This window comes from Chlorocebus sabaeus, chromosome 16 (assembly GCF_047675955.1).
Source record: "Chlorocebus sabaeus isolate Y175 chromosome 16, mChlSab1.0.hap1, whole genome shotgun sequence".
NCBI lineage: Eukaryota > Metazoa > Chordata > Mammalia > Primates > Cercopithecidae > Chlorocebus > Chlorocebus sabaeus.
In genome coordinates this window covers 15,661,838-15,806,016 of record NC_132919.1, presented here as the reverse complement: position 1 = coordinate 15,806,016, position 144,179 = coordinate 15,661,838, and the positions used below count along the sequence as shown (strand labels likewise).

Below are 144,179 nucleotides of genomic sequence, written 5' to 3'. Positions count from 1 at the left end.
CTCTATGCCAACAGTGAACAATCTAAAAAAGAAATTAAGAGAGAAATCTTGTTAACATTAGATGTAAATAAAACCAAACATTTAGGAATAAACTTAACCAAAGAAGTGAAAGATCTCTACAAAGAAAACTATAAAGCATTGATGCAGGAAATTGAAGAGAACACACACAATTGACATATATTCTATGTTCATAGATGGGAAGAATCAATATTGTTAAAATGTCGATACTACCCAAAGCAATCTATAGATTCAGTGCAATCCCTGTCAAAATACCAAGGACATTCTTCACAGAAGTAGAAAAAATAATCCAAATTGAACCACAAAAGACCCAGAATAGCCAAAGCTACCCTAAGCAAAAAGAACAAAATTGGAGGCATCACATTACCTGACTTCAAATTATACCACAGAACTATAGTAAAAAACAGCAATGGACTGGCATAAAAACAGACACATAGACCAGTGGAAAAGAATAGAGAACCCAGAAATAAATCCCCATACCCCTGGGCCCTTTCCTGTCTCCCCTTGTGTTCAGGGGTGGCTGCTGCTCTGAGACCATTAGAACTGGGAAGAGAGATGGAGCCATGCGCATTGTTGGTGGGCATTACTCTAAACTTTTGTATCCAAGTGAATCCTCCTTATTCACTGTGGCATTGCCTAAGCATTGCCCTGTGACTGCTGCTAAACAACTTCTCACCGGAGGCAGGCAGTGGCCATAGGCACTGTCCCTTGCATTAGGTCTTGTGTTTGATGTGCTCTTGTGAATTTACTTTATTAGAACAAAATATTTCCATGGTGGGCTTGGGAATCTCTTCCTTTAGCTCCAAATCTGCTATGAAATTCAGGAAAACATTTTTCCTATTTCCTAATAACCTCTTCTGTAGGTGTTGATTGTTTCAAAGTGTGTCTGATCACTGAGGGACCCCCGGGTGACCCCAGACTCATTCACACCATGTATGAAAAATCGCCTGCATTTCTGAGATGCTGGCTGCCCGTTCAGTGCTTCACAGGAAGACACATGGGCTTTCCCTCTTCAGATGCCTGAAGGGAGTGCTTTGAGCTGAGTGGTTTGCTGGCCTCCCTCCAGCCCTAGGGCCCTCCATGGGCCTGGGCTCCCTGGAGGGTCACTGCAACCTCCCTGTAGGTTTCCTCTTACACTGGCACCACTGCAACATACACACCTGAGTACTATTGTATTCTGGCTTGGTGTGTATGCTTTTCACTTTGTAAAACTGCTGTTCTTTTGACAATTCAAGTGACTGTTTTGTTTACTATATCCTTGAAAACAAAAATTGTAACAGAAACATTCCCATGACTATGCTGTGGTTGGAGACTTTATTACCAACAGATTTACACCTTCCTTTTCCCTCTCATTTTCAGGATCTATTTCAGGACTCCTCCTCCTCCCCTAATAACTTGCAGTCTTTCCTATATCATAATAAAGCTACATTTTCTTCTGAAAATTGGCAGGCTCTCCCTTCAAAACACAAACAGCTGAAGAGAGGGCGGCAGGAGGGAGAAAAGCAGCCAGGGCACACCGGCCTGCATGGGGGCGTCCCGGGTCTGAGTCAGTGACCAGAGCTGCAGCCTGGCTTTCTGCCCAAAGTCTTGTCTGGGGGTCAGGAAGGCCCCACACTCACATTTCATCCCTTTTCGTGACTGGCCTGCTGCTGGTTGACCTTCATTTCTCCTTTTTTGGGCAGGAAGGTTGTTGCAGGAAGTCAGGGATCCCAAATGGAGGGACCGGCTGAAGCCATGGCAGAAGAACATAAATTGTGAAGATTTCATGGACACTTATCACTTCCCCAATCAATACTCTTGTGGTTTCCTATGCCTGTCTTTACTTTAATCTGTTAATCTCATCATCTTCGTAAGCTGAGGACGAATGTAGCCTCAGGACCCTGTGATGATTGTGTTAACTGCACAAATTGTTTGTAGAGCGTGTGTGTTTGAACAATATGAAATCTGGGCACCTTAAGAACAGGATAACAGCAATTTTCAAGGAACAAGGGAGATAACCTTAAAGTCTGGCTGCCTGTGGGCCGGGCAGGACAGAGCCATATTTCTCTTACTACCAAAAATGGGTAAGAGAAATATTGCTGAATTCTCTCCCCAGTAAGGAATATTCACAATTAACAGCCATGGGAAAAGAATACATTCCCAGAGGAGGCCTCTGAAATGGCTGTTCTGGGGGTGTCTGCCTTATGCAGATACAGATAGGGATGAAACACGCCCTAGTCTCCTGCAGTGCCCCTAGACTTGCTAGGATTAGGAAGTTCCAGCCTGGCAAATTCTAGTCAGACCGGTTCTCTGCTCTTGAACCCCGACAATGCATGCACAGCAGGACATGGAAGTTCATTAGTGATTCTAGTTTCGCCCTGATCTTCTGCCTTGTGATCTTTTGTCACCCTTGAAGCATGTAATCTCTGTGACCCACACACTATTCATGCACACCCTCCCCTTTGAAAATTGCTAATAAAAACTTGCTGGTTTTATGGCTCAGGGGGCATCACAGAACCTGCCGACATGTGATATCTCACCCGGACACTCAACTTTAAAATTTCTCTCTTTTGTACTCTTTCCCTTGATTTCTCAAACCAGCTGACACTTAGGGAAAATAGAAAAGGACCCACGTTGAATATCATGGGTGGGTTTCCCCCTGATAAAGGTGACATCCAGGATTCAGGAGAGCCTTCCAACTTGGGTGTGCATGAAAGTCACCTGAGGCCCTTAACATGCAGAAATCCTTGCCAGGCTTGGATTGCAAGCCCCAGGCTATGGTATAGCACAGTGTATTTTGTAGCAAGCTCCCTGCATGATTGGAGAGTCACAAATGAAAAGAAATACTATAATCAGTGGAGAGAAGATGTGCACAGCTATTCAAGTGCATGGTTCTCTGACAGATCACAAGGTGGGGGTGGACCTCTATGACATCATCTCCCAGCCACTTCCACATACTTCCCCTGCCCTCAGTGGGTCAGGAGTCTCCTGCTTGGCCTCATCTTCTATTCTGAAGCCTCTGAGTTCTGAATAGTTCTGCCCCCTCCTTTTTCAGATGCCTTTGTGGGAAAACTTGTTATTTGACTTTCTTTACATGAAAACGCCCAGAACACCAGAGAAGGCCCACAGAGTTTCAGACTTAGTCCTGTCTCTTCATATTAAATAGAACCATTGTTGTCTTCCCCTGGGGGAAGCTTCACTCTGCCTGGGTCCTCAGACCTTCCAACCAGCAAAGCTCCATTCCTCCAGGACAGGAATAGGACAATTTTGTGACTGAGACATTCAGTGCAATACTGAACATTGTCCACTTTCACACCTTCACTCTCAGAACTATACCTTCTGGCTGTCGGAGAGTCACACTGTGTACTGGATTCCAGTAGAAAGCATGACATTTATCTTTTAAGAAAAACCATCACATCAGCATAACTGAGTGATCCTAAGCCCAGTTGCTTCCAGACAGTGGCTGATGTAGCGAGAACAGTTAGTTCCCTGGTCAGGGGCCACTGCTGCATGTCCCTCGCTGTGAATGAAGTGACCTGGTCAAAAGCAATGCCGTGTGGGCTGCCATGATGGTGACAGGAAGGAAGGGCAAGTCTATATCCAGGTAGGGGCTCCCCGCAGTGAAGGCCAATCTCAGCCCCCTCCACAGTGTGGGCAGCCTGCCCACAGGCAGCCAGCTGGTCCTCCTGGGAAATAGTGCCAGCCCAGGGATCCACACCAAGTCCCTCGTCAGCAGATGGGATGCTTGGCAGTGGTGTTGGCCTGGTCAGCCTTGGGGGCACATGCATCATGCTGAGCCTCTTCTGTCCCATGCCTGTCTGATGGCCACTTTGTCCCCACCTAACATGGTGGCCAGGGAAAGAAGCGGACTCCACCTCCTGGCATGCCGTTTTGCCCACCTTTGATCAAGAGCATCCTCTGCAGGGATTCTCTTTGGTGGGAACAATGGAAATGTGGATGAAACCACCTTCACAGTCTGAGCCACTGAGGCTCCTCCGCCTTCTGGGAAGCCCGACTGGAAGGTGCTTGGCAGTGATAGCTGCTGTGGCTGCAGCAGCGGCTAGGCTGCAGGACGAGGCTTCCAGGAGGGGGGTGGTGTGGCAGGCAGGGCCTCAAAGCCTCCAGGTGGCATGTTGGCACAGCAGACCGGGACACTCGGGGCGCTGTTGGTCCAGGCTCTGGGGTGCAGACTGCCTGCACTGCAGTGATGAAGTCGGAAAGAGGCAGCAGTGTTCACAGCTGTTGACCCTCCTGTGCCAGTTGCCCATATCATCACTGTACGGGCTCAGCATCTCTGGCCCAGATTCCCAAGGTTGTCTGATGTGAATCCTCGCAGCACCCAAGGCTCGCTGTGCCCTGGTCCCGTGTGGTCACCTGGGGGCCTGCAGTGCCCCTCTCCTCCTAGGACTCGGAATGAAGCCAGGTCCCTCTGGGCCGGGGACTTGGGCCCTGGGGGAGGGGCTGTGACCCACAGGTGGGGTCAGGGGCCCCAGGGCACGCTGCTGGCTGGCTAGGGCTGCAGGAACCCCATGCTCAGCCTTCCCTCCAGAGGCCTTGATGGAACCAAGTTCCCCACTAAGTATTTCCCAAGGCCAAGAAGACAAGAATATAAAATAAAAATAAAATAGCAGTAAAAAACAAGGTCCAGCAGCCATCTGGGGCTGCGAGGCAGCTGGACAGGTGCTGCCTGGGCTCCCTCCATGCCATGTTGTTCTACCGATGTGAGTCTCAGGCAGGGGACATCTTGTTTCAGGGGTATCTCTCGAAGTGCCTCCTCCCTGTCATAAACCCCAGGCAGGGCCTGGTGTCGCGGTCCCAGTGGGTTCGCTGGGCGGGGTGCATCTTGTTGTCCCAGGGCTGCTGTCCACAGAAGATATATAACTGACAGAATCCCAGGAGCCGTGTTCAAAATGGCAGCACAGGAAACATGGACCCCCGACATGCGGGTCTGTGTGGAGCTGTGGCCTAGGGTTCCTGGACAAATGTTTCCGTGTAATACAAAGCCTGACCTCACCGGGGGACAGGCTGCCCTCATCTTGAACCTCTGGACCCCCCAGAGAACAGCCTGCTGCCCTGGGTTATTGAGAAGCCCCTGGGCCGCCGACATGCAGGTCTGTGTGGAGCTGTGGCCTAGCGTTCCCGGACAAATGTTCCCGTGTAATACAAAGCCTGACCTCACTGGGGGACAGGCTGCCCTCATCTCGAGCCTCTGGACCCCTCAGAGAGCAGTCTTCTGCCCTGGGCTCTGGAGAAGCCCCTTGGTGTTGATGGGCCTCGACCTGGGCCTTGGGGACAGCCCCGTCAGGCCAGGCTGGGGGAGGCTCGTGTCCCAGGGAGTCTGATGGCATGAGCTCCTGGAGCTGAGCTGGTGGGGTGAGGACAGCCAGTCTGTCCCCCTCACAGAAGGGCCCAATGCCAGGGGACACCCCAGAGGACCGCTGCTTGAGCCCAGCTGAAAAAAAGAAACAGACATGGTCACTATCTTCTCCAAGCCCATCTGGTCTCTTCAGGGCTAACCTCCACAGGCCTGGGTCTCTGGAGTCCTCTGGGTCCCTGCGTGGCACCATGCCCTGACACTGAGGACGCCCCTGCAGGCTACTGATCCCAGGGCAAGGGCTGTGTGCAGTCTGGGGTGGGGGAGCTTTCAGGGAACCTCAGGGCACTCCTGAAATGGCCCCCAGGGTTCAGGGTGGCTCAGGGCTTCCTGCCTCACGCCCTCACCTCAGGGCAGTTTGGCAGCCCTGATTCAGGACTCAGGTGGGAGGGACGTGCACTGTCACCCAGCCTTCTTGCCACCTCACATGGGGGCCTGTCTCCACAGCGGGTGAGAAGGGAATGGGCACAGGTTCCCCTCTGCCCTCCAGGCCGCCCACCCCATGCCAGGGCTGCAGCGATCCCACACCCAGCTGAACTCTTGGTTGTGGCTCTGGGTCAGGGCTTCCCCCAATGCCCTCTGCCCGAATCCTCTCTGGGTCAGGGACACTGATTCTCTTGTCCCCCTGGCTTGTTGTTTTGACACCCTTGGGGGGCACTAGAGAATGAGGGGTCTCTGCTGCTTGGAGGTGGGAGTGGGGGCTTCCACAGCGGGGTCTGACTGCCCCAGTGTCCCTCAGGGCCCTTCAAGGAGGAGAGGAGGACAATGTGGAAAGTGGGAGAGGGGTGTTATGAGGTCCTGCCCATGGCCCCTGCCTGTCCACACAGCATGTCCAGCACACACACATGTGCTCAGCACATGCCATGAGGACTGGCAGACCCATTTGACTTTCTTAGAATAGAGCAGGGAGAGGAGGAAGAAGAGGTGCAGGAGGAAGGCCAGGTAGGAGGACTGGGGGGTCAGGGCATTGCCCACCATTGACTGCCCCAGAGGGTTACTTGGGAGGGGACCTGGTGCTGGAGCCCACTTGGGGGTGGCAGGTCCCGGTGTTTCCTTGTGAATTCCTTCATGGAGGTTTGAAGGATCCTGAGGACTTCGTTGTCCTCTAGGGGCCAGTTCTGGGAGTCACTCCTGAAACTCCCAGACGGTGCTCCAGGAAAGCTTCATGAAGCACTCTAGGGACAGGGCGTGCACCAGGCCAGGAGAGTTCCCTGGGAGGGGTCAGTGCCTGCCCCCCATTTCTACCAGGCCCCTCCTCCCACTGGGTGGTGTCTGGTCCTTTTTGGCCACCCTGGGGTCCAGCTGTGCACAGGAGGCTACAGTTGGGGAAGGCCGGGCAGGGAAGTGCTCACCACACTCCTGACTTTCATCTGGGTCATGTGGGGGGTGGACTCAGTGTCATCATGCCTTGCCCAACCCACCAGGCCAGACCCCCCTAGCCAGATGGAGCAGGCAGTGTAAGGACACGTCCCTCAGGACAGCGGGGTCTGTCCCACGTGTTCCCCCAAGCACCCTCGGGCACACAGGACTTACTCCTGTGTATTTTGAATGATGCATGCGCCATGGTCATCAGTACCCACTCGCCCTTCAAGATGAACACATCCCACAGTCTCAGGGTGAGCCCGAAGGATTTCTGTGGGGACAGCAAGTGTGGGAGAACCTGGTCTTTCCAAGCTGGGGCCAGTAGCCTGAGCAGGGCCCACTGGGGTTTCAGTCCACTGGAGTGCTGGGGACCCCTCTCCATGGGATGAGACCCCCAGCAAGACTGAGTCAGACAAGGTCCTGTAGCTCTTCATGAGGGACTCCGCTCAACAGCGCTGTGGCTTCTGGAAAGAGGGGTTTCCTGAGGACCTGGGGCTTCCTTGGGCCCTCCCAAGTCAGGTCCTGTCCCAGTCTGCCCACGAGGCTGGGCCTGAGCCCTGGCCTCTGCCATGGGATGCCCCCTCTCTTGAGCAGAGCCTGACTTGTGAGCCCTGCAGGGATCTGCTTGTGCCTCCTGTGGGCTGTGGTTGAGCCAAGTCCTCCTGGGGGCGCTGGACCCCTGAGCTGAGGGAACCAGGCACTGCAGGACAGGAGGGTCCCTGGGCTGGGATCTCCCTGTGCCTCCTTATCCCATCAAGGAAACACCGGAGGAGCCTTGTCAGCATAGAACCCTCAATGCACAGCCCTTCTTTGCCTTGAAGGGAGGAGCAGAGGTGCTCAGGGGCCCCTGGGCTGCCCTGAAATCCTCCCACTTCAGGCCCGTCTGCAGACCCTCCCTCAAGGGGAACAACCCATGGCGGCCGCCAGGGCTCCAACACCCGCCCCATGCACGGACACCCGGTGGACACACTTCTTTTAGCCTTGCTCAGCTGCAGCTCAGCCCTGGTCCACCAGTGCCCCTGCCTCTGCCAGGGCGGGAAAAGGAAACCCAACACCGAAGCCATGGGGAATCCCCATCCCAGGTCAGGCTGTGGCTGGGACTCAGCCTCTTGCCAGCCCCATGAGGGACTCAAGCCTCCCCTGGCCCATGGGACCCAGGGCCTCCGGGGAGGAGCCAAGGGTGTCAACTACTCACCAGGTGTCTCATGATCTTCCGGAAGGACTTGTGCAACACCTGTTCCTGATATGATAGGAGTCTCTCAAGCCAGGCAGTATTGGGCTGTAGAATACTTAGAAACCCCCAACCCATCACCCCATCAGACCCCACTCCCAAGATGTGGAGGCATTAGCTGGAAGAGCTGGACAGGGCAGGGGAACCCCAGACCCCGAAGCCTCCCTCCCTCCCATCTAGTGACCCCAGCATGCAGCCTCAGCCCTGGGGAGGAGGACCCTGGCTGGAAGTGCTGCCCAGCGGCATCCTGGGTCCAGGTGCCAGGAGGGCAGGCCTGCCTTTGACACCATGAGGTATGGCTAAGGCAGGCAGGTGCTAGCGGGGAGAACGGGGTGGGAGCTGGGGCTAAGTGGCCATCTCCAGGATGTGAGATCAGGCTGGGGGACATGGGATGGACAGATATTGCCACCTTGGCTTCGTTGACCCATCCATAGGAAGGGAAGGTGGCTGGGAGCACAGCCAGCTGGGAGGCAGGAGGACACTCAGAGAGGTGAGTGGCGCCTGCACAAAGTCAGGGCTGGCTTCGGGCGACAGAGGGCAGCCTGGGGGAGGTATCCATGCCCTCTGATGTTAGGGGTGAAGGGCGTCTGACTTGAGGTTTGAGGGTCCCCGTCCAGACCCAGGCTGCTGTGGGACCTCAGCAGGGACATCCTGGAGGCTTCAAACAAGCTGGGATACAAGGAAAGCGCCTTGACTGGAAGTTGGGATCACTGACCAGGGTGGCCGTGCCCTGGCATGGCTGTGTAAGGCCCTGGGGGCAACTGTCCACCTACCCTGCAGGGAGCGCCTCTCGCCAACCAGCAGCTAGGCCAGCACCCAGAAAGCATTTTCCTCCAGCAGATACAGGAGGAGGATGGCGGTGACGTGGCTCAGGTCCCTGTGGTAGCCCATCTCCTGCAAGAGCCAGGGTCACCATGGATGGATGTCACCTGGGAAGGCTGAGGCCACCTGGGAGGACTCACATCCCCAGAGATGGCAGAGGTAATCAGGGACACCTGCCACAGGCCTCCAGGGATTTGGGGTGGGCATGAGGACTGAGCAGGTCACGTATGACTCAGCTGACAAGGATCCTGGGGGGACTCCTGCAGCGAGCGTCTAAGCTCACATGGCCCTAAAGGGCACAGGCAGGGATTGTTCATGCTCCCTCCCATGGGCCAGGCTGAGGAGGCCACTATGCCGGCCTGGAGCAGCACCTGTGAACTACACCCACCCCAAGTCAGGCAGCGGGACGCTGACCATCACACAAAGGGTCCTGCAACACCTCAGGGGCTGCCTGCCGGACACAGGAGGACGACTGAGTCCAGACCCCGTGTGGGCAGCCCATGGAGTCAGCTCAGCAGCTCTCCCTGCCTGGAATGGCCTGGAACGTCAGAGTGGTACAGGAGCAGCCACCTGGGTGACACCCTCCCTGTCTGTTGCCCTACTGTGGGGTTCAGGCAAAGGGGAAATTGGATCTCTGATTGGTTTCTGGTGAAGAAGAGGCTTCCTCAGGATACAAACTCATTTCATGACAAGAGCCTGGTCCATCAGGCACCTCAGCCACTTGTCAGACCTGTCTCCTGTGAGGACCATCTGCATGCGGCCCTGCCAAGCTCCTGGGCTTCGGGGCAACACCAGGAGGGGAAGGTCATTTCTTCATCTGAGACGTGGTGGTTGGGTCCAGATGACACCAAGAGTCAGGACCTCAACCCTTTTCTGTCTCAATTTGACCCCTTGCGCCACCCCCTTGCTTGGGTGTCCACGCCAGCAAGTGAGCTTGAGTTCTGCCTACTACGTGCTGGTGGGTCACGAACACTGAATTTTCAAGAAGTGCCGACACCCCCGAGAGACACCCATGCCTGTGAATATGGGCACAGGGCCCAGGAATATCGCTGCCTGGGAATACTCACAGGATTATATGCAGAATAGGCCACGAGGATGTCACATAATTCCTGCTGCCTCGAAAAGAGGGAAAAGAGGGTTTTGTTTGTTTTGCGCGAATGCTGTCAGTTTCATTTTCTCTACGTACCTGGACAACACACACAGTTCTGGGTTCAGATGATCCCCCAAATAAGCAGTGAGCTCTTCAGGACACCTGAGTTTTTAGGAGTTTTTTCAGTAAAATCCACATTCTTTGCAATGCAAATATCACAGGTGTACAGTTGGATCGGTGATCATTTTCACTCTGGTTGATTTTTTCTTCCCCCTTTTCTTGGTTTGCAGACACGGAAGTCCAGTCTTTGGGATGTGCAGTTCTACGGTTCTGAACCAATGTGCATACCCTTCCATCCACCACTGCAGCCCCTCCCAGAGCAGCTCCTTCATCCTCCAAGTCCCCAGCATGTCCCCTTTGCAGCCAACGTCTCCCGGCTTCTTCAGTCCCTGGCCATCCTGACCTGTTCTCTGTCCCTATGGTTTACTCTTTTTCAGAATGGCTGATGAATTGGAATCCTATGGTGGTAGCCTGTTGGGTCTGGCTTCGTTCCCTCAGCAATATGCATCTAAGATCCACCCATGTTCCTGCGGGCATCAGGGGTTCGTTCCTTTTCCTCCCTGAGTTTTCTCTCTCTGAAGAGTGGAACCCCCTTCCTCCCCAGTTCCGGTGTTGAAGAGCATCTCAATAGCCTCCGGATGTGAGTGACAATCAATCAAGCAGTGAGTGTGGCATGCGGGTTTTATTTGCACATCAGTTTCAACTCAGTGTGGTCAATATCTGTGACATTTTGGGGATGTGTGGTACGAGGCCACTGAGCTTTGTGAGCCACAGCCCATCTGACTTCCAAGGTGGCTGTTCTCTGTCGCGTGCCTGCCAGCCATGGATGAGAGTTTCCGGGCCCTGCATCCTGCCTGGTATTTTGGGCTGTCAGTGTTGCCCGGGAAGGCTCCCGAGCCCCGCCATCCTGCCACCTTCCCGTGGATCCCTACCCTCGCTCATTGTAGGGCATGGAGAGCACCTTCCACCATCTGCATGATTTTTTTTTTTTATTTTTTTGCTGTCTTCCATCTCCTTGGGAGCCACCTGGGTTCTGGCCCCACATGTCCCAGCCCGGCCCAGATCTTAGAGCCTGGGAGGTGCTCAGTCCATAATGCTGGCTGCTGCCTGGGCCAGGAGAGCCCTTGGCAGCTCTGTCACTTTTCCTGGGTGACCGTGGCCTCTGCCCTGGGGAAGCCCTCATCCCTCTGGATCACCCCCATCTTCCCTGGTACCCCTGCAGCCCCCATAGGCCTTACGTGACTCCAAATCATTCTCTAAACATCATGTGGTTCTACACGGTGTGGCTGACATCTGCCTTGATGTGGTGAGTGATCCTGGACGACCTCTTGCCTTTCTCCTTCACGACCTGTAGGGCAGGGCTGAGAGGAGGAAGCAGCCTCAGAACAGACAAAAGACTCCCTGCCCCTGATGGCAGTCATCCCACAGTCAGCACTTCTGGAAGGAAGGGAGGAAGGTTTCCTTCTGCAGAAAGCGACTTTTTGCCTTGTTTCTGAAGCCAGGGAGGGTCACGGAGCCCAGTGCACCTGCAGTGCCTGAGTCCCCATATGTGCCCAGCATGTGCATCTGACCACAGCCCCCACCTCCAACCCGGGCTGGACGTTCCCTCCAGCTGGAGTCCTGGGCTCCTGACATGGTCTGGCCTGTTTGTCCTGTCCTAGCTGAGTGTGGGAGGGCTGTATCCTGTATTCCTCTGGGTTCTCAGCCTTCACTTTGTCAATGTCTAGCAGGAGTGACCATGCCTGGCCCCACACCACCAGGGAAATGCCTTTGTACGTGTTTTGAGACAGCTACAGACAGAAGAACGCTCCAGTGAGACAGGACATGGGGTGACTCGGGGAGGAAAGCTGGCGAACAGGCCTGCTGTCCTATGGTGAGGACAGGGTGCCACCCACCCACTGAGAGGCCAATAGTGCCAGGTCACAGACATGGGCACCTGTCTCCTGGCTCTGCAAAGAGCAGTCACAGGGGCCATTCCCTCCATGTTACTTTCTTGCTGCTCCCATATTTTGTCCAGTCTGCAAGCATCTTCAGCCACTTGTCAGTGCGTTTTATTTCCTGCTGTCTTTGCTGTCAAATGAGCCATGATGGAGTTAGCGGAATGCCAGGCCCCTGGCAGTGGCCCGTGGATGCTGGGTCCAGGGCTTTGGGGCCCTGAAGAGACCCAACCTGAAGGAGTCAGGAAATAGCAGATCCCGGGGGCTGAGACCCTCTGAAGGAACCAGAGCTGGTAGTCTGGACTGGTGATGCCAGGACACGCCTTCCTCAGGCCACAGACACCCCGAGTGTTAGTTGGGTCCCAGCCTTCAACTGCAGACTTGGTGCACCCTCCCAGTGACAGCCGTGGCCCTCTCACCACCGCCCGGGCCCACCAGCCGCCACCTCTGCCTCACCGACCACCCCTGATTCCCCATCCCTGGGGCGGCCTCCCACACAGCAGGCACAGGCTCTTACCTTCACCTCCAGGCCACTGGTGGGGACAGCTCCCTCTCACTGTAGGGCAACCTAGGCAGAAGCCATCCTCCTGCCTAGGGCAGGAGCCATCCCCCTCCTTGAGAGGGCCCAAGGGAAGGACCAGCCTATCCCCATCCACCCTAAGTCTCAGCCTGGGACAAGGCACAGAGAAGGAAGGCAAGGGCCTCCTTGTGGAGCTGACATATGTGAGGCACCAGGACCCTGGAGAAGAGGGAGTTGGAGGCTGGCCTGGCGGGAGCCACTTGGGGCCCGCGGGGTGCCTCGGGCTGCACAGTGGGGCTGCCCCTCCTGGGCTGGAGGCGACACCCTCTGTGGGAGCTGAGAAAGTCCAGTCCTGAGACGGGATGGGTGCTGCCCAGAGTGGGTAACCAAGCCCTGACTGACAGCAGTGCCTCGGGAGTGACCACATCACCCACCAGAGTCCAGGGAGCCTGGCCTGAGAGCTGCCCAGCGCCCTGAGGACGCATCTGGAGCCCATCCCAGCTGACACTCCCCATGGGCCTTGCAGGGTGTGACCTCCCAGCGTGCACCTGCCTCTGCCTGTGCCCTGGCCGCTGACCCTGCCTGTACCCCATCTTCCCCCATCCTGCCCAGCCCAGAGACTGTGACCCTCCCTCTGACCACCCTGGCCCTTCTTTGACCCTTTTCCTGTCAGAGCCTAAGAATGAGACCTCCCTCCCTGATCCATCCACACCCCTGCCTTGGCCACTTTCTCACGGGGCTGCCCAATGCTGCTGAGGAGAAACCTGAGGTGACAAGGATGACCAAGGGCCCTGCAGGCAGTGGGGATGGCCCTACCACCCCGCCTCAAACCTCAGCCAGCTTTCAGGGGAGTTGGCCTTCAGCCCTCAGCCTCCTCCCAGCCACTGCAAAAACCAGGACATGAGGTGCCTGACTGTCCTCCCCCTACTGTCCTGCCTGCCCCAACTCCATCTCCCTCCTCCACCCTCTATGGTGCTGACTGAGCCAGCAGGAAGCAGAGTCTCTGGAGGCCACGCAGAGCCTTGGGGACTGACCAAGGGCCCCCACTGAAGGGTCCCAGGTGGGCCACAGTTCCCTGCCCACCCCATCTCCCATGGGATGCTTTAGTGGGTGTAGGTATGCAAGATATTGTTGGGGGGTGCAGGGTGAATAATTTCAATGTACATTATCATGTATTATCTTACTGTGTAAATGCTTCTAAGAATAATTAAGTAACTTAAGGTTTGCATGCCACTCAAAATATAGCTTTAAATGCTAATAAAAAAATGGAGGCAAATGAAAAGTCTCTTCCTGTGGTCCAGGGAATCTCGATCTTTCTTTCAGAGACTTGCAGCTTTGAGCTGGAGCTGCCCTCTCCTTCCTGTCCACTGCACACCCCCACAACACACACACGTGTACACACATATGCACACACACACCTGCACATACACACACACTGTGCATCATGCCCTCACTAAGGAGGCACGGAAGGGAATGTGTGTCTGTAAGGAAATGAAGACGGCTCAAGCCCCTGGTTCCCTGGGGATTTGCACAGACGCCCTCCCTGCAAACCATTCTTTGGTCTCTTTCTCTCTCTTAGTGAAAGAGAGAAGCAGAGCCCCAACGGGTACCCGGCTGCTTAGGGCCCAACCCAAGGTCACAAGCTTCCTCAGGAGCCTGGTGAGATGGGGGCACCACAGAGCCTCCCAAACCGAGGGGGCAGCGTTCAGTGGAGCCTTGAGCTGAGGAAGGTGATAGACGGGACGTCTCGGTTCATTAGACACAACCACAATGCAGTGAGGAAGGGCAGCTGCCAAAGGTTTTATTCTCCAGGAGGAGGGGCTCTCGGGGGCTGTGAGCAGGAGGCACGAGGACTTTATTGCACATGTGGTTAGGTGATGGCGACCTACAGCTGCACTGGGAACTGGGACCCAGAGTGCCCCGACCTCCTGCTCCGTCTCTCTCTTCCTCTCTGCCTCCTCTGTCTTTCTCTTCATCTCTCTTTTTTTTTTCTCTCTCTCTCCATCTCTTTCCCTCCTCCTCTTCCTCCTTGCCCCTGTTCCGGCACCTAGGACCCTCTCTTGGGTGTGTTCGCACACAATGCCAAGGCTGCCATCTATCAGGGCACCCTCACAGGATGCCTCCACCTTCCATCACCCATGGGGTTCAGGGTCCCAGGTATGACCGCACTCTCCTGGGTGTGGGCGTCCTGTGCTCAGGGAAGCAGAAGCTGCAGGTCTCCACTGGCTCAGGAGACGTGTCCCAGGGCTGCTGGCTTCCATCTTGTGATCTGCAGAGGCGAGAGTGGAGGGTGTGGGCTAGGCCTGGCCCTGGACTGGGGTATGGGAGATGGTGTGAGCAGCCATACTCTACCCTGACCCAGGAACTAAGGGCAATCACCAGGCTAGGGTTATCGGGGGGACCCAGGCGGGTGTCAGTGTCCCTCACTTGCTGACCAGAACCTGCGCTGCGGCAGGGGTGGGCAGGCAAATCTTGGCTCTCACTTCTGCCCAGCCCCAAGCGTGCCATGCCCACCAAGGAGACACCTCCTCCAGGGCTTAGCTCTGATGGCCCTGCATCCTGAGAACCCCTGACCCAGGCAAGCCCAAAGGCTGGCACCCCACACCCACCCTTCCCGGGTGCCACTCTGCTAGGTATCTGCCTGCCAGGATGTCTTAATCTGATTTTATGAAGCCACAGCGAATAACAGGGATGAGCCCCGTGCCTCTCCACCTAGAAGCAGGGGCAGTGACAGGACCGAGGGATGGCAGGAGTCTTGTCACCCAAGCGCGAGAAGGGTGAGGGCCCCAGTTTCATGCACTCACCATGGGAAGACTTGGCCAGACTTTGACAGGGCCTTGAGTGGGACTGGCAGGAGCAGAGATTCCCCCCTCTTCTTGAGGAAGCAGGCCACTGTCACCAGGAAGTGGCAAAGGACGGTGCACAGGCAGAGCCCCAACGTGCTGTAGACCAGAGCCAGCTGATCTGAACTCAACGTCAGCCCCAGGAGAGCTGCAAGACAGCGTGAGACCCCTCTCTGCAGTGCCTTCTCCTCTTCCCCTCACTAGGCTCAAGCGATCCACATCCCCCTAACCCACCCTGCTGCGAGCCTGTCTGGCTTCTGGAGAGGCTGGGCTGTTTTCCTGACCCTGAGGCTGGCTGGGATACTCTCTGGATCCTGGAGGAAGTTGATCCACTCCCCCATCCTGGTGGCAACTTCCCAAGGCCTCGAAGCTGGACAACGTGAGCTGGTTCAGGATTAATAGGTCCAGGATTCGTCTGTTACAAATCTGATGAATCTGTCACTGGCCCTGGGTTTCGAACTCACATTGCAAGCAGAAGGCTCATGTTGCAGTTACCAGAGAGTGGGCTCGTTCCACGATGGGGGTCACCCACACTTGCAGCAGATGCTTAAGATCTGAGCATGGGAGACACAGGCCCTAGAAAGACAGAGAGACTTCCTGCATGGAGCTTATCATCTAGGGGAGATGACCACCCACCACTCCATGGGGAAACAGACTGTCACAGTTGGACAATAGCCTGCAGGAGGGGTGCACAGAACCCTGGCAGCTCATCCTGGGGAAGGTGCTCTAGTCTGGGAAAATGCTTCTTAGAGAAAGGGGCCTGTTTTATTTTTACTTTTTCATTGCAGGAAGAACGCACAGTTTAAGTGTTCAACTTGATGAACTTTTACCCATGGGTGCACTCAGGCTCAGCCCCCAGATGAGGCTGGACAAGACCAAGTTCATGCCCAGACCCTAGGGGGCTCCCTTGTCCCCTCCCGTCCAATACTTTCCCCGAGAAGTAACCACTCTTCTCAGCCCTTTTACTATAGATTAATTCTGCAGCTTTTTGCCTTTTATAGAGGCATGCGGAAGGTGCTCTTTTGAGATCGGTTTCTTCGCTCAACAATGACATCTGTGAGATCCTCTCATATTGTTGCATGTGGTCGGAGGTCATTCTTTTTCATTGCTGTATAGTATTTCATTGCATGAATACACTGTCATTTGTTGACATGTTCTGTTCATGGATATTTAGCTTGTGCTAGACAGTGATAGTTTTGACTGAGTAGAAGTTACCTTGCTATGCAGAGGCAGAGAGGATAGGGAGGAACATTTGAGAAGGCAGGAACAACATGCACAAAGGCTTTTGGCAGGAGGGAGCCTGCCCGGGGCCCTGAAGGCTGGTGTGGCTTCCTGGTACCCCGCTTCTAGGTGGCTGTGTTCTGAGCACCTGCTGCCCTGGCCTGGTGCGTGGCCCTCCACACCCATTTATCGGGGGAAATTCAGCCCCTGATACTTAAACATTGGTTCTTTTCTATTTCCCTAAGTGTTGGCCTTAGGGTCAACTGAGAAATAAAGGGAAAGAGTACAAAAGAGAGAAATTTTAAAGCTGAGTGTCTGGGGGAGACATCACATGTCGGCAGGTTCCCTGATGCCCCCTAAGCTGCAAAACGAGCAAGTTTTTATTAGTGATTTTCAAAGGGGAGGGAGTGTACAAACAGGATGTGGGTCACAGAGATCACATGCTTCACAAGGTAATAAAATATTACAAGGCAAATGGAGGCAGGGCGAGATCACAGGACCAGGGTGAAATTAAAATTGCTGATAAAGTTTTGGGCACGCATTGTCATTGATAACATCTCATCAGGAGACAAGGTTTCAGAGCAGACCACTGGTCTGACTAAAATTTACTAGGCAGGAATTTCCTCATCCTAATAGACTTGGGAGCACTACGGGAGACCAGGGCTTATTTCATCCCTTATCTGCAACTGTAAAAGACAGACATTCCCAGAGCGATCATTTTAGAGACCTTCCCCTAGGAATGCATTCCCTTTCTCAGGGCTGTTCCTTGCTGAGAAAAAGAATTCAGTGATATTTCTCCTATTTGCTTTTGAAAGAAGAGAAATATGGTGCTGCTCCACCTGGCTCTCAGGCAGCCAGACCTAATGGTTATCTCCCTTGTTCCTTGAACATCACTGTTATGCTGTTCTTTTTTCAAGGTGCCCAGATTTCGTATTGTTTAAACACACATGCTTTACGAACAATTTGTGCAGTTAACGCAATCATCATGGGGTCCTGAGGCGACATACATCCTCAATTTACGAAGATGATGGGATTAAGAGATTAAAGTAAAGACAGGCATAGGAAATCACAAGCGTAATGATTGGGGAAGTGATAGATGTCCATGAAACCTTCACAATTTATGTTCAGAGATTGCAGTAAAGACAGGTGTAAGAAATTATAAAAGTATTAATTTGGGGCCAGGTGCGGTGGCTCAAGCCTGTAATTCCAGCACTTTGGGAGGCCGAGATGGGCGGATCACGAGGTCAGGAGATTGAGACCATCCTGGCTAACACGGTGAAACCCCATCTCTACTAAAAAATACAAAAAACTAGCCGGGCGAGGTGGCGGGCGCCTGTAGTCCCAGCTACTCGGGAGGCTGAGGCAGGAGAATGGCATAAACCCAGGAGGTGGAGCTTGCAGTGAGCTGAGATCTGGCCACTGCACTCCAGCCTGGGCGACAGAGAGAGACACCGTCTCAAAAAAAAAAAAAAAAAAAAGGTATTAATTTGGGGAACTAGTAAATGTTCATGAAATCTTCACAATTTATGTTCTTCTGCCATGGCTTCAGCCAGTCCCTCCATTCAGGGTCCCTGACTTCCCGCAACACCCATTCCCACCTCCTCCTCCTGTGCCTTCCTGTCCTGCAGGGGCTGGGAAACTGAAGGGGAGTGATGTGGCCACAGAAGAAACACAGGAAACCACCGGCAGCTGGAAGCAGTGAGAAATGGAATTCCCCCTAGGCCCTTTGTAGGAAGTGGGGCCCTGCCAACACCTTGATTGCAGATTTCTCACCTCTAGAACTGTGAGAAAATTAATTTCTATCGTTTTAAGCCACCAAGTTTTTGGTCATTTGTCACAGATCCACAGGAAACTCATATGTGTCTCACGCATCAGTAAGCAGCATGGTATTCTGGATCTACTGGAACGGTCTTGCAATGAGTTCAGATAAGAATTACTAAAGGCAATTGGTGAAATTAAACATCTTTCCAGCCTGCTGGCCAAGGTGAGGAGAGACAGCTTTTTACTGGTGTTTGCCAGTCCTTGTTCAAATTTCTGCCCTTAACCTCTAAATTCACAGAGCACAGAGAAGCATTTGCTTGTCTATTTCACTCATGAAGCCAGCGTTCCAGCTTGAAGGCCTGTTAGACTGCAGACAGATTGGCACTGGGATACAAAAAGGAAACACCCACATTTCCGGTGGTAGACAGTTCAAAGTGTAGTTGGGATGTAGAGAATCAAAGCAGAGAGTACAATGCAGTGATAAAGAATATCAGCTGCGGTTGGGCGCAGTGGCTCAAGCCTGTAATCCCAGTACTTTGGGAGGCCGAGACGGGCGGATCACGAGGTCAGGAGATCAAGACCATCCTGCCTAACCTGGTGAAACACTGTCTCTACTAGAAAATACAAAAAACTAGCCAGGCGAGGTGGCAGGTGCCTGTAGTCCCAGCTACTCGGGAGGCTGAGACAGGAGAATGGCATAAACCTGGGAGGCGGAGCTTGCAGTGAGCTGAGATCCAGCCACTGCACTCCAGCCTGGGGGACAGAGCAAGACTCCGTCTCAAAAAAAAAAAAAAAAAAAAAAAAAAGAATATCAGCTGGGCAGAGTGGCTCACACCTGTAATACCAGGACTTCGGGAGGCTGAAGTGGGCAGATCACTTGAGGTCAGGAGTTCAAGACCAGCCTGGCCAACATGGCAAAACCCCATCTCTACTAAAAATACAAAAATTATCTGGGAGTGGTGGCAGGTGCCTGTAATCCCAGTTACTTGGGAGGCTGAGGCAGGAGAATCAGTTGAACCTGGGAGGCAGAGGTTGCAGTGAACTGAGAAGATCATGCCACTACACTTCAGCCTGAGTGACACAATAAGACTCCATCAAGAAAGAGAGAAAGAAAGAAAGAAAGAGAAAGAAGGAAGGAAGGAATGAATGAAGGAAGGAAGGAAGAAAGGGAGGAAATCATAGAGTTATGCCCAGAGTCTAGTCTAGTGCAAAGCAGAATACCTAGTATAATACAGGAGTGAGTAGTACAGGAGGTCTTCCTGGAAGAAGTGGCAGCTGAGCTGAGTTCTGAAGATTGAGTGGGCGTTTGCCAGGTCTATTGGCATGCTTTTAGCTGCTAGTAACAGACAATTACAATCACTCCCAATGTTCCCTCCAAATCATTGCCACTATTTTGGAGTTTTCTTCCAGATACATGTGTGTGTATGTGTATCTCATAAGTTTAAAAAGTTTTAGAATAGGCCGGGTGCAGTGGCTCACGCCTGTAATCCCAGTAATCTGGGAGGCCGTGGAGGTTGGATCACCTGAGGTCAGGAGTTCGAGACCAGCCTGACCAACATGGTGAAATCCTGTGTCTACTAAAAATGCAAAAATTAGCCAGGCATGGTGGCAGGTGCCTGTAATCTCAGCTACTCGGGAGGCTGAGGCAGGAGAATTGCTGGAACCTGGGAGGTGGAGGTTGCAGTGAGCCAAGATCACTCCATTGCACTACAAGCCCAGGTGACAACAGTTTGAGACTCCATCTCAAAAAAAAAAAATTAGAATAATCTTGTACATGTTATTAACTTTCATTTTACATTTAACTTTTTAAAAATGATTAAACTTTTCTCAGCATATTCTCATCATTAAATATTATTTAAAATATCATTTTAAGGTTAGATAGTATTTTATCATATAAATAATTCATATTTACTAGTCCCCTGTTGTTGAATATATATGTATTGTTGAACATTTATGTTCTTTCCAGTCTTTCAATATTGTACATACTTTTTTTATCTCTCTCTTATTACTTATGTAGGAAAAATTCATAGATGTTGAATTACTGAGTCAGAGCATAAACATTTTAAAGACTTCTAATATATTCAGCCAGAATGCCCTTCAGAAATATTACACCAATTTGTTCCAGCAGTCATGAGAACACGCACTTGCATGAGCTCTTGCCAACACTTGATATTACACCGTTATTGCATTCCAATCTGTTAATCATTTCTTTTTCTTTCTTTTTACCCTTTTTGCTTGGAAATATCTTCCCTAGCCCAAGATCAAATAAACAATAACTTTTCTCATTTAAAAAAATAATTATTTAATCAGTCTAGAATTTTGGTTTTTGATATAAGAATCATGATGATTTTATGATATTCTGCCCGCCAACCAGAGCAGTGCTGGAGAGGTGCAGAGATGGCTTCCTGTTTCCTGTTTCCTGTTTCCTCCAAGTTCTGGGCCTGTGATTTAGGGATCTGCTGGTGAGAGAGGTTCAAAACATCTTCCTACCTTATTTCATGGACTGTCATTGTTTCAGGAAGCAAATTATACCATCAGCTCCAGGAAGATTTTTCTCCACTGCTTCATCTGTCTTAAGATCAGTCCATTGCCACCTGATTCTGCATTCTGCCATCCGATGGGCTTAGTGCTGGGTCATGTGAGGAGTTTCTATCTTTGTCTGTGTTCTAAATTTGCAGGTATTTTATTTAAAGTATGGAAGCAATTTGATTAGAAGTTACTAGCCAGACTTTGCATTAGGTTTTAATATCTTGTAGAATAGGATTACTTTCTCTTTTTTTGCTTTAAAATTCCTCATTACTCTTTTGCATAATGTTTAATCTCCCTTGTGGCCCTTTTTGAAGTTCTTCCCCAGTCCCTCATCTGTCTCTCTGGTATTTTGATTGGCATTTGCATTATATGTATTAATGAGAGGTAATTTGGCATTTAAGAAATGTCTTATTTTTTCCTGATCATAAAATTATTTGTTCTTTACAGAAGATTTAGAAAATACAGAAAAGCATTAAAAAAAAAGTATTACTTTTAATCTCACCACTTAAAGGAAAAAACGTGCAAACATTTTGCTGTATTTCCTTTCAGACTTTTTCTTAGTTTATACATGTTTGAGCATGCATAAAACTTGCATTGATATGATTATGATATTTCATCTTCCTATCCAGAAGAATAGAGTATGTCTTTCCATATTCCACTACAAAGAACCAGTTGGACTTATTTATTTATTCCACTGTTAATCTGTTTTTATTAATTCTTGTATTCTACATTTTGTACATTTCTTTGATTTCTCACTAGTTTCTTGAGTAAAATTCTTTGTTCATTTCACTCTCTTGATTGATAATGAAAGCATTTAAAGATATGAATTTGACCTGTTTTGTAGCTTTGACTAAATAGAGACAATAAAATCTAGAAACTTCTGAAATAAATTAAACCTAATTTAGAGAAAAAAGGAAAGTGCGCATTTTCTGTAGAGTACAAGGCACAACATATATATTTAAAATTAGGCTGTTATTAATATTATAAAATCAAGTTATTATTCATATATTCCATATCTTATTGCATGCTACCTAGAATTATCAAATATTAACAGCAGGACAAAAAAGTCCTCACTAGTAATTTTAGGTGAGAGTTTGAGGTAAAGATGAGGGCATGATATCACATAGGGTTTCTTTCATATCTATCAAGACCCTAGGTCTGTGATTTTGTGCTTCCTTATATGCACAGAGACTGATTTGTAATTGCAGTGAATTTGTAACATACTGATATTCCTGCCCTTTTACATTACCATAGAAAAGCAAAACCCAGACCTCCTAATCAAACTGACAGATTATTGTATCTCTACCTCAGAATATCGACGAATCCACCAGCAACCATGATGATATGCTTTGACTCTGTGTTCCTACCCAAATCTCATCTCAAATTGTAATCCCCATGTGTCAAAGGAGGAACCTGGTGGGAAGTGACTGCATCATGGGAGCAGTTTCGCCTATGCTGTTCTTGTGACAGTGAGCGACTTCTCACAAGATCTGTTGGTTTTACAAGTGGCAGTTTCCCCGGCTCTTCCCTCTCCTCATGCCTTGTGAAGAAGTTGCTGCTTCCCGATTGCCTTCCACCATGATTGTAAGTTTCCTGAGGCCTCTCCAGCCATGTGGAACTGTAAGTCAATTAAACCTCTTTTGTTTATAAATTACCCAGTCTCAGTTATTCTTTAGAGCAGTGTGAAAATGGACCAATACAGGAAATTGGTACCAAGAGTTTGGGGCACTGCTATAAAGATACTGGAAAATGTGGAGCAACTTTGGAACTGGGTAATGGGCAGAGGTTGGAACAGTTTGGAGGGCTCAGAAAAAGACAGGAAGATGTGGGAACATTTGGAGCTTCCTAGAGACTTGTTGAATGGTTTTGACCAAAATGCTGATAGTGATGTGGACAATTCCGTGTGCATTTTGTTGGGAAGAAGGGTCCTAAGTTATTCATTCATTCTTCCTTCGTTTCATTCATTATGCGAGCAGTCTCCTAAGTAGGCACTCTGAGTAATAAACTCCATGAGACGTAGTTTCTATCATCAAAAAATATCGTCTTTGGTAGGGAAGAAAGTAAAGAAATCTTAATATAGCTCTTGGACAAGCAGCCCTTGAATAAGTGGTCAAATAAATTTGTTGCAAATAAATACTTTCAGTCATTGTGTTTTAAGAATTATCATTTGTATGCATGAAGGAGAACTTCTACAGCTATTTGTCTTCAAAAAGACTTTTTCTTTGTATTTCGAATAATTTTGGCCTCAAATTTGTATTTTCAGGTGTTCATATCCATTCTACTTAATTGGTATTGTTGTCATCAATTGCCATCTCTTCCAACTCTGAGGAAATTGTCATAAAGGGAATTGTTCAGAAATAGTGTTTCCGAGCACTTGTTCACATATTTGTCTGGATCACATCTATCTGTTCTCTCAATGGCTTTCTTTCGTCCCACCTAAATGTTCCAAGGCAAGGGTTGTGTCATTATTTGTATCTCTAGTGCTATTGCTTTTGATACATAGTCAAGGCTTCTCAACAGAAGTATATCAATTGGCATTTTTTCGCACCCCGAAAGAGCCAATTCCTTCACTAACGCAGACAAAAGGGGCGGGGGTGCTCAGGCGCTGAGGATTCTGGGCACTGTAGTTCCGACGCTCCGGCTGCGCAGGCGCAATGCCCTGCCTGGAGGCCGGCCCCACCGAACCGCCGCCATTGCTGGAAGCGTTCCCGCCCTGCTCTGCGAGTGCCCTCAGTTGTCCTCAGTTCTGCCGCCAGGTACTCGTTGTCCCGGGCGCCTGGCCTCGGTTGCCCGCCGCCCCTCCCTTGGCGCTTGGCTCCCGGCGGCGTCTGGGGCGTGGCCGTTCCCTCTATAGCCCCAGACCCTGAGCGGACCCGCCCACCCCTGAGAGGCGATTGGGGCTGGGCCTCCTTCTCGAGTGTGGGTTCAGTCACCAGCCGGCCCCCATCATAGGTCGGGCCCCGTGCCCTCTGAGGCCTCTTGACCCGGGTCCGAACCCGGGAACCTCCTCCCTGGCGGGCCTGGCGGCGCTGGGGTTAAAAAGAGCCGTGTGCGGGGCGTGAGCTGGGATTCGAGTAGGAAGGGCGGGCCCCTTACCGGACTTTTCCTGTCTTCCCAGCCCCACGCCTTGCTGGCCCTGAGGAGGGCATACCCGGAGTGGGTAGAGGAGAGCAGATAGGGAAAGAGGGCGAGGTTGGCAGGAGCATGTCCATGCCCGCTGTGGCTTCTGAACTGGCAGGGATGAAACTAGGTTTCACATCGGGGGAACCAGCGCTACTCAGTAACCGAGGCAGCTTTTCCTGAAATACTGCATTTCAAATACTGTAATCACCTTTTAATCACTTGTCACTCCCTGTCATGACAATGGTGTTATTGCATTGATTGGGAAATGCTGGACTGGTGCATGGCGCTGAGATTCTTAGCAAAAACATGGATCCTTCGTTATTTCTAAATAACTACACTGGCCAAGGAAGCTAAACAAGTAAAGTTTCTCCTTCAGTCTCTGGATACTTTTGCAATAGCTGGAAAGACAGAGCTTGTAAATATCTAGGGAAATTATAACTGGAGAATATTGGCCTAGATATCTTCTGCATAATGACAAAGGGGATAGTAGAAATATATAATGTGGTTACCCTCATGTACTAATAGCTGATTCATTGTGCTCAAGTGACTTGCCTGTAGTCACAGTTCTACAGTAGCCAAACCACGGTTAGAACCTGGGGCTGTGACCAGCCGCTCTGGGATTTTATTCCTATTCCAGACTCCTATGTATATGTAGATACTTCTTCTTGTCTACTTGGAAAGTACAGAAAAGCAGAAAGAAGGGTTAGCATCACAGCCCCAGGTGTCAGAGGTCTCAGTAGAGTTTTGGCTTACTCGCAGTCTTTTTTTCTATGCATTATATTTACACAATTGAGATCAAGCTGAATATATTAAATGTTAAATATTGTTCATTCTGATTATAAAATAATGTGTTTATTGCAGTTTGGTTGCTAAACATACGTTACTAGCATAATTTACATGAAGTATTCTCACGGAGTTTATTAATATTTACAAGTATTTTTTAAATGACTCAGCTCACTCTTGATAAATGTTAAAGATGTGGAAAACCGTTACTCTAGATCTGAGGAATTGAAAATGCCTTATGTTGCTCTTTGTACGTCTGCTTTAGTGTTCGGGGGCTTGGGGGTGTGCAGCATTCTTGGCTCATTTTTTTTCTTTGCAACCTTGTAAAACTTGGGGGTGAGTGTATGGGCTTGGGAGGGAGAGTCAGTTTTCAAGCTCTCTGAAGTAATATGCAACATCATATATGCATGTGCATTATTCTGTGGACAAGGTCAGATTCTCAGATGGGTCCATACCCCCAAAAATTTAAGTTTTACTGGTATGCATAGATTGTGTAGTGGTGAGATCAGGGCTTTCAGGGTATCCATCCCCAGAATAATATACATTACACCCATTAAGTAATTCCTTATTCTCCACCCACCTCCCACACCTTCACCCTTCAGAATCCCTATTGTGTATCAGGACAGTATTTCTTAAAATACTACACTAAAACTAAAACATTATATAATTTAACATATTACATATTATATAATTAACATGTTAACATATTAAACTAAATATTTCTTGAGGTGTACTTGTTCAAGCGATGTGTATTTCCTTTTTTTTTTTTTTTTTTTTTGAGACGGAGTCTTGCTCTTTTGCCCAGGCTGGAGTGCAGTGGCCGGATCTCGGCTCAATGCAAGCTCCACCTCCCGGGTTTACGCCATTCTCCTGCCTCAGCCTCTGGAGTAGCTGGGACTACAGGCTCCCGCCGCCTCTCCTAGCTAGTTTTTTGTATTTTTTAGTAGAGACAGGGTTTCACCGTGTTAGCCAAGATGGTCTCGATCTCCTGACCTCATGATCCGCCCATCTTGGCCTCCCAAAGTGCTGGGATTACAGGCTTGAGCCACCGCGCCCGGCCACCAAGCGATGTGTATTTCTGTGCCTCACATCTGGAGATCTTGATTTTGATCTTGGATGGAGCCAAAGAATTTCCTTTTTAATAAGCATATCCAGTGAGTTTTTTGCATTCTTAGTTATTTGAGACCCCTCTAATTATACATGGAGTGTTTTCATTAGAAAATGGGAGAGGAGTCATAATTTTCATTAGATTTGCAAAAGGCTGTATAACAGAAAAATCTAGAGAAACACTGGTATAAGGCAAAACCACTTACTGGTTGGTTACCTTGAGGCTTCAATACAGGAATCACCTCAGACTATTCTTTCTATACCTCTTTTATCTCCACGCTGCACTGCTTTCCTCCCTCAACTTCTCATTGTTTCTCTTCCACCAAAACCTTTTCATTTTGCCTAAGAAAGCCCCAGTGTCATGAAAGAAACCACTCTACATTTTTAAGATACTCGCTTTTTTTTTTTTTTTTTTTTGAGACGGAGTCTCGCTGTGTCGCCCAGGCTGGAGTGCAGTGATGCAATCTCTGCTCACTACAACCTCCACCTCCCAAGTTCAAGCAATTCTTGTGCCTCAGCCTCCCGAGTAGCTGGGACTACAGGTGTGCGCCACCACTCCTGGATGACTGTTTTGTATTTTTTAGTAGGGACGGAGTTTCACCATGTCAGCCAGGCTGGTCTCGAACTACTGACCTCAGGTGCTCTGCCTACCTCAACCTTCCAAAGTGCTGGGATGACAGGTGTGAACCACCATGCCCAGCCAAGATATTTACGTGTTTTCTTGATTTAACTAAACCCTGGTCTCCTCCTTGAGTTAGTACATTAATCTGACAGTATAAGTTTCAGTATACCCATATCTATTTAATTATTTAATTTTTGTATCTCTAATATTCTTTGCATTCATGATAACCTTGCTTTATATATTAATATTCTTGTTTTTCAAAAAATAATGGCTAAGTACTTCAAATACCTTTTCAGATGAGCTTCTGATTGTTAGACACTGTAAGGTTAGATTGAGTTCTGCTATGTTTATTGAGCAAAGCTACTGAACCTTATGAGAAGCAAGGTGCATTTCAGGGAAGGAGCAGATTCCACATGTTTAAGCATAACAAAGGCCCTAGCTGCAGGACCATATAATTACTTATAACACTTTTTGCACAAGGTAGAGTTTCTCAAAAACTCAATACTTACTATGTCACTGCCCTTTTATTCATGAGGCTAATATTACCATCCTAGAAGAATTTATATTAACAATCTGGACTGTTTGATATCCTACATCAGGCACTCCTGGTTCTTGAACCAAACTCAGCCTCAGCAAGGCCATACATACCATTAGCCAAAGGTAGAAAAGCAGTGCCCAAGCATCCCTGGAAAAGATCTCTGTCACCCTGTTCCTCCATAGTATAAAACTTTTTTTAGGTATATACTTTTTTTCAGTATAGAAAGACTACAGCTTAATGCTTTGTGCACTGAATTTCATGTCTCTTCTATTATTATTATTATACCTGCTTTCTTTTTATTTAAGTTTGCCTGATATAGAAAGGATAAAGATCTATTTGAATATCAGATTGGGAGGGGGTAAGTCAAGACTTCCAATATCATTTAAATTTTGAAGTTGTAGTGTTCTCTTTACACGAAACAGATCTCTGAAAATGTTAAGAAATTGACTCTTCGTAGGAAAGGCAAGAAAAGGAAATTCTTAGAATATTTAATTGTTAGATGAGTAAGTAATTATGGCAAAGAAAGATTGAAGTATTATTTTGTTGTACTTCACACAGCATGTTGATTCAGTGGAAAAGGTATAGGCTTTGGAATTAGATTGATTTGGAGTCATGTATTTGCATGGCCTTGGGTAGTTTAATTTTTCTAGACTCAGTTTCCTCATCTATGGAATGAGAATATTATTCCTATTAGGTTGATGTGAAAATAACATGAGAAAATATTTTAAGACCTCCTTGTACAATGGCTAGCCTGTTAGTTGTGACTATAGTTAACAGTGCTAAAATCTCGAGCTCTGCAGGAGCAAGGGTCTTTGTGCTTCACTGATCTTAAGGGTTACTCTTGTGCTTCCTTAGGAAGGCCATGCTCACTTGTATGTCAGGATTCCAACTTGGTAAGTCTGAAATTCCCCAGGCAGGATTGGTTTTCATGGCTTATTTCTCTTCCTTAGATATGTCTTTGCAAGACTCCACTCTTTCCAGAGAGGGGAAGCCAGAGGCAGAGATTATGGCTGCTGTGTTTTTTTCAGTTGGACCTCTGGTAAGTTGGGATTCCCTGTTTTTGACCTACTCTCTTGGTTTGAGAGCATGTTTACTTTTCCCGAAGGCTTGTGACTTCTCTACTTCCCCGACACCGCTTCTGGGAACTCAACTAAATAGACCCATGAAAATTGAGTTCACAGTAAAGGCAGTAAACTATGGGAGGATTCACTATACTTACTTAACCAAATATCAGGACACATGATCTTTCAGAAAATATCTGAGCTGTCATTAGTTATGACAGGCATCTTTAATTTTGATGTTAAATTTGTATTGTTCCCAGCAAATTTCAGTTATTTATGGGACAGCAGAATGGAATATTTTTCAATTGGAAAATTTTATTTAGGAAATTTTGGCAAAAATATATGTACACAAACACATACCCCAGCCCTGATTTATAGGAGCCATTCTCCTTGTGCCACTGTCAGTGATCTTTTTTCTACCCATTAAGAAGTGATCAGATTTAATAGATTACATTGAGAGAATATGTTTAAGACAGTGCTTGGCTGTAGGGAATTTACAGTTTCATTGAGGTAAAATGTACAAAAGTAATAATTATGTTATTTAGGTGAATAATAGTTGCTTATCAGTATGATAAAGATGATGAGTACTATGAAAAGAAAGAAATGGGACGATAGTGTGGGCTAAACTGGTCATAGAAAGTTCATGAGGATAGCTAGATTTAAGCTGGTGCTGAATTACAAATGGGATTTTAATTGTCATAAAGTATTTGTGAAGATAGTTCAGGTGAGAAAGGGGTTTAAGGGCAAGGCTTCAGAGGCAGAGAACAGGGGGTGAGCTTGTGATTCAAGTTGGAAAGTTGTGACAGATAGGGCTGGAAATGAGATACTTGAGATGAATCTTTTAATGTTTCCCTGAAGGCACTGAAATGTGTATGTGTGTTTGAGTGTCCTTGGGATTAGTATTAATGTGATAAAAGCTGTGCTTTAGCAGTGACTTTTTAAAACAGATTCTGAAGAAAGAGAATACCAACAAAAATAGTTTGTTATAGTAATGATCTATAATAACCTGTGATTCTGGTCTTTTATTCTTTGTAGCCAGAACATGTGACATGTAAATAGTCCTTAAAACATACCCTTGAAAAGATAAATAAAACCAAAATGTTGCCCTTGATCACTGGGTACAACCGTATTTGTCTAGTCATGTATCACCGGATCAACCCGTCTCTATCAGAGATTGAAGATTCACATCATCATTAATTTTCTGGAATCTGAATATTTGTGCATTTTTAGGCAAGAAGTTGTTGAGGGAGAGTTAGTCTGACATTTTTTCATAATGATCTTTAAATATGTAGTTTTATTATCCATAATTTTTTTAAATGGCACAAAATGTGAAATGGATAACTATTACTAGAAGATAAAGTAAAATTTCATTTCATTTATAAAATCAGGCCCTCATGGGCTGGGTGTGGTGGCTCATGCCTACAATCCTAGCGCTTTGGGAGGCTGAGGTCGGCAGAGTGTCTGAGCTCAGGAGTTCAAGACCAGCCTGGGCAAAATGGCGAAACTCTGTCTCTACAAAAAAGAGCACAAAAAATTAGCCTGCATGGTGGTGCGTGCCTGTAGTCCCAGCTACTCAGGTGGCTGAGACAGGAGAATCACTTGAACCTGGGAGGCAGAGGTTGCAGTGAGCCAAGATCGCCCCACTGCACTCCAGCCTAGGCAGTGACAGAGTGAGACTCTGTCTCAAAAATAAATAAATAAATAAATAAGGCCCTCATGGAGATACAGTTTCTAAGTTTTGGAAGAAAACAATGTTATGAGAGGTTGCTGAAATATTTCCTAAGTGACTGCTGAGCCATATCTCCCCACCAAACACTGTAATGATTTTTCAATTGTAGAAAACAGATAGTAGGTTTTGAATATTATTCTTGAGCAAGATAGATAATTTCTGAGAAATAGATTTCATCCCAATATGAAAAAGCAGACTTGCGTAGTGTCTGAAGGCCCTTTATTGTAAGTTTATTTTTGTTTTGATAGGTTCTTTGTTAAAAGCAGTTATATCTTTCTCAATCTTACATGTGTTTGTCATTGTCCCAAACAAAGTGAAAGATTATGATTGCATGTTACAATGGGACTTTGATTTCAGCCCTAAGTTAAACAGTGTATGAGGTCATCCCATATACACTGCATCCACAGTGGATTGGTGGTGCTCCTTGAGGCTCTGCTGTAGGTCATAGGCAGCCTATCACTGAGTGATCTTATCCTGTATCCTTTCAGAGCCCTGAAGTTACCCAGCCAGATGAAGATCTTCACCTTCAAGCAGAAGAAACAAAATTGGTAAAGGTAATACCTACCGTTGTACATATAATGAATACAGAGAAAATGCCTATTTTACTGCCTCTGAATCTCAATGTTACCAGTTAATTGCGAGTTCACAATGATTATTTGATTGGTATGGTAGCCCCAGGGCTGGTGGCATCAATTTAACAGATTTCATTTCTCTCAGAGGTGGCAGCCCTAATCTAGCCAGACAGTCACATCATGATTACTAATGGTAAAATATTCTGTCATCACATAGTCTGATGATTGTGCTGCTTTGTAAGACCCAGTGCTGTGCCATTAAAAAATACCAAGAGTACATCAACATTGTGGAAATCGTGTTAAGATGAGTTTAAATTGGTTTAGATATTTTATTTCATTTTATTTATTAAGGCTTTCTTATTTGTGAGTACTGAATCCACTTGATTTTTCCAGAAAAAGTAAAAATCAGAAATTTGTTGTGATGAGAAAAATTATCCAAAACTTAGAAATAAATAAAAGATAAATGTAGGCCGTTTCAGAGTCATATTAGACCACTGTATTAACAAGCCTGTCTAAGGGTTATCTGACATAGCAGGGGACGGTTACATTGTTTGATTTACCATTTACTATTAATTAATATTTAGATCCTAAAAGATATTAACTTGTACAAGATTGAAACGTTGCAATTATTTTTGCTAGGATAAAAGATAATCCCCAAAGTTATGGTATTACTGTCCTGTAGGACATTAATCAGGTTTGTATCTAATTTTGCAGTCTTATTCCAGCATTCTTTTTTCTACTATCTGTATATCGGTTTCTTGCATCTCCTTCAAACTTGTCTAGCTGCTGATCCCTCATTAATGACTTAAGTAAATCTTTGACAGGTATTCACTATGCTTTTAGAAGAATTATGTTTTTAAATTTTTTAAGATTATCCTTTGAAAGCTGATTTTATTCCAGAGATGTTTTATATAAAATGTGGTTTTTACTTTTGCTTCTATGAGAAAATACATTCTGAGATTCAGTTTTATACATAATATTTTTGAAATGATTTTTCAATTTTTTTAACATGTAATGACTTAGATTCTTAAAAATTTAAGGTAGAGATATTCATAGTTTTAGACTTTGAACCATGAACCTTAGGAAAATGCCATACTTTTTGACATGGTGTACAATTCATATGGTTTATTTTTGTTCTGACAGGGAGTCCCTGGTAGAAGATTAATTCTGTCTAGCTCTTCCCTAAATTCTGCATCCTTTGTTTTTATACATACTGAACATAGCTTAGTTTAATGTTAGTTTGAATAGAACCAATGATTTGATGATAACTATCAATAAGTTATTAATTTAATTTAATTGGTTTTTTATTTGCTTGATTTTGTTATAACTATTGTTGACATTTTCTTTTTTTTTTTTTTTTCTTTTTCTTGAGATGAAGTCTCGCTCTGTCACCCAGGCTGGAGTGCAGTGGCACAATCTCGGCTCCCTGCAACCTTTGCCTCCCAGGTACAAGCGATTCTCCTGCCTCAGCCTCCCAAGTAGCCGGGATTACAGGCACCTACTACCACGCCCAGCTAATTTTTGTATTTTCAGTAGAGATGGGGTTTCACCGTGTTGGCCAGGCTGGTCTTGAACTCCTGACCTCAGGTGACCTGCCTGCCTCAGCCTCCCAAAGTGCTGGGTTACAGACATGAGCCACCGTGCCCAGCTGATATTTTCAATTAGTGTGGGTTTTTTTGTTTGTTTGTTTGTTTGTTTGTAGTATAGTCCTTTAAAAGAAGAACTTTCAATGCTAAATGTCTTTTATTTTACAGGTACATGTTTTTTAGTGCAAACGTCTAACAAAGAAACTATAGAAGATTGATGAAGAACTCTTATTGCATGATTGTTATAATCAGACCCAAAAGGAACACATCAAGACAAAGAGTCTTGATATTTTCTGACATATGTAAGATTAAGACACTTACATGCTAGTGAAGTCACAAACTAAAACCAGTGAGGTCATGGACAGTGAGTATCATAGTGCCAGTATATATGTCGTAACTTTTGGTGAACAACTTAATTTCCCAACAACAAACAACTAGATAAGCATAGCCTCAAGATGAACAGGAGATAATAAGAAGCCTTTAAAAACCTCCCAGTAGCTGGGACTAGGCACCCACCACCATGTCCGGCTAATTTTTGTATTTTTAGTATAGACGGGGTTTCACCATGTTGGCCAAGCTGGTCTTCCAACTCCTGACCTCAAGTGATCCACCCACCTCAGCCTCCCAAAGTGCTGGGATTACAGGCATGAGCCATGGCACCTGACTGGGTTATTATATGATCTTGATGAAGGAGGGAATTCTGATGAAATTTCAGTGATATCAGTGATGTGATAGACTTAAAGCAAAATAGGCTCTGTATAAAAGAGTCAATGCCATGTCCAGACTGCATAATGGACCTGGGATCCTATTTCCTTGGAAAATACAAAGTTAAATGTAAAATTACATATTCAGAAACCCCTCATGTGAAAGTCTGCATCTGAGTTGCAGATAACTGCTTTTCAGCATCAAAGTCACTTTCGTTCTTTCTGATGTGATTTCGGACTACACAATTTCTGACAGCCTGTGACTTTAAAAGACGAGGTGTCATAATGAGTAAGAAAGCAGTAGTTGCTCAAAACGGGTAAATTATGACATTTTACAGCTGCAAAATGACCTTAGAAGAAATATTGTTTGCTGTTAACTTTTCAGTGGGTTTTATTTGTGTCTATTCTAGCTTGAGGTGTGGAAGGGCAGAATTTTGCTTTCTCAGTATAAGCTAATTTTTACTTTCTCGAACTCCATCAAAAAGAAACTTTTACATCAGTCTGGCTTAATGTTATTTTCTCAGTGTCTTTGAGGTAAAGAATATGAGGCTTATGATTTCTGGTTTCCATTGTATGCATCAGTGTGTTATCTTAGAATCAACGATTTCTGGGTATTATGTATTAGGTTTCCAATTTTGTCTAAATTATGAATAGAGTTGGTCTGGGATGGTGCAATTGAAATAAATGGGTACTCTTTTAGCTCCCTAGGAACTTTTTGCAATAAAAATAAAACTTAATAGTAATAGTTTCTTCAGTTTAACAGAGTTCAGTTTCTGAATAAAGGATACTTAAGTGAATTTACTTTCACCAAGATCAGAATGCCCTCAAGATTCTTAGAAATTGTTTTAGTCTGTTTGTTGCCATATAAAGGAATACCCAAGGGTGGGTAATTTATAAAGAAAAGGGTTTATTTGGCTCACAGTTCTGCAGTTTGTATAAGAAGCATACTGCCAGTATCTGCATCTTGTGAGGGCCTCAGGCTGCTTCCATTCACAATGAAAAGGAAAGAGTGCCAGTGTGTGTAGATACCACATAGCAAGAGTGGGAGAGAGAAGGGGCCATGCTCTTTTTTTTGTTTTTCTGAGACGGAGTCTCGCTTTGTCACCCAGGCTGAAGTGCAGTGGTGCGATCTTGGGTCACTGCAAGCTCCACCTCCTGGATTCACACCATTCTCCTGCCTTGGCCTCCCGAGTAGCTGGGACTACAGGTGCCTGCCACCACGCCTGGCTAATGTTTTTGTATTTTTAGTAGAGACGGGGTTTCACTGTGTTAGCCAGGATGGTCTCGATCTCCTGACCTAGTGATCTGCCCACCTCAGCCTCCCAAAGTGCTGGGATTACAGACGTGAGCCACTGTGCCCGGCCCATGCTCTTTTAAACAGCCAGCTCTCATGGGAACTATTAATAATAGAAGGAGAACTCACTCATTACCATGAGGATGGCACCAAGCCATTCATGAGGGACCCAGCCCCATGACACAGAGACCTCCCATTAAGCCCCATCTCCAACATGGGGATCAGTTTTGAACATGAGGTTTGGGGGGAAGGCATCGAAACTATTGCAGCAGTTTTATGTTTCAAAGCTTAATTCACACTTCCACATTCTACAATCAATATTTCATTCGTTCTTCATGCCACACAAACCTCTGATTTTTTGTGATTATTTATTTACCTGATTTTCCCCTGGGAGAGAAGAAAAAGATTGTCTTTCTGGCAGTATTTTTTTTTCCTGTGCACCATTTAATAAGAAAAGAGAGGAATGTACATTTTCTGGGATACTTTGGACTTTGTTTTTAATAAAACACCCATGATAGTCACTACAATCTTATCAAACTAAGCAGATAACCTTTAGAACACTGAATAGAAACTTACTCTCTCTCACAGTTTGAAAGGAGGCAAGGAGCCTCAGTGTCGTTCTTTTAAAAATACACAATGCCAATTGGTAGGTGCTGGAAATGCAGCCTAACAATGGAGCCACTCCAGGCATATATACTCCTTTGTGAGGGGAAGGTGCAGTGAACCTGGTTTAGCAAATTTACCATCCTACCCAAAAGCCAATGGGAGCAGCCCTTCTGGAAGACCAGTAAGGTCAGTAGCACAAGACCAGGCCCCCAAAGGGTGCTTGGCATTGCTCTATTCTGAGGCCCTACAAGAGATAACACATACCTGTCAATTCTCTGTGAATTTCCACCTCCATCTCATAAGTGAATTATTTTTTTAAAAGAGTGGCAGAAATAGCTCCCCATGACATCCTTTTCAAATATTGGTGGGTCAGTGGAATTGGCATCTGTACAGAGGGCCCATATTATTATTTGGGGAACACGACAGCAGGGAAAGATCTGATTCAACACTTGCATTATCCAGACCACTGTACTTTAGGGCACTCTTGATCCTGAAGCTATTTTCTTTCTTTCTTTTTTTTTCTTTATTATACTTTAAGTTCCAGGGTACATGTGCACAATGTGCAGGTTTGTTACATATGTATACTTGTGCCATGTTGGTGTACTGCATCCATTAACTCGTCATTTACATTAGTTATATCTCCTAATGCTATCCCTCCCCCGCCCCGCCTCCCCCAACTCCATGACAGACCCCAGTGTGTGATGTTCCCCACCCTGTGTCCATGTGTTCTCATTGTTCAATTCCCGCCTATGAGTGAGAACATGCAGTTTTTTTTTTTTTTTTTTTTTTTTGTCCTTGCGATAGTTTGCTGAGAATGATGGTTTCCAGCTTCATACATGTCCCTACAAAGGACATGAACTCATCCTTTTTTATGGCTGCATAGTATTCCATGGTGTATATGTGCCACATTTTCTTAATCCAATCTACCATTGATGGACATTTGGGTTGGTTCCAAGTCTTTACTATTGTGAATAGTGCTGCAATAAACATACGTGTGCATGTGTCTTTATAGCAGCATGATTTATAATCCTTTGGGTGTATACCCAGTAATGGGATGGCTGGGTCAAATGGTATTTCTAGTTCTAGATGCTTGAGGAATCGCCACACAGTCTTCCACAATGGTTGAACTAGTTTACAGTCCCACCAACAGTGTAAAAGTGTTCCTATTTTTCCACATCCTCCCCAGCACCCATTGTTTCCTGACTTTTTAATGATTGCCATTCTAACTGGTGTTAGATGGTATCTCATTGTGGTTTTGATTTGCATTTCTCTGATGGCCAGTGATGATGAGCATTTTTTCACGTGTCTGTTTGCTGCATAAATGTCTTCCTTTGAGAAGTGTCTGTTCATATCCTTTGCCCACTTTTTGATGGGGTTATTTTCTGGGGTTTTTTTGTTTTTGTTTTTTTGAGACGGAGTCTCGCTTTGTTGCCCAGGCTGTAGTGCAGTGGTGCAATCTCAGCTTACTGCAAGCTCCGCCTCCTGGGTTCACACCGTTCTCCTATCTCAGCCCCCCAGGTAGCTGGGAGTACAGGCGCCCGCCACCACACCCGGCTAAATTTTTTGTATTTTTAGTAGAGACGGAGTTTCACCGTGTTAGCCAGGATGGTCTCGATCTCCTGACCTCGTGATCCGCCCGCCTTGGCCTCCCAAACTGCTGGGGTTATAGGTGTGAGCCACTGTGCCCGGCTGTTTGTTTTTTTCTTGTAAGTTTGTTTGAGTTCTTTGTAGATTCTGGATATTAGCCCTTTGTCAGATGAATAGATTGCAAAAATTTTCTCCCATTCTGTAGGTTGTCCGTTCACTCTGATGGTAGTTTCTTTTGCTGTGCAGAAGCTCTTTAGTTTAATTAGATCCCAATTGTCTATTTTGGCTTTTGTTGCCATTGCTTTTCGTGTTTGATGAAGTTCTTGTCCATGTCTATGTCCTGAATGGTATTGCCTAGGTTTTCTTCTAGGGTCTTTATGGTTTTAGGTCTAACATTTAAGTCTTTAATCCATCTTGAATTAATTTTTGTGTAAGATGTAAGGGATCCAGTTTCAGCTTTCTACATATGGCTAGCCAGTTTTCCCAGCACCATTTATTTATTTATTTATTTATTTATTTATTTATTTATTTATTTTTGAGATGACGTCTCGCTCTGTCGCCCAGGCTGGAGTGCAGTGGCCAGATCTCAGCTCGCTGCAAGCTCTGTCCCCCGGGTTTATGCCATTCTCCTGCCTCAGCCTCCCGCGTAGCTGGGACTACAGGCGCCCGCCACCTCACCCGGCTAGTTTTTTGTATTTTTTTTAGTAGAGATGGGGTTTCTTCGCCCAGCACCATTTATTAAATAGGGAATCCTTTCCCCATTTCTTGTCAGGTTTGTCAAAGATCAGATAGCTGTAGATGTGTGGTATTATTTCCGAGGGCTCTGTTCTGTTCCATTGGTCTATATCTCTGTTTTGGTACCAGTACCATGATGTTTTGGTTACTGTAGCCTTGTAGTATAGTTTGAAGTCGGGTAGCGTAATGCCTCCAAACTTTGTTCTTTTTGCTTAGGATTGTCTTGGCAATGCGGGCTCTTTTTTGGTTCCATATGAACTTTAAAGTAGTTTTTTCCAATTCTGTGAAGAAAGTCATTGGTAGCTTAACAGGGATGGCATTGAATCTATAAGTTACCTTGGGCAGTATGGCCATTTTCATGATACTGGTTCTTCCTGTGCATGAGCATGGAATGTTCTTCTGTTTGTTTGTGTCCTCTTTTATTTCACTGAGCAGTGGTTTGTAGTTCTCCTTGAAGAGGTCCTTCACATCCCTTGTAAGTTAGATTCCTAGGTATTTTATTCCTTTGAAGCAATTGTGAATGGGAATTCACTCATGATTTGGCTCTCTGTTTGTCTGTCATTGGTGTATAAGCATGCTTGTGATTTTTGCACATTGATTTTGTATCCTGAGACTGCTGAAGCTGCTTATCAGCTTAAGGAGATTTTGGGCTGAGATGATGGGGTTTTCTAAATATACAATCATGTAATCTGCAAACAGGGACAATTTGACTTCCTCTTTTCCTAACTGAATACCCTTTATTTCTTCCTCTTGCCTGATTGCCCTGGCCAGAACTTCCAACACTATGTTGAATAGGAGTGGTGAGAGAGGACATCCTTGTCTTGTGCCAGTTTTCAAAGGGAGTGCTTCTAGTTTTTGCCCATTCAGTATGATATTGGCTGTGGGTTTGTCATAAATAGGTCTTATTATTTTGAGATATGTCCCATTAATACCTAATTTATTGAGAGTTTTTAGCATGAAGGGCTGTTGAATTTTGTCAGAGGCCTTTTCTGCATCTATTGAGACAATCATGTGGTCATGTGGTTTTTGTCTTTGGTTCCTTTTATATGATGGATTACGTGTATTGATTTGCATATTTTGAACCAGCCTTGCATCCCAGGGATGAAGCCCACTTGATCATGGTGGATAAGCTTTTTGATGTGCTGCTGGATTCGGTTTGCCAGTATTTTATTGAGGATTTTTGCATCGATGTTCATCAGGAATATTGGTCTAAAATTCTCTTTTTTTGTTGTGTCTCTGCCAGGCTTTAGTATCAGGATGATGTTGGCCTCATAAAATGACTTAGGGAGGATTTCCTCTTTTTCTATTGATTGGAATAGTTTCAGAAGGAATGGTACCAGCTCCTCCTTATACCTCTGGTAGAATTTGGCTGTGAATCTGTCTGGTCCTGGACTTTTTTTGGTTGGTAGGCTATTATTGCCTCAATTTCAGAGCCTGTTATTGGTCTATTCAGGGATTCAGCTTCTTCCTGGTTTAGTCTTGGGAGGGTGTATATGTCCAGGAATTTATCCATTTATTCTCGATTTTCTAGTTTATTTGCATAGAGGTGTTTATAGTATTCTCTGATGGCAGTTTGTATTTCTGTGGGATCGGTGGTGATATCCCCTCTATCAGTTTTTATTGCATCTATTTGATTCTTCTCTCTTTTCTTCTTTATTAATCTTGCTAGCAGTCTATCAATTTTGTTGATCTTTTCAAAAAACCAGCTCCTGGATTCATTGATCTTTTGAAGGGTTTTTTGTATCTCTATCTCCTTCAGTTCTGCTCTGATCTTCATCATTTCTTGCCTTCTGCTAGCTTTTGAATGTATTTGCTCTTGCTTCTTTAGTTGTTTTAATTGTGATGTTAGGGTGTCAATTTTAGATCTTTTCTGCTTTCTCTTGTGGGTATATCGTGCTATAAATTTCCCTCTACACACTGTTTTAAATGTGTCCCAGAGATTCTGGTATGTTGTGTCTTTGTTCTCATTGGTTTCAAAGAACGTCTTTATTTCTGCCTTCATTTCGTTATGTACCCAGTAGTCATTCAGGAGCAGGTTGTTCAGTTTCCATGTAGTTGAGTGGTTTTGAGTGAGTTTCTTAATCCTGCATTCTAGTTTGATTGCACTGTGGTCTGAGAGACAGTTTGTTATAATTTCTATTCTTTTCCATTTGCTGAGGAGTGCTTTACTTCCAACCATGTGGTCAATTTTGGAATAAGTGCGATGTGGTGCTAAGAGGAATGTATATTCTGTTGATTTGGGGTGGAGAGTTCTGTAGATGTCTATTGGGTCTGCTTGGTGCAGAGCTGAGTTCAACTCCTGAATATCCTTTTTAACTTTCTGTCTCGTTGATCTGTCTAATGTTGACAGTGGGGTGTTAAAGTCTCCCATTATTATTGTGTGGGAGTCTAAGTCTCTTTGTAGGTCTCTAAGGACTTGCTTTATGAATCTGGGTGCTCCTGTGTTGGGTGCATATATATTTAGGATAGTCAGCTCTTCTTATTGAATTTACCATTATGTAATGGCCTTCTTTGTCTCTTTTGATCTTTGTTGGTTTAAAGTCTGTTTTATCAGAGACTAGGATTGCAACCCCTGCCTTTTTTGTTTTCCATTTGCTTGGTAGATCTTCCTCCATCCCTTTATTTTGAGCCTATGTGTGTCTCTGCACGTGAGATGGGTCTCCTGAATATAGCACATTGATGGGTCTTGACTCTTTATCAATTTGCCAGTCTGTGTCTTTTAATTGGAGCATTTAGCCCATTTACATTTAAGGTTAATATTGTTATGTGTGAATTTGATCCTGTCATTATGATGTTAGTTGGTTATTTTGCTCGTTAGTTGATGCGGTTTCTTCCTAGCATCAATGGTCTTTACAGTTTGGCATGTTTTTCAGTGGCTGGTACTGGTTGTTCCTTTCCATGTTTAGTGCTTTCTTCAGGAGCTCTTATAGAGCAGGCCTGGTGCTGACAAAATCTTTCAGCATTTGCTTGTCTGTAATGGATTTTATTTCTCCTTCACTTACGAAGCTTAGTTTGGCTGGATATGAAATTCTGGGTTGAAAATTATTTTCTTTAAGAATGTCGAATATCGGCCCCCACTCTCTTCTGGCTTGTAGAGTTTCTGCCGAGAGATCCGCTGATAATCTGATGGGCTTCCCTTTGTGGGTAACCCGACCTTTCTCTCTGACTGCCCTTAACATTTTTTAGTTCATTTCAACTTTGGTGAATCTGACAATTATGTGTCTTGGAGTTTCTTTTCTCGAGGAGTATCTTTGTGCCGTTCTCTGTATTTCCTGAATTTGAATGTTGGCCTTCCTTGCTAGGTTGGGGAAGTTCTCCTAGATAATATCCTGCAGAATGTTTTCCAATTTGGTTGCATTCTCCCCATTACTTTCAGGTACACCAATCAGACGTAGATTTGATCTTTTCACATAGTCCCATATTTCTTAGAGGCTTTGTTCATTTCTTTTTACTCTTTTTTCTCTAAACTTCTTGCTTCATTTCATCATCAATCACTGATATCCTTTCTTCCACGTGATCGAATCGGCAAGTGAAGCTTGTGCATTCGTCACATAGTTCTCGTGCCATGGTTTTCAGCTCCATCAGGTCATTTAAGGACTTCTCTACACTAGTTATTCTAGTTAGCCATTTGTCTAATCTTTTTTCAAGGTTTTTAGCTTCTTTGCGATGGGTTCAAACTTCCTCCTTTAGCTTGGAGAAGTTTGATCTTCTGAAGCCTTCTTTCAACTCGTCAAAGTCATTCTCTATCCAGCTTTGTTCCGTTGCTGGCAAGGAGCTGTGTTCCTTTGGAGGGGGAGAGGCGCTCTGATTTTTAGAATTTTCAACTTTTCTGCTTTGTTTTTTTCCCCATCTTTGTGGTTTTATCTACCTTTGGTCTTTGATGATGGTGATATACAGATGGGATTTTGGTGTGGATGTCCTTTCTGTTTGTTAGTCTTTCTTCCAACAGTCAGGACCCTCAGCTGCAGATCTATTGGCGTTTGCTGGAGGTGCACTCCAGACCCTGTTTGCCTGGGTATCAGGCAGCGGAGGCTGCAGAACAGCAAGTATTGCTAAACAGCAGATGTTGCTGCCTGATCATTCCTCTGGAAGCTTCATCTCAGAGGGATACCCGGCTGTGGGGGGTGTCAGTCTGCCCCTACTGGGGGTTGCCTCCCAGTTAGGCTACTCGGGGTTCAGGGACCCACTTGAGGAGGCAGTCTGTCCGTTCTCAGATCTCAAACTCCGTGCTGGGAGAACCACTACTCTCTTCAAACCTGTCAGACAGGAACATTTAAGTCTGCAGAGGTTTCTGCAGCCTTTTGTTGAGCTATGCCCTACCACCAGAGGTGGAGTCTGCAGAAGCAGGCAGGCCTCCTTGAGCTGTGGTGGGCTCCACCCAGTTCGAGCTTCCTGGCCACTTTGTTTACCTACTCAAGCCTCAGCAATGGCGGGCACCCCTCCCCCATCCTTGCTGCCGCCTTGCAGTTCAGTCTCAGACTGCTGTGCTATCAATGAGCGAGGCTCCCTGGGTGTGGGACCCTCCAAGCCAGGTGCGGGATATCATCTGGCGTGCCATTTGCTAAGACCGTTGGAAAACCACAGTATTAGGGTGAGAATGACTCGATTTTCCAGGTGCCATCTGTCACAGCTTCCCTTGGGTAGGAAAGGGTGTTCCCTGACCCCTTGCGCTTCCCAAGTGAGGTGATGCCTCGCCCTGCTTCGGCTTACATTTGTTGGGCTGCACCCACTGACCTGCACCCACTGTCTGACAAGCCCTAGTGAGATGAACCCAGTACCTCAGTTGGAAATGCAGAAGTCACCTGTTTTCTGCGTTGCTGATGCTGAGAGCTGTAGACTGGAACTGTTCCTATTCGGCCATCTTGAAACTGCCCCTCTGGCAGTATTTTTTTTTTTTTTTTTTTTTTTTTTTTTGAGATGGAGTCTCGCTCTTTCACTGGGCTGGAGTGCAGTGCCCGGATCTCAGCTCACTGCAAGCTCCGCCTCCTGGGTTTATGCCATTCTCCTGCCTCAGCCTCCCGAGTAGCTGGCGCTACAGGCGCCCGCCACCTCGCCCAGCTAGTTTTTTGTATTTTTTAGTAGAGACGGGGTTTCACCGTGTTAGCCAGGATGGTCTTGATCTCTTGACCTCGTGATCCGCCTGTCTCGGCCTGCCAAAGTGCTGGTATTACAGGCTTGAGCCACCGCGCCTAGCTCTGGCAGTATTTTTAATGACAGTTTTACTAAGGTGTAATTCATATATCATAAAATTCATAAAGTATTCATTTCAGTGGTTTTTAAATATATTCACAGATAACTATCCCTGTGTGGAATTCCAGGACATTCCATCACCCTCAAAAAGAAACCCCATACCCACTAGCAGTACTCAATTCCCCCTCCTTACAGCCTCTGACAACCACTAATCTTTTCATCTCTATAGATTTGCCTATTCTGGACATTTCATATAAATGGAATGATATAATATGTGGTCCTTTGAGACTGTCTTCTTTCATTTTAGCATAATATTTTCAAGGCTTATGTGTGTTGTAGTTTGTGTCAGTACTGTATTCCTTTTTGTGGCCAAATAATATTCCAGTTGTATGGATATAGCACGTACTGCTTATCCATTTGTCAGTTGATGAGTATTTGGGTTGTTTCCACTTTGGGGCAATTAATAATGATGCTAATACATTTGTGTATATGTTTTTGTGTGAGCATATGTTTTCTTTTCTCTTGGTATATACCTAGGGTTGGAATTTTGCTGGATCGTATGATAATTCTATGTTAAACCATTTGGGGAACTGTCAGGTTGCTTTCCAAAGCAGCTGCACCATATTACATTCCCACCAGCAATGTATGAGTGTTGCAATTGCTCTACTTCTTCAACAACACTTAATATTGTCTGGCTTTTTTTATTATACACATCTCATTGGGTGTGAAGTGGTATCTTACTGTATCTTATGGATTTTATTTTCCTAATTACTAAGGACTTTGAGCATCTTCTCTTGAGCATACTTATTGGCCATTTGTATATCTCCTTTGGAGAAATGTCTATTCAAATCCTTTGACCATTTTTTAATTGGGTTATTTGTTTATATGTAAACACAAATCCCTTTTCAGATAAATGGTTTGTAAATATTTTCTCACATTCTTTGGTTGCCTTTTTGAGTTTTTAGTGATGTCCCTTGAAGCACAGAAGTTTTTAATTTTGATGAAGTCCAAATGATCTGTTCTTGTCTTTTGTCTATTGTGCTTTTAGTGTCATATCTAATAATTCATTGCCAAATCAAAGGTCATGAAGATGTTCCTCTTTCCTTCTTACAGTTTTATAGTTTTACTACTTACATTTCGGTTTATAGTCCATTTTGAGTTAAGTTTTGTTTATGGTCTGATGTAGAGATTCAACTTCATTCTTTGGCATGTGAATATTCAGTTGTCTCAGCACTGTTTGTTGAAAAGACTATTCTCTACTCATTGTCTTAGTACCCTTATTGAAAACCAACTGACCATTATAGTAGGGATTTATTCCTAGACTGTCAGTTCTATTCCATTGATGGAAGTGTCTGTTCTAATGTCAGTACCATACTGTCTTGAGCACTGTAGCTTTGAAGTAAGTTTTGAAAGTACCTTTGAAGTAAGTTTTGAAATTAGAAGGTATGAGTGCCTCAGCTTTCTTCTTTTTCAATATTGTTTTGAAAAACAAATTCATTTCTAAATGAATTTTGGGATCAGCTTTTCCATTTCAGAATAAAAAACCAGATGGAATTTGCGTAAGTCTTGTGTTGAATCTGTTGATCAGTTTGGAGAGTAATACTGTATTAGCAAGATTAAGTCTTCCATACTTCAACATGGGTTGTCCTCCCATTTATTTATGTATTCTTTAATTTTTTTCAGTTTTGTATTTTTATAGTTTTCAGTGTGCATGTTTTACGCGTCTTTTGTTAACTTCATTCCTGTGTTTTCTTATTTTTGCTGTTATAAATGATTTTTTTTCTTAATTTCTTTTCGAAATAGTTATTGGTAGTGTGTACAAATAATTGATTTACACACACATATAGATCTTGTATCCTGAACCTTGCTGAACTAGCTTATTAGTTCTAATAGAACTAAATTATGTGTGTGTATGCCTGGGTTTCTTAGGGTTTTTTACATGCAAGATAACATTAACTGTATAGAGAGATTACATCATTTGCAAATAGAAATTTGCTTTGTCCTTTCCTATCTGGATACTTTGTATTTCTTTTCATTTTCTAATTTTCCTTGCAAAAAATGTAGAATATAATGTTGAATAGAAGTGAGAAGGAATGGCTGGACATGGTGGCCCATTCCTGTAATCCCAGCACTTTGGGAGCCTGAGGTGGGTGGCTCAGTTGAGGACAGGAGTTTGAGACCAGCCTGGCCATCATTATGAAACCCTGACTCTACTAAAAAATACAAAAATTAGCCAGGCATGGTGGCGCACACCTGTAATCCCAGCTACTTGGGAGGCTGAGACAGGAGGATCCCTTGAACTGGCGGGGTGGAGGTTGCAGTGAACCGAAACGCACCCCTGTACTCCAACCTGGGTGATAAGCAAGATCTTGTATCAAAAAAAAAAAAAAAAAAAAAAAGAGAAAAAGAAAAGTGAGAAGGGACATTGTTGTCCTCTTTGTGATCACAGAGGGAATGCATTCAGCTGTTTACCATTAAGTATGATGTTAGATGTAGGTTTTCACAGAGTCTTTATCGGGTTGATGATATTTGCTTCTATTTTTAGTTTGTTGAATTATGTCAAATGCGTTTTTGAATCTATTAAGATGATTGTGCAGTTGTTCTTTATTCTATTGATTGATTTTTTTGTATTACATAAAATACAAAACCTTGTATTCCTAAGATAATTTCCATTTGGCTGTAGTATATGCTGCATTTTATTTGTTGCTGAACCCACTTTGTTAGTATTTTGTTGAGAATTTTGTGTCTATATTCATGAGGATACTGGTCTGTAGTGTTCTTCTGATGTCTTTGTCTAGTTTAGGTAATATTGGTCTCATAAAGTGGGTTTGGAATTGTTCCCTTCCATTTTTTGGAAGAGTTAGTGAAGGATTGGTATTAATTCTTCTTGAAATGTTTGGTATAATTCACATGAAGCCATTTGAACCCAGGCTTTTCTTTGTGGGAAGTTTACTTGTTATGGATCTATCCAGATTTCCTGTTACACTGAGTCAGTTTTGGTAGTTAATGCCTTTCTAAGAATTTATCCAGTTCATCTAAGTTCACATACCATTGTTCATAGTGTTCCTTGATAATCCTCTTATTTCTTTAAGGTCAGTAGGAATGTCTTCTTTTTCATTCTGATTTTAGTAATCTGTGTCTTCTCTCTTTTTTTCTTAGTCCCTCTAGCTAATGGTTTGCCATTTTTTAATCTTCCCAAATAACCAACTTTTGCCTTCCTCTGCTGTTTTTCTGTTCTCTATTTTATCTCCATTCTAATATTTATTTCCTTCTTTCTTCTTTCTAAAAAATTTAGTTCACTCTTCCTTCTCTAGAGCCTTAAGTTATAACTTAAGGTTATTGATTTCTTCTTTTTAAATTGTAGACATTTTATAGCTATAAATTTCCCTCTGAGCACTGCTTTCACTTTGTCCAGCTACTACTGTTGAATTATCTCTTTGCCCCTTCGATTTTATACATTTTTGCTTCCTATATTATGGGACTGTTTTGTTAGGTGGGTGTATGTTTAAATTTGTTATGTTTTACTGATACACTTATTTCAATTATTATACTTTTCAACTCCAAAATTTCCGTTTAGTGAAATATCATTCACACAATGTCTTTTAAATCTTTATACATGGTTTTATTTAGGCGTTTGAACATACTTGTAATAGCAGCCTTAATGTCTTTGTTTAATAAATGCAACATCTTGACTTCCTTGGAGGTAGTTTCCATTGATGCTTTATTTTTTACTGTGTGTGGGCCATGCTTTCATGTTTCTTTGTGTGTTTTAATAATTTTTTGTTGAAAACCAGTTAGTTATTTTAAATAATATAATGTGGCAACTCTGGAAATCAGATTCTGCCCTCTCTAGGGTTTGTTGTTGCAGTTGTTGGTGGCACTGTTGCTATTTTTGTTTAGAAACTTTCCTGGACCAATCTGTAAAGTCTGTATTCTTTATCATGTATAGCCACTAAAATATCTGCTTGGTTAACATGGTGATTAGTTAATGATTAGACAGATTTCTTTATGTCTTAAACCAGTAAGTCTTCAGCAACTGCCAGAGGGATCTTTGTATGTGTTGGGCATACATTTTCCTCTTAGGCAGGCAGGTTACAACTCCGCCTTAGTCACTTCTTGCTTGTACAGAGCCTCAAGGTAAACCATAGATGAGAGATGAGGGCCTTTTCAGATTTTTCCTGGGGCTGAGTTCTTGGTGGAAAAAGAAAACAAAACCCAGTACATTGGTTACAGTTTGAATTACACACATGTCAAGTGATTAACAATAAAGTTTATGAACTCATCATCTCCTACATTTGCCATGTTTTTTTATTAGCAGTATTATCTAAAACATGCTTCAAAAACCTAAAGGTTGAAAACGCCAAAGGGATATGTATACATAAGACATGTATGACAAGCATACATATCTAAGTGGTAGAAAAACACCCAGAGGAAATCTTTCTTCTGATCTAGAACAGACCTTAGCCAGATATGATCTAAGTTGACTTCTTTGCCTGAGTAGTCAGCTACTCAGGGCTCTTAGTAAACTAATGATAACTTGTGATCAGAATGATAACAAGGTTACAAGCTGGAATTCTCAATACAGACTGCTTGGATTTGAATCTAGACTTTTCTGCTTCTTTGACCTTGGGCAAGACACCTAACATCTCTGTGCCTCACTCTCCTTATTTGTAAATAGCACCTTCCTTATTGTGATGATTCATTCAATACATTATAAGCCCCTAGAGCAGTCTCTGATACTTGATAAGCATTATACTCACAGAAGTGGGAAGAGTAGTTTGAATCCCTTAAACCTATTGCCCTCTTAACCAGTTAACCCATGAACAATCACATTTCATCTGTAACCCTTCTCTCACTAATTATTTTGATACAAATACAAAGCATTATTTAATCTATTATATATCTCTGATTGACAATTTTTAAAACTGTTAGTGTTATATAATATTACTATTATTATAGCTAAAAAATGAACACTGAACCTTTGTTTCATCAAATACTCGTTTGGTATTTGTCTCCCCAGTTGATTCATATGGTGTAATTGTGGTTAATGCCGAGACCAGTTCAGTTGGGGAGACCCTAACCCAGTGGCGCTAGAGGAATTAAAGACACACACACAGAAATATAGAGATGTGAAGTGGGAAATCAAGGGTTTCACGGCCTTCAGAGCTGAGAGCCCCAGAGATTTACCCACATATTTATTAACAGCAAACCAGTCATTAGCATTGTTTCTATAGATATTAAATTAACTAAAAGTATCCCTTATGGGAAACAAAGGGATGGGCCGAATTAAAGGAATAGGTTGGGCAAGTTAACTGCAGCAGGAACATGTCCTTAAGGCACAGATTGCTCATGCTATTGTTTGTGGCTTAAGAATGCCTTTAAGTGGTTTTCCACCCTGGGCGGGCCAGGTGTTCCTTGCCCTCATTCCAGTAAACCCACAACCTCCCAGCGTGGGCATTAGGGCCATTATGAACATGTTACAGTGCTGCAGAGATTTTGTTTATGGCCAGTTTTGTGGCCAGTTTATGGCCAGAATTTGGGGGGGGGGGGCTTGCTCCCAACATGTCCCCCTTCTTTGATTTGCAAAGAGATACAAGCAAAGGTGGCTTTGTCTCAGTGAGCTACTTCTTGCAGGAGTCGGGATCCACATCTGCCGACTATACAAAGACAACACAGGTTAAAAAAACAATCATCATTGAAATTACAGAGCTTCCAAGTGTTTTTATCCATTTTAATGGGTTACTAGCTGCTAATTTGTCTGCAGCTCCTTTAAGCACTCCAGGTCCTGGCATTAAGGTCAGGTGTGCCTGGGATGCTTTAAATATTTGTTCTTTTAATTTTGCTGTATCCAAAAACAAGTTTGTAGAGTGTCCTTCTAGATGCTTTTTTATTCTTTCCCAAATTTTGATCTTATTAAGAGCATTTAATAGTTTCCACAAATCCTTATGTTTAGCTCCTACAATGGGCCATATCATTTGAGGTTGAGGTGCCACTATACCATCATGATTCCAGATCATAGGAACTCTTGCCATACTTCTTATCATTTCTACCATCTGACCATTTTGTTCAGATCATCTGAACATAGTTTGGCCGTGGCACGCAGACTGAGAGGTGCAGTTCAAGCTAAACATCCCCTTAGGGGACCAATTAATAATTCCATAGGAATCATTGTGCAGCACCTCTGCCTGTTCTGCAATGCAATCTTCCTAAACAAGTACGTTCATTTTTTCTAACTGGGTCCAATCCTGTTTACAAATAGGTTTTTGAGGGTGGTATGCCTCAATTATAGGAGCAGATTTGTTATGGTGAATACTGAGATCAGAAAGCATGTGTAACTGTGTCATAGAGTGATTGCATCCAGGCATTATTGCCAGCCAAGATTGATAAATATGCCCAATAAGTATAATTGTTCTCTGTGTCAGCCCTTATTGAAGGAATACTCATGGCAGTGGTGATAACCACTATCATAGCTATCATTAAATTATTCATTGTGACTGGTTGTCCCGCTTTCCTCAGGTTTTCTTCCACCATCTGTGACAGCTTCTTCATCTGTCCCCAGGTGGGTGGCTGTGTTTGACAGGTGACATGACAGTTGGGGTCCTCCTCAGGATCAGCCTCAACATGGCTACAACCAAGGGGGTCCTCAGGGTCCTCCCAGAGTCTCTTCCTTGGCATCTGGCTCATAATAAGGTGTCAGGTGTCTTGATGGTATCCACATCAGCTGTTGATTTTGGCCTGGAGAAACACAAGCATAACTTCTACCCCAAGTTATTATTTTACCTATTTCCCAACTTTTTGTTATTGGATCTCGCCACCAAATCAGTTGTTCTGTTTCTGTCTTTGCAGGTGGTTTCTGTAGATGCTGTTCATCTGCTGATAACATCTGGCCTTTGGGCAGGCTCAAAAAAATTAAAGTTAATAATGCTAGATTCAGTTGCATCTGTGGGGTTCCATATATTCTGTCTCCCGCTTTCTGCTGTTGCAGCTGCTGTTTTAGGGAGAGATTCATTCTTTCCAGTATGGCTTGTCCTTGAGAATTGTATGGGATACCAGTAATGTGTTTAATATTCCACATAGAGAAAAATGTAGCTAGAGCTTGGCTAGTATAGCCTAGGGCATTATCTGTTTTAATAGAAGCTGGAATGCCCATCACCTCAAAACACTGCAAAAGGTGAAGTTTAACACAGGCAGAAGACTCTCCTGATCGGCATGTAGCCCAGACAAAGTAAGAAAAATTGTCCACACATACATGTACATAAGCTAGTCTCCCAAACGAGGGAACATGTGTGACATCCATTTGCCAAAGAGAGTTAGGTTCCAGTCCTTGAGGATTAACTCCTCCTATAAAAGATGAGGAATGTACCATTTGGCAAGTTGGGCATCGCTGGATAATAGCTTTAGCTTCTTTCCAGGTAATGCTGTATCTGCATTTGAGACTAGAGGCATTTACACGGGTTAAATTGTGAAAGTGTCTAGAATTAGATATTGCATTAGCAACTAGGCGGTCAGCCATTTGATTCCCTTCAATCAAAGGTCCTGGAAGAGGTGTATGAGCCCTGATGTGAGCGATGTAACAAGGGTGCATTCTACTCCTAACTGCTGTTTGTAATTGGGTAAATAAAGTCATCAGTTTTTCATCTGTATGAAATCGTAACTGAGCATTTTCAGTTAACTGTGGGGAATGAACCACGTATGAAGAATCAGAAATCACATTAATAGGCATATCAAAAGCAGTCAATACCTCAATTACAGCTACAAGCTCCACTTTTTGACCTGAAGTATAGGGCATCTGGAAAACTTTACTTTTTGAGCCAAAATAAGAAGCTTTACCATTACTAGACCCATCTGCAAAACAATGAAAATGCTTAGCAGGCTGCAGGTTGTTTACTTCAGGAATTGTAAATGCAAACCATTTACAGTCTTGCTCAACTAAAGGGATAGAAAAGAAACAGTCTTTTAAATCTGTGACTATTAAAGGCCAACTTTTTGGAATTATAGCAGGAGAAGGCAGTCCTGGCTGTAATGCTCCCATAGGTTGTATAACTGAATTGATGGCTCTTAAATCAGTTAACATTCTCCATTTACCTGATTTTTTTCTTAATTATGAAAACTGGAGAATTCCAAAGGAAAAATGTTGGAGCTATGTGCCCGTTTTCTAATTGTTCAGTAACTTATTTCTCTAAAGCCTCCAGTTTCTCTTTACTTAGCGGCCATTGTTCTATCCAAATTGGCTTATCTGTTAACCATTTTAAAGGTATAGGTTCTGGAGGCTTAACAATGGCTGCCATCAAAAATGATATCCTAATGTTTGGCAGTAACTTTTTAAACCTTGCAATTTTTTTTTCTAGTCCCGTACCAGGGATATACCCCATTTCATGCATCATATGTTGATTTTGGGGACTATATAATTGTTCTGGAATTAGAACTTGTGCTCCCCATTGGTGTAATAAATCTCTTCCCCATAAATTTATAGGTACAGAAGTTATAATTGGTTGAATAGTCCCAGGTTGTCCATCAGTCCCTTCACAATGCAAAATATAATTACTTTGATATACTTCGGTGGCTGTACCAGCTCCAACTATGTTAGATTGAGCAGGTTGAATTGGCCATGTGGATGGCCAGTGCTGTAGAGAAATGATTGAAATGTCCACTCCTGTATCTACCAAACCTTTAAATTTCTTTCCCTGAATAGTTCTTTTACAGGTAGGGGGTTTATCAGTAATTTGATTTACCCAATGAGCTGCTTTGCCTTGTTTATTTGTGCTTCCAAATCCTCCTGTTTGTTTAATTTTACTTTTTCTCATTCTCACATATGGCACAATCAGGAGCTGTGCTATACGCTCTCCTGGCTCTGCTTTCCAGGGAACAGAAGTAGCTATAACGATTTGAATTTCCCCATTGTAATCTGAATCAATGACTCCTGTATGTATTTGTACCCCTTTTAAACTTAAACTGGACCTTCCTAAAAGTAATCCTCTTGTCCCCCCAGCAAGGGTCCACAGACTCCTGTTGGGACCTTTTGCGGGGGTTCCCCAGGCAGAAGGCTTACAGCTTTTGTGCAGCGTAAATCTACTGTGGCACCACCAGCTGTGGCGGAGGACAGACATTGTACAAGGGTGAGGGAATGACCTGAGCTGGAAATGCCCCGGTTTAGAAGGGGGCCCAGGACAGACCCCCTCATGGCATTTCCCAAAATCGGGTTTCCTTCTTTATCAAACTTAGAGTGACATTGATTAGCCCAATGTTTTCCTTTTTCACATTTTGGACATATTTCAGGATCAGCAGTTTTCTTTTTTCCCCTATCTGGCAGCCTGACTTGCTGAGTTTTTCTACGTTCTTTTTTAGTATGACCATGCTTCCCACAGTTAAAACAAGCTCCAGGAAATGGAGTATTTCCTTTATCCACTCTCGGTCCTGCCATTGCCTGTGCGAACCAGGTAGCTTTATGCAGATTACCTCCGATACCATCACAGTCCTTGATATAATCAATTACATGTGCTTTCCCTCTGATAGGTTGCAGAGCAGCCTGGCAATCGGGATTAGCATTGTCAAAAGCTAGTAACTGCAACACTATATCCTGAGCAGCCAAATCTGCAATCATCTTTTTAAGAGACTCCTGTAACTGAGCTGTGAAATCAATGTATAGTTCTCTTGGTCCCTGTTTTATAGCACTAAAGGAAGGGTATTGTTCTCCAACTGAAGTGATTTTTTCCCAAGCTCGAATGCACACTCTGCTAAGCTGTTCTATGGCATCATCCTGCATGACCACTTGTGCATCTCAGCCAGCCCAGCCGCCAACCCCCAAAAGTTGGTCTGCAGTTATATTAATTTGAGGTTGGGCCTGGGCATTGTGAGCGGGCTGAATGTAAGCTTCATTTGCGTACCAAGTTTTACATTTTAAGAACTGAGCAGGAGTTAGACAAGCTCGAGTAAGAGCGTCCCAGTCAGTAGGTATCATCTGACTGGAAACAGCAACATTCTTTAACAGTCCCAATACAAAAGGAGAACCTGGTCCATATTGATTTATAGCTTATTTAAATCCTTTGAGTAATTTAAAAGGGAGAGGCACAAATGTAACTGTAATATTTCCCTGTTGATCTGGGGGGTGTATTCGAACAGGGAATTGCCAAGCCTCTAAATCACCCTCTCGTCTAGCTTGCTGAATTCCTGCCTGAATAGAACTAAGAGCAGTTGCTCAAGGTGCTGCTCAAACAGTCACTGGGGCAACTGCTTTTCACCCAGTGTCCTCCAGAAAAGAAAGATCTGGAGGGTCTTTTTCTTCAAAATAATATTGAAGGGATGCAGAAGGGTAGGGATGAACCTCTCCCTCCTTTGCCGCTTTAGCTTTAACTGCAAATAAACATGCTCTGTACCCTATTCTGTTACTTCGGCATACTCTCCTTCCTCCTCCTCATCAGTGTGAAAAAGTTCCCAGGTGAAACGAACCAGACCCCACACTTGTCCCATTGTTACCCTGACGCTTCTGAGCTCCCCTTCTTACTCACCACGGGGATTGCTTTAAGAGTACTCGGGTGTCCTCCAGCTTAGTTTTTCCATTCCAACCATCGCTCCAGCGACCCTTCGACCGGGATTCGAGCCCCCACGAATGGACACCACTTGCCGAGACCAGCTCGGTCAGGGAGACCCTAACCCAGCAGTGCTGGAGGGTTTAAAGACACACACACAGAAATATAGAGGTGTGAAGTGGGAAATCAGGGGTCTCACAGCCTTCAGAGCTGAGACCCCCGAACAGAGATTTACCCACATATTTATTAACAGCAAACCAGTCGTTAGCGTTGTTTCTATAGATATTAAATTAACTAAAAGTATCCCTTATGGGAAACGAAGGGATGGTCTGAATTAAAGGAATAGATTGGGTTAGTTAACTGCAGCAGGAGTTTGTCGTGAAGGCACAGATCGCTCATGCTGTTGTTTGTGGCTTAAGAACACCTTTAAGCAGTTTTCCACCCTGGGCAGGCCAGGTGTTCCTTGCCCTCATTCCAGTAAACCCACAACCTTCCAGCGCGGGCGTTAGGGCCATTCTGAACATGTTACAGTGCTGCAGAGATTTTGTTTATGGCCAGTTTTGTGGCCAGTTTATGGCCAGATTTTGGGGGACTTGCTCCCAGCAGGTTAATATGCCTCTTAGGTCACTTTTAATGCAGAAGTTTCCCCCTCTTTCTTTTACCGCTTTGTAACTGTTTATTAAGGAAACCAGGTTATTGGTGCTTTAGAGCTATGTTGTCTAATACAGAAGCCACTAGCCACATGTGACAGTGGACCACCTGAAACATGACTAGTGCGAATCGAGATGGTCTGTCAAATTAAAACACACACCAGATTTCAAAGACAGTATGATAAGATAACGTAAACTGTCTCATTAAGAGTTTTTATATTGATGCATTTTGAAATAACATTTTATATATTTGGATTAAATAAAACATTATTAAAACTAATTTTACTTATTTCTTTTTGTTTTTAATGTGGCTACTAGAAACTATAAAATCACCTATATGGCTTGCTTTATATTTTTATTGGACAGGATTAATTTAGAATTTCACAAGATACGGATTTTACTGATTACATCCCCATGGAATTATTTAACATGCCCCTCTGCCCCTATCTGTATTGCCTTTAAATTGGTAGTTAGATCCTTGATCAGATTCAGAGTTTGATTTTTTTTTTTTTTTTTTTTTTTTTAAACAGGGTCTCACTTTGTTGACTTCCTGGGCTCAAGGGATCCTCCCACATAAGCCTCCCAAGTAGTCGGGACCACAGGCACGCACCACCACGTCCAGCTAATTTATTCTATTTTATTTTTTGTAGAGATGGGGTCTTCCTATGTTGCCTAGACTGGTCTTGAACTCCTGGGCTCAAATGACCCTCCTGTCTTGGCCTCACAAAGTGCTGGGATTACAGACATGAGTTACTGCACCCGGCAGAGAGTTTGATTTTTTAAAATATTTTCAGCAATGTCATTTCATATTGCTGGTATATACCACCAGAAGATGTACACCATCAAACTGAGGCCTTTCTTTTATGTTAGCAGCTGCTGATAGTTCTTTAATTCATTAGAAGTTGCAAATTGTGATGTTCTAATTCTTTTGTTCCTTCTTCATTTATTAGCTAAAGTACTTCCATAAAGAGAAACCTTCCCTCATCAACTACTTAATTATGTTTGATTATAATACAAACTATGTATACTTTGCATAGGTAAGAAAGGATGAAAGTTTGATTCCTTCTCTTTACTTACCAGTTTCCAGGTATTCTCCAAAAATGATAGATGAGATTTTTAAAGTAATGTATCATGAATATAACTGTATTAGATATTTTTGAAATCCATTGCAATTATTATCCTTATTGATGCGCAAATTGTCACATCATTCGCCAGTGGAAGCCTCTTCAAGTGTTTCCTGTGTCTTAGATATGACCCTAGTAGTTTTTGATAGCTTCCTTGCTTTTTGATGTTTCAGGGTGTTCTAGGCCCTGGTTCCTTTTAGGAAGAAGTAATATTTAGAGCCTACAGTCTGGTTTGCATAGTGCCACCTTATTAGTTATGGTTTCTGGGCCTTTTCAGTGGCTGAAGCTAGGAAATATTTTTTTCCCCTTAAAATGCTTCATGAATCTCTAGTGATACTTCCTATTCAAATTCAGAACTATGGAGTTTTTAACCTAATCTTATCAATATTACATTTCTGTCTTCTTTCTCCCATGCCAAATGTATTAGTTCTCAATGACATCAGTATGCTGATTTGCTTTATCCAGCACTATACACACAACAGTTACATAATAGCATGTCTGTCACTGTAATTAATATGATTATTTACTGAAAATATTTTGGTTTTGTTTTTATTTTGCAGTTACTTTTCTCAGGGTGTATCTTGTGAGGTATATACAGAAAAATTACTCTTGTAAATCACTCAACATAGTTCCTCTCTAATGAATGAGTATGCTACCACCTGGTTTCATGTTACTCTTAATTTTTAGGGATTTTTAAAAATTTTTATTTCATTTATAATATAAAGTAATTTAAATGGTCCAAAAGTCAAATCTACAAAACAAATAGCCAAAGGAGTCTAGCCTTCATTCCAGTACTCTCTACTCCCTCTTTTCTCCAGTAGGTAACCATTAAAAATGTTTATGGCCTAGTCTTCCATTTTTTAATATGTGTACATATCCTGACCAAAGAACTTCCCCAAAGTTCCTTGATTTTTTATTTTTCTTTTTCAAAGAGAAAGCATATAGTATTCTATATCCATAATACAAATGATAAAATATATCTTTTAGTAAGTCATAGTCTATAGATTAGAACTGAAAGAAAATTGATATTTTACATAAGCCAGGGTTTTAAGGAAGAAAGATGATTTGGGTAGAAACTGCTCGCTGTTATCAAATATTTTAAATACTTTCTAGGGAAGGAGGAAACCATGCTGTTTGACTCCAGATAATATAGTGGAGCCAATATTTATAATTTATTATAAATCTTGAAGCCAGACTTGGTCTGAAAAGAAATTCTGCTATCAGATGAAACTCTGAAGATTATATAGGCAGCATATTATGGCTTCAAGTTCTTGTCACTGGAGAGATTTATATATCCTATAAGGGATGAACTGGTTGACCTACATAATCATTTGGTGATTCTGGTTTCTGGGGCTCTTCCCCAGTTTGTTATGTATAATTCTGCCTAACAAGTCTAATTGTATAGTCTCTAAATGATCACAGTGTAATTGTTTTAGGAATCAGTGACATTTAAGGATGTGGCTATAGACTTCACATTGGAGGAGTGGAGATTGATGGACCCTACACAGAGGAACCTGCACAAGGATGTGATGCTAGAGAATTACAGGAATCTGGTCTCCCTGGGTAAGGATAACTTCTCTTCTGTGTTGATTGATCTGCCCATTTGATCAGGTTTGCCAAAGATAAAAGGCCTCTAAAGTATTTAACTGAAGTACTTGATCTTAGGGGCACATTGTTGGGTTATGCTATTCCTCACTTTTACATGATCTGCCCATTGTAGAGTAAGAAACATACTTCTCTGGAATCTTGGAGATTGTTGACAACCCCACAGATTTTGGACCGAAGTATTTTCTAGTCACTTCCTTAAATGGAAGTTATCAGTACCTCTAGAAGAAAGAAACAAATGTATTCAATTTCTTTCTAAACCCGCTAGATTATTCCCATAATCTGTTAGCCCACCAAACCAGAATCATAGTGTTGAGCTCCTTTGGGATGTCTTTGTAATTGTCTAAAACATCACTATACAATATGGCAGGTACTAGTCACTTGTGCCTTTTTTTTTTTTTTTTTTTTTTTTTTTTTTTGTGAGACGGAGTCTCGCTCAGTTGCCCAGGCTGGAGTACATTGGCGTGATCTCGGCTTACTGCAAGCTCTGCCTCCTGGGTTCACGCCATTCTCCTGCCTCAGCCTCCCAAGTAGCTGGGACTACAGGCGCCCGCCGCCACGCCTGGCTGATTTTTTGCATTTTTAGTAGAGATGGGATTTCACCGTGTTAGCCAGGATGGTCTTGATCTCCTGACCTCGTGATCCGCCCGCCTCGGCCTCCCAAAGTGCTGGGATTGCAGGCATGAGCCACTGCGCCCAGCCTCACTTATGCCTTTTGAGCACTTGAAATTTGGCTAGTCCATCTGAAGAACTGAATTTTAGATTTTACTTAATTTTATTTAATTTAAATTCAAATTTAAATAGCCATATGTGACAACTGGCAACTGTATTGGACAGTGCGGCTCCAGAACCTCCTGTAATGGTCATTCTGCATGGAAGATTAAGAACTGAGACTGAATTTGGCAGGAGTTCTTGCTCATGGCTCCAATCAAATCCTGTTTATTTTTCTCTGGACAGGGCTTGCAGTTTCCAAACCGGACATGATATCTCATTTGGAGAATGGGAAAGGACCATGGGTGACAATGAGAGAAATTTCAAGAATTCCCTATCCTGGTGAGTTAAACAGAACCAAGAAGATGGGATTTATTTGAAGTAACAGACTATAGGGGGATGTTCAACACAACATCTGAAAAAATTTTAAAGATATATTTGTTCAAAGCTGTCTCAGAGGAAGAGATCCCCCATCTCACTGCCTGTCTCTCTCACCCCCATCTTCTCTTATCCTCTCTCTCTGTCCTCCACTTTTGGGAACCATCTCATCCTATTGTGCTTTCCTGGGGACATGCTTTTCATAATTATTATTTTGTTCTTCATTCAAACATACACAAAATATCCCTTTCAGGTCTATCTTCTCCAGTTAACTTTATGTTTCTCATTTGTTTCACCATTATCTGACAGTTCTTCCTTCATTTACCTGAAAATGCTTTCATAAGGGTCCCCACTGATTTCTCTTAAGGCAAACTTATTTACTCATTATTTAGTTTTCTTCACCTGCAAGGCTGCAGAAACTTTGGAGGAACCCACCACCTGTCCTCCAGTACCTCCAATACTATACAATCAAAATATAGTATTGATGTATTTAATCAATATTATACATCTATATGCTGTGAACTGGCTTAGGTACAAGGGCTACAGCACCTAATAAAATGGACCAGGTCCCTGCCTTCATGAAGATTAAATTTTGAGAAACAGAAATTTGGCAAATAAATAAAAACAAACTAAATGGTGGTTGCCATACCTCCCAGCTATGAGATAAATTGGAGGATAGGAAAGAGTAACTGGGGTGGGATGAGGACACCTTCAAACAGGGTGGTCAGGGGAGCTTCTGAAGAGGTGACATTTGAGCTGAGACCTGAAGGGTCAGAAGAAGAAGCCAGGGAGGGGAAGAGGAAAAAGGAAGTATTCCAGGCTAAGGGAACAACAATGCAAAGGATCTGATACAGCAAAGAAGGCCATGTATTCTGGAAATCAAAAGGAAGCTGCTGTGACTAAAGTGAGCAAACTGGTACAGAATAAGATTAGAGATGTAGGAGCCTGCCTGTGCAGGGCTTTGTAGATGATCCAAGTGAGTTCCAAAGCATGGAGAGATTTTACTGCAGGGTTTTTAGAAAATAACCCTGTTTATAGAGATTAAACTTGAGGCATAAAGCAGGCAGTAAGTTAAAAGGTTGTTACAATAGTCTATCCAGGAGATGAGAGGAACTTTGATTAGGGTGGTGGTAGTGGAGATGGAAAGAAATAAATAGATTCTGATTCATTTTATTATGATGCCATGAACAACCCACACATGCATTACATATTTTTATATATCAGTTATTATTTATGCTTAAAAGATTGAGTGAAAAGTAGACATTAGAGATAGTTTTAAATAACTTTTTAGAGAGGGACTTTTTTTTCCCCTGTGAAGAGGGAAAGAGAAATGGAGCAGTGGCTAAAGGAAAGAATGGAGTCAAGAAAAAACACTTGTTTTATTTTTGAGATGGGAGCTGCTATGACATGTTTGAGTGCTGATAGGATCGCCTTAATGGAGAGAGCGACATTGATGTTGCAAGACAAAGATGAAGGACTAAAGTGTTTGACAGGGTTAAAGGAGATAAAATCTAGAATGGAAAGGGGGATTTACCTTTAATTGGTGGAGAGGTCACCTCCTGTGTTGTAATACTGAGAAAGGTGGAGAAGATGGGTGTACCTGCAGGTCAGTTGAGGGCAGGAAAATTGAGGCCGCTATTATGATAGCTGCCATATTTTCTAAAATGTGAGGCAAGATCATCAGCTTATGGTGAGGGAAGAAAAAGTTGTGAGAGAGGGAAAGTTATTTTTTATGGTAGTGGAATTCACCAGGGAAGCCATCTTGGCCTGAAGCTTTTATTGGGATTTAATTATAGCTTGTATACCTTCAGTACTTAGGACTTTTCATATTTCCTATTTCTTTTTGTTTTAGTTTAGCAAATTATGTTTAGGGATTGTTCTGTTTAATTTTTAAATTTATTGGCATACTATCCTCTGCTTATCATTTAAATGTTTATACGGATCTGAAGTGATGTGCCACTTCTTATTCCTGATACTGGTTTTTTGTGTTTTCTTTATTTTATCTTACTCAGTCTTGCTAGAGTTTATCAATCTTGACTTTTTTTTTCTTTGAGACAGGGTCTCATTCTGTCACCCAGGCTGGAATGCAGTGGCATGATCATAGCTCACTGCAGCCTCGAACTCCTGGGCTCAAGTGATCCTCCTGCTTCATCCTCCTACATAGCTGGGATTAGAGGCACACACCACCACCTAAGATTTTTATGTTTTGTAGAGGGGTCTCACTATGTTGACCAAGATGTTCTCGAACTCCTGGGCTCAAGCTATCCTCCCACCTCAGCCTCCCAAATTGCTGGGATTTCAGATATGAGCCACCATGCATGACATTACTTGGCTTTTAAAAACATTACTGTTTTTAGTCCTTTTTCTTGTATGTTTGAGTTTTATTACTTTCTGTTCTTTATTATTTTATTACATTCTCAGAGCTTAATTTGTGGATCTTTTCTAACCTCTTGAATTAGATACTTATATCATTGATTTTCAGCTGTTCTAATTGTTTAGGGCTATCAGAACTATATCACACTTTTTTATGTAGCATCTTCATAATTTTTGAGTGGAAAATATTTTATATTTCTATTGTGATATCTTTTATCCTTCAGTTATTTTTAAATGTTTTTCTTAATTTTGTGCCATTTGGAAATTTTCTAGCAATCTTATTAACTTTAATTCTATTATGGTCAGACAAGATGCTCTGAATTATGTCAGTCTTTGCAGAATTTTGTAAGCATTTTGTGCTGTTGAAAAAAATTTATAGCCTATACGTATTAAGTATAATTTCTAGATGTGTCAGGAGATTAAGTTTGTTAGTTACGTTGTTAAAATCTGTGTACTTACAGCTTATTCTATCAGTTGAGAAAGATTTTTTAAAGTCTGCTAGTGAGACTATACACTTGTTTCCTATTTCGTTCATTTAATTTTTTTTTCTGTATTTGAAGCTGTGTTATTATGTAAATACAAAGTTATGATTGTTATCTTTATGGTAAATTGGCTTTTGTCATTATGAAGTATTTCATTTCTTAATGGTTTTTGCCTTAAAGTCTGTTTTGTCTGATGTTAATATTACTACAGCATCTTTCTTTTGGTTGTTGTTTGTATGGTATATGTTTTTTCATCTGCTCACTTTCACCTTCTGTGTATTCTTGTACTTTTTGTCTTTATTTTATAAGTAGTATGTTGTTAATTTTTTTTTTTTTTTTTTTTTTTTTGAGACTCAGTTTCGCTCTTATCGCCCAGGCTGGAGTGCAATGGCGCAATCTTGGCTCACCGCAAACTCTGCCTCCTGGGTTCAAGTGATTCTCCTGCCTCAGCCTCCCAAGTAGCTGGGATTACAGGCATCTGCCACCATGTCCAGCTAATTTTTGTATTTTTAGTAGAGATGGGGTTTTACCATGTTGGCCAGGTGGTCTCGATCTCTTGACCTCAAGTGATCCACCCGCCTTGGCCTCCCAAAGTACTGGGATTACAGGCGTGACCACTGCACCTGGCCTATTGTTAATATTTTAACCAATCTGACAGTTCCTGTCTTTTGGAGTGTTCAGTCTATTTATACATAGTACATTTACATTTAACTGTGAAAGCATTTTGCCCATTCTGTATTCTTTTTCTTTCCATTCATGCCTTCCTTTAGATTTATCACCTTTTATTGTTCTATTTGCCCTCTCTGATCACTTGGTAATCGTAACATTTTAAATTATTTGTTCAATGATTAACCCTGAGATGAAAGTCTCCATCCATGATTCAATAGTTATATATAGGTTTTTCCCTCTTCCCAAGCAATAAAAGGATCTTAGAATAGCTTATTCCATTTAACCTCACATACATTATTGAAATTATATATTTTAATTCTATATATGTCGAATCACATAAAATATTATTATTACGCTTTATGCAGTCAATGTTCATTTAAACTTACCCACATTTTTGCCTTTCCTTTCTCTTTGTTTTTTTCAATGCTGAGCTTGTATCTGAGATTATTTTTCTTCTGCCTAAAAAACACTCTTTAATATTTCCTTTTACTCAGATATACTTGTGCCATATTCTCTTTTGTTTTTCTTTTTTTTTTTCCTTTGAGATGGAGTTTTGCTCTTGTTGCCCAGGCTGGAGTGCAGTGCACGATCTTGGCTCACTACAACCTCCATCTCCCAGGTTCAAGCAATTCTCCTTCCTCAGCCTCCCGAGTAGCTGGGATTGCAAGTATATGCCACCATGCCAGGCTAATTTTGTATTTTTAGTAGAGAAGGGGTTTCTCCATGTTGGTCAGGCCAGTCTCGAACTCCTAGCCTCATGAGATCTGCCCGCCTCGGCCTCCCAAAGTGCTGGGATTACAGGCGTGAGCCACCATGCCTAGCCTCTTCTTTTTTTTTTTCTAAAAATATTTTCATTTGACCTTCATTTTGGGAGGATATTTTTGGTAAGCTTGGAATTTTAGATTTGCGGTTACATTCTTTCAGCATTTCAAAGGTATCATTTATTGTTTTCTGTCATATGTAGAACCTGTTGAGAAGTGAACCATCTGTCTAAACTTTTATATAAAAGGCAAGGCAGCAACATTTTCGGCTTTGTTGGATCATAAGGAGACTCTGCTGCAACTACTCCTCTCTGACATTTTAGCACCAAGGAATCCATAGGCAACACATTAACCAAGTAGTGTGGTTGTGCTCCACTAAAACTTCACTTATGGACTCTGAAATTTGAATTTCATACATTTTTAATGTGTCACAGTATCATTCTTTTCATATATTTTTCAACCACTTTAAATGTAAAATTTGGCCAGGCGTGGTGGCTCATGCTTGTAATCCCAGCACTTTGGGAGGCCAAGGCAGGCAGATCACTTGAGGCCAGGAGTTTGAGACCAGCAACATGGTGAAACCCCGTCTCTACTAAAAATACAAATTTTAGCTAGGCATGGTGGCACTGGCCTGTAATCCCAGCTACTCAGAAGGCAGAGGCACAAGAATCACTTGAACCCAGGAGGCGGAGGTTGCAGTGAACTGAGATTGCCCACTGCACTCCAGCCTGGGTGACAGAGTAAGACTCGGTCTCAAAATAAGTAAGAAAGTAAATAAATAAATAAATAAATAAAATATAAAAAATCATTCTTACCTTGCTGGCTATACAGAAACAGACAGTGGGCCAAATTGGTTATAATTTGTAACCTCTGATCTAATTGTTGCTCGTTAAAGGACATCTGTCTTTGACCAGGTGTTGGGAGGCCGAGGTGGGTGGATCACTTGGGGTCAGGCGTTTAAGACAAGCCTGGGAAACATGGCAAAATCCCATCTCTACTAAAAATACAAAAATTAGCCGGGCATTGTGGTACCCACCTGTAATCCTATCCACTGCACTCCAACCTGGGCGACAGAGCAAGACTCTGTTTTTTTAAATAAACAAAAACAAAAAACAAAACCGGATATCTGTCTCTTTTTTTTTTTTTTTTTTTGAGATGGAGTCTTGCTCTGTCGCCCAGGCTGGAGTACAGTGGCGTGATCTCAGCTCACTGCAAACTGCCTCCCGGGTTCAAGTGATTCTCCTGCCTCAGCCTCCTGAGTAGCTGGGACTACAGGCACCCACCACCACGCTCAGCTAATTTTTGTATTTTTGGTAGAGACGGGGTCTCACTGTATTGGCCAGGCTGGTCTCGAACTCCTGACCTCAGGTGATCTGCCCACCTTGGCCTCCGAAAGTGCTGGGATTATAGGCGTAAGCCACCGTTCCTGGCCCTGTCTCTCTTCTTTTGGCTGCTTTTAAGAGTTTGGTTTTCAATGGTTTTACTACTGTATACTTTAATAGTTTTCTTCATCTTTTTCATGCTGAAGATTCATTTGGCTTCTATGATTTGTGACTTGATATTTTTTTATCTGTTGTGGAAAATTCTAATACATTGTTTCTTTGACTTAGCTTCTGTCCATTCTCTCTCACTTCTCTTTTTAACCTTCTAGGACTCTGGTTACATCTGTGATAGACCTTTTCACCCTATCCTGGATGTCTCTTCTTCTTTTCTTTTTTTTTTTTTTTTTTTTTTTTTTTTTGAGACGGAGTCTCGCTCTGTCGCCCAGGCTGGAGTGCAGTGGCCGGATCTCAGCTCACTGCAAGCTCCGCCTCCCGGGTTCATGCCATTCTCCTGCCTCAGCCTCCCGAGTAGCTGGGACTACAGGCGCCCGCCACCTCGCCCGGCTAGTTTTTTTGTAGTTTTAGTAGAGACGGGGTTTCACCGTGTTAGCCAGGATGGTCTCGATCTTCTGACCTCGTGATCCGCCCGTCTCGGCCTCCCAAAGTGCTGGGATTACAGGCTTGAGCCACCGCGCCCGGCCTTCTTCTTTTCTAATGTTTGCAAGTTTTTCATTATTTTTCTGCTTTCAACTTCATATTCTTTTGGCCTTTTACATTTATTATTAGTTTCTGAATTCCAAATTGGTGCTACAGATGTTTTCTATAGCCTTTCTTCTTATTTTATTTATTTATTTATTTATTTGAGATGGAGTGTCTCTCTGTCGCCCAGGCTGGAGTGCAGTGGTACAATCCCAGCTCCCTACAACCTCCGCCTCCTGACCTCCTGACCGGGTTCAAGCAATTTTCCTTCCTCAGCCTCCCGAGTAGCTGAGATTACAAGCGTGTGCCACCACACCCAGCTAATTTTTGTGTTGAGGTGGGGTTTCACCATGTTGGCCAGGCTGGTCTCGAACTCCTGACCCCAGGTGATCCGCCCACCTCGGCCTCCCAAAGTGCTGGGATTACAGGCATGAGCCACCATGCCCGGCCTTCTTTTATTTATTTATTTATTTATTTATTTATTTATTTATTTGAGACAGGGTTTCACTTTGTCACCCAGGCTGTAGTGCAGTGTAGATCATAGCTCACTGTAGCTTCAACCTCCTGGGCTTCAGGGATCCTCCAGGTTTAGCCTTCCAAATATTTAGGACTACAAGTGTGTGCCACCATGCCCAGCTCATTTTTAATTTTTTGTAGAGATGGGGTCTCACTGTGTTGCCAAAGCTGGTCTTAAACTCCTGGGCTCAAGCAGTCTTCCTGCCTCAGCCTCCCAAAGTGCTGGGATTACAGGCATGAGCCACCACACCCAGCCTTATAGCTTTTTTTCTGACAGCAAAAGTTTTGTTTTCTTTTATCAGATATTGGCAATATAATATCCTATGACAGCAAAAAATATGCTCAAACTAATTAAAACTATTTAAAAGTAAGAGTGATAAATAGCAACAACATGACAAAATATTAATTTAAATGTTATAAAAGTAAAATAACATAGACAAATCATACTGTTTAAAAATGAGTTTTAAAATCATCAAATTGGCTGGGCACAGTGGCTCACATCTGTAACCCCAGCACTTTGGAAGGCCGAGGAGGGTGGATCACTTGAGGCCAGGAGTTGGAGACCATCCTGGCCAACATAGCAAAATACTTTCTCTACTAAAAATAAGAAAAATTAGCTCGGTGAGTGTGGTGGTGCATGCCTGTAATTCCAACTACTTCAGAAGCTGAAGCACAGGAATCGCTTGAACCCAGGAGGTGGAGATTGCAGTGAACTGAGATTGTGCCACTGTATTACAGCCTGGGCAACAGAGTGAGACACTGCCTCAAAAAAAAAAAAAAAAAAAAAAAAAAGTCATAAAACCATTCTACCATCAACAAGAGTTTTTATTGAACTTATATTTAAACATTGAGGCATAATTACCTGAAAATGAATTAGAAGTTTTAAAAAGCATTAAAGTGTCTTAAAAATAAAATATTAAATTGCATACACAAACACATTGTAAGACCAGTATCCCACAGTGTAATTTTTAATGAATTTTTGACAAACTGGCAGAAAAGTTCTTAGGGCCATAAAAAAGTTGTTAAATCTACTCTTAATTAAATAATAATTATCACTATATGAAATAGTAAGTATAAATATTAACTTTTGATTAGTTTGTTGTTTAGCTCTTTTTGAAAATCAAAGTGTTTTTTTCCATAAAAGTTTTATTAAAAGGTATATACAAAGACTTGAATAAACTATTCTGCCAGTGAAATTTGAGAAAGCCCTCACAACAAAGCTAGTCAATCAAGAATGAGAACAAATAGAGGCCAAGCATGGTGGCTCATGCCTGTAATCCCAGCACTTTGGGAGGCTGAGGTGGGTGGATCACCTGAGGTCAGGAGTTCAAGACCAGCCTGGCCAACATGGCAAAACCCCATCTTTACTAAAAATACAAAAATTAGCTGGCCGTGGTGGCACATGCCTGTTGTCCCACCTACTCAGGAGGCTGAGACAGGAGAATTGCTTGAACCCAGGAGGCGGAGGTTGCAGTGAGCCGAGAGCGCACCATTGCACTCTAGCCTGGGTGTCACAGCACGACTCTGTCTCAAAAAAATAAAAAAAGAACAAATAGAAAGTATGGTTGGGGACTAATGTCTGGTTTGTGGAGTAAATAGCAGGAGAGTATGACAGTGTTTGAGCTTGTCAAAAGTTGAAGAATACCATCTAAAATAGTTGGCTCTAAACCACAAATGGACTTTTTTATTGGGGGAACCTGCCCCAGATAATTTCACGTGGGTTCTTTTCTATTTCTTTAAGTGTCGGCCAGTCTGAGAAATAAAGGGAAAGAGTACAAAAGAGAGAAATTTTAAAGCTGGGTGTCTGGGGGAGACATCACATGTCAGCAGGTTCCGTGATGCCCCCTAAGCTGCAAAATGAGCAAGTTTTTATTAGTGATTTTCAAAAGGGGAGGGAGTGTACGAATAGGGTGTGGGTCACAGAGATCACATGCTTAAGGGCAACAAAAGATCACAAGGCAGGAAGTCAGGGTGAGATCACAAGGTCAGGGCGAAACTAGAATCACTAATGAACTTATGTGTCCCGCTGTGTACACATTGTCATTGATAAACATTTTGACAGGGTTCAAGAGTAGAGAACTGGTCTGACTAGAATTTGCCAGGCTGGAATTTCCTCATCCTAGCAAGCCAGGAGTGCTGCAGGAGACTAGGGCATGTTTCATCCCTATCTACATCTGCATAAAGGCAGACACTCCCAGGGAGGCCATTTCAGAGGCCTTCCCTGGGAATGTATTCTTTTCCCAGGGCTGTTAATTATTAATATTCCTTACTGGGGAAAGAATTCAGCGATACTTCTCTTACCTGTTTTCAGTAATAAGAGAAATATGGCTCTGTCCTGTCCAGCCTACAGGCAGCCAGACTTTAAGGTTATCTCCCCTGTTCCTTGAAAATCGCTGTTATCCTGTTCTTAAGGTGCCCAGATTTGATATTGTTCAAACACACATGCTCTGTAAACAATTTGTGCAGTTAACACAATCATCACAAGGTCCTGAGGCAACATTCATCCTCAGCTTACGAAGATGGTGGGATTAAGAGATTAAAGACAGGCATAGGAAATCACAAAAGTATTGGTTGGGGAAGTGATAAATGTCCATGAAATCTTCACATTCTGCCAGGGCTTCAGTCAGTCCCTCCATTGGAGGTCCCTGACTTCCTGCAACACTTTTTTTTTTTTTTTTTTTTTTGAGACAGTCTTGCTCTGTCACCCAGGGTAGAGTGTAGTGACACAATCTTGGCTCACTGCAACCTCCACCTCCTGGAATCAAGCAATCCTCTCACCTCAGCGTCACAAGTAACTGGGACTACAGGTGCACACCATCATGCCTGGCTAATTTTTGTATTTTTTTTGTAGAGACTGTTTTGCTATATTGCCCAGACTGGTCTCGAACTCCTGAGCTCAAGCAGTTCTCTCACCTTGGCCTCCCAAAGTGCTGAGATTATAGGCATGAGCCACTGTGCCCAGCTGAATGGACTTTTTTAACAGGAAAGTTTCAGTGAATTTTCTACTTTAGTTTTTGCTAAACCAGCCTCCCTTAACCCTACCTTCTTCTCGCTAGAAAACAAGTCAGTGTGAAAGCAATTAAAACCATATATTCATTATCCATGTATTTATTATTTTTATTGTTCTGTTTAGTGAGATTGCTCCAGCTTAGGAAAGGAATTACTTGATTTATCTCTTTTTTATTCCAGACATGGAGCCCAAACCTGCAACCAAGAATGCTACACGAACAAAGGATATATCTGAAGATTTATCACAGGATGTACTAGAGAAACTTACGGAGAATGGTCTGTGGGATTCCAGAGTGGAAGGGTTATGGAAATGGAATGATAGGATATTGAGATTACAAAATAATCAGGAGAATCATTTGAGTCAAAGAATAATTCCACTCAAGAAGACTCCCACTAGTCAAAGAGGCTTTAGATTTGAATCTATTCTTATTCCAGAACCAGGCATTGCCACCGAAGAGCTTCACAGCAGATGCCAAACACAAGAGGAAAATTTCACAGAGAATTTAAATTTGGTTACAGATACTCGTTTGGGGAAGATAATTTGCAAGGAGATGAAAGGCAGCAAAGCCATAAGGCAGACTTCAGAACTTACTTTGGGGAAAAAATCCAATAATAAGGAAAAACCCTACAAATGTGGTACATGCGAAAAGGCCTTTCGTTATAGGTCATTGCTCATTCAACATCAAAGAACTCATACTAAAGAAAAACCTTATGAATGTAATGAATGTGGGAAAACATTCAGCCAGCCTTCATATCTCAGTCAGCACAAAAAAATCCACACTGGAGAAAAACCCTATAAATGTAATGAATGTGGAAAGGCCTTCATTGCTTCCTCATCACTTATGGTACATCAGAGAATTCACACTAAAGAGAAACCTTATCAGTGTAATGTGTGTGGGAAATCTTTTAGCCAGTGTGCCCGTCTTAATCAGCACCAGAGAATTCAAACTGGAGAGAAACCCTATAAATGTAATGAATGCGGGAAAGCTTTTAGTGATAAATCAAAACTTGCAAGACATCAGGAAACTCACAATGGTGAGAAACCCTACAAATGTGATGATTGTGGGAAAGCCTTTAGAAACAAGTCATATCTCAGTGTACATCAGAAGACCCACACTGAAGAGAAACCGTATCAGTGCAATGAGTGTGGGAAGTCTTTTAAGAACACCACAATTTTTAATGTGCATCAGAGGATTCATACTGGAGAGAAACCTTTTAGATGTAATGAATGTGGAAAAGCCTATAGAAGTAATTCAAGCCTTATCGTACATATAAGAACTCACACTGGGGAAAAACCCTATGAATGTAATGAATGTGGGAAAGCATTCAACCGCATTGCAAATTTCACAGAACATCAGCGAATTCACACAGGAGAAAAACCCTATAAATGTAATGAATGTGGGAAAGCATTCATTAATTATTCATGCCTTACTGTGCACCACAGAATGCATACAGGAGAGAAACCTTATAAATGTAATGAATGTGGAAAGGCATTCATGCGTTCTTCTTCTCTAATTATACATCAGCGTATTCATACTGAAGAGAAACCTTACCTGTGCAATGAATGTGGGGAGTCTTTCAGAATAAAATCACACTTAACTGTACATCAGAGAATTCACACTGGAGAGAAACCATATAAATGTACTGACTGCGAGAGGGCCTTCACCAAAATGGTAAATCTCAAGGAGCATCAGAAAATTCATACTGGAGTGAAACCCTATAAATGTTATGACTGTGGCAAGTCCTTTAGGACTAAATCATACCTTATTGTACATCAGAGGACCCATACTGGGGAAAAACCGTATAAATGTAATGAATGTGAGAAAGCCTTCACTAATACATCACAGCTTACTGTGCACCAACGAAGGCATACTGGAGAGAAGCCCTATAAATGTAATGAATGTGGAAAGGTTTTCACAAGTAACTCAGGCTTTAATACACATCAAAGAACACATACTGGAGAGAAACCATTTAAATGTAATGACTGTGGGAAAGCATTTAGCCAGATGGTACATGTCACAGAACATCAGAAAATCCATAGTGGAGAGAAGCCCTATAAGTGTGATGTCTGTGGAAAAGCCTTCAGGAGAGGTTCTTACCTTACAGTGCATTGGAGAACACACACTGGAGAAAAACCCTACACCTGTAAGGAATGTGGAAAGGGTTGTATTACTCTATCACAGCTAACCCTACATCAGAGAATTCATACTGGGGAGAGGCCCTATAAATGTGAAGAATGTGGAAAAGCCTTCAGAACTAACTCAGACTTTACTGTACACTTGAGGATGCATACTGGAGAAAAACCCTATAAATGTAATGAATGTGGAAAAGCCTTCAGGAGTAGTTCAAGCCTTACTGTACATCAAAGAATACATCAGAGAGAAAGTAAATTAATATAAAGAACAATAAGTCATTCACCTAGATGTCAACTCCACAAGATGAATCTTATAAACTGTATTTTATGAATATAGGAAAATCTTCATTAGGAATTCATCAGAAAGTAGATAGAGAAACTATAAACAATTATGTGGGAAATCATTTAATATTAACTCTTAGAAGTTATAAGGAAACTCTCACTAGAGGAAAATAATGAACAAATGAAAGCCTTCATCCAGATTTCATACTTTACTCATTTAACAAATTATCATTAGTTAATTGCCTATATATGTATTCGCCTATTTTTCTATTCATTTATCTGTCTTATAAACCTGGAGGTGCTTTTTATATATTTTAGATATTAATCCTTTGTCATTATGTAGCAGATGTTTTTCTTAATCTAGCATTTGTCTTTATACTTTATAGTAATGGCACAAGATTTTTATCGGAAAATATTTATATCATTTCCTTTTTAGATTTTTTATTTACTCATTTTACTTAAAAGAGATCTCCTTAATCCCAGGTTATACATAGTATCCTAAATTTATTTTTAAGATTTTTATGATTTTATTTTTTACACTTAAGTCTTTAATTCCTCTGGACTGGATGGTTCTTCATAGGAGAGCAACTGTAGGTGATCATTATCCTATGAAAAGATTTTGAACCTCAAAAGCACTCAGGGAAATGCAAATTGAAATGCTCAGTGAGATGAAACTTCCCCTTCATGGATTTGGCAGAAATTAAGAGATCTTTTGCTATTGGGGTTTGGGAAACCTTGTACTATTACCTAAAGGTTATATAACATACTTCCACCAGCAGTCCAATAATATATATTGAAAAGTTTAAAACATATATACTCTTAGACCCAGCAGTCTCACTTTTGGGATCTGTCCCATAGAAATAAAAGCGGCATCAATGCATAAGAATATAAATAAACATGTTTGTTGAAGTATTGTTTGTAGAGGGGGGCAAAGCCCCAACTGCAAACAAATGAATGCCTATTAATAGAGAAATGGTTAGATAAATTCTGACATATCCTTATTATGGAACAGTGTGAGAGTAATTTTAAAAATGAACTATATCTATACTAGCTGATTTCACTGTATTTCCACAATGTATTGATAAATAATTGCTTTATAACAGAAATGTATATATACAATATATCATTTTTGTTAAAATAATCACACCCATTTATTTTGTTTTTATGTGTGTGTGGTTAGATGCACATGGAGACAGGTATGGAAGAATATACACCAGGCTGTTAATATTGATTACCTTGAGGGGAGTGAGAAAAGGAGAATTAGCAATAAGGGGAGGGGAGACTATAAAAACAGAAAAATGTAAATGCTGCATGTATGGTATGAAACTATATATGTAATATTATGTATTTATGTGAACTTTTGAGAGAGATGAATGAAAGGATGGTCTCCAAAAAATTTATGATGGTTATTTCTGTTTTAGTGGAGTATCAGATTTTTTTGTTTGTTTTTTACTTTCTTTTCTGTGTTCTTAATTTTTTTCTTTGCAATGAACCTGTAATATTTACATAAAAAGGAAAAATCTTTTTGTTGTGCATTTTATTTATTGGACACCTTCAATGTGCCAGGACCTACCCTCAGTGCCGGATGTACAATGAGGGGGAGAGGTGCTCATGCATCTGAGAACATGGAAGTTGGTTCTGATGTTACCTAAATTCCAAAAAAAGTTACTTAGCACCTTATTCCTACCACCCACTGAGTTTCCTTTGTAGGAGGTGATAGAAATTCCAGATAGATGAAAAATATGTCCAAGAATATCTGGAACTTCTGCCCAGGCTGTAGACCAGAAGACCACAAGCCTCAGAAAGAAGTTCCACTTTCAACATGTCACCAAAGAAAAGGTCATAATGGCAACAGCAGGTGTCTTTATGGAAGAGGCTATGTAAAGCCTCTGAACTTTTCATGATGAAGTGTAGAGAGAGAAAATAGCCAATAACTCCCAAGTCTATAAATGAGGGCTTGGAAGTTCTGGGAACACTATGAAATACTTCTGCTAGGAGGGGCCTAGGGTAACAATGGGAACCCAGAAGCTGTGTCCCTAATACCAGAAAGCCCTTAACAGACCAAAGACCTGACATCCAAAAAGAGCAAGGCATGATGAGTTACACTTCAGGGAGGCTAAGAAAATCAAATACCTATTTCACGATGCCAGGGTAAATATGTATTTAACATTGGGAAGGAGGTAAAGGATGAATGATGTGAATTATCTTCCATCATGAATGAACAGTTTGACATTCTGGTTAAAATGACCATTTTTGATTGAGGTTTAATAGTGAAACCTATTAACTATTACTAAGAGACCGGTCCTCATTGAGGATAGTTAATGTGCCACTTTCTGAGTGAAAAGTTTGAGAGACCTTTAAGAAGCTCTGCTGTCACAGAGTTGACATGGCATAATGCAACTCTGTTGGTCCCTCCATTCTGCCTCCAAATCCTCACTACATCTAAACCCTTCCTCCCATTCCTGCCTTAGAGGGAAGCGCTTCAAGAAGAGGAACATGGTCAGCAGGTTCAAATGACAAAAGAACTGAAAAGTATCCACTGGGTAAGGGGCTGGGGATAACCCACACCAACCTGACGAGAGCAGTTTCAGTGGCACCGTGAGCTCCCAGGGCCTGGCTCTTGTGCATGCCGCTGTTCCATTATGGCTTTAATTTGCATTTCCTCAGTGGATAATGCTGTTGAGCCCCCCTTTCGATATGCGTTGGCTTTTTAAATATCTTCTTTGAGAAGTACCTCAAGACTTTTGCTATTTTTTAGTGGGAACTGATATTTGCTCATTTGTAGGATTCTTTATATATTCTGGAGATGGGTGTTTTTTAGATGTCTGTATTACAAATATCTCATCTGCCGCTTACCTTTTCACTCTCCAAATGATGTCCTTTGATGAACAGAAGTTCTAAATTTTGATAAAGAGTAACTTTTCTTTTGATTAGTGCTTTTTTGCCCAGTTTAAGAAATACTTTCCTAACTCAAGGTCATAAAGATGTTTTTCTACATTCTCTTCCACATATCTACTATTTAATGCATATGATCCATCTGAAATTAATATTTATGTGTGGTATGGAGTAGAGGTCAAAATATTTTTCATACAAATAAGCAATTTGTTCCACATCATTTATTGAAAAGGCCATCTTTCCCTCTTTCCCTTGTTTTGCAGTTAAACATTTATGATAAATCCGATGATCATGCATGTTAGGGTCTTTTGGACTATGTTTCATTGTTCTGTGTGTTTATTATTGTAATAATACCAAGTATTTTAAATGAAAACTGATAGTACAGTTGACCTTTGAACAATTCGGGGATTAGGGGAACTGAGCCCTCACACAATCAAGTATCATTGTACAACTTTTGACCTCAAAAACTTAACTACTAATAACCTACATTTGACTAGGAGCCTTACCAATAACATAAACAGTTAACATATTTTGTATATGTATTATGTACTGTATTCTTACAGAATACAGTAGAAAAAATATGATTAAGAAAATCATAAGGAAGAGAAAATAATATTTATTATTCATTAGGTAGAAGTGGATCATCATGAAGATCTTTATCCTCATCGTCTTCACGTTGAGCAGGCTAAGGTGGAGGAAGAAGAGGAGGGGTTGGTCTTGCTGTCTCAGGTGGCAGAGGTAGAAGTAAACCCATGTATAAGTGATCCCACACAGTTAAAACCTGTGCTCACGGGTCAACTGTATGTTTTCTAATTTTGTTCTTGTTCAAAATTGTCACTATTTTAGGTCCTTGGCATTTTCATATACATTGTTGAATGATTTTTTTTTTTCAATTACCCCATACCAAAAAGCTAGGATTTTGTTGGCATTACATCAGATACATAGATTAATTCTGGAAAAATGAATGTATGAACATTAATACTGAGACATTTATGAGTATTCCAAAACATTTCATTTATATAGATACTTTAAACATTTGGGGGTTTTGTTTTTTGTTTTTGGTTTTGTTTTTTTGAGATGGAGCCTTGCTTTGCCACCCAGGCTGGAGTGCAGAGGCACAATCTCGGCTCACTGCAACCTCAGACTCCTGAGTAGCTGGGATTACAGGTGCCTGCCACCACGCCTGGCTAATTTTTTGTATTTTTTTTTAGTAGAGATGGGATTTCCCCATGTTGGCTAGGCTGGTCTTGAACTCCTGACTTCAAGTGATCCACCCGCCTCCGGAACTGACCTCAAAATTTCACCAATTTTTATATTTTTGCAATGTTTTGCAATTTTTTCAATTATAGAAATTACTGTATTTTTTCAATTGTAGAAGTTTTGTTAGATTAGTACTATGTATTTGATTTTGTTGATGCTATAAATGCTATTACTTTAATTTCATATGGAATAGATTTTTAAAGTTGATCTTATATCCAGTGACCTTGCTAAATTCACTTATTTATAATTGTTCATTCTTTTTGTCATTCTGTGTACACAGTATGTCATCTGTGGTAAAGTCAGTTTTACATCATTCTTTATAATCTTTATACCACTTTTTTCTTGCTTTATTGCACTGACTAGGACCTCCAGAAATAGGATGTGTAGACATCCTTGCCTTTTTCCCAGAATCTAAAGGAAAACAAAACATTTTACCATTTGGTATGACTTGAAGTGTAAATTTTAGATAGTCTCTATCACTCAAATTACTTTTCTGAGGTTTGTTATCAGGATGGGTGTAGAATTTCATCAAATACATTTTTTGCCACTATTGAGATGCTTATAGTTTTTTATTCCGTTAACGTGTTTAAATTATGTGGTTTGATTTTAAACATTTAAAAATTGTCATAAAATACACATAAAATTTATAATCCTAGCCATTATTATGTGTACAGTTCAGTGCTATTAAGTCATATTGTGCAACTATCCATCTCCAGAATCTGTTTCATCTTAGAAAGCTGAAACTGAATACCCATTAAACAATGACTCTCCATTCCCCACTTCACCCCCTAAACCCTGGAAACCACCATCCTACTTTCTGTCTGTATGAATTTGACTGCTCTAGATACCTCGTATAAGTAGAATCATACAGTATTTGTCCTTTGGTAACTGGCTTATTTCCCTTAGCATAATGTCCTCAAGATTCATCTATACAAATTGATTTTTAGATATTAAAGCAATTTGCATTCCTGGAATAGATTTCATTTGGTCATTGTGGGTAATATATTTAATATGTTATTGAATTAAATTTGTCAAAATTTTGTATAGGATTTTGTGTCTATGTCCATATTTTCTGTGTTTTCTTTCTTGTAATAACCTTGTTTGACTTTGTATCAGAATTATGGACTCATAACATGAGTTGAGAATTCCCTTTATTTTGTTTTTGGTTTTTTGTTTGTTTGTTTTTGGTACTCTGGAAGAGTGTGGGTAAGATGTGTAAGATTGGTATTATTGGTTTTGGTGTTATTTGCTACAATTTTGTGTGTAAAAATTACCAGAGTAGCACCTGGGAAAATTTTTGTTGGAAAAATTTTAACTATGTATTCAATGATTTGATAGACATAGGATTAATCAGATTTTTTATCTCGTGTACATTTTGGTAAATTCTTTTAAAAATTATGTCCATATAATTTCACCAAAATATCTAATTACTGGCTTTAAATGGTTTATAATATCTGTTCTGTTTTTAATATCTTTAGGATCTAAAGTGATGTTCCCTTCTTCAGTCTTGGTGTTGGTAATTTATGTACTCTCTTTTTGTTTTCTTGATTAGGTTTTCTAGGACTTAACATTTAATTTTTTTTAAAAAAACCCACCTACTTTTATAGAGCTAATTTCTTTTTTACTAATTTATGCTCCTTTATTTTCTTCTATGTATTTTATTTGGGTGTGATTTACTGGGGTTTTTTTCTAGCTTCTTGGAATGAAATCTTAGATAAGCAATGTTCAATTCTTTTTTGCTAATATTTGTGTTTAACACTATACATTTCTTTAAAGTACCTATTTAGCTGTATCAAATAGATTTTTATCACCTTTATTGAGACATAAATTATATATAACAATTTGTACCCAGTTTAACTTTACATTTTGATAAATTTTGGCAAACTTATACACCTGTATAACCACCACAATCAAACAACATTTTCATCAACCCCAAAATTTCCTGTATTCTTTCCGAGACAATACTTCCCACCTCTGACTCCAAGAAACCATAAATCTACTTTTTGTCAGTATAGATTAGAATTATCTTTTCTAGACTTTCATATAAATGGAATGATACAGCATACTCTCCTGTGTCTGCCTTCTTTCTCTCAGCGTTAAGTTTTGAGATCCGTTAATTTGGTGTGTGTCAGTGTTTCATTCTCTTATTGCTGAGTAGCATACCATTATATTAATATATGACCACAGTTGATTAACTCACTCAATGATGGACAGTTGTTTCCAGTTTGAGGTTATGATGAATAAATCTGCTACGAACAGTCATATGCAACTTTTTGTGTAGACATATTTTTTTTTCATTTATATTGCATCAATTTCTAGGTTTGGAGTTGCTAGTTCATATGATAAATATATGTAAAACTTTATAAGAAACTGCCAGTTGTTTTCCAAAGTATTTGTACCATTTTACAACCCACCAACAATGTATGATTGTTTCAGGTACTTTCAGCCTTGCCAACTGAATTGTCAGGTTTCGTTGTTGTTGTTGTTGTTGTTGTTGTTTGAGACAGAGTCTCACTCTTTCACCCAGGCTGGAGTGGAGTGCAGTGGTGAGATCTTGGCTTACTGCAACTTCTGCCTCCTGGGTTCAAGCAATTCTTCTGCCTCAGCCTCCCAAGTAGCTGGGACTACAGGTGTGTGCCACCACACCCTGCTAATTTTTTGTATTTTTAGTAGAGATGGGGTTTCATCATGTTAGCCAGGATGGTCTCGATCTCCTGACCTCATGATCCGCCCACCTTGACTTCCCAAAAAGTGCTGAGATTACAGGCGTGAGACACCAAGCCCGACCAGGTTTTTTTTTATTTTGTAACTTTTCTAATATGTGCAGCAGTGATTCAAGGTGATTTTGCTTTGCATTTCCCTGACAATTGTGTTGAACATTTTTCATGTGCTTAATGGCCTTTATATCTCTCCATTGTGAAGTATCTGTTTAAATATTTTGCTCATTTTAGGAATTAGGTTATTGGTCTTGTTATTAAGTTGTAGTGCTCTTTATTTAGATACAAGTCCTTTATCATATATACATGTTGTGAATATCTTCTCTCAGTCTTTAGCTTCCTTTTAAATTTTCCTAGTGGTGTCTTTTGAAGAGCAGATGTTTTGGATTTGGATGGATATCAATTTGTCATTTCTTTTTTTTTTGTTACACATTTTTGATTCTATTTAAGCAATTTTTACCTACCCTAGGATCCTGAAGTTTTTTTCTCCTGTTTTCTTTTGGAAATTTTATGGATTTGTATTTTATGTTTAGTCCTACATGCAATTTTGAGTTAATTTTTCTGTCCATGGATTATGTTGTCCTTTATTTAGTTAAAAATATTTTCTAATCTTCCTTGTAATTTCTACCTTGACCCTTGACTATTTAGAAGTATGTTAAATGGTTGTAAAGCATTAGTGGATTTTGTATTTATCTATTATCGATATCTAGTTTAATTCCAATATGACCAAAGAACACACTGTATTATTATTATTGTTGTTATTATTATTATTATTATTTTGAGACAGAGTCTCACTCTGTCGCCCAGGCTGCAGTGCAGTGGCACAATCTCAGTTCACGGCAACCTCTGCTACCAAAGTTCAAGTGATTCTTGTGTCTCAGCCTTTGGATAGCTGGGATTACGGGCGTGTGCCACCACGACCAGCTAATTGTTTTGTATTTTTAGTAGAGATGGGGTTTCACCATGTTGGTCAGGCTGATCTCGAACTCCTGACCTCAAGTGATCCACGTGCCTTGGCCTCCCAATGTGCTGGGATTACAGGTGATCAGCTGCCATGCCCAGCTTCACACTATATTATTTTAATCCTTAGAAGTTTGTTGAGACTTATTTTATGACCCAGCCTCTGGTATATTTTGGTTAATGCTCCATATTCACTTGAAAATAACACAAAAGTACGAATTTTCACTTGAAAATTCTGCAATCAGATGTTAATAGTCTATAAATATTAATTAGATCAAGCTGGTTAATAGTTTTCTTCAAATTTTCCACATTCCTAGTGATTTTTTTTTTCTTTCAAGACAGAGTTTCGCTCTTGTCGTCCAGGCTGGAGTGCAATGGTGCGATCTCGGTTCACTGCAACCTCTGCCTCCCAGGTTCAAGGAATTCTCCTGCCTTAGCCTCCCGAGTAGCTGGGAGGTGCATCCCACCACACCCGGCTAATTTTTTGTATTTTTAGTAGAGATGGGGTTTCACTGTGTTAGCCAGGATAGTCTCCATCTCCTGACCTCGTGATTCACCTGCCTTGGCCTCCCAACGTGCTGGGATTACAGGCATGAGCCACTGCGCCCGCCCAGTTTTAAAAATAAATATTTTTAATTTTTCCCATTTTAATTTCAAGTACAGTACATATCAATAGATATAACCTATATAAAAAAAGCTCTTTGGGTTCCTCAATAATTTTTAAAAGTGTAAAGCAGGCCAGGCATGGTGGCTCATGCCTGTAATCCCAGCACTTTGGGAGGCTGAGGTGGGCGGATCACCCGAGGTCAGAAGTTCAAGACCAGCCTGACCAACATGGAGAAACCCCGCCTCTACTAAAAATACAAAATTAGCCAGGCATGGTGGCGCATGCCTGTAATCCCAGCTACTTGGGAGGCTGAGGCAGAAGAATCCCTTGAACCCAGGAGGCAGAGGTTGTGGTGAGCTGAGATCATGGCATTGCACTCCAGCCTGGGCAACAAGAGCAAAGCTCCGCCTCAAAAAAAAAAAAAAAAAAAAAAAAAGTGTAAAGCAGTCCTGAGACTGAAATGCTTGAAAATAATCGCTCTTTAAATTCTCTATGAATCTTTGACACATTGGAACACTCTTGAAATTAATATTTTGCCATTTCAAAGCAATGAAAAAAACTAAGTTTAATTTCATTTACTCTTTGCCTTTTGTTCCATTGTTGTCATAGATCTTTATTTCTATATTTATTTTAAACTCCCAAAGATATTATTACTATTATTGTTTTTGAGCAATGTCTGCATATATTTACTCACATATTTAGCTATTCTTGTGCTCTTAATTCTTTCCTGAAGCTCCTTGTTTCAGTTGCTGTCATTTTCCTTCCGCCTGATTAACTCTTCTGGCATTTTATCATAGTCTTCCAGTGGATTCTGTCAACTTTTCAGATACATATTACATTCATTTAGGAGGATAATTTCTCTTGAAATAGAGTTCTAGGCTGCCATTTGGGGTTTTGTTTTTGTTTTTTGTTTTTGTTTGTTTGTTTTGAGACGGAGTCTCGCTCTGTCACCCAGGCTGGAGTGCAGTGGCGCGATCTCCGCTCAATGCAAGCTCCGCCTCCCGGATTCATGCCATTCTCCTTCCTCAGCCTCCCAGTAACTGGGACTACAGGCGCCCGCCACTACACGCGGCTAATTTTTTGTGTTTTTAGCAGAGACGGAGTTTCACAATGTTAGCCAGGATCGTCTCAATCTCCTGACCTCGTGATCCGCCCGCCTCAGCCTCCCAAAGTGCTGAGATTAAAGGCGTGAGCCACCGCGCCCGGCTGGTTTTTTTTTTTTTTTTAAGCATCTAAAATAAAATGACATCCCATTGTCTTCAGTTTCCAGAGTTTCTACTAAAAAGGCTGTTGTGAATTGTGAGTCCCATTGTTTTCTTTTTCTGTAGCTGCTTGTCAGATTTTCTCTTTGCTGTTAGCTGTCATAGGTTTTACTGCAATGTGCCTGTGTGTGCAGGGGTTTTCTTTGCTTTTGACTCATACTGAGGGTTTGTAGAGCTTTTTGCGATTGTATTATGATGTCTTTCATCAGTGTGGGGAAATTCTCACCCGGGTTTCTTCAAATAGTGCTTTACCTCGTTTTCTCTCTCTCTAATTCTAGGTTTCCAGTTATAGATAGCTTAGGACTTTTCATCATGTTCCAGATGGCTCTTACAGTTTTCTGTATCTCCCGTTCTTCTTTATCTATCTGTGCATCAACCTGGGTACTTTCCACTTACCTGTATTTCTGCTGTTATCTTGTTTTTAATCTATTAAAACCATATTTTTAATTATTCATTTTAATCAGATGTTTTATTTCTGGACTCTTAGTACTCTTTTTATATGGATTCTATTTTTTGCTAAAATTCTTCCTTTTTTCTTTTTTGAATATATTATTTATTTTAAATAATATCTATTTTAAAATCCTTGGGTGTTAACTGCCATAAATGAGTTGCTTTTGGGTATGTTGCTATCTGGCCAGTTGATTATTTCTTTTCCCCTGCATGACTTCTAATATTTCATTTGATGACAAACATTATAGTTGAAAAAATTATAGATATTCCTGACTTATCTTCCTCTAAATAGAGCTAAGTCTTATTTTAGCAGACAGCTAAAATACCAGTAGATCACGCTGATCAACTACAGATGGTCCCCAACTAATGATGGTTTGACTCACAATTTTGCAACCTTATGATGGTTTATGGGGTACTAAATGTATTTTTGACTTATTTTCGACTTAAGGCGGGTTTATTGGAATGTAATTGCATTGTAAGTCAAAGGACATCGTGCCTTTACATGGTTGTGTTCCTGATAAGCAGCATCCGCGGCCTGGGAACCAAGGAATGTAAACAGGAGAGTCCTTGCCCACCATCACTCCCAGCCGCCCAGCTGAGGGTTATGTACTTCCCTATCCCACAAACCTCCATTCTGTAGGTTTAGAGGGTGAAACAATTCCCTTGGGAAACACATCAAGAGTTCTTTTGAGCTGTAAACTACAGCTGCTGCCAAGGAACCAGCCAGCAAGCAGAGGAGTCACCATCCCAACGAGGGTATTTGATCCTGATTATTAGAAGGAAGTAGGGTGATTAACACACAGTGGGGGGAGAGAGAAATATGTTTGGCACCCAGGTAATGCACTTTAATACTGGAAAGCTCCTTGGACTACCTTGCCCCATTTTGATAGTAACATTTGATAAACAGATAAGTGCAGCAGCCATGGCCTGAGAGGCACATGGTGACCAGGGGCTCAGGGATGAATGTATGGATCATGCCACCGGGAAGCCACCAAGACCAGCAGAGGTGCCAGCGGAGGTTGAGGGGCACCTGGAATGGATAGCAGAGGAGAGCGGCAATCAATGTCAACTGCAGGGGGGACGGGAGGCTGTAGTCCATCCCTCGGCCTCTTAAAGTTTCTTCCTGGAAAAAGAGACCCACCAGAATCCTAGAATTGTTTCTCCCAAAACTTATATGAAGAAGTGAATCCAAGTGGTGGAAGGTGTGGCCTGCAGCGGCTGTCAGGTGGTGCCACCCAGGACCCCCTTTCAGAACAGAGGAATTTGTTCTCCAGCTGCTGGGAGTGCGGCTGGCAGACAGCCCTCAGCCGAAGAGCATCCCCTTGCCCTGGAACACATCTTGTTCCTGGGACAGCCACAGCCAATGACTAGTTGACATGGGGCAAAGTTCTGGCCCTTCCACTCAAAGTTGGGGTAATTTTGAAGGGCTGTCTCAGTTCTGCAGCTCTTCCTGGGGTCAACTAGTGCCCTTACTGAGACTGCATAGCAGCCTAACTTCTCCCTCTACCCAATCCCACCTCCTTCTCTCCTGCAGGTTGTGATGTGAAAGCCTCCATACAAATCCCATCTCACAACTTTCTGGGGAACCCAACCTGAGTGTTCTTCCCCACCTGTCATACCTCAAAAATCTAGACTTTATTTATGGAACCAAGAGCTAAAATTGCTTCTAATTTTTCACTATTATAAATATGATTTTGATAACCCTGCAGGAAAGTCTTTGCAAACAACCTAATTGTTTCCATGGGATCATAAAAAATGGAATTTCTTAGGCAAAGTGACACATATTGCTAAGGCTTTTTAATTCACATGCCCAAAGCCTTCCAAAACCTTTGCACACTCACCAGCTGCATGTGGGAGTACCTCCTGCTCCCACATCTGTTGCCTGCCTTGGGCAATCACATCCTTGCGATTTTGACATTGCCTTCTCTGTATTTGAGAATTTTTGCATCCCATAGAAATCAGAGGAGGCTTATTCTTTCCATATAAAATCCCTAGAAGAAGAAAATGAGCTTTTACTCATAATAATTGAGGTAAGCAGGATTCAAAACTTTCCAACTCTGTCATCCCATCTGCACCAGCAGTTTCTCCTAACCTTTTCACAGGAGCAGTGTACTACTCTGTCCCTTACGGCCATATTATTGCCATAGAAAATCCTGATGCTCCACTTCCCTGGGTTGTGGGAGTCCCAGGACAATCCAGGTCTATCTGGAAATGTGAGCGGAGGATCAGTGTAGCAGGATCACTATTCTTTTCCAATGCTGAGAAACAGCTTCTGGGCAGATTCCAGATTTATGTTTTCTGAGGAAAAAGCTGCTATCTTCCTCCTGGTAGCTTTTCTGTGTGGCTGTGCTCACAGCGATACAAGTCAGAGGGAAGGACGTTAGAGTATAAATCAGGCTGAAGCTGGATCCAGCCCACAGAGTTGGGGTTCTTGATTCCTTCCACACTCTCTGGGAACGCTGTGTCCATTGGGGATATGTGACCAGTGAAACTAGAGCACAGAGAAAAGTGGTGAGAAAATGCCCCGCCCTTGGCTAGCTCTGTCCAATTTCCCAAGAGCTTGCTCCCAGAAATTCCGCAGGATATCCTGGAATTCCCACGGTTTTTAAACTCCTCTACAGTGAATGGTGACAGGACTGAGTGGGGAGGGACTGCCCTGAATGTAGGAAGGCAACATCCAATGGCTTGGGGCCTGGATAAAACAAAAAGGAAAGAAAATGATTTGGGACACTCTGTCTCCTGCCCCTGGACATTAGAACTCCAGGCTCCCTACACTAGGACTTATACCAACAGCCTCGTGGGTTCTCAGAACTTTAACTTCGGGCTGAGAATTACACCATCAGCTTCCCTGGTTCTGAGGCTTTTAGCCTTTGACTGAACCATGCTTCTGGCATCCCAGGGGCTCCGCTTGAAGACAGCCTGTAGTGGGACTTCTCAGCCCTTATAATCACGTGAGCCAATTCCCCTAATAAATCCCCTTTCATGTATCTATATCTATACCTATTATCTGTATCTCTCTATCCTATGAGTTCTGTCTCTCTGCAGAACCCTAATATAGTAGCTGATAATTGTAAAGTGGTTGTGTAGTAGGATATCTCCATTGTTAGTAAAAACATGCTGAAGTATTTAAATAGCCTCAAATGGTTGGGAGAAAAAATATCATGTGCACATATATGTTTGTACGTGTGTCTTTGTGTACAGACAGAAAAAAAGGAAAAGAGACCTTAAGTGTGCACAGATAATAAATCAGTCCAGATGAATCTGGTTATAGAGTATATTAGTGTCCACTGTAATATTCTTATGCTTGAAAACTTTGCATTGCATAATATCCTATTGTTCATGCATCCTTAGGTGCTGTCATCTTAAAATTTCTTTGTATTTTTCTCTTGAGGTACTTTCAGTCTTATTCTCAAAGAAAATTAAAAATGAAAACAAAAATGGATACCAAAGAATGCATTAACAGTTATGGGCAAATGGCTTTATGGAGGAAATGAGACAAGAATTTTGGTGAACATTAGAGCACCTAAATAATGGCCAGTAAAAACCATAGGTAAAAATTTTGAGTCCCCCAGTTCACAAAAACAAGGAAAAACTTTCAAAAACTCTCTGCAACCTCATACATGATCTGTGTGTGCTCAGTGCAGCACACCTTGCTTCTGTCTCGTACCCTCCAGAGGCAGCAGCTGGAGCTCAGAGAAGTGCCCTGTCGCTGGGCACACACTTCTGTCCAGTCCAGTACCAGATCATTGTGCTTCACCGCCATTCCCCCAGTTGCCTTTAAACAGGGCACACTGCTGAGTCTCAGTGCTCCCTTGGCCTTCCCTCTCAGTGCCCCCCCCAGGTCGAGGAACACCCTCATCTTTACCTTGACCACCAGGGGTGCAGTGTGGAAGCACTTGGATCCCAAGCAGGGAGCCATGGAGGCTGGGCTCATGGCTGAGCTTCCTCTGGTCCAGGCAGGTGCTGCCTCCAGAGCACCTGGATGATGGTTTCAACAAGGTCGGCATGATTCTTCTGTGGAGACAGAGAGAGGCAGTCAGCCAGAGAGATGGGAGGTTCTCAATCGGCCGCCATACCCCAGAGGCTCAAAGAGGAGATGGGACAGTTGCCGAGTCCCCAGAGCAACTCTGGTCCTCAGATCACTACCACACTCCTCCATTCCCCACCATGCTCAGCAAGGATCAGGCGCTGCTGGGTGCTCCTTTGGAAAGGTCCGAACTGCTCTAATTGCCCTGGGACTCGCCAAAGATGGGTCCAGGCTCTCAGAAACTGGGGTTCAAGAGAAGGCACCTGTGATTGGAGAACCGAGACTCCTCCCTTGACTGGCCTCATAGCAAGGGCAGCAGAAGACCAACTTCTGATGAGAAGAACCCAGAACCCAGGGTTGGGGGCAGAACCCAGGGTGAGAGGACTTGAGGACGCCCGTGGGCTCACATTGCCCGCCCTTCCCCAGCTGAGCCCTCAGGAAATGCCTTACAAGGAGGTAGTAAGGGGTAGTAAGTAAATGCCTTACAAAGAGGTAGTAAGATTCAGCATCTCATGGCGGTAGTCATTGCATAGTTGTGCCAAGATGGTGGCACAGATGGTAAAGCCGTGGGAGTGGAACAGGCCTGGCAAAATCAGGAAGCCAAAGCACAACCATAGGGGGCTGGCAGAAGAGGTTTCCCCAAAGCCCAGGGTGATAACATTCCTGCCAAATCCAATGAACAGCAGCCTGCGGTCCCTGCATGACCCATGTGAGCCAGAAGAAACCGAAACGCCCAGGCGCCTGGGGGTGAACAAGGCGCTGGATGGAGCACAGAGCAAGGCCGCCCCCCTGCAACACACCTGGTGGGCCTCGTCCTTCTTCCTGCGCTCTTTGTGAGTCCACACAAGCAGAAAGGCCAACTGAGAGGAGAGGTGCAGCCCAGGGCACAAATTCTACTGTAGAAGGCGAAAGCCTGAAGCACGGATAGTGGAGACTCCCTTTCAGGAGGGGACAGCACTCCTTGGATGCAGGAAGAGTCCTTCCCACAGTCGGGCACTTTGGGAAAGGGCGGGGGCAGGCCTGTGAGGGTTTTACACAGAATTAGTTCACCAGAATCCTCCGACCCCGCCTGGGAGGTCAGAGGTCAAGGCTCTCCCCAACAGGATTAGGATCAAGTGGACCCCGAGTCGAGTCCCTGATAACAGTAGTGGCTTCCTCCACTCTGCCACCACCCTCACCCCAGGCAGATGAGTTACTGCACAGCATGACAGCACAGAGAACCCCATAAAAGGGGCTCTTCCTCAAAATGTTCCTTTCTTGAAAAGTACTAATCTGAACATTTTATGAATCAATAAATGCATTTGCCTTGCACCAAGGGGCTTTAAGGCATCCCTGGATGCTAAAAGAACCTATTGAGACGGTGACCCGATGGTTCCTGAGGTCTACATGCTTGATATTCAGAAACTCAGCACCGGTTGTGATCTTCAGCCTTTATTGATGCGCTCATCTTGCAGTGACCTGTAGGCAAAGGGTGAAAATCCTGTGTTGCCCTAAAATCAGTTTCCAGGCAACAAGAACCTGCCCTCTTGATGAAGCGAGGTCAGTCAGCCCAGCCCCAGGACTGTCTCCAACTCAGAGTCCTGCCCCTTTTATCTTTTATCCTCTGTCCCTTTGGGCTCTGTCCAAATGTGTGCCTGGGTTCCCCTGGCCACACTTGCTGGCCCATGATGTCAGAGCATTCTGGGTGCTTAGTAGTTCGGCTGTCTTAGTCTGTTTTCTGTTGCTTGTAACAGAATACCTGAAGCTACGTAATTTATAAACAAAAGGCTTTTGTTTCTTAAAATTATGGAGTCTGAGAAGTCCAAGGCCAAGGGGCTGCTGGTGGGGACTTCTTGCTGGTGGGGACTCTGCAGCATCCTGAGACAGCACAGGGCATCACGTGGCAAGGGGGCCGATGGTGCCAGCTCAGGTCTCTCTTCCTCCTCATAAAGTCACTAATGCCACTCCCATGATAACCCATTGATCCATTAACCCACTAATCCCTTAATTCATAAGCAGTGCCCTCATGACCCAAATCACCTCTTAAAGGCCCACCTCTCAACACTGCCGCATTAGGGATTAAATTTCAATATGAGTGTTAAGTCTCTTGAAGGGCTGAAACCTCATGGGGGAAACCCCTGATGGGTTTGATACTGGTTTAATGCCTGCCAAGATGCCTGGCCTAAATACCCACAGCTGCAGAGGGGAGGAGCCCAGGTCCCTCTTTAGAAAGCTGGGGAGGGCTGAGCGCAGTGGCTCACGCCTATAATCCCAGCACTTTGAGAGGCAGGTGGATCACGAGGTCAGGAATTGAAGGCCAGCCTGGCCAACTTGGTGAAACCCCGTCTCTACTAAAAATACAAAAAAATTAGCCAGGCATGGCAGCAGGCATCTGTAATCCCAGCTACTCGGGAGGCTGAGGCAGAGAATTGCTTGAACCCCAGAGGTGGAGGTTGCACTGAGCCAAGATCACAGCACTGCACTCCAGCCTGGGTGACAGAGCGAGACTCTGTCAAAGAAGAAAGAAAGAAAAGAAAGAAAAGAAAGAAAAGAAAGAAAAGAAAGAAAGGAAGGAAGGAAGGAAGGAAGGAAGGAAGGAAGGAAGGAAGGAAGGAAGGAAGGAAGGAAGGAAGGAAGGAAGGGAGGAAGGAAGGAAAGGAAGGAAGGAAAGGAAGGAAGGAAAGAAAGGAAAGAAAGGAAAGAAAGAAAGGAAAGAAAGAAAGGAAAGAAAGAAAGGAAAGAAAGGAAAGAAAGAAAGGAAAGAAAGAAAGGAAAGAAAGGAAAGAAAGAAAGGAAGAAAAGAAAGGAAAGGAAAGAAAGGAAAGGAAGGAAGGAAGGAAGGAAGGAAGGAAGGAAGGAAGGGAGGGAGGGAGGAAGGAAGGAAGGAAGGAAGGAAAGCAAGCTGGGGAGAAGCCTGGATGTGTGGCTGGGTCACTCTCCCCCCGCAGTCCGTCTGTGTTGCTAAAAAGGAATGTCTGAAGCAGGTAATTTATAAAGAAAAGAGACTTATTTGGCCCATGGCTCTTCAGGCTTTCCAAGGACCATGGAGCCAGCATCTGCTTCTGCTGAGGGCCTCAGGCTGCTTCCACTCATGACAGAAGGAGACGGGGAGCTGGCACCACATGGCTAGCGAGGAGGTCCAGGCTCTTTCCAACAGTCAGTTCTCATGAGAACCAACAGTGTGAGAACTCACTTATCACCAGACGGAGAGCACCAAGCCATTCACAAAGAATCAGTACAGAGCTGAGCTCTGTCCCGATCACCTTCTGTCACATGCCCTAAAGTGGAGCATCTGTAGGGTCCTGCATGCTCTCCTCCCCTGAGGCTATGGAGAAGGTTGGCTCCTGTGTTTTAAGAAGCTGACCATGGCTGGGAATGTGGGGACATTGCCGCTTATGCGGCTGAGGAATGGCGTCTTTGCTGTAAAGGTGGAGGGTATAGAATGGAAAGGAAGGGCCTCTTGGTGGGGCAGTCTCCACACCAGGGCAGGTGTTGGGTCTGACTCTGGCCTTTCATACCCTAGGTCTGGGAAGGACTTGAGAGTAAGGACCCAGAGTAGGTGAGGGGCTCCATCCAAGGTAGACCAGTTTGGCCAGACTTTCTGTGTTGGAGCTAAGGAGTCTCAGGAGCAGGGTTTCAGGAACACCTGCTGCTGCCCGCCTGACCAGATGAACCTGATTGGCTCTTGTCTCCAGCTATGTGGCTTCAGGGAGCTGTGGCATCCATACATGTGTGCACAAAGCCCTGGAAGGCCCTAGCCACAGGTAGCATTTTACTCTATAAATCAACCTGATTTTGCAATCCCAGTTTGTTAAACACGTTTTCATTTAACAAGATCAACAAGCCTGTGCTGAAAGCCTTTTGAGGGCTGACGCAGAGGTGGGACGGCCTGGGTTGGAGTCCGGGTGGATATCGTTGGGCTGAGACACAGTGGCAGTTGTATATGTGCCCATGTGTTGGGGAAAGGGTGTGTGGGGTGAGAAGAGAGCTTGCCCTTTTCAAAGGACCAGCCTTGGGTTTTGTTGATTTTTCCCTATTTTTCTATCCCCTATTTTGTTTAACTATGCTCTAATCTTTATTATGTCCTTCTGTCTTAGTCCATTTGTGCTTCTACAACAAAATACCACAGACTGCATAATTTATTTTTCAAAAATCAGAAATTTATCTTATAGTTCTGGAGGCTGAGAAGTCCAAGATCAAGGTGCCAACATCTTGTGAGGGCCTTCTTGCTATGTTATCCCATGGCACAAGGCAGAAGGGTCAAGAAAAGGGAAGAGAGAGAGCAAGACAGTGCTGAACTTGTCCTTTTGTAACGAATACACTCCCTTAATAATGGCATTAATCCACTCATGAGGACAGAGTCCTCATGGCCTAATCACTTCTTAAAGGTCTTACCTCTTACCCCTGTTACACTGGAGATTAAGTTTCCCACACATGGACATTGGAGGACACATTTAAACTATGGCATTTCCTTCTCCTAACTTTGGGTTTTGTTTTCTCTTCTTTATCCAGCTCTTTAAGGTGTAAAGTTAGGTTATTTACCTGATATCTTTTTTTTTTTTTTTTTTTTGAGACGGAGTCTTGCTCTGTCCGCCAGGCTAGAGTGTGAGTGGCGCGATCTTGGCTCACTGCAAGCTTCCCCTCCTGGGTTCACACCATTCTCCTGCCTCAGCCTGCTGAGTAGCTGGAACTACAGGCGCCCACCACCACGCCCAGCTAATTTTTTGTATTTTTAGTAGAGATGGGGTTTCCCTACGTTAGCCAGGATGGTCTTGATCTCCTGACCTCGTGATCCGCCCGCCTCGGCCTCCCAAAGTGCTGGGATTACAGGCGTGAGCCACCGCGCCTGGCGGGTATCTCTGGTTTTTAAAGGTAAATGTTTACTCGTAAAATTTTCCCTTTGAAACTGCTTTCACTGATTCTCATAGTTTTGGTATGTTATGTTTCATTTTCATTTGTCTCATAGTATTTTCCAATTTCCCATGTTATTTTTTCTTTGACCATTGGTTGTTTAAGAGTGTTGTTTAATTCTCACATATTTGTGAATGTTCCAGTTTTCCTTCTGTTAATGTTTCCTTATATTGTGGTTATAGAAAATATTGTATTACTTCAGTCTTTTAAAACTGATTGAGACTTGCTTTGTGACCTAATTTACGGTCTAATCTGGAGAGTGTTCCATGTGTGTTGGAGAATACTAGAGAATATTCTGAAGCCCTTGAGTGGAGTATGATGGCTTTGAATAATCTGAAGTTCAGTAACTAAAGAGGATGGCCAGGGCCAGGCATGGTGGCTCACGCCTGTAATCCCAGCACTTTGGGAGGCCGAGGCGGGTGGATCGCCTGAGGTCAGGAGTTCCAAACCAAAATACCAAAACACAATAGAGGATGGCCTGAGGGAGCACAAGTCCCTAAAACGCAAAGCTCCCTGCACTGCGCCGAGAGGGCCGCAAGAGGGCGCGCGAACCCGCCCTGGCGGACTTGCCAGCGCGCAAGCATGTTTCGCCTGCGGACTGCCTTGTGTGCAATGAGGCAGAGCGCTGGGTTCCCTCAGGACCCGGGGGAGGCGTGGTGGCGGCTTCGTGACAACCTGGGGCGGAGACCTCCGTGAGGCAACAGCCTGTTCGGGCCCTGACAGCTGTGGAGGGAGCTGTTCCCCGGCTTCTCCAGGGACATTTTTCTGGGCTTTCTGCATGGTGCGTGGGTTTCTGCCTCACTCGCGTGCGGTGCCCGGCAGGGCCCCAAGCCAGTTCCCTCCCGCAGGAAGCGGGAACGCCCGGTGTCCTCGCGCGAGGTGGCGGCTTCTGGGAGAAGTCCCCAGACCCTCCCAGGAGGAGGAAGCGCTGTCGGCGGGAAGGGGTGGGCGGAATCCCAGGCCGCTCCGTCCCTGTGAGCCCGACGGGACCGCGAGACGGGCGTTCCCCTCCCGTGGACCGGCCTCTATGAAGCCTTTAAGGTTCGTTTTTGCTGCAACGTGAAAGTAGTTTAAAAACATAAGAAACTGTAAAGTGAGTATGTTAAAACTCACATCATTTTAACTTTAAATAGTTTGTACCCAAGGAAAGTTTGAATACATTTGCCTTCCTGGCTTTAATGAAAGCAAACTTATCAATAACATCGTTAAAATACACTTCTTAGCTTATCTCATTTTCATTTGAACATGTCCAACAATTCCTCATGGCACAGTGACAGTCTTAAATAGCTGTCAATTAATTTCAGCTTACAAAAACTTCTTTTGCGGGACCCCCATTATGACTGGTATCGCTAAAAATTATGTATCAGAACATGTTGGGAAGCAGAGGGAGAAAATATATATCAGATCCACTTCCACATTTGGGAAAGAACTAAGCAAAATGTGTTCGTCAGTTTTGGACATTGAGACATTATTGTTTGGTTTGGTTTTTTAAATGCCAACTATTGTATCATCTGAAAAATTGACATTTAAACTGGCACTGAGCAGTGTGAGTGCGGGGTGGGAATACTGTCTGGGTGCTGGTGTGGAAGTGAATGATGATTGTGGCGCTCCGTGTAGAGATCACAGCTATGCTTGACGGTGGTTTTGAGAGGCCATGTCAGAGATTCATGACTGGGTACTAGTGGAGCCATTATCTGAAGGTGGAGATAAGAGGACATGTAACTTTTTATTCGGGGAGGAAGTTGAGGGCCTCAGTTTGAAATGTATTACATCTTAAGTGCCTATAACACGCACAGACTGTGCCTCAAATGAAATCTAGATGGAGCTTTCAGATGCCATCATCATCAAGATAATGATAGGAGAAATTGCTGCAGCAACTGAAGACAGGCAGGAGGTTTCCAAGGCAGCTATAGTGAAAGGGGCACACAGGGACAGGGACTGGGTCTCAGAATGTTCCCTGATACTGTTCAGGGGGGCTTTGCACAGGACACCAGCAAGGAGTGTTCGTAGACAGGTTTGAAGACAGCCTGAGATGTCAGAGGAGTCTGGCAAAAGAATGATCTCAAAAGGAGGCCGTGGTCAAATTAGTCTTTTTGTTTGTTTGTTTTTGAGATGGGCTCTTGCTCTGTCGCCCGGGCTAGAGTATGGTGGCGGGATCTCAGCTCACTGCAACTCCACCTCCCAGGTTCAAGTGATTCTTCTGCCTCAGCCTCCCGAGTAACTGGGACTACAGGTATGCACCACCACACCCGGCTAATTTTTGTATTTTTAGTAGAGACTCTATTTCACCATATTGGCCAGGCTGGTCTCAAACTCCTGACCTCGTGATCCCCCCGCCTTGGCCTCCCAAAGTGCTGGGACTACATGCATGAGCCACCGCATCCAGCCTAGTCTTCGTTTCTAATTAAGATGAAGCAAGAGAAACAGTGAGTGGATTTATTTTTCACACTCAGGGACAGTTCAATAACTAAGCAGATGAAGCTGAGGAAAACAAAAAACAAAAAACCGTGCAATACCATCTTTTTTCAGGTACACCAGTCATGAACCCCCCGACATTCACCTGAGAGTGACCCTATCCCATCTCCACCCATGTGCACATGCAGAGCGATCTCACACACACAGTGGGGGTGAGGGAGGGGGCTCCCTTCCCAGGGTCAAAGGTGAGAAGGCTCCCGCCACTGCTGCTCACATGGAGGTAGTCACATAGTCAGTTTACAGATAATGAAATGAAAGTCAGAGGGTTTATACTCTCATTAGACCTTGTGTCCAGAGGTATTAATTTCATTCCTCCTCTGACACCAAATCCTAGGAACCCCTCAGAGTGGTCACATGGGGATTCCTGACTCCACAACTGCAGATACCATCTGGAATTTCTCATTTGCTTATTCTTGTTTAGGTGCATGAGCACTGGTTCTCCAACACCCATCCAGTCCTTTAGAGTCTCCCACCCCTCCCTGCAGTACCCACGCCCCACCCTCTGTGTAACCTGCCTTCAGTCATCTTGGCCCCTCCACCTCTGGGATTCAGGCAGCATCAGCACCTCCATCCTAGCTATGCCCCATATGGCCTTGGACACTTGGCCAGGCAACACTGGAATCTGTTATTGGTGGGATGGAACAGTGTCATGACTCATTCCATGTTGCACATTCAGCAATTCTCATGACATAAATCTAGCACATAAGAGAAGCAGGGGCGCCTATGTCATTATGCTGCTGTTGTGACCCACAAGGCCCATAGGGGAGACAGGCTTATAAAATCAGAGTTTAGGGAAGGTTGGTTGACTCACTATGTTCTGGTGAGATGGTAGCTGGACTTCTGCATAGTAACAAGCAGCCACAGCAATATCCCTGTATCTCATAACACACACAGATGAAAATGTGTGAACTGTAGAGGACCACCTAAAACAATAAAGACATTGCATGGACAAATAATGACAATGTGTCATGAACAGAGGCAGCATTATGACCGTTTCACCCTTAAGTCCTAAAAAGAGAAAAAAGTCTAGTAGTATTCATTGAGACCTTACCTAAGGTCTCAATGTAATCAACAGTGTATATAAAATGAGATTTACATGCATTTGCTTACTTAATCCTACCCAGTTGTTTATGGATTGGTTCCTTATGACAAGTAATGTGACCAAACTAGCTCTGCAATAATGTATGATCCAGGATGTTAAGAAGAGATTATAGACATCCTAATTTCACCATTGGATTGGAGATAGAAACAATTTTCTTTCTTTTCTATAGAGATGGGGTCTTTCTATGTTGCCCAGGCTAGTCTGGAACTCTGGGCTCAATAACAAAATTAAATGCCTAAAAAATAAACAAGGTTGAAACTGAAACTAGCTCTGTTCTCTCTGAATCTCAGATTCCTAACCATGCTCATCTTGAGGGGTAGGTGCCAGAGCCAGCTCTTACCAGGATATTTCCCCTCTCAGATGAATGGTTATAAAGACTGCCTCTTCCCACAGCCCGGCTTCTTTCAGCCTGTTCACACAATTACTCCCCAAGCCCACTTTCTCCCACCACAGGGGGACCTCCAGTGCTTTGACCCCACATCCCAAACACCAGTCCCCACCTCTCCTTATTTTCAGTGCACAGCTTCACTGACACTCATTTCAGCACATACAGGGCAGAGCCAACAATTCTAATGTTCTTTCTTCACAGGGAAAGGTCAAGCTGTTCAAGCCCAACCCCAGATGACTCCAAATATCTCCCCTCCCCAAGGCTGCATCTGTCAGAGCACATGATTAGGTTACTGACCCAGTCTAATTACAGTGTTAACTAAATTCCCAATGGCTGTTTCTAAATAAATATAAATATGTGGCATCCTACTATGCCTTGATAATCGAACCATCTTTCCATGATTCATAAATATTTCAGACTGTCCCCATGCTTTTTAAATCTCACAAATCCTCTCCTTTCCCCCTCATTTTCCACAATTGGGTTCACCTCATACTTCCCAGATAATTTATTTATTTATTTATTTATTTATTTTTGGAGACACAGTCTCACTCTATTGCCCAAGCTGGAGTGCAGTGGTGCGATCACAGCTCACTGCAACCTTTGTCTCCCGGGTTCAAGCGATTCTCCTGCTACATTTGCTTACTTAATCCTACCCAGTAACCCTGGGTTGGTACTCAGCCTGCCGAGTAGCTAGGATTACAGACATGCACCACCACACCCGGCTACTTTTGTATTTGTAGTAGAGACAGGATTTCACCATGTTGGCCAGGCTGGTCTCAAACTCCTGAACTCAAGTGATCCACCTACCTCAACCTCCCAAAGTGCTGAGATTACAGGTGTGAGCTACCACGCCTGGCACTACCCAGATATTTTAATCCAATGAGTATTTTAAGTCATTTTCTTTGGACTAAAACACAATTGGAACGTGACCTCTTTGGGGGAATTTTGTTTTTCCTAGGCTTCTCTGACATCTCAGCTGTGGAAACATAGAGTTGTTTGACTTTCACTTTTCTACATAAACCACTTCCTCTACTGAGTACCGTGAAACTGTCTGCCCTTTTTTGCCCCATGTCAAACCCCACGGAAAAGTGCACTTACTTGTACAACTTCCTCTTGCAAATAAGCGGCATGCTGCCCTGGAATCTCTGCTTCAGTTCACTCTCGGTTATAACCCCAGAAGATGGCTGTAGTGTCAGCTGTGATTTTCTCTCTTTGTACTAATTGGAGTCTGTCCACACTTGTGTTCTTCAGAAGTCAGGCAAAGAGATGCTGAGACATTGTGCATGTCCCCTCTCTGACTCTTGCCCTCTGGGATCCTATTGGGACGTTTTAGTGTCTATAGGGGCACAAGGGACTCACCTGATTGTGGCAGGGGCATACAGGGTAGAGAGTGCTCAGGAATTATGAGCCGGGATTTTCCCATCTGTGTGGCGCTGACAGGCAGAGCAACTGCAATTTCCAGCCCAAACTAACAACACTGATCATATACCCATAGATAAGTAATGCATTTATATTTATATCTTTTTTTTTTTTTTTTTTTTTTGAGACGGAGTCTCACTCTGTCGCCCAGGCTGGAGTGCAGTGGCGGGATCTCAGCTCACTGCAAGCTCCGCCTCCCGGGTTCACGCCATTCTCCTACCTCAGCCTCCTGAGTAGCTGGGACTACAGGCGCCCGCCACCTCGCCCGGCTAGTTTTTTGTATTTTTTAGTAGAGACGGGGTTTCACCGTGTTAGCCAGGATTGTCTTGATCTCCTGACCTCGTGATCCACCCGTCTCGGCCTCCCAAAGTGCTGGGATTACAGGCTTGAGCCACCGCGCCTGGCCAAGAACCATCAGCAGCTGCTAACATAAAAGAAAGGCCTCAGTTTGATGGTGTACGTCTTCTGGTGGTATATACCAGCAATATGAAATGACATTGCTGAAAATATTTAAAAAAATCAAAATCTCAGCCGGGTGCAGTAACTCATGTCTGTAATCCCAGCACTTTGTGAGGCCAAGACAGGACGGTCATTTGAGCCCAGGAGTTCAAGACCAGTCTAGGCAACATAGGAAGACCCCATCTCTACAAAAAATAAAATAGAATAAATTAGCTGGACATGCTGGTGCGTGCCTGTGGTCCCGACTACTTGGGAGGCTTATATGGGAGGAGCCCTTGAGCCCAGGAGGTCAACAAAGAGACCCTGCTTAAAAAAAAAAAATAAACAAAAAACATCAAACTCTGAATCTGATCAAGGATCTAACAAACAATTTAAAAGCAATACAGATAGGGGCAGAGGGGCATGTTAAATAATTCCATGGGGATGTAATCAGTAAAATCCATATCTTGTGAAATTCTAAATTAATGCTGTCCAATAAAAATAAAAAGCAAGCCATATAGGTGATTTTATATTTTCTAGTAGCCACATTAAAAACAAAAAGAAACAAGTAAAATTAGTTTTAATAATGTTTTATTTAATCCAAATATATAAAATGTTATTTCAAAATGCATCAATATAAAAACTCTTAATGAGACAGTTTACGTTATCTTATCATACTGTCTTTGAAATCTGGTGTGTGTTTTAATTTGACAGACCATCTCAATTCGCACTAGTCATGTTTCAGGTGGTCCACTGTCACATGTGGCTAGTGGCTTCTGTATTAGACAACATAGCTCTAAAGCACCAATAACCTGGTTTCTTTAATAAACAGTTACAAAGCGGTAAAAGAAAGAGGGGGAAACTTCTGCATTAAAAGTGACCTAAGAGGCATATTAACCTGCTGGGAGCAAGTCCCCCAAAATCTGGCCATAAACTGGCCCCAAAACTGGCCATAAACAAAATCTCTGCAGCACTGTAACATGTTCAGAATGGCCCTAACGCCCGCGCTGGAAGGTTGTGGGTTTACTGGAATGAGGGCAAGGAACACCTGGCCTGCCCAGGGTGGAAAACTGCTTAAAGGTGTTCTTAAGCCACAAACAACAGCATGAGCGATCTGTGCTTTCACGACAAACTCCTGCTGCAGTTAACTAACCCAATCTATTCCTTTAATTCAGACCATCCCTTCGTTTCCCATAAGGGATACTTTTAGTTAATTTAATATCTATAGAAACAACGCTTACGACTGGTTTGCTGTTAATAAATATGTGGGTAAATCTCTGTTCGGGGGTCTCAGCTCTGAAGGCTGTGAGACCCCTGATTTCCCACTTCACACCTCTATATTTCTGTGTGTGTGTCTTTAAACCCTCCAGCACTGCTGGGTTAGGGTCTCCCTGACCGAGCTGGTCTCGGCAAGTGGTGTCCATTCGTGGGGGCTCGAAACCAGGTCGAAGGGTCGCTGGAGCGATGGTTGGAATGGAAAAACTAAGCTGGAGGACACCCGAGTACTCTTAAAGCAATCCCCGTGGTGAGTAAGAAGGGGAGCTCAGAAGCGTCAGGGTAACAATAGGACAAGTGTGGGGTCTAGTTCGTTTCACCTGGGAACTTTTTCACACTGATGATGAGGAGGAAGGAGAGCATGGCAAAATAACAGAAGAGGTTACAGAGCATGTTTATTTGCAGTTAAAGCTAAAGCAGCAAAGGAGGGAGAGGTTCATCCCTACCCTTCTGCACCCCTTCAACATTATTTTGAAGAAAAAGACCCTCCAGATCTTTCTTTTCTGGAGGACAGTGGGTAAAAAGTAGTTGCCCCAGTGACTGTTTGAGCAGCACCTTGAGCAACTGCTCTTAGTTCTATTCAGGCAGGAATTCAGCAAGCTAGACGAGAGGGTGATTTAGAGGCTTGGCAATTCCCTGTTCGAATACACCCCCCAGATCAACAGGGAAATATTACAGTTACATTTGAGCCTTTCCCTTTTAAATCACTCAAAGAATTTCAATAAGCTATAAATCAGTATGGACCAGGTTCTCCTTTTGTATTGGGACTGTTAAAGAATGTTGCTGTTTCCAGTCAGATGATACCTACTGACTGGGACGCTCTTACTGGAACTTGTCTAACTCCTGCTCTTACAATGTAAAGCAGCATTCTCCTGCTTACGTTGTAAGAACATCTCCTGCTTACATTGTACATCTCCTGCTCACATTGTAAGAACTCCTGTTCTTACAATGTAAAACTCGGTACGCAAATGAAGCTTACATTCAGGCTGCTCACAATGCCCAGGCCCAACCTCAAATTAATATAACTGCAGACCAACTTTTGGGGATTGGCGGCTGGGCTGGCTGAGATGCACAAGTGGTCATGCAGGATGATGCCATAGAACAGCTTAGCAGAGTGTGCATTAGAGCGTGGGAAAAAATCACTTCAGGTGGAGAACAATACCCTTCCTTTAGTGCTATAAAACAGGGACAAAGAGAAATACGTTGATTTTGCAGCTCAGTTACAGGAGTCTTTTAAAAAGATGATTGCAGATTTGGCTGCTCAGGATATAGTGTTGCAGTTACCTTACTAGCTTTCGACAATGCTAATCCTGATTGCCAGGCTGCTCTGCGACCTATCAGAGGGAAAGCACATGTAGTTGATTATATCAAGGACTGTGATGGTATCGGAGGTAATGTGCATAAAGCTACTCTGTCGGCACAGGCAACGGCAGGACCGAGAGTGGATAAAGGAAATACTCCATTTCCTGGAGCTTGTTTTAACTGTGGGAAGCATGGCCATACTAAAAAAGAATATAGAAAAAATCAGCAAGTCAGGCTACCAGATAGGGGAAAAAAGAAAACTGCTGATCCTGAAATATGTCCAAAATGTGAAAAAGGAAAACATTGGGCTAATCAATGTCACTCTAAGTTTGATAAAGAAGGGAACTCGATTTTGGGAAATGCCATGAGGGGCCTGTCCTGGGTCCCCTTCTAAACCGGGGCATTTCCAGCTCAGGTCATTCCCTCACCCTTGTACAATGTCTGTCCTCCGCCACAGCTGGTGGTGCCACAGTAGATTTACGCTGCACAAAAGCTGTAAGCCTTCTGCCTGGGGAACCCCCACAAAAGGTCCCAACAGGAGTCTGTGGACCCTTGCTGGGGGGACAAGAGGATTACTTTTAGGAAGGTCCAGTTTAAGTTTAAAAGGGGTACAAATACATACAGGAGTCATTGATTCAGATTACAATGGGGAAATTCAAATCGTTATAGCTACTTCTGTTCCCTGGAAAGCAGAGCCAGGAGAGCATATAGCACAGCTCCTGACTGTGCCATATGTGGGAATGGGAAAAAGTAAAATTAAACAAGAGGATTTGGAAGCACAAATAAACAAGGCAAAGCAGCTTATTGGATAAATCAAATTACTGATAAACGCCCTACCTGTGAAATAACTATTCAGGGAAAGAAATTTAAAGGTTTGGTAGATACAGGAGTGGACATTTCAATCATTTCTCTATAGCACTGGCCGTCAGCATGGCCAATTCAACCTGCTCAATTTAACATAGTTGGAGCTGGTACAGCCGCCGAAGTATATCAAAGTAATTATATTTTGCATTGTGAAGGGACTGATGGACAACCTGGGACTATTCAACCAATTATAACTTCTGTACCTATAAATTTATGGGGAAGAGATTTATTACACCAATGGGGAGCACAAGTTCTAATTCCAGAACAATTATATAGTCCCCAAAATCAACATATGATGCATGAAATGGGGTATGTCCCTGGTACGGGACTAGAAAAAAATTTTGCAATGTTTAAAAAGTTCTTGCCAAACATTAGGATATCATTTTTGATGGCAGCCATTGTTAAGCTTCCAGAACCTATACCTTTAAAATGGTTAACAGATAAGCCAATTTGGATAGAACAATGGCCGCTAAGTAAAGAGAAACTAGAGGTTTTAGAGAAATTAGTTACTGAACAATTAGAAAATGGGCGCATAGCTCCAACATTTTTCCTTTGGAATTCTCCAGTTTTCGTAATTAAGAAAAAAATCAGGTAAATGGAGAATGTTAACTGATTTAAGAGCCATCAATTCAGTTATACAACCTATGGGAGCATTACAGCCAGGATTGCCTTCTCCTGCTATAATTCCAAAAGGTTGGCCTTTAATAGTCACAGATTTAAAAGACTGTTTCTTTACTATCCCTTTAGCTGAGCAAGACTGTAAATGGTTTGCATTTACAATTCCTGAAGTAAACAACCTGCAGCCTGATAAGTGTTTTCATTGTTTTGCAGATGGGTCTAGTAATGGTAAAGCTTCTTATTTTGGCTTAAAAAGCAAAGTGTTTCAGATGCCCTATACATCAGGTCAAAAAGTGGAGCTTGTAGCTGTAATTGAGGTATTGACTGCTTTTGATATGCCTATTAATGTGATTTCTGATTCTTCATACGTGGTTCATTCCTCACAGTTAACTGAAAATGCTCAGTTATGGATTTCACACAGATGAACAACTGATGACTTTATTTACCCAATTACAAACAGCAGTTAGGAGTAGAATGCACCCTTGTTACATCGCTGACATCACGGCTCATACACCTCTTCCAGGACCTTTGACTGAAGGGAATCAAATGGCTGACCACCTAGTTGCTAATGCAATATCTAATTCTAGACACTTTCACAATTTAACCCGTGTAAATGCCTCTAGTCTCAAATGCAGATACAGCATTACCTGGCAAGAAGCTAAAGCTATTATCCAGCGATGCCCAACTTGCCAAATGGTACATTCCTCATCTTTTATAGGAGGAGTTAATCCTCAAGGACTGGAACCTAACTCTCTTTGGCAAATGGATGTCACACATGTTCCCTCGTTTGGGAGACTAGCTTATGTACATGTATGTGTGGACAATTTTTCTTACTTTGTCTGGGCTACATGCCAATGAGGAGAGTCTTCTGCCTGTGTTAAACTTCACCTTTTGCAGTGTTTTGAGGTGATGGGCATTCCAGCTTCTATTAAAACAGATAATGCCCCAGGCTATACTAGCCAAGCTCTAGCTACATTTTTCTCTATGTGGAATATTAAACACATTACTGGTATCCCACACAATTCTCAAGGACAAGCCATAGTGGAAAGAAAGAATCTGTCCCTTAAATAGCAGTTGCAAAGGCAGAAAGGGGGAGACAGATAATACAGAACCCCACAAATGCAACTGAATCTAGCATTATTAACTTTAAATTTGTTGAGCGTGCCCAAAGGCCAGGTGTTATCAGCAGCTGAACAGCATCTACAGAAACCAGCTGCAAAGACAGAAGCAAAACTACTAGTTTGATGGAGAGATCCAATAACAAAAAGTTGGGAAATAGGTAAAATAATAACTTGGGGTAGAGGTTATGCTTGTGTTTCTCCAGGCCAAAATCAACAGCTGATGTGGATACCATCAAGACACCTGACACCTTATTAAGAGCCAGATGCCGAGGAAGAGACTCTGGGAGGATCCTGAGGACCCCCCCAGTTGTAGCCATGTCTAGGCTGATGCTGAGGAGGACCCCAACTGTCATGTCACCTGTCAAACACAGCCACCCACCTGGGGACAGATGAAGAAGCTGTCATAGATGGTGGAAGAAAACCTGAGGAAAGCGGGACAACCAGTCGCAATGAATAATTTAATGGTAGCTATGATAGTGGTTATCACCACTGCCATGAGTATTCCTTCAATAAGGGCTGACACAGAGAACAATTATACTTATTGGGCATATTTATCAATCTTGGCTGGCAATAATGCCTGGATGCAATCACTCTATGACACAGTTACACATGTTTTCTGATCTCAGTATTCACCATAACAAATCTGCTCCTATAATTGAGGCATACCACCCTCAAAAACCTATTTGTAAACAGGATTGGACCCAGTTAGAAAAAATGAACGTACTTGTTTAGGAAGATTGCATTGCAGAACAGGCAGAGGTGCTGCACAATGATTCCTATGGAATTATTATTAATTGGTCCCCTAAGGGGATGTTTAGCTTGATTTGCACCTCTCAGTCTGCGTGCCACGGCCACACTATGTTCAGATGATCTGAACAAAATGGTCAGATGGTAGAAATGATAAGAAGTATGGCAAGAGTTCCTATGATCTGGAATCATGATGGTACAGTGGCACCTCAACCTCAAATGATATGGCCCATTGTAGGAGCTAAACATAAGGATTTGTGGAAACTATTAAATGCTCTTAATAAGATCAAAATTTGGGAAAGAATAAAAAAGCATCTAGAAGGACACTCTACAAACTTGTTTTTAGATACAGCAAAATTAAAAGAACAAGTATTTAAAGCATCCCAGGCACACCTGACCTTAATGCCAGGAACTGGAGTGCTTAAAGGAGCTGCAGACAAATTAGCAGCTAGTAACACATTAAAATGGATAAAAACACTTGGAAGCTCTGTAATTTCAATGATGATTGTTTTTTTAACCTGTGTTGTTTGTCTGTGTATAGTCGGCAGATGTGGATCCCGACTCCTGCAAGAAGTAGCTCACCGTGACAAAGCTGCCCTTGTTTGTATCTCTTTGCAAATCAAAGAAGGGGGACATGTTGGGAGCAAGCCCCCCAAAATCTGGCCATAAACTGGCCCCAAAACTGGCCATAAACAAAATCTCTGCAGCACTGTAACATGTTCATAATGGCCCTAATGCCCACGCTGGGAGGTTGTGGGTTTACTGGAATGAGGGCAAGGAACACCTGGCCCGCCCAGGGTGGAAAACCACTTAAAGGCATTCTTAAGCCACAAACAATAGCATGTGCAATCGGTGCCTTAAGGACAAGCTCCTGCTGCAGTTAACTTACCCAACCTATTCCTTTAATTTGGCCCATCCCTTCATTTCCCATAAGGGATACTTTTAGTTAATTTAATATCTATAGAAACAATGCTAATGACTGGTTTGTTGTTAATAAATATGTGGGTAAATCTCTGTTTGGGGCTGTCAGCTCTGAAGGCCATGAGACCCTTGATTTCCCACTTCACACCTCTATATTTCTGTGTGTGTGTCTTTAATTCCTCTAGCGCCACTGGGTTAGGGTCTCCCCAGCTGAACTGGTCTCGGCATTAACCAGTTACACCATATGAATCAACTGGGGAGACAAATACCAAATGAGTATTTGGTGAAACAAAGGCTCAGTGTTCATTTTTTTAGCTGTAATAATAGTAATATTATATAACACTAAGAATTTTAAAAATTGTCAGAGATATATAATAAAATAGATTAAATAATATAATGTTTTGTATTTGTATCAAAATAATTAGTGAGAGAAGGGTTACAGATGAAATGTGATTGTTCATGGGTTAACTGGTTAAGACGGCAATAGGTTTAAGGGATTCAAACTACTTCCCACTTCTGGGACTATAATGCTTATCAAGTATCAGAGACTGCTCTAGGGGCTTATAATGTATTGAATGAATCATCACAATAAGGAAGGTGCTATTTACAAATAAGGAAAGTGAGGCACAGAGATGCTAGGTGTCTTGCCCAAGGTCAAAGAAGCAAAAGAGTCTAGATTCAAATCCAAGCAGTCTGTATTGAGAATTCCAGCTTGTAACCTTGTAATCATTCTGATCTATGGTCTAGTAAACTAAGAGCCCTGAGTAGCTGACTACTCAGGCAAAGAAGTCAACTTAGATCATATCTGGCTAAGGTCTGTTCTAGATCAGAAGAAAGATTTCCTCTGGGGTGTTTTACTACCACTTAGATATGTATGCTTGTCATACATGTCTTATGTATACATATCCCTTTGGCGTTTTCAACCTTTAGGTTTTTGAAGCATGTTTTAGATAATACTGCTAATAATAAAACATGGCAAATGTAGGAGATGATGAGTTCATAAACTTTATTGCTAATCACTTGACATGTGTGTAATTCAAACTGTAACCAATATAGTGGGTTTTGTTTTCTTTTTCCACCAAGAACTCAGCCCCAGGAAAAACCTGAAAAGGCCCTAATCTCTCATCTATGGTTCACCTTGAGGCTCTGTACAAGCAAGAAGTGACTAAGGCAGAGCTGTAACCTGCCTGCCTAAGAGGAAAATGTATGCCCAACACATACAAAGATCCCTCTGGCAGTTGCTGAAGACTTACTGGTTTAAGACATAAAGAAATCTGTCTAATCATTAACTAATCACCATGTTAACCAAGCAGATATTTTAGTGGCTATACATGATAAAGAATACAGACTTTACAGATTGGTCCAGGAAAGTTTCTAAACAAAAATAGCAGCAGTGCCACCAACGACTGCAACAACAAACCCTAAAGAGGGGAGAATCTGATTTCCAGAGTTACCACATTATATTATTTAAAATAACTAACTGGTTTTCAACGAAAAATTATTAAAACACACAAAGAAACATGAAAGCATGGACCCACACACAGTAAAAAATAAAGCATCAATGGAAACTACCTCCAAGGAAGTCAAGATGTTGTACTTATTAAACACAGACATTAAGCCTGCTATTATAAGTATGTTCAAAGGCCTAAATAAAACCATGTATAAAGATTTAAAAGAAATTATGAGAATGATATTTCACTAAATGGAAATTTTTGAGTTGAAAAGTATAATAATTGAAATAAGTGTATCAGTAAAACATAACAAATTTAAACATATACTCACCTAACAAAACAGTCCCATAATATAGGAAGCAAAAATGTATGAAATTGAAGGGGCAAAGAGATAATTCAACAGTAGTAGCCGGACAAAGTGAAAGCAGTGCTCAGAGGGAAATTTATAGCTATAAAATGTCTACAATTTAAAAAGAAGGAATCAATAACCTAAAGTTATACCTTAAGGCGCTAGAGAAGGAAGAGTGAACTAAATTTTTTAGAAAGCAGAAGGAAGGAAATAATAAATATTAGAATGGAGATAAAATAGAGAACAGAAAAACAGCAGAGGAAATAAAAAAGGCAAAAGTTGGTTATTTAGAAAGATTAAAAAATGGCAAACCATTAGCTAGAGGGATTAAGAAAAAAAGAGAGAAGACACAGATTCCTAAAATCAGAATGAAAAAGAAGACATCACTACTGACCTTAAAGAAATAAGAGGATTATAAAGGAACACTATGAACAATGGTATGTGAACTTAGATGAACCGGACAAATTCTTAGAAAAGCATTAACTACCAAAACTGACTCAGTGTAACAGGAAATCTGGATAGATCCATAACAAGTAAAACTTCCCACAAAGAAAAGCCTGGGTTCAAATGGCTTCATGTGAATTATACCAAACATTTCAAGAAGAATTAATACCAATCCTTCACTAACTCTTCCAAAAAATGGAAGGGAACAATTCCAAAGCCACTTTATGAGACCAGTATTACCTAAACTAGACAAAGACATCAGAAGAACACTACAGACCAGTATCCTTATGAATACAGACACAAAATTCTCAACAAAATACTAACAAAGTGGGTTCAGCAACAAATAAAATGCAGCATATACTACAGCCAAATGGAAATTATCTTAGGAATACAAGGTTTTGTATTTCATGTAATACAAAAAATCAATCAATAGAATAAAGAACAACTGCACAATCATCTTAATAGATTCAAAAATGCATTTGACATAATTCAACAAACTAAAAATAGAAGCAAACATCATCAATCCGATAAAGACTCTCTGTGAAAAACTACATCTAACATCATACTTAATGGTAAACAGCTGAATAGCTGAATGTGATCATAAACAGGACAACAATGTCCCTTCTCACTTTTCTTTTTCTCTTTTTTTTTTTTTTTGGATACAGGATCTTGCTTATCACCCACGTTGGAGTACAGTGGTGCAATTTCGGTTCAATGCAACCTCCACCCTGCCAGTTCAAGGGATCCTCCCATCTCAGCCTCCCAAGTAGCTGGGATTACAGGTTTGCACCACCACGCCTGGCTAATTTTTGTATTTTTTAGTAGAGTCGGGGTTTTACAATGTTGGCCAGGCTGGTCTCAAACTCCTGTCCTCAAGTGAGCCACCCACCTCAGGCTCCCAAAGTGCTGGGATTACAGGCATGGGCCACCATGTCCAGCCATTCCTTCTCACTTCTATTCAACATTATATTCTACATTTTTGCAAGGGAAATTAGAAAAGGAAAAGAAATACAGAGTATCCAGATAGGAAAGGACAAAGCAAATTTCTATTTGCAAATGATACAATCTCTCTATATAGTTAATGTTATCTTGCATATAAAAAACCCTAAGAAATCCAGGCACACACACACACACAATTTAGTTCTATTAGAACTAATAAGCTAGTTCAGCAAGATTCAGGATGCAAGATCTATATGTGTGTGTATAAGTCAATTATTTGCATACACTACCAATAACTACTTCAAAAAGAAATTAAGAAAAAAAATCATTTATAACAGCAAAAATAAGAAAACAGGAATGAAGTTAATAAAAGATGCGTAAAACATGCACACTGAAAACTATAAAACTACAAAACTGAAAGAAACTAAAGAATACATAAATAAATGGGAGGACAACCCATGATGAAGTATGGAAGACTTAATCTTGCTAATATAGCATTACTCTCCAAATTGATCAACAGATTCAACACAAGACTTACGTAAATTCCATCTGGCTTGTTTTTTCTGAAATGGAAAAGCTGATCCTAAAATTCATTTGGAAATGAATTTGTTTTTCAAAACAATATTGAAAAAGAAGAAAGCTGAGGCACTCACACCTCCTAATTTCAAAACTTACTTCAAAGATACTTTCAAAACTTACTTCAAAGCTATAGTGCTCAAGACAGTATGGTACTGACATTAGGATAGACATTTCCATCAATGGAATAGGACTGACAGTCTAGGAATAAATCCCTACTATAATGGTCAGTTGGTTTTCAATAAGGGTACTAAGACAATGAGTAGAGAATGGTCTTTTCAACAAACAGTGCTGAGACAACTGAATATTCACATGCCAAAGAATGAAGTTGAATCTCTACCTCAGACCATAAACAAAACTTAACTCAAAATGGACTATAAACCTAAACGTAAGTAGCAAAACTATAAAACTGTAAGAACGAAAGAGGAACATCTTCATGACCTTTGATTTGGCAATGAATTATTAGATATGACACCAAAACCACAATAGACAAAAGACAAGAACAGATCATTTGCACTTCATCAAAATTAAAAACTTCTGTCCTTCCAGGGACATCATTAAAAACTCTAAAAGGCAACCAAAGAATGTGAGAAAATATTTACAAACCATTTATATGAAAAGGGATGTGTGTTTACATGTAAACAAATAACCCAATTAAAAAATGGTCAAAGGATTTGAATAGACATTTCTCCAAAGGAGATATACAAATGACCAATAAGTATGCTCAAGAGAAGATGCTCAAAGTCCTTAGTAATTGGGAAAATAAAATCCGTAAGATACAGTAAAATACCACTTCACAACCAATGAGATGTCTATAATAAAAAAAGCCAGACAATATTAAGTGTTGTTGAGCAATTGCAACACTCATACATTGCTGGTGGGAATGTAATATGGCGCAGCTGCTTTGGAAAGCAATCTGACAGTTCCCCAAATGGTTTAACATAGAATTATCATACGATCCAGCAAAATTCCAACCCTAGGTATATACCAAGAGAAATGAAAACATATGCTCACACAAAAACATATACACAAATGTATTAGCATCATTATTAATTGCCCCAAAGTGGAAACAACTCAAATGCTCATCAACTGACAAATGGATAAGCAGTATGTGCTATATCCATACAACTGGAATACTATTTGGCCACAAAAAGGAATACAGTACTGACACAGGCTACAACACACATAAGCCTTGAAAACATTATGCTAAAATGAAAGAAGACAGTTTCAAAGGACCATATATTATATCATTCCATTTATATGAAATGTCTACAATAGGCAAATCTATAGAGATGAAAAGATTAGTGGTTGTCAGAGGCTATAAGGTGGGGGAATTGAGTACTGCTAGTGGGTATGGGGCTTCTTTTTGAGGGTGATGGAATGTTCTGGAATTCCACACAGTGATGGTTATCTGGGGATATATTTAAAAACCACTGAAATGAATACTTTATGAATTATATGAATTACAACTTAGTAAAACTGTCATTAAAAATACTGCCAGAGAGGTGGTTCCAAGATGGCCGAATAGGAACAGTTCCAGTCTACAGCTCTCAGCATCAGCAGCGCAGAAGACAGGTGATTTCTGCATTTCCAACTGAGGTACTGGGTTCATCTCACTAGGGCTTGTCGGACAGTGGGTGAGGGTCAGTGGGTGCAGCCCACCAAGTGTAAGCCGAAGCAGGGCGAGGCATCACCTCACCTGGGAAGCGCAAGGGGTCAGGAAATACCCTTTCCTACCCAAGGGAAGCTGTGACAGATGGCCCCTGGACAATCGGGTCATACTCACCCTAATACTGTGCTTTTCCAATGGTCTTAGCAAATGGCACACCAGGAGATTATATCCCGCACCTGGCTTGGAGGGTCTCATACCCACGGAGCCTCGCTCATTGCTAGCACAGCAGTCTGAGACTGAACTGCAAGGTGGCAGCAAGGATGGGGGAGGGGTGCCCGCCATTGCTGAGGCTTGAGTAGGTAAACAAAGTGGCCAGGAAGCTCGAACTGGGTAGAGCCCACCACAGCTCAAGGAGGCCTGCCTGCTTCTGTAGACTCCACCTCTGGTGGCAGGGCATAGCTCAACAAAAGGCTGCAGAAACCTCTGCAGACTTAAATGTTCCTGTCTGACAGGTTTGAAGAGAGTAGTGGTTCTCCCAGCACGGAGTTTGAGATCTGAGAACGGACAGACTGCCTCCTCAAGTGGGTCCCTGACCCCCGAGTAGCCTAACTGGGAGGCAACCCCCAGTAGGGGCAGACTGACACCCCCCACGGCCGGGTACCCCTCTGAGATGAAGCTTCCAGAGGAACGATCAGGCAGCAACATCTGCTGTTTAGCAATATTCGCTGTTCTGCAGCTTCCACTGCCTGATACTCAGGCAAACAGGGTCTGGAGTGCACCTCCAGCAAACTCCAACAGACCTGCAGCTGAGGGTCCTGACTGTTGGAAGGAAAACTAACAAACAGAAAGGACATCCACATCAAAATCCCATCTGTACATCACCATCATCAAAGACCAAAGGTAGATAAAACCACAAAGATGGGGAAAAAAACAGAGCAGAAAAGTTGAAAATTCTAAAAATCAGAGCACCTCTCCCCCTCCAAAGGAACACAGCTCCTTGCCAGCAACGGAACAAAGCTGGACAGAGAATGACTTTGACGAGTTGAAAGAAGAAGCCTTCAGAAAATCAAGCTTCTCCAAGCTAAGGGAGGAAGTTTGAACCCATCGCAAAGAAGCTAAAAACCTTGAAAAAAGATTAGACGAAAGGCTAACTAGAATAACCAGTGTAGAGAAGTCCTTAAATGACCTGATGGAGCTGAAAACCATGGCACGAAACTATGTGACAAATGCACAAGCTTCACTTGCCGATTCGATCACGTGGAAGAAAGGATATCAGTGATTGAAGATGAAATGAATGAAATGAAGCAAGAAGTTTAGAGAAAAAAGAGTAAAAAGAAACGAACAAAGCCTCTAAGAAATATGGGACTATGTGAAAAGATCAAATCTACGTCCGATTGGTGTACCTGAAAGTAATGGGGAGAATGGAACCAAATTGGAAAACACTCTGCAGGATATTATCTAGGAGAACTTCCCCAACCTAGCAAGGAAGGCCAACATTCAAATTCAGGAAATACAGAGAACGGCACAAAGATACTCCTCGAGAAGAGCAACTCCAAGACACATAATTGTCAGATTCACCAAAGTTGAAATGAACTAAAAAACGTTAAGGGCAGCCAGAGAGAAAGGTCGAGTTACCCACAAAGGGAAGCCCATCAGATTAACAGCGGATCTCTCGGCAGAAACTCTACAAGCCAGAAGAGAGTGGGGGCCGATATTCGACATTCTTAAAGAAAAGACTTTTCAACCAAGAATTTCATATCCAGCCAAACTAAGCTTCATAAGTGAAGGAGAAATAAAATCCATTACAGACAAGCAAATGCTGAAAGATTTTGTCAGCACCAGGCCTGCTCTACAAGAGCTCCTGAAGAAAGCACTAAACATGGAAAGGAACAACCGGTACCAGCCACTGAAAAACATGCCAAACTGTAAAGACCATCGATGCTAGGAAGAAACTGCATCAACTAACAAGCAAAATAACCAACTAACATCATAATGACAGGATCAAATTCACACATAACAATATTAACCTTAAACGTAAATGGGCTAAATGCTCCAATTAAAAGACACAGACTGGCAAACTGGATAGAGTCAAGCCTCATCAGTGTGCTGTATTCAGGAGACCCATCTCACGTGCAGAGACACACATAGGCTCAAAATAAAGGGATGGAGGAAGATCTACCAAGCAAATGGAAAACAAAAAAAGGCGGGGGTTGCAATCCTAGCTTCTGATAAAACAGACTTTAAACCAACAAAATCAAAAGAGACAAAGAAGGCCATTACATAATGGTAAAGGGATCAATTCAATAAGAAGAGCTGACTATCCTAAATATATATGAACCCAATACAGGAGCACCCAGATTCATAAAGCAAGTCCTTAGAGACCTACAAAGAGACTTAGACTCCCACACAATAACAATGGGAGACTTTAACACCCCACTGTCAACATTAGACAGATGAACGAGACAGAAAGTTAAAAAGGATATTCAGGAGTTGAACTCGGCTCTGTACCAAGCAGACCTAATAGACATTTACAGAACTCTCCACCCCAAATCAACAGAATATACATTCTTCTTAGCACCACATCGCACTTATTCCCAAATTGACCACATGGTTGGAAGTAAAGCACTCCTCAGCAAATGTAAAAGAACAGAAATTATAACAAACTGTCTCTCAGACCACAGTGCAATCAAACTAGAATGCAGGATTAAGAAACTCACTCAAAACCGCTCAACTACACGGAAACTGAACAATCTGCTCCTGAATGACTACTGGGTACATAACGAAATGAAGGCAGAAATAAAGACGTTCTTTGAAACCAATGAGAACAAAGACACAACATACCAGAATCTCTGGGACACATTTAAAACAGTGTGTAGAGGGAAATTTATAGCACGATATACCCACAAGAGAAAGCAGGAAAGATCTAAAATAGACACCCTAACATCACAATTAAAACAACTAAAGAAGCAAGAGCAAACACATTCAAAAGCTAGCAGAAGGCAAGAAATGACGAAGATCAGAGCAGAACTGAAGGAGATAGAAATACAAAAAACCCTCAAAAGATCAACGAATCCAGGAGCTGGTTTTTTGAAAAGATCAACAAAATTGACAGACTGCTAGCAAGATTAATAAAGAAGAAAAGAGAGAAGAATCAAATAGATGCAATAAAAACTGATAGAGGGGTTATCACCACCGATCCCACAGAAATACAAACTGCCATCAGAGAATACTATAAACACCTCTATGCAAATAAACTAGAAAATCGAGAATAAATGGATAAATTCCTGGACATGCACACTCTCCCAAGACTAAACCAGGAAGAAGTTGAAGCCCTGAATAGACCAATAACAGGCTCTAAAATTGAGGCAATAATAGCCCACCAACCAAAAAAAGTCCGGGACCAGACAAATTCACAGCTGAATTCTACCAGAGGTACAAGGAGGAGCTGGTACCATCCCTTCTGAAACTATTCCAATCAATAGAAAAAGAGGGAATCCTCCTTAAGTCATTTTATGAGGCCAACATCATCCTGATACTAAAGCCTGGCAGAGACACAACAAAAAAAGAGAATTTTAGACCAATATCCCTGATGAACGTCGATGCAAAAATCCTCAATAAAATACTGGCAAACCGAATCCAGCAGCACATCAAAAAGCTTATCCACCATGATCAAGTGGGCTTCATCCCTGGGATGCAAGGCTGGTTCAACATACGCAAATCAACACACGTAATCCATCATATAAACAGAATCAAAGACAAAAACCACATGACCACATGATTGTCTCAATAGATGCAGAAAAGGCCTCTGACAAAATTCAACAGCCCTTCATGCTAAAAACTCTCAATAAATTAGGTATTGATGGGACATATCTCAAAATAATAAGACCTATTTATGACAAACCCACAGCCAATATCATACTGAATGGGCAAAAACTAGAAGCACTCCCTTTGAAAACTGGCACAAGACAAGGATGCCCTCTCTCACCACTCCTATTCAACATAGTGTTGGAAGTTCTGGCCAGGGCAATCAGGCAGGAGAAAGAAATAAAGGGTATTCAGTTAGGAAAAGAGGAAGTCAAATTGTCCCTGTTTGCAGATTACATGATTGTATATTTAGAAAACCCCATCATCTCAGCCCAAAATCTCCCTAAGCTGATAAGCAGCTTCAGCAGTCTCAGGATACAAAATCAATGTGCAAAAATCACAAGCATTCTTATACACCAATAACAGACAGACAGCCAAATCATGAGTGAATTCCCATTCACAATTGCTTCAAAGGAATAAAATACCTAGGAATCCAACTTACAAGGGATGTGAAGGACCTCTTCAAGGAGAACTACAAACCACTGCTCAGTGAAATAAAAGAGGCCACAAACAAACGGAAGAACATTCCATGCTCATGCATAGGAAGAACTAGTATCGTGAAAATGGCCATACTGCCCAAGGTAATTTGTAGATTCAATGCCATCCCCGTTAAGCTACCAATGACATTCTTCACAGAATTGAAAAAAACTACTTTAAAGTTCATATGGAACCAAAAAAGAGCCCGCATTGCCAAGACAATCCTAAGCAAAAAGAACAAAGCTGGAGGCATCACGCTACCTGACTTCAAACTATACTACAAGGCTACAGTAACCAAAACAGCACGGTACTGGTACCAAAACAGAGATATAGACCAATGGAACAGAACAGAGCCCTCGGAAATAATACCACACATCTACAGCCATCTGATATTTTACAAACCTGACAAAAAATGGGGAAAGGATTCCCTATTTAATAAATGGTGCTGGGAAAACTGGCTAGCCATATGTAGAAAGCTGAAACTGGCTCCCTTCCTTACACCTTATACAAAAATTAATTCAAGATGGATTAAAGACTTAAATGTTAGACCTAAAACCATCCTTATAAACCCTAGAAGAAAATCTAGGCAATACCATTCAGGACACAGGCATGGGCAAGGACTTCATGTCTCAAACACCAAAGCAATGGCAACAAAAGCCAAAATAGACAATTGGGATCTAATTAAACTAAAGAGCTTCTGCACAGCAAAAGAAACTACCATCAGAGTGAACGGACAACCTACAGAATGGGAGAAAATTTTTGCAATCTATTTATCTGACAAAGGGCTAATATCCAGAATCTACAAAGAACTCAAACAAACTTACAAGAAAAAAGCAAACAGCCGGGCACGGTGGCTCACACCTGTAATCCCAGCAGTTTGGGAGGCCAAGGCGGGCGGATCACAAGGTCAGGAGATGGAGACCATCCTGGCTAACACGGTCAAACCCTGTCTCTACTAAAAATATAAAAAATTTAGCCGGGTGTGGTGGCGGGCGCCTGTACTCCCAGCTACTCGGGAGGCTGAGACAGGAGAACGGCGTGAACCCGGGAGGCGGAGCTTGCAGTAAGCTGAGATCGCGCCACCGCACTCCAGCCTGGGCAACAAAGCGAGACTCCGTCTCAAAAAAACAAACAAACAAAAACCCCAAAGAACAAACAACCCCATCAAAAAGTGGGCAAAGGATATAAACAGACACTTCTCAAAAGAAGACATCTATGCATCAAACAGACACATGAAAAAATGCTCATCATCACTGGCCATCAGAGAAATGCAAATCAAAACCACAATCAAAGCCATCTCGCACCAGTTAGAATGGCAAACATTAAAAAGTCAGGAAACAACAGGTATTGGGGAGGATGTGGAAAAATAGGAACACTTTTACACTGTTGGTGGCACTGTAAACTAGTTCAACCATTGTGGAAGACTGTGTGGCGATTCCTCAAGCATCTAGAACTAGAAATACCATTTGACCCAGCAATCCCATTACTGGGTATATACGTAAAGGATTATAAATCATGCAGCTATAAAGACACATGCACACGTATGTTTATTGCAGCACTATTCACAATAGTAAAGACTTGGAACCAACCCAAATGTCCATCAATGATAGACTGGATTAAGAAAATGTGGCACCTATAACCATGGAATACTATGCAGCCATAAAAAAGGATGAGTTCATGTCCTTTGTAGGGACATGGATGAAGCTGGAAACCATCATTCTCAGCAAACTATCGCAAGGACAAAAAAACAAAAACAAAAACAAAAACCGCATGTTCTCACTCATGAGTGGGAACTGAACAATGAAAACACATGGACCTAGGGTGGGGAACATCACACACTGGGGCCTGTCGTGGAGTTGGGGGAGGCGGGGCGGGGTAGGGTAGGGATGGCATTAGGAGATATAACTAATGTAAATGACGAGTTAATGGATGCAGCACACCAACATGGCACATGTATACATATGTAACAAACCTGCACGTTGTGCACATGTACCCTGGAACTTAAAGTATAATAAAGAAAACAAAAAAAGAAAGAAAGAAAATAGCTTCAGGATCAAGAGCGCCCTAAAGTACAGCGGTCTGGATAACGCAAGTGTTGAATCAGATCTTTCCCTGCTGCTGTGTTCCCCAAATAATAATATGGGCCCTCTGTACAGATGCCAACTCCACTGACCCACTAGTATTTGAAAAGGATGCCATGGGGAGTTATTTCTGCTACTCTTTTAAAAAAATAATTCACTTATGAGATGGAGGTGGAAATTCACAGAGAATTGACAGGTATGGGTTATTTCTTGTAGGGTCTCAGAATAGAGCAATGCCAAGCACCCTTTGGGGGCCTGGTCTTGTGCTACTGATCTTACTGGTCGTACAGAAGGGCTGCTCCCATTGGCTCTTGGGTGGGATGGTAAATTTGCTAAACCAGGTTCACTGCACCTTCCCCTCACAAAGGAGTATATATGCCTGGAGTGGCTCCATTGCTAGGCTCCATTTCCAGCACCTACCAATTGGCACTGTGTATTTTTAAAAGAACAACATTGAAGCTCCTTGCCTCCTTTCAAACTGTGAGAGAGAGAAAGTTTCTATTCAGTGTTCTAAATGCTATCTGCTTAGTTTGATAGGGTTTTAGTGACTATCATAGGTGTTTTATTGAAGTCCAAAGTATCCCAGAAAATGTACATTCCTCTCTTTTCTTATTAAATGGTGCACAGGAAAAAAAAAAAAAAAATACTGCCAGAAAGACAATCTTTTTCTTCTCTCCCAGGGGAAAATCAGGTAAATAAATAATTATAAAAAATCAGAGGTTTGTGTGGCATGAAGAACGAATGAAATATTGATTATAGAATGTAGAAGTGTGAATTAAGCTTTGAAACATAAAACTGCTGCAACAGTTTTGATGCGTTCCCCCCAAAACCTCATGTTCAAAACTGATCCCCATGTTGGAGATGGGGCCCAATGGGAGGTGTCTGTGTCATGGGGCTGGGTCCCTCATGAATGGCTTGGTGCCATCCTCACGGTAATGAGTGAGTTCTCCCTCTATGATTAATAGTTCCCATGAGAGCTGGCTATTAAAAAGAGCATGGGCCGGGCACAGTGGCTCACGTCTGTAATCCCAGCACTTTGGGAGGCTGAGGTGGGCAGATCACTAGGTCAGGAGATCGAGACCATCCTGGCTAACACAGTGAAACCCTGTTTCTACTAAAAATACAAAAACATTAGCCAGACGTGGTGGCGGGCACCTGTAGTCCCAGCTACTCAGGAGGCTGAGGCAGGAGAATGGCGTGAACCCAGGAGGTGGAGCTTGCAGTGAGCCAAGATCGCACCACTGCACTTCAGCCTGGGTGACAAAGCGAGACTCCGTCTCAGAAAAACAAAAAAAAGAGCATGGCCCCTTCTCTCTCCCACTCTTGCTATGTGGTCTCTACACACACTGGCGCTCTTTCCTTTTCACTGTGAATGGAAGCAGCCTGAGGCCCTCACAAGATGCAGATACTGGCAGTATGCTTCTTATACAAACTGCAGAACTGTGAGCCAAATAAACCCTTTTCTTTATAAATTACCCACCTTTGGGTATTCCTTTATATGGCAACAAACAGACTAAAACAACTTCTAAGAATGTTGAGGGCATTCTGATCTTGGTGAAAGTAAATTCACTTAAGTATCCTTTATTCAGAAACTGAACTTTGTTAAACTGAAGAAACTATTACTATAACTAAAGTTTTATTTTTATTGCAAAAAGTTCCTAGGGAGCTAAAAGAGTACCCATTTATTTCAATTGCACCATCCCAGACCAACTCTATTCATAATTTAGACAAAATTGGAAACCTAATACATAATACCCGGAAATTGTTGATTCTAAGATAACACACTGATGCATGCAATGGAAACCAGAAATCATAAGCCTCATATTCTTTACCTCAAAGACACTGAGAAAATAACATTAAGCCAGACTGATGTAAAAGTTTCTTTTTGATGGAGCTCGAGAAAGTAAAAATTAGCTTATACTGAGAAAGCAAAATTCTGCCCTTCCACACCTCAAGCTACAATAGACACAGATAAAACCCATTGAAAAGTTAACAGCAAACAATATTTCTTCTAAGGTCATTCTGCAGCTGTAAAATGTCATAATTACCCGTTTTGAGCAACTACTGCTTTCTTACTCATTATGACACCTCGTCTTTTAAAGTCATAGGCTGTCAGAAATTGTGTAGTCCGAAATCATATCAGCAAGAACGAAAGTAACTTTGATGCTGAGAAGCAGTTATCTGCAACTCAGATGCAGACTTTCACATGAGGGGTTTCTGAATATGTAATTTTACATTTAACTTTGTATTTTCCAAGGAAATAGGATCCCAGGTCCATTATGCAGTCCGGACATGGCCTTGACTCTTTTATACAAAGCCTATTTTGTTTTAAGTCTATCACATCACTGATCTCACTGAAATTTCATCAGAATTCCCTCCTTCATCAAGATTATATGATAACCCAGTCGGGTGCCATGGCTCATGCTCGTAATCCCAGCATTTTGGGAGGCTGAGGTGGGCGGATCACTTGAGGTCAGGAGTTGGAAGACCAGCTTGGCCAACATGGTGAAACCCCGTCTATACTAAAAATACAAAAATTAGCCAGACATAGAGGTGGGTGCCTAGTCCCAGCTACTGGGAGGTTTTTAAAGGCTTCGTATTATCTCTTGTTCATCTTGAGGCTATGCTTATCTAGTTGTTTGTTGTTGGGAAATTAAGTTGTTCACCAAAAGTTACGACATATATACTGGCACTATGATACTCACTGTCCATGACCTCACTGGTTTTAGTTTGTGACTTCACTAGCATGTAAGTGTCTTAATCTTACACATGTCAGAAAATATCAAGACTCTTTGTCTTGATGTGTTCCTTTTGGGTCTGATTATAACAATCATGCAATAAGAGTTCTTCATCAATCTTCTATAGTTTCTTTGTTAGACGTTTGCACTAAAAAACATGTACCTGTAAAATAAAAGACATTTAGCATTGAAAGTTCTTCTGGCCGGGCGCGGTGGCTCAAGCATGTAATCCCAACACTTTGGGAGGCCGAGACGGGTGGATCACGAGGTCAGGAGATCGAGACTATCCTGGCTAACACGGTGAAAACCCATCTCTACTAAAAAATACAAAAAAAACTAGCCAGGCGAGGTGGCGGGCGCCTGTAGTCCCAGCTACTCAGGAGGCTGAGGCAGGAGAATGGCGTGGACCCGGGAGACGGAGCTTGCAGTGAGCTGAGATCTGGCCACTGCACTCCAGCCTGGGCTACAGAGTGAGAGTCCGTCTCAAAAAAAAAAAAAAAAAAGAAAGTTCTTCTTTTAAAGGACTATGCTACAAACAAACAAACAAACAAAAAAAACCACTAATTGAAAATGTCAGCCGGGCACAGTGGCTCATGTCTGTAACCCAGCACTTTGGGAGGCTGAGGCAGGCAGGTCACCTGAGGTTAGGAGTTCAAGACCAGCCTGGCCAACACGGTGAAACCCCATCTCTACTGAAAATACAAAAATTAGCTGGGCGTGGTAGTAGGTGCCTGTAATCCCGGCTACTTGGGAGGCTGAGGCAGGAGAATCGCTTATACCTGGGAGGCAAAGGTTGCAGTGAGCCAAGATTGTGCCACTGCACTCCAGCCTGGGTGACAGAGTGAGACTTCATCTCAAGGAAAAAAAAAAAAAAAAAGTCAACAATAGTTATAAGAAAATCAAGCAAATAAAAAACCAATTAAATTAAATTAATAACTTATTGATAGTTATCATCAAATCATTGGTTCTATTCAAAGTAACATTAAACTAAGCTATGTTCCGTATGTATAAAAACAAAGGATGTAGAATTTAGGGAAGAGCCAGATGGAATTAATCTTCTACCAGGGACTCCCTGTCAGAACAAAAATAAACCATATGAATTGTATACCATGCCAAAAAGTATGGCATTTTCGTAAGGTTCATTGTTCAAAGTCTAAAACTATGAATATTTCTACCTTAAGTTTTTAAGAATCTAAGTTATCATATGTTAAAAAAATTGAAAAATCATTTCAAAAATATTATGTATAAAACTGAATCTCAGAATGTATTTTCTCATAGAAGCAAAAGTAAAAACCACAGTTTACATAAAACATCTCTGGAATAAAACCAACCTTCAAAGGATAATCTTAAAAAATTTAAAAACATAATTCTTCTAAAAGCATAGTGAATACCTGTCAAAGATTTACTTAAGTCATTAATGAGGGATCAGCAGCTAGACAAGACAAGTTTAAAGGAGATGCAAGAAACCGATATACAGATTGTGGAAAAAAGAATGCTGGAATAAGACTGCAAAATTAGACACAAACCTGATTAATGTCCTATAGGACAGTAATACCATAGCTTTTGGGATTATCTTTTATCCTAGCAAAAATAATTGCAACGTTTCAATCTTGTACAAGTTAATATCTTTTAGGATCTAAATATTAATTAATAGTAAATGGTAAGTCAAACAACATAACCCTCCCCTGCTATGTCAGATAACCCTTAGACGGGCTTGTTAATACAGTGGTCTAATATGACTCTGAAACGGCCTACATTTATCTTTTATTTATTTCTAAGTTTTGGATAATTTTTCTCATCACAACAAATTTCTGATTTTTACTTTTTCTGGAAAAATCAAGTGGATTCAGTACTCACAAATAAGAAAGCCTTAATAAATAAAATGAAATAAAATATCTAAACCAATTTAAACTCATCTTAACACGATTTCCACAATGTTGATGTACTCTTGGTATTTTTTAATGGCACAGCATTGGGGTTACGATGCAGCACAAGCATCAGACTATGTGATGATAGAATATTTTACCATTAGTAATCATGATGTGACTGTCTGGCTAGATTAGGGCTGCCACCTCTGAGAGAAATGAAATCTGTTAAATTGATGCCACCAGCCCTGGGGCTACCATACCAATCAAATAATCATTGTGAACTCGCAATTAACTGGTAACATTGAGAATCAGAGGCAGTAAAATAGGCATTTTCTCTGTATTCATTATATGTACAACGGTAGGTATTACCTTTACCAATTTTGTTTCTTCTGCCCGAAGGTGAAGATCTTCATCTGGCTGGGTAACTTCAGGGCTCTGAAAGGATACAGGATAAGATCACTCAGTGATAGGCTGCCTATGACCTACAGCAGAGCCTCAACGAGCACCACCAATCCACTGTGGATGCAGTGTATATGGGATGACCTTATCTACTGTTTAACTTAGGGCTGAAATCAAAGTCCCATTGTAACATGCAATCATAATCTTTCACTTTGTTTGAGACAATGACAAACACATGTAAGATTGAGAAAGATATAACTGCTTTTAACAAAGAACCTATCAAAACAAAAATAAACTTACAATAAAGGGCCTTCAGACACTACGCAAGTCTGCTTTTTCATATTGGGATGAAATCTATTTCTCAGAAAGTATCTATCTTGCTCAAGAATAATATTCAAAACCTACTATCCGTTTTCTACAATTGAAAAATCATTACAGTGTTTGGTGGGGGGATATGGCTCAGCAGTCACTCAGGAAATATTTCAGCAACCTCTCATAACATTGTTTTCTTCCAAAACTTAGAAACTGTATCTCCACGAGGGCCTTATTTATTTATTTATTTATTTATTTATTTATTTTTGAGACAGAGTCTCACTCTGTTGCTGCCCAGGTTGGAGTGCAGTGGGGCGATCTTGGCTCACTGCAACCTCTGCCTCCCAGGTTCAAGTGATTCTCCTGTCTCAGCCACCTGAGTAACTGGGACTACAGGCACGCACCACCATGCAGGCTAATTTTTTGTGCTCTTTTTTGTAGAGACACAGTTTTGCCATTTTGCCCAGGCTGGTCTTGAACTCCTGAGCTCAGACACTCTGCCGACCTCAGCCTCCCAAAGCGCTAGGATTGCAGGCATGAGCCACCACACCCAGCCCATGAGGGCCTGATTTTATAAATGAAATGAAATTTTACTTTATCTTCTAGTAATAGTTATCCATTTCAGATTTTGTGCCATTTAAAAAAATTATGGATAATAAAACTACATATTTAAAGATCATTATGAAAAAATGTCAGACTAACTCTCCCTCAACAACTTCTTGCCTAAAAATGCACAAATATTCAGATTCCAGAAAATTAATGATGATGTGAATCTTCAATCTCTGATAGAGACGGGTTGATCCGGTGATACATGACTAGACAAATACGGTTGTACCCAGTGATCAAGGGCAACATTTTGGTTTTATTTATCTTTTTAAGGGTATGTTTTAAGGACTATTTACATGTCACATGTTCTGGCTACAAAGAATAAAAGACCAGAATCACAGGTTATTATAGATCATTACTATAACAAACTATTTTTGTTGGTATTCTCTTTCTTCAGAATCTGTTTTAAAAAGTCACTGCTAAAGCACAGCTTTTATCACATTAATACTAATCCCAAGGACACTCAAACACACATACACATTTCAGTGCCTTCAGGGAAACATTAAAAGATTCATCTCAAGTATCTCATTTCCAGCCCTATCTGTCACAACTTTCCAACTTGAATCACAAGCTCACCCCCAGTTCTCTGCCTCTGAAGCCTTGCCCTTAAACCCCTTTCTCACCTGAACTATCTTCACAAATACTTTATGACAATTAAAATCCCATTTGTAATTCAGCACCAGCTTAAATCTAACTATCCTCATGAACTTTCTATGACCAGTTTAGCCCACACTATCGTCCCATTTCTTTCTTTTCATAGTACTCATCATCTTTATCATACTGATAAGCAACTATTATTCACCTAAATAACGTAATTATTACTTCTGTACATTTTACCTCAATGAAACTGTAAATTCCCTACAGCCAAGCACTGTCTTAAACATATTCTCTCAATGTAATCTATTAAATCTGATCACTTCTTAATGGGTAGAAAAAAGATCACTGACAGTGGCACAAGGAGAATGGCTCCTATAAATCAGGGCTGGGGTATGTGTTTGTGTACATATATTTTCACCAAAATTTCCTAAATAAAATTTTCCAATTGAAAAATATTCCACTCTGCTGTCCCATAAATAACTGAAATTTCCTGGGAACAATACAAATTTAACATCAAAATTAAAGATGCCTGTCATAACTAATGACAGCTCAGATATTTTCTGAAAGATCATGTGTCCTGATATTTGGTTAAGTAAGTATAGTGAATCCTCCCATAGTTTACTGCCTTTACTGTGAACTCAATTTTCATGGGTCTATTTAGTTGAGTTCCCAGAAGCGGTGTCGGGGAAGTAGAGAAGTCACAAGCCTTCGGGAAAAGTAAACATGCTCTCAAACCAAGAGAGTAGGTCAAAAACACGGAATCCCAACTTACCAGAGGTCCAACTGAAAAAAACACAGCAGCCATAATCTCTGCCTCTGGCTTCCCCTCTCTGGAAAGAGTGGAGTCTTGCAAAGACATATCTAAGGAAGAGAAATAAGCCATGAAAACCAATCCTGCCTGGGGAATTTCAGACTTACCAAGTTGGAATCCTGACATACAAGTGAGCATGGACTCCCTAAGGAAGCACAAGAGTAACCCTTAAGATCAGTGAAGCACAAAGACCCTTGTTCCTGCAGAGCTCGAGATTTTAGCACTGTTAACTACAGTCACAACTAACAGGCTAGCCATTGTACAAGGAGGTTTTAAAATATTTTCTCATGTTATTTTCACATCAACCTAATAGGAATAATATTCTCATTCCATAGATGAGGAAACTGAGTCTAGAAAAATTAAACTACCCAAGGCCATGCAAATACATGACTCCAAATCAATCTAATTCCAAAGCCTATATCTTTTCCACTGAATCAATATGCTGTGTGAAGTACAACAAAATAATACTTCAATCTTTCTTTGCCATAATTACTTACTCATCTAACAATAAAATATTCTAAGAATCTCCTTTTCTTGCCTTTCCCACGAAGAGTCAATTTCTTAACATTTTCAGAGATCTGTTTCGTGTAAAGAGAACACTACAACTTCAAAATTTAAATGATATTGGAAGTCTTGACTTACCCCCTCCCAATCTGATATTCAAATAGATCTTTATCCTTTCTATATCAGGCAAACTTAAATAAAAAGGAAGCAGGTATAATAATAATAATAATAATAATAATAATAGAAGAGACATGAAATTCAGTGCACAAAGCATTAAGCTGTAGTCTTTCTATACTGAAAAAAAGTATATACCTAATAAAAGTTTTATACTATGGAGGAACAGGGTGACAGAGATCTTTTCCAGGGATGCTTGGGCACTGCTTTTCTACCTTTGGCTAATGGTATGTATGGCCTTGCTGAGGCTTAGTTTGGTTCAAGAACCAGGAGTGCTTGATGTAGGATATCAAACAGTACAGATTGTTAATATAAATTCTTCTAGGATGGTAATATTAGCCTCATGAATAAAAGGGCAGTGACATAGTAAGTATTGGATTTTTGAGAAACTCTACCTTGTGCAAAAAGTGTTATAAGCAATTATATGGTCCTGCAGCTAGGGCCTTTGTTATGCTTAAACATGTGGAATCTGCTCCTTCCCTCAATCTGCACCTTGCTTCTCATAAGGTTCAGTAGCTTTGCTCAATAAACATAGCAGAACTCAATCTAACCTTACAGTGTCTAACAATCAGAAGCTCATCTGAAAAGGTATTTGAAGTACTTAACCATTATTCTTTGAAAAACAAGAATATTAATATATAAAGCAAGGTCATCATGAATGCAAAGAATATTAGAGATACAAAAATTAAATAATTAAATAGATATGGGTATACTGAAACTTATACTGTCAGATTAATGTACTAACTCAAGGAGGAGAGCAGGGTTTAGTTAAATCAAGAAAACACGTAAATATCTTGGCTGGGCATGGTGGTTCACACCTGTCATCCCAGCACTTTGGAAGGTTGAGGTAGGCAGAGCACCTGAGGTCAGGAGTTCGAGACCAGCCTGGCTGACATGGTGAAACTCCGTCCCTACTAAAAAATACAAAACAATCAGCCAGGCGTGGTGGCGCACACCTGTAGTCCCAGCTACTCGGGAGGCTGAGGCACGAGAATTGCTTGAACTTGGGAGGTGGAGGTTGCAGTGAGCAGAGATTGCATCACTGCACTCCAGCCTGGGCGACACAGCGAGACTCCGTCTTAAAAAAAAAAAAAAAAAAAAAAAAAAAGCGAGTATCTTAAAAATGTAGAGTGGTTTCTTTCATGACACTGGGGCTTTCTTAGGCAAAATGAAAAGGTTTTGGTGGAAGAGAAACAATGAGAAGTTGAGGGAGGAAAGCAGTGCAGTGTGGAGATAAAAGAGGTAAAGAAAGAATAGTCTGAGGGGATTCCTGTATTGAAGCCTCAAGGTAACCAACCAGTAAGTGGTTTTGCCTTATACCAGTGTTTCTCTAGATTTTTCTGTTATACAGCCTTTTGCAAATCTAATGAAAATTATGACTCCTCTCCCATTTTCTAATGAAAACACTCCATGTATAACTAGAGGGGTCTCAAATAACTAAGAATGCAAAAAACTCACTGGATATGCTTATTAAAAAGGAAATTCTTTGGCTCCATCCAAGATCAAAATCAAGATCTCCAGATGTGAGACACAGAAATACACATCGCTTGGTGGCCGGGCGCGGTGGCTCAAGCCTGTAATCCCACCACTTTGGGAGGCCGAGACCGGCGGATCATGATGTCAGGAGATCGAGACCATCTTGGCTAACACGGTGAAACCCCGTCTCTACTAAAAAATACAAAAAACTAGCCAGGCGAGGCGGCGGGGGCCTGTAGTCCCAGCTACTTGGGAGGCTGAGGCAGGAGAATGGCATAAACCCGGAAGGTGGAGCTTGCAGTGAGCTGAGATCCGGCCACTGCACTCCAGCCTGGGCAAAAGAGCAAGACTCCGTCTCAAAAAAAAAAAAAAAAAAAAAAGGAAATACAAATCGCTTGAACAAGTACACCTCAAGAAATATTTAGTTTAATATAATATGTTAACATGTTAATTATATAATATGTAATATGTTAAATTATATAATGTTTTAGTTTTAGTGTAGTATTTTAAGAAATACTGTCCTGATACACAATAGGGATTCTGAAGGGTGAAGGAGTGGGAGGTGGGTGGAGAATAAGGAATTACTTAATGGGTGTAATGTACATTATTCTGGGGATGGATACCCTGAAAGCCCTGATCTCACCACTACATAATCTATGCATACCAGTAAAACTTAACTTTTTTGGGGGTATGGACCCATCTGAGAATCTGACCTTGTCCACAGAATAATGCACATGCATAAATGATGTTGCATATTACTTCAGAGAGCTTGAAAACTGACTCTCCCTCCCAAGCCCATAAACTCACCCCCAAGTTTTACAAGGTTGCAAAGAAAAAAAATGAGCCAAGAATACTGCACACCCCCAAGCCCCCGAACACTAAAGCAGACGTACAAAGAGCAACATAAGGCATTTTCAATTCCTCAGGTCTAGAGTAACGGTTTTCCGCATCTTTAACATTTATCAAGAGTGAGCTGAGTCATTTAAAAAATACTTGTAAATATTAATAAACTCCGTGAGAATACTTCATGTAAATTATGCTAGTAACGTATGTTTAGCAACCAAACTGCAATAAACACCTTATTTTATAATCAGAATGAACAATATTTAACATTTAATATATTCAGCTTGATCTCAATTGTGTAAATATAATGCATAGAAAAAAAGACTGCGAGTAAGCCAAAACTCTACTGAGACCTCTGTCACCTGGGGCTGTGATGCTTACCCTTCTTTCTGCTTTTCTGTACTTTCCAAGTAGACAAGAAGAAGTATCTACATATACATAGGAGTCTGGAATAGGAATAAAATCCCAGAGCGGCTGGTCACAGCCCCAGGTTCTAACCGTGGTTTGGCTACTGTAGAACTGTGACTACAGGCAAGTCACTTGAGCACAATGAATCAGCTATTAGTACATGAGGGTAACCACATTATATATTTCTACTATCCCCTTTGTCATTATGCAGAAGATATCTAGGCCAATATTCCCCAGTTATAATTTCCCTAGATATTTACAAGCTCTGTCTTTCCAGCTATTGCAAAAGTATCCAGAGACTGAAGGAGAAACTTTACTTGTTTAGCTTCCTTGGCCAGTGTAGTTATTTAGAAATAACGAAGGGTCCATGTTTTTGCTAAGAATCTCAGCGCCATGCACCAGTCCAGCATTTCCCAATCAATGCAATAACACCATTGTCATGACAGGGAGTGACAAGTGATTAAAAGGTGATTACAGTATTTGAAATGCTACATCTCGGGAAAAGCTGCCTCGGTTACTGAGTAGCGCTGGTCCCCCGATGTGAAACCTAGTTTCATCCCTGCCAGTTCAGAAGCCAGAGCGGGCATGGACATGCTCCTGCCAACCTCGCCCTCTTTCCCTAACTGCTCTCCTCTACCCACTCCGGGTATGCCCTCCTCAGGGCCAGCAAGGCGCGGGGCTGGGAAGACAGGAAAGGTCGGGTAAGGGGCCCGCCCTTCCTATTCGAATCCCAGCTCACGCCCCGCACCCAGCTCTTTTTAACCCCAGCGCCGCCAGGCCCGCCAGGGAGGAGGTTCACGGGTTCGGACCCGGGTCAAGAGGCCTCAGAGGGCACGGGGCCCGACCTATGAGGGGGGCCGGCTGGTGACTGAACCCACACTCGAGAAGGAGGCCCAGCCCCAATCGCCTCTCAGGGATGGGCGGGTCCGCTCAGGGTCTGGGGCTATAGAGGGAACGGCCACGCCCCAGACGCCGCCGGGAGCCAAGCGCCAAGGGAGGGGCGGCGGGCAACCGAGGCCAGGCGCCCGGGACAACGAGTACCTGGCGGCAGAACTGAGGACAACTGAGGGCACTCGCAGAGCAGGGCGGGAACGCTTCCAGCAATGGCGGCGGTTCGGTGGGGCCGGCCTCCAGGCAGGGCATTGCGCCTGCGCAGCCGGAGCCTCGGAACTACAGTGCCCAGAATCCTCAGCGCCGGAGCACCCCCGCCCCTTTTGACTGCGTTAGTGAAGGAATTGGCTCTTTCGGGGTGCGAAAAAATGCCAATTGGATATACTTCTGTTGAGAAGCCTTGACTATGTATCAAAAGCAATAGCACTAGAGATACAAATAATGACACAACCCTTGCCTTGGAACATTTAGGTGGGACGAAAGAAAGCCATTGAGAGAACAGATAGATGTGACCCAGACAAATATGTGAACAAGTGCTCGGAAACACTATTTCTGAACAATTCCCTTTATGACAATTTCCTCAGAGTTGGAAGAGATGGCAATTGATGACAACAATACCAATTAAGTAGAATGGATATGAACACCTGAAAATACAAATTTGAGGCCAAAATTATTCGAAATACAAAGAAAAAATCTTTTTGAAGACAAATAGCTGTAGAAGTTCTCCTCGATGCATAGAAATGATAATTCTTAAAACACAATGACTGAAAGTATTTATTTGCAACAAATTTATTTGACCACTTATTCAAGGGCTGCTTGTCCAAGAGCTATATTAAGATTTCTTTACTTTCTTCCCTACCAAAGACGATACTTTGATGATAGAAACTACGTCTGATGGAGTTTATTACTCAGAGTGCCTACTTAGGAGACTGCTCGCATAATGAATGAAACGAAGGAAGAATGAATGAATAATTTAGGACCCTACGTCCCAACAAATGCACACGGAATTGTCCACATCACTATCAGCATTTTGGTCAAAACCATTCAACAAGTCTCTAGGAAGCTCCAAATGTTCCCACATCTTCCTGTCTTTTTCTGAGCCCTCCAAACTGTTCCAACCTCTGCCCATTACCCAGTTCCAAAGTTGCTTCCACATTTTCCAGTATCTTTATAGCAGTGCCCCAAACTCTTGGTACCAATTTTCTGTATTGGTCCATTTTCACACTGCTCTAAAGAATAACTGAGACTGGGTAATTTATAAACAAAAGAGGTTTAATTGACTTACAGTTCCACATGGCTGGGCAGGCCTCAGGAAACTTACAATCATGGTGTAAGGCAATCGGGAAGCAGCAACTTCTTCACAAGGCGTGAGGAGAGGGAAGAGCCGGGGAAACTGCCACTTGTAAAACCAACAGATCTTGTGAGAAGTCGCTCACTGTCACAAGAACAGCATAGGCGAAACTGCTCCCATGATGCAGTCACTTCCCACCAGGTTCCTCCTTTGACACATGGGGATTACAATTTGAGATGAGATTTGGGTAGGAACACAGAGTCAAAGCATATCATCATGGTTGCTGGTGGATTCGTTGATATTCTGAGGTAGAGATACAATAATCTATCAGTTTGATTAGGAGGTCTGGGTTTTGCTTTTTCTATGGTAATGTAAAAGGGCAGGAATATCAGTATGTTACAAATTCACTGCAATTACAAATCAGTCTCTGTGCATATAAGGAAGCACAAAATCACAGACCTAGGGTCTTGATAGATATGAAAGAAACCCTATGTGATATCATGCCCTCATCTTTACCTCAAACTCTCACCTAAAATTACTAGTGAGGACTTTTTTGTCCTGCTGTTAATATTTGATAATTCTAAGTAGCATGCAATAAGATATGGAATATATGAATAATAACTTGATTTTATAATATTAATAACAGCCTAATTTTAAATATATATGTTGTGCCTTGTACTCTACAGAAAATGCACACTTTCCTTTTTTCTCTAAATTAGGTTTAATTTATTTCAGAAGTTTCTAGATTTTATTGTCTCTATTTAGCCAAAGCTACAAGAAAGGTCAAATTCATATCTTTAAATGCTTTCATTATCAATCAAGAAAGTGAAATGAACAAAGAATTTTACTCAAGAAACTAGTGAGAAATCAAAGAAATGTACAAAATGTAGAATACAAGAATTAATAAAAACAGATTAACAGTGGAATAAATAAATAAGTCCAACTGGTTCTTTGTAATGGAATGTGGAAAGACATACTCTATTCTTCTGGATAGGAAGATGAAATATCATAATCATATCAATGCAAGTTTTATGCATGCTCAAACATGTATAAACTAAGAAAAAGTCCGAAAGGAAATACAGCAAAATGTTTGCACGTTTTTTCCTTTAAGTGGTGAGATTAAAGGTAATACTTTTTTTTAAATAATTTTCTGTATTTTCTAAATCTTCTGTAAAGAACAAATAATTTTATGATCAGGAAAAAATAAGACATTTCTTAAATGCCAAGTTACCTCTCATTAATACATATAATGCAAATGCCAATCAAAATACCAGAGAGACAGATGAGGGACTGGGGAAGAACTTCAAAAAGGGCCACAAGGGAGATTAAACATTATGCAAAAGAGTAATGAGGAATTTTAAAGCAAAAAAAGAGAAAGTAATCCTATTCTACAAGATATTAAAATCTAATGCAAAGTCTGGCTAGTAACTTCTAATCAAATTGCTTCCATATTTTAAATAAAATACTTGCAGATTTAGAACACAGACAAAGATAGAAACTCCTCACATGACCCAGCACTAAGCTGGCAGAATGCAGAATCAGGTGGCAATGGACTGATCTTAAGACAGATGAAGCAGTGGAGAAAAATCTTCCTGGAGCTGATGGTAAAATTTGCTTCCTGAAACAATGACAGTCCATGAAATAAGGTAGGAAGATGTTTTGAACCTCTCTCACCAGCAGATCCCTAAATCACAGACCCAGAACTTGGAGGAAACAGGAAACAGGAAACAGGAAGCCATCTCTGCACCTCTCCAGCACTGCTCTGGTTGGCGGGCAGAATATCATAAAATCATCATGATTCTTATATCAAAAACCAAAATTCTAGACTGATTAAATAATTATTTTTTTAAATGAGAAAAGTTATTGTTTATTTGATCTTGGGCTAGGGAAGATATTTCCAAGCAAAAAGGGTAAAAAGAAAGAAAAAGAAATGATTAACAGATTGGAATGCAATAACGGTGTAATATCAAGTGTTGGCAAGAGCTCATGCAAGTGCATGTTCTCATGACTGCTGGAACAAATTGGTGTAATATTTCTGAAGGGCATTCTGGCTGAATATATTAGAAGTCTTTAAAATGTTTATGCTCTGACTCAGTAATTCAACATCTATGAATTTTTCCTAAATAAGTAATAAGAGAGAGATAAAAAAAGTATGTACAATATTGAAAGACTGGAAAGAACATAAATGTTCAACAATACATATATGTTCAACAACAGGGGACTAGTAAATATGAATTATTTATATGATAAAATACTATCTAACCTTAAAATAATATTTTAAATAATATTTAATGATGAGAATATGCTGAGAAAAGTTTAATCATTTTTTAAAAGTTAAATGTAAAATGAAAGTTAATAACATGTACAAGATTATTCTAATTTTTTTTTTTTTTGAGATGGAGTCTCAAACTGTTGTCACCTGGGCTTGTAGTGCAATGGAGTGATCTTGGCTCACTGCAACCTCCACCTCCCAGGTTCCAGCAATTCTCCTGCCTCAGCCTCCCGAGTAGCTGAGATTACAGGCACCTGCCACCATGCCTGGCTAATTTTTGCATTTTTAGTAGACACAGGGTTTCACCATGTTGGTCAGGCTGGTCTCGAACTCCTGACCTCAGGTGATCCAACCTCCACGGCCTCCCAGATTACTGGGATTACAGGCGTGAGCCACTGCACCCGGCCTATTCTAAAACTTTTTAAACTTATGAGATACACATACACACACGTATCTGGAAGAAAACTCCAAAATAGTGGTAATGATTTGGAGGAAACATTGGGAGTGATTGTAATTGTCTGTTACTAGCAGCTAAAAGCATGCCAATAGACCTGGCAAACACCCACTCAATCTTCAGAACTCAGCTCAGCTGCCACTTCTTCCAGGAAGACCTCCTGTACTACTCACTCCTGTATTATACTAGGTATTCTGCTTTGCACTAGACTAGACTCTGGGCATAACTCTATGATTTCCTCCCTTTCTTCCTTCCTTCTTTCATTCCTTCCTTCCTTCCTTCGTTCCTTCCTTCTTTCCTTCTTTCTCTTTCTTTCTCTCTTTCTTGATGGAGTCTCATTGTGTCACCCAGGCTGAAGTGCAGTGGCATGATCTTCTCAGTTCACTGCAACCTCTGCCTCCCAGGTTCAACTGATTCTCCTGCCTCAGCCTCCCAAGTAGCTGGGATTACAGGCACCTGCCACCACTCCCAGATAATTTTTGTATTTTTAGTAGAGATGGGGTTTTGCCATGTTGGCCAGGCTGGTCTTGAACTCCTGACCTCAAGTGATCTGCCCACTTCAGCCTCCCGAAGTCCTGGGATTACAGGTGTGAGCCACTCTGCCCGGCTGATATTCTTTTTTTTTTTTTTTTTTGAGACGGAGTCTTGCTCTGTCCCCCAGGCTGCAGTGCAGTGGCCGGATCTCGGCTGACTGCAAGCTCCGCCTCCTGGGTTTATGCCATTCTCCTGCCTTAGCCTCCCGAGTAGCTGGGACTACAGGTACCCGCCACATCGCCCCGCTAGTTTTTTGCATTTTTTAGTAGAGACCGGGTTTCACCAGGTTAGCCAGGATGGTCTCAATCTGCCTCTGCAGATCACGAGATGAAAGCCAGCAGCCCTGGGGTATGTCTCCTGAGCCAGGGGAGACCTGGAGCTTCTGCTTCTCCGAGCACAGCACGCCCACCCAGGAGAGCGCGGTCATAGCTGGGACCCTCAACCCTGTGGGTGATGGAAGGTGGAGGCATCCTGTGAGGGTGCCCTGAGAGATGGCAGCCTTGGCATTGTGTGCGGACACACCCAAGAGAGGGTCCTAGGTGCCAGAACAGGGGCAAGGAGGAAGAGGAGGAGGGAAAGAGATGGAGAGAGAGAGAGGAAAAAAAGAGAGATGAAGAGAAAGACAGAGGAGGCAGAGAGGAAGAGAGCAACAGAGCAGGAGGTCGTGGCACTCTGGGTCCCAGTTCCCAGTGCAGCTGTAGGTCGCCATCACCTAACCACATGTGCAATAAAGTCCTCGTGCCTCCTGCTCACAGCCCCCGAGAGCCCCTCCTCCTGGAGAATAAAACCTTAGGCGGCTGCCCTTCCTCACTGCATTGTGGTTGTGTCTAATGAACCGAGACGTCCCGTCTATCACCTTCCTGAGCTCAAGGCTCCACCGAATGCTGCCCCCTCGGTTTGGGAGGCTCTGTGGTGCCCCCATCTCACCAGGCTTCCAAGGAAGCTTGTGACCTTGGGTTGGGCCCTAAGCAGCCAGGTACCCGTTGGGGCTCTGCTTCTCTCTTTCACTAAGATAGAGAAAGAGACCAAAGAATGGTCTGCAGGGAGGGCGCCTGTGCAAACACCCAGGGAACCAGGGGCTTGAGCCGTCTTCATTTCCTTACAGGCACACATTCCCTTCCATGCCTCCTTAGTGAGGGCATGACGCACAGTGTGTGTGTGTTTGCAGGTGTGTGCGTGCATATGTGTGTGTGTTGTTGGGGTGTGCAGTGGACAGGAAGGAGAGGGCAGCTCCAGCTCAAAGCTGCAAGAAAGATCGAGATTCCCTGGACCACAGCAAGAGACATTTCATTTGCCTACATTTTTTTATTAGCATTTAAAGCTATATTTTGAGTAGCATGCAAACCTTAAGTTACTTAACTATTCTTAGAAGCATTTACACAGTAAGATAATACATGATAATGTACATTGAAATTATTCACCCTGCACCCCCCAACAATATCTTGCATACCTACAACCACTAAAGTATCCCATGGGAGATGGGGTGGGCAGGGAACTGTGGCCCACCTGGGACCCTTCAGTGGGGGCCCTTGGTCAGTCCCCAAGGCTCTGCGTGGCCTCCAGAGACTCTGCTTCCTGCTGGCTCAGTCAGCACCATAGAGGGTGGAGGAGGGAGATGGAGTTGGGGCAGGCAGGATAGTAGGGGTAGGACAGTCAGGCATCTCATGTCCTGGTTTTTGCAGTGGCTGGGAGGAGGCTGAGGGCTGAAGGCCGACTCACCTGAGAGCTAGCTGAGGCTTGAGGTGGGGTGGTAGGGCCATCCCCACTGCCTGCAGGGCCCTTGGTCATCCTTGTCACCCCAGGCTTCTCCCCAGCAGCACTGGGCAGCCCCGTGAGAAAGTGGCCAAGGCAGGGGTATGGATGGATCAGGGAGGGAGGTCTCATTTGGCTCTGACAGGAAAAGGGGCAGAGAAGGGCCAGGGTGGTCAGAGGTAGGGTCACAGTCTCTGGGTCGGGCAGGATGAGGGAAGAAGGGAACAGGCAGGGTCAGCGGCCAGGGCACAGGCAGAGGCAGGTGCACGCTGGGAGGTCACACCCTGCAAGGCCCATGGGGAGTGTCAGCTGGGATGGGCTCCAGATGCGTCCTTAGGGCGCTTGGCAGCTCTCAGGCCAGGCTCCCTGGACTCTGGTGGGTGATGTGGTCACTCCCGAGGCACTGCTGTCAGTCAGGGCTTGGTCACCCACTCTGGGCAGCACCCATCCCGTCTCAGGACTGGACTTTCTCAGCTCCCACAGAGGGTGTCGCCTCCAGCCCAGGAGGGGCAGCCCCACTCTGCAGCCCGAGGCACCCTGCGGGCCCCAAGTGGCTCCCGCCAGGCCAGCCTCGAACTCCCTCTTCTCCAGGGTCCTGGTGCCTCACATATGTCAGCTTCACAGGGAGGCCCTTGCCTTCCTTCTCTGTGCCTTGTCCCGGGCTGAGACTCAGGGTGGATGGAGATGGGCTGGTCCTTCCCTGGGGCCCTCTCAGGGAGGGGGATGGCTCCTGCCCTAGGCAGGAGGATGGCGTCTGCCTGGGTTGCCCTACAGTGAGAGGGAGCTGTCCCCACCAGTGCCCTGGAGGTGAAGGTAAGAGCCTGTGCCTGCTGCATGGGATGCCGCTCCAGGGACGGGGAATCAGGGGTGGTCGGTGAGGCAGAGGTGGCGGCTGGTGGGCCCGGGCGGTGGTGAGAGGGCCATAGCTGTCACTGGGAGGGGCGGCCATTCTGGCTGGACTCTGTTCCCATGAGGCTTTGACCAAAACCTAAACCAAGAACCGTAGTCCTGGCTCAGAGTCCACTGCCCATTTGCACCAAGTCTGCAGTTGAAGGCTGGGACCCAACTAACACTTGGGGCGTCTGTGGCCGGAGGAAGGCGTGTCCTGGCATCACCAGTCCAGACCTCCAGCTCTGGTGCCTTCAGAGGGTCTCAGCCCACGGGGTCTGCCCTTTCCTGGCTCCTTTAGGTTGGGTCTCTTCAGGGCCCCAAAGCCCTGGACCCAGCATCCAAGGGCCACTGTCAGAGGCCTGGCAGCTCCGCTAACTCCATCATGGCTCATTTGACAGCAAAGACAGCAGGAAATAAAACGCACTGACAAGTGGCTGAAGATGCTTGCAGACTGGACAAAATATGGGAGCAGCAAGAAAGTAACATGGAGGGAATGGCCCCTGTGCCTGCTCTTTGCAGAGCCAGGAGACAGGCGCCCATGGCTGTGACCTGGCACTATTGGCCTCTCAGTGGGTGGGTGGCACCCTGTCCTCACCATAGGACAGCAGGCCTGTTCGCCAGCTTTCCTCCCCGAGTCACCCCATGTCCTGTCTCACTGGAGCGTTCTTCTGTCTGTAGCTGTCTCAAAACACGTACAAAGGCATTTCCCTGGTGGTGTGGGGTCAGGCATGGTCACTCCTGCTAGACATTGACAAAGTGAAGGCTGAGAACGCGGGGGAATACAGGGTACAGCCCTCCCACACTTGGCTAGGGCAGGACAAACAGGCCAGACCATGTCAGGAGCCCAGGACTCCAGCTGGAGGGAACGTTGAGCCCAGGTTGGAGGTGGGGGCTGTGGTCAGAGGCACATGCTGGGCACATATGGGGACTCAGGCACCGCAGGTGCACTGGGCTCTGCTGACCCTCCCTGGCTTCAGAAACAAGGCAAAAAGTCGCTTTCTGCAGAAGGAAACCTTCCTCCCTTCCTACCAGAAGTGCTGACTGTGGGATGACTGCCATCAGGGGCAGGGAGTCTTTTGTCTGTTCTGAGGCTGCTTCCTCCTCTCAGCCCTGCCCTACAGGTCGTGAAGGAGAAACGCAAGAGGTCGTCCAGGATCACCCACCACATCAAGGCAGATGTCAGCCACACCCTTTAGAACCACATGATGTTTAGAGAATGATTTGGAGTCACGTAAGGCCTATGGGGGCTGCAGGGGTACCAGGGAAGATGGGGGTGATACAGAGGGATGAGGGCTTCCCCAGGGCAGAGGCCAACGGTCACCCAGGAAAAGTGACAGAGCTGCCAAGGGCTCTCCTGGCCCGGGCAGCAGCCAGCATTATGGACTGAGCACCTCCCGGGCTCTAAGCTCTGGGCTGGGCTGGGACATGTGGGGCCAGAACCCAGGTGGCTCCCAAGGAGATGGAAGGCAGCAAAAAAAAAAAAAAAAAAAAAAAAAAAAAAAATCATGCAGATGGTGGAAGGTGCTCTCTATGCCCCACAATGAGCGACGGTAGGGACCCACGGGAAGGTGGCAGGATGGCGGGGCTCGGGAGCCTTCCCGGGCAACGCTGACAGCCCAAAATACCAGGCAGGATGCAGGGCCCGGAAACTCTCATCCATGGCTGGCAGGCACGCGACAGGGAACAGTCACTTTGGAAGTCAGATGGGCTGTGGCTCACAAAACTCAGTGGCCTCATACCACACATCCCCAAAATGTCACAGATATTGACCACAGAGTTGAAACTGATGTGCAAATAAAACCCGCATGCCACACTCACTGCTTGATTGATTGTCACTCACATCCGGAGGCTATTGAGATGTTCTTCAACACTGGAACTGGGGAGGAAGGGGGTTCCACTCTTCAGAGAGAGAAGATCAGGGAGGAAAAGGAACGAACCCCTGATGCCCGCAGGAACATGGGTGGATCTTAGATGCATATTGCTGAGGGAACGAAGCCAGACCCAACAGGCTACCACCATAGGATTCCAATTCATCAGCCATTCTGAAAAAGAGTAAACCATAGGGACAGAGAACAGGTCAGGATGGCCAGGGGCTGAAGAAGCTGGGAGACATTGGCTGCAAAGGGGACATGCTGGGGACTTGGAGGATGAAGGAGCTGCTCTGGGAGGGGCTGCAGTGGTGGACGGAAGGGTCTGCACATTGGTTCAGAACCGTAGAACTGCACATCCCAAAGACTGGACTTCCGTGTCTGCAAACCGAGAAAAGGGGGAAGAAAAAATCAACCAGAGTGAAAATAATCACTGATCCAACTACACCTGTGATATTTGCATTGCAAAGAATGTGGATTTTACTGAAAAAACTCCTAAAAACTCAGGTGTCCTGAAGAGCTCACTACTTATTTGGGGGATCATCTGAACCCAGAACTGTGTTTGTTGTCCAGGTATGTAGAGAAAATGAAACTGACAGCATCCGCGCAAAACAAACAAAACCCTCTTTTCCCTCTTTTCGAGGCAGCAGGAATTATGTGCCATCTTTGTGGCCTATTCTGCATATAATCCTGTGAGTATTCCCAGGCAGCGATATTCCTGGGCCCTATGCCCATATTCACAGGCATGGGTGTCTCTCGGGGGTGTTGGCACTTCTTGAAAATTCAGTGTTCATGACCCACCAGCACGTAGTAGGCAGAACTCAAGCTCACTTGCTGGCATGGACACCCAAGCAAGGGGGTGGCGCAAGGGGTCAAATTGAGACAGAAAAGGGTTGAGGTCCTGACTCTTGGTGTCATCTGGACCCAACCACCACGTCTCAGATGAAGAAATGACCTTCCCCTCCTGGTGTTGCCCCGAAGCCCAGGAGCTTGGCAGGGTCGCATGCAGATGGTCCTCACAGGAGACAGGTTTGACAAGTTGCTGAGGTGCCTGATGGACCAGGCTCTTGTCATGAAATGAGTTTGTATCCTGAGGAAGCCTCTTCTTCATCAGAAACCAATCAGAGATCCAATTTCCCCTTTGCCTGAACCCCACAGTAGTGCGACAGACAGGGAGGGTGTCACCCAGGTGGCTGCTCCTGTACCACTCTGACTTTCCAGGCCATTCCAGGCAGGGAGAGCTGCTGAGCTGACTCCATGGGCTGCCCACACGGGGTCTGGACCCAGCCGCCCTCCTGTGCCTGGCAGGCAGCCCCTGAGCTGTTGCAGGACCCTTTGTGTGGTGGTCAGCACCCCGCTGCCTGCCCTTATGGTGGGTGCAGTTCATAGGTGCTGCTCCAGGCCTGGCATAGTGGCCTCCTCAGCCTGGCCCATGGGAGGGAGCATGAACAATCCCTGCCTGTGCCCTTTAGGGCCATGTGAGCTTAGACGGTTGCTGCAGGAGTCCCCCCAGGATCCTTGTCAGCTGAGTCATACGTGACCTGCTCAGTCCTCATGCCCACCCCAAATCCCTGGAGGCCTGTGGCAGGTGTCCCCAAGGACCTCTGCCATCTCTGGTGATGTGAGTCCTCCCAGGTGGCCTCAGCCTTCCCAGGTGACATCCTTCCATGGTGACCCTGGCTCTTGCAGTAGGTGGGCTACCACAGGGACCTGAGCCACGTCACCGCCATCCTCCTCCTGTATCTGCTGGAGGAAGATGCTTTCTGGGTGCTGGCCCAGCTGCTGGTCGGCGAGAGGCGCTCCCTGCAGGGTAGGTGGACAGCTGCCCCCAGGGCCTTACACAGCCATGCCAGGGGACGGCCACCCTGGTCAGTGATCCCAACTTCCAGTCAAGGCGCTTTCCTTGTATCCCAGCTTGTTTGGAGCCTCCAGGATGTCCCTGCTGAGGTCCCACAGCAGCCTGGGTCTGGACAGGGACCCTCAAACCTCAAGTCAGACGCCCTTCACCCCTAACATCACAGGGCATGGATACCTCCCCCAGGCTGCCCTCTGTCGCCCGAAGCCAGCCCTGACTTTGTGCAGGCGTCACTCACCTCTCTGAGTGTCCTCCTGCCTCCCAGCTGGCTGTGCTCCCAGCCACCTTCCCTTCCTATGGATGGGCCAACGAAGCCAAGGTGGCAATGTCTGTCCATCCCATGTCCCCCAGCCTGATCCCACATCCAGGAGATGGCCACTTAGCCCCCAGCTCCCACCCCGTTCTGCCCGCTAGCACCTGCCTGCCTTAGCCCTACCTCATGGTGTCAAAGGCAGGCCTGCCCTCCTGGCACCTGGACCCAGGATGCCACTGGGCAGCACCTCCAGCCAGGGTCCTCCTCCCCAGGGCTGAGGCTGCATGCTGGGGTCACTAGATGGGAGGGAGGGAGGGAGGCTTCGGGGTCTGGGGTTCCCCTGCCCTGTCCAGCTCTTCCAGCTAATGCCTCCACATCTTGGGAGTGGGGTCTGATGGGGTGATGGGTTGGGGGCTTCTAAGTATTCTACAGGCCAATACTGCCTGGCTTGAGAGACTCCTATCGTATCAGGAGCAGGTGCTGCACAAGTCCTTCCGGAAGATCATGACACACCTGGTGAGTAGTTGACACCCTTGGCTCCTCCCCAGAGGCCCTGGGTCCCATGGGCCAGGGGAGGCTTGAGTCCCTCATGGGGCTGGCAAGAGGCTGAGTCCCAGCCACGACCTGACCTGGGATGGGGATTCCCCATGGGTTCAGTGTTGGGTTTCCTTTTTCCGACCTGGCAGAGGCAGGGGCACTGGTGGACCAGGGCTGAGCTGCAGCTGAACAAGGCTAAAAGAAGTGTGTCCACCGGGTGTCTGTGCATGGGGCGGGTGTTGGAGCCCTGGCGGCCGCCATGGGTTGTTCCCCTTGAGGGAGGGTCTGCAGACGGGCCTGGAAATGGGAGGATTTCAGGGCAGCCCAGGGGCCCCTGAGCACCTCTGCTCCTCCCTTCAAGGCAAAGAAGGGCTGTGCATTGAGGGTTCTATGCTGACAAGGCTCCTCTGGTGTTTCCTTGATGGGATAAGGAGGCACAGGGAGATCCCAGCCCAGGGACCCTCCTGTCCTGCAGTGCCTGGTTCCCTCAGCTCAGGGGTCCAGCTCCCCCAGGAGGACTTGGCTCAACCCCAGCCCACAGGAGGCACAAGCAGATCCTTGCAGGGCTCACAAGTCAGGCTCTGCTCAAGAGAGGGGGCATCCCATGGCAGAGGCCAGGGCTCAGGCCCAGCCTTGGGGGCAGACTGGGGCAGGAGCTGACTTGGGAGGGCCTAAGGAAGCCCCAGGTCCTCAGGAAGCCCTCTTTCCAGAAGCCACAGCGCTGTTGAGCGGAGTCCCTCATGAGGAGCTACAGGATCTTGTCTGACTCAGTCTTGCTGGGGGTCTCATCCCATGGAGAGGGGTCCCCAGCACTCCAGGAGACTGAAACCCCAGTGGGCCCTGCTCAGGCTACTGGCCCCAGCTTGGAAAGACCAGGTTCTCCCACACTTGCTGTCCCCACAGAAATCCTTCTGGATCACCCTGAGACTGTGGGATGTGTTCATCTTGAAGGGCGAGTGGGTACTGACGACCATGGCGCATGCATCATTCAAAATACACAGGAGTAAGTCCTGTGTGCCCGAGGGTGCTTGGGGGAATGTCCGGAGCCACGTGGTCAGGCCATAGCGATAATAACTGACAACTGATGCCTGAGCTCTATACATTTCCACTTTATGCCTCCTCCCTAGATTTACTTTCTTCCCTGTTCTGCTGTCTCATACGCCAGTACAAAATGGCGCTCTTCCGGGTTTTTCACCACCCACCATCCCATGCCCGGGAAAATTACCAGCCAACGGTGCAGGCGCAACATGATGTCTGACCGAAGAAACCGAAATCTACCTGGCCACGCCCACCGCAGGGCCACCGTCATCACCCTGGCCCAACCTCCGCCCTTGCTGGTCTATATAAGGCATTACGCTGCCACCAATAAACGAGACTTGATCAGGATACTGTCTTGTCTCCATTTCTTGTGTCTCTTGTCCCCCTGAGTTCCCACTCCCTCTTCCAGGGTCCACATTGACGATCCCGCGGGACGGGACAGGGGAACACGTGGGACAGACCCCGCTGGCCTGAGGGATGTGTCCTTACACTGCCTGCTCCATCTGGCTAGGGGGGTCTGGCCTGGTGGACTGGGCAAGGCATGATGACACTGAGTCCACCCCCTACATGACCCAGATGAAAGTCAGGAGTGTGGTGAGCACTGGCCTTCCCCAACTCCCTGCCTGGCCTTCCCCAACTGTAAGCCTCCTGTGCACAGCTGGACCCCGGGGTGGCCATAAAGGACCAGGCACCACCCAGTGGGAGGTGGGGCCTGGTGGAAATGGGGTGCAGGCACAGACCCCTCCCAAGGAACACTCCTGGCCTGATGCACGCCCTGTCCCTAGAGTGCTTCATGAAGCTTTCCTGGAGCACCGTCTGGGAGTTTCAGGAGCGACTTCCAGAACTGGCCCCTAGAGGACAACGAAGTCCTCAGGATCCTTCAAACCTCCATGAAGGAATTCACAAGGAAACACCGGGACCTGCCACCCCCAGGTGGGCTCCAGCACCAGGTCCCCTCCCAAGTAACCCTCTGGGGCAGTCAATGGTGGGGAGTGCCCTGGCCCCCCCAGTCCTCCTACCTGGCCTTCCTCCTGCACCTCTTCTTCCTCCTCTCCCTCCTCTATTCTAAGAAAGTGAAATGGGTCTGCTAGTCCTCAGGGCATGTGCTGAGCACATGTGTGTGTGCTGGACATGCTGTGTGGACAGGCAGGGACCATGGGCAGGACCTCATAACACCCCTCTCCTACTTTCCACATTGTCCTCCTCTCCTCCTTGAAGGGCCCTGAGGGACACTGGGGCAGTCAGACCCCGCTGTGGAAGCCCCCACTCTCACCTCCAAGCAGCAGAGACCCCTCATTCTCTAGTGTCCCCCAAGGGTATCAAAACAACAAGCTAGGGGGACAAGAGAATCAGTGTCCCTGACCCAGAGAGGATTCGGGCAGAGGGCACTGGGGAAAGCCCTGACCCAGAGCCACAACCAAGAGTTCAGCCGGCTGTGGGATCGCTGCAGCCCTAGCATGGGGTGGGTGGCCTGGAGGGTAGAGGGGAACCTGTGCCCATTCCCTTCTCACCCGCTGTGGAGACAGGCCCCCATGTGAGGTGGCAAGGGGGTTGGGTGACAGTGCAGATCCCTCCCACCTGAGTCCTGAATTGGGGCTGCCAAACTGCCCTGAGGTGAGGGTGTGAGGCAGGAAGCCCTGAGCCACCCTGAACCCTGGGGGCCATTTCAGGAGAGACCTGAGGTTCTCTGAAAGCTCCCCCACCCCAGACTGCACACAGCCCTCGCCCTGGGATCAGCAGCCTGCAGGGGCATCCTCAGTCAGGCCAGGGGGCTGCACAGGGACCCAGAGGACTCCAGAGACCCAGGCCTGTGGAGGTTAGCCCTGAAGAGACTAGATGGGCTTGGAGAAGACACTGACCATGTCTGTTTCTTTTTTTCAGCTGGGCTCAAGCAGAGGTCCTCTAGGGTGTCCCCTGGCATTGGGCCCCTCTGTGAGGGGGACAGACTGGCTGTCCTCACCCCACCAGCTCAGCTCCAGGAGCTCATGACATCAGCCTCCCTGGGACAAAAGCCTTGTCCTCCCCCAGCCTGGCCTGACGGGGCTGTCCCCAAGGCCCAGGTCAAGGCCCACCAACACCAAGGGGCTTCCCCAGAGCCCAGGGCAGAAGACTGCTCTCTGAGGGGGCCAGAGGCTCGAGATGAGGACAGGATGTCCCCCGGTGAGGTCAGGCTTTGTATTACACGGAAACATTTGTCCGGGAACTCTGTCACAGCTCCACACAGACCCACAGGTCGGGGGTCCAGGGGCTTCTCAAGAACCCAGGGCAGCAGGCTGCTCTCTGGGGGATCCAGAGGTTCAAGATGATGGCAGCCTGTCCCCCAGTGAGGTCAGGCTTTGTATTACACGGAAACACTTGTCCAAGAACTCGACGCCACAGCTCCATACAGACCTGCATGTCGGGGGTCCATGTTTCCTGTGCTGCCATTTTGAACATGGCTCTTGGGATTCTGTCAGTTATATATCTTCTGTGGACAGTAACCCTGGAACAACAAGATGTACCCTGCCCAGCGAACCCACTGGGACCGCGACACCAGGCCCTGCCTGGGGTTTATGACAGGGAGGAGGCACTTTGAGAGATACCCCTGAAACAAGGTGTCCCCTGCCTGAGACTCACATCGGTAGAAGAACAAGATGGCATGGAGGGAGCCCAGGCAGCACCTGCCCAGCTGCCTCACAGCTCCGGATGGCTGCTGGACCTTGTTTTTCCTGCTATTTTATTTTTATTTCATATTTTTGTCTTCTTGGCCTTGGGAAATACTTAGTGGGGAACTTGGTCCCATCACAGCCTCTGGAGGGAAGGCTGAGCATGGGGTTCCCACAGCCCCAGCCAGCCAGCAGCGTGCCGGGGGCTCCTGACCTCACCCGTGGGTCACAGCCCCTCCCCCAGGGCCCAAGCCCCCGGCCCAGAGGGACCTGGCTTCATTCCGAGTCCTAGGAGGAGAGGGGCACTACAGGCCCCCAGGTGACCACACGGGACCAGGGCACAGCGAGCCTTGGGTGCTGCAAGGGTTCACACCAGACAACCTTGGGAAGCTGGGCCAGAGATGCTGAGCCCGTACAGTGATGATATGGGCAGCTGGCACAGGAGGGTCAACAGCTGTGAACACTGCTGCCTCTTCCCAACTCCATCACTGCAGTGCAGGCAGTCTGCACTCCGGAGCCTGGCCCAACAGCACCCCGAGTGCCCCAGTCTGCTGTGCCAACATGCCACCTGGAGGCTTTGAGGCCCTGCCTGCCACACCACCCCCCTCCTGGAAGCCTCATCCTGCAGACTGTTAGCCCCTCCCAAACTTCATGTAAAAAAAAAATCCCCTAAGAAAGTGACTTCTAGTAACTGAAGAAGGAAAGGAAAAACATTAGAAGATAAAACTTCAGTTACCACCATTACAGTTACGTGGTGCTGCCATTGAGGTCCCACTTTTTCCTCCTTTCCTGAGGTAAGGACTAATTTGCAACATCTCTCTGAAGTTTCCTCGCACAATAAGGAAATAAAGAGAAATTCCTTTCTTTTCTGACAGTGGAAAATATTTGTATTTACAAATTCAGTTGAACTCCTTACCAGGCCCAGACTCTTGCTGTAGATATTTTAAGCTTTATTTAGAGGTTCACCCTCCCTTACTTCAGCTCTTCCTGTAATACTTCATCTTTGTAGATCAAGAGGTTGAGACCATATTCCAGTTTAGATCTTTATACCCATTGCAAATAAATAAGTCCAGCAGGACAGTGGCCATGAAAGTCAGGCGTGGTGGCTCATGCCTGTAATCCCAGCACTTAGGGAGGCAGAGGTGGGAGGATAGCTTGAGCCCAGGAGTTCGAGACCTGCCTGGGCAATATAGTGACATCCCATTAACTTTAAAAATAAAAAGTAAAAAGTACATTTTTATAAATTAAAAAAATAAGAAAGAAAGTTGGAATTCACGAAGGAATATGTAACAATTCAACCTGCTGGAGGAAAACTTCCACAAATAACTTACTCCCATTACTTTCTTCTTTCTGTCTTTTTCTGTTTTTAAATGAATAGGGCTTCCAGTTTCCAAACCTGAGAACTACAACTTGGAGAATGGAAAAGAACCATTGAAGCTTGAGAGAAAAACCCCCAAAAGCAGCTATTCAGGTGAGCCAGATAGATGGGAGTCTTCAGAAATGATAGCCCAGCAGGACAATGAAGAAATACTTTTTGGTGCTTAAGAAAGTACCTGTGTGCCCTTATTTTTTAATTTTTTAAAAATTCTAAAGCATTTTAAATATATACAGAAGTCCAGAAAATAAAATAACATTTATATATCCATCACAGAGATTAGACACATACTAATATTTTGCTTCGTTTGCCTCTTTTCTTTCTTCCTTTTTCTTACAATATAAAACTCATACAGTTGGATGAATTTTCACAAATTTAGCACATTCATGTAATGATTGCCCACATCAAGAAAACAGCCTTACCAGCACCTCTAGAAGCACCCTTGTGCCCTCTTTCAGGCCCCTCTCTCCTCCCAAGGGTAACCTTATCCCAACTTATAGCACCAAGTTTTGACGGTTCTTGAACTTTCTATAAATGGAATCATATTGTATATACTCTTGTGTCTGGGTTCCTTCACTGAACATTAGCTGTGAGATATATCCATGTTGTTGCATGTCATTGTAATTTATTCATTTTCATTGTTGTGTAATTTTTCATTTTGTTAATATACCAGTTTATTCTTCTGAAGATGAGTATTTGGATAGTTCCCGTTTTTAGCTGTCTGAATAATGCTGCTATGTACACTTTTTAAATGCCTTTTGGTGAACAAATATATGCATTTCTTTTGGATATATACATACAAGTAGACTTGTTTTATCATAGGATAGATACATACTCATTTTTAGTAGATAGTGCCAAAGAAGTTTCTAGAGTCATTGTACCAATTACATTCCCAGCAGCAGAGTATGTGCGTTCTAGTTGTTCACATGCTTATCAACACTTAGTATTGCTTGTTTTCATTTTAGCCATCCTTTTGAGGTATGTGACATCTTTTATTTTTTAAGAAATATTACATATTCAGTTAAAGCCCTTTTATTCTTAGCCGGGCGTGGTGGCTCAAGCCTGTAATCCCAGCAGTTTCGGAGGCCAAGATGGCTGGATCACCCGAGGTCAGGAGTTTGAGACCAGCCTAGCCAACATGGTGAAACCCTGTCTCTACTAAAAATACAAAAAATTAGCCGGGCATGGTGACAGGTACCTGTAATTACAGCTACTTGAGAGGCTGAGGCAGGAGAATTGCGTGAACTCAGTAGGCGGAGGTTGCAGTGAACTGAGATCATGCTTTTGCACTCCAGCCTGGGCGACAGAGGGAGACTCTGTCTCAAAACAAAAAAAAAGAAACGCTTTTATTCTCTTTCTCCCCTAGAAGTAACCATTATATCTTGAAATGGTGTGAATCATTTCAGTGTTTGTGTATGTGTATATATACACAGAGACATATATAAATATGTGTATAAAACAATATGTGTTTTATTGTTACACTTTTTCTTATGTAGTCTGATTTTTTAAAGTTCACATTGTATTTTGATATTAATCTGTTAATATATATGAATTATGTTTATTCATTTTAACTACTGTGGAGTAATAAGTCCATTGTATGAATAAACTGAATAGTCTATTTTTTTGCCATTAGTAACAGTTGCAGTGATCGTCCTTTTATTGATTCCTTATGTTCATCTTTTTTTTTTTCCTTATGTTCATCTTGAGAGCTGGTTTAGGGAAATAACCGGAAGAAGAATTAGTAGGTCTTAAATCATCACGTTTAGCTTTACTAGGAACTGCCAACAGTTGAGTTATCAGACTTGGTAATTTTTGTCAATCTGACGGATGCAAAATGATGTTTTAAAATTTTCATTTCTCTGAGTGATAAATACAAGTTTCAGCATTTCATGTTTGTTGGCTATTCAAGTTTCTTCTTGTGAGTTACCTGTTGATACCCTTTGCCTGCTTTTTGAGATTGGGCTGTTTATATCTTTTCTCTTGATTTGGTGGAGTTCTTCATATATTTTAGGTACTAATATATGACAGAAGTAGCATTGCAAATCAGTGAGAAGAAATTGGCTCTTCTAATCTTTGGCGTATTTTATTTTCTGGTGTGTTAGGCATATAGCATTTAAAATTTTTAGTAACAGATTTTTTTTAAATATTGCTTTTTATAAATTGTCTATCTACTTTATCCCAGTGTCAGAAAGATTATTTTATTCCAAAATGTTCAATTTTGTTTTACAGTTATTTATTTTTGTATATGGTATGAAATAGGAAAACTAATTTTGTCTTTTTCCATGCTTAAAGCCAGTAAGTCCAGCATTGTTCATGGAATAATCTTGTGTTACTGATTTGTAATGCTAGCTGTGGTAAACCTAGCTCCCCTGCATACTTGCTTCTGTTTCTTGTCTGTCTGTGTCCAATACCATACTGTTTTAATTAGTATACTTAGTAGTATGTATAGCTCATAAAGAAAATCCTTCCTGGATATTCTTATTTTTAAAAAAATGTTATGCTTTTGAATATTGAAAGAGTTTTAAAAATTCCTGTGATTATGGATATGTCTGTTTCACCTCAGAGACCTGTCAGTTTCTGTGACTTACCCACTCACCACCCATCTCCCTTTTTTGGGGTATTGCAGTTTTCACAGTGATCTGTTAAGAGGTCCTTATGTATGAGGTTTTTACCTTTTGTTATGTTACAGATATTTTTTCTAGTTTTTGCCTTTCAGTTTTGCTATGCATTTTGATGTACAAGTTTAATTTTTGCAATTTTTTTTTCTGCCCTTTCAGTACTGTTTAAAACGTTTTTCATTACCCCAAGGCTACATATATATTTGCCTCTGTTTCCTAGTATATTCTTTATTTTTTTTCTTTAAATTCTTAATCCATTTGGAATTGCTTCTTAACTTCTCTGAGTGTATCTTCTTAGCCTTCTTTTTTGAACAATTAAATATTCTAATTCCTCAAAATTTGATTTTAATCTCCCTTCCTTTTGTATACCTGGAGTCATAAACTTGAGTACTTACATGGGCCAGGAGGTAATA

The 144,179-nt window shown here is 43.4% G+C and overlaps 2 protein-coding genes and 1 long non-coding RNA gene across 4 annotated transcripts; 2 read left to right on the top strand and 1 right to left on the bottom strand.

Annotated features, from left to right (window-relative positions):
- The first annotated feature begins 23,416 nt into the window (after positions 1-23,416).
- LOC119620357 (uncharacterized) lies at positions 23,417-70,749 on the top strand. Of its 2 annotated transcripts, none has more exons than XM_073004704.1 (6): positions 23,417-23,503; positions 27,871-27,959; positions 30,199-30,264; positions 55,721-55,847; positions 56,847-56,942; positions 66,990-70,749. In XM_073004704.1, exons 2-6 carry the CDS (start codon positions 27,873-27,875, stop codon positions 69,206-69,208), a joined length of 2,595 nt encoding a protein of 864 aa, XP_072860805.1. In that variant the 5' UTR covers positions 23,417-23,503; positions 27,871-27,872; the 3' UTR covers positions 69,209-70,749. The 2 variants fall into 2 exon arrangements, with proteins under 2 accessions (XP_072860805.1, XP_072860806.1); XM_073004705.1 differs by lacking the exon at positions 23,417-23,503 and adding an exon at positions 23,515-24,572.
- A 3,643-nt stretch (positions 70,750-74,392) lies between these two features.
- Positions 74,393-131,635, bottom strand: LOC119623627 (uncharacterized). Its single transcript, XM_073005375.1, has 12 exons — positions 131,459-131,635; positions 130,654-130,824; positions 129,308-129,469; positions 127,349-127,377; positions 124,534-124,787; positions 120,049-120,137; positions 117,732-117,797; positions 91,580-91,691; positions 84,204-84,423; positions 83,242-83,390; positions 81,218-81,367; positions 74,393-80,406 (listed from the first exon to the last, which is right to left on the bottom strand). The coding sequence occupies exons 1-12, from the start codon at positions 131,633-131,635 to the stop codon at positions 80,330-80,332; spliced, it is 1,656 nt and encodes a 551-aa protein (XP_072861476.1). The 3' UTR covers positions 74,393-80,329.
- A 9,521-nt stretch (positions 131,636-141,156) lies between these two features.
- LOC140708605 (uncharacterized) lies at positions 141,157-143,036 on the top strand. The gene is made up of 2 exons (XR_012088751.1): positions 141,157-141,244; positions 141,504-143,036. It is a non-coding gene; the product is annotated as an uncharacterized lncRNA (long non-coding RNA).
- Positions 143,037-144,179: the final 1,143 nt, after the last annotated feature.

Coding starts and splice junctions, on each gene's coding strand:
- LOC119620357 (XM_073004704.1), top strand. CDS start 27,873: ATGTCTTTGCAAGACTCCACTCTTTCCAGAGAGGGGAAGCCAGAGGCA. Junction 27,960..30,198: donor TTTTTTCAGTTGGACCTCTG/GTAAGTTGGGAT, acceptor GTATCCTTTCAG/AGCCCTGAAGTTACCCAGCC. Junction 30,265..55,720: donor AAGAAACAAAATTGGTAAAG/GTAATACCTACC, acceptor TAATTGTTTTAG/GAATCAGTGACATTTAAGGA.
- LOC119623627 (XM_073005375.1), bottom strand. CDS start 131,635: ATGGCCGCCCCTCCCAGTGACAGCTATGGCCCTCTCACCACCGCCCGG. Junction 83,391..84,203: donor AGAAGGACGAGGCCCACCAG/GTGTGTTGCAGG, acceptor CTGTCTCCACAG/AAGAATCATGCCGACCTTGT. Junction 81,368..83,241: donor CTGCACCCCTGGTGGTCAAG/GTAAAGATGAGG, acceptor TTCTTCTTCTAG/GGATTTTATATGGAAAGAAT.